Source organism: Macaca thibetana, chromosome 13 (genome assembly GCF_024542745.1).
Source record: "Macaca thibetana thibetana isolate TM-01 chromosome 13, ASM2454274v1, whole genome shotgun sequence".
NCBI lineage: Eukaryota > Metazoa > Chordata > Mammalia > Primates > Cercopithecidae > Macaca > Macaca thibetana.
Window position 1 is genome coordinate 65,210,579 of NC_065590.1, and position 144,179 is coordinate 65,354,757.

General features: G+C 41.1%; 1 protein-coding gene, 1 long non-coding RNA gene, 1 other non-coding gene and 1 pseudogene across 3 annotated transcripts; 1 reads left to right on the forward strand and 3 right to left on the reverse strand.

The window, feature by feature from the left end:
* Positions 1–20,913: 20,913 nt before the first annotated feature.
* On the reverse strand, positions 20,914–24,777 carry LOC126933526 (uncharacterized). The gene is made up of 2 exons (XR_007718649.1): positions 24,580–24,777; positions 20,914–22,436 (listed from the first exon to the last, which is right to left on the reverse strand). It is a non-coding gene; the product is annotated as an uncharacterized LOC126933526 (long non-coding RNA).
* Positions 24,778–44,397: 19,620 nt separating this feature from the next.
* LOC126934599 (U4 spliceosomal RNA) lies at positions 44,398–44,537 on the reverse strand. Its single transcript, XR_007719051.1, has one exon. It is a non-coding gene; the product is annotated as a U4 spliceosomal RNA (small nuclear RNA).
* A 19,664-nt stretch (positions 44,538–64,201) lies between these two features.
* Positions 64,202–65,303, forward strand: LOC126933636 (40S ribosomal protein S12-like). The gene has a single exon (XM_050753551.1). The coding sequence runs from the start codon at positions 64,916–64,918 to the stop codon at positions 65,279–65,281; it is 366 nt and encodes a 121-aa protein (XP_050609508.1). The 5' UTR covers positions 64,202–64,915; the 3' UTR covers positions 65,282–65,303.
* A 5,465-nt stretch (positions 65,304–70,768) lies between these two features.
* Positions 70,769–95,988, reverse strand: LOC126934417 (L-lactate dehydrogenase A chain-like; annotated as a pseudogene).
* Positions 95,989–144,179: the final 48,191 nt, after the last annotated feature.

Below are 144,179 nucleotides of genomic sequence, written 5' to 3' on the forward strand. Positions count from 1 at the left end.
TCCTCCTGTCTCAGCCTCCCAAGTAGCTGGGACTACAGGTGCGTATTGCTGCACCCTAGACCAATTTTTCTTTAGATTTAGACTGTGGGCTTCTATTCCTGGTAAAAAGTATGAGAATTTGGGTTTTATACTAGTATATGCAAACTAGGTCCTCTAATTCTTTTTTTCTTCCCCCTACCCACACCTTGGGGTGGTCAGCCAGCTTCTCTGCTGTAACTTTGAGTATGGAAAGAGTTTTTCTAATGGCATCATTCTTTCCAAAATTTCTGCGTAGATCCAGTTCTTTGTGATGAATAGGAACTGTGGCTTTGGCTTGTGTTTCTATGTGATATTAAAGCCCCTCAAAAGCAGTGCTTCTTACATTTCAATGTGTGTATGAATCACCTGGGATACTTGTTAAAATGAAGGTTCTGATTCATTAAGTCTGGGATGGGGCCTGAGATTCTGAATTTTTAACAAACTCCCAAGAGATCCCAATGCTGCTGATGTAGGGACTGTGCTTGGAGTAGCAGAGTCCTCAAGTACATCTCTGGCCAGGTACTCCTGGGCTTCCAGTGGCTCTACCTCCCACTTTCTGTTCTACATGTTCTCTTTGTTTTTGACAACTGAAAGGTTTCCTCCCTTGAAGGTCCCTTCAACCTTAGACTCTGAATCCTAGATTCTTTCCAGTTCTAGTAAAACCCCAGTTACCTGGTATTTTATGACAAAGTATGGCTGTGTGAGATACAGAAAAGCCCCAAATAACAGAGGCTTAAATAAGGTATCACATAAAAGCATTCATAGTTAGGAACTCTAGGGCTGTATGGTTTGTCCACAATTGCCAAGGACCTAGGCTTCTTGCATTTTGTTGCTCTGTCATCCATGGTGAGCTACCTCATGGTTTAAAGTGACTACAAGAGCTCCAGCCATCATATTCACCTTCCAACCAGCAGAAAGAAGGGACAGATTAAGAAAGGCAAACCTTAGAGCACACTTGCTGAAAGCTACAAATGCCAGCTTCACTTCATTTCATTGCTAAAACTTAGTCACATGTTCACTCCTGATTGCAAGAGAGTCTGGCAAATGCAATATTTATTCTGGGTAGTCAGATGCTAAAAACTAGGACTGCTTTTGCTAAGAAAGAGGGGAATTGGTAAGCAATAGTCTCTGCTATAACCGGAATGCAGTTTTCTAGAATCTTATGGCATCTGCCTTAGCCATGGATCCAGAAGAGGATGGGTTGGTGGGAGTGGGAACAGACAGCCTCTTCATCTGCAAAGTGGCAGCCATGGAGCTCTAGCAACCAGCAACCAAGAAACACAAAGGCCCACAAAAAAAAAAAAAAAAAAAAGATAAATACTCTGAGAGGACAATATGTCGTCTGTATTAGTCCATTTTCACACTGCTATAAAGAACTTCACTGAGACTGGGTAATTTATAAAGAAAAGAGGTTTAATTGACTCATAGTTCCACATGGCTTGGGAGGCCTCAGGAAACTTACAATCATGGCAGAAGGGGAAGCAGACAATTTATTCACAAGGTGGCAGGAGAGAGAAGAGCAGGGGAAACTGCCACTTATAAAAGCATCAGATCTCGTGACAACTCACAAGAACAGCATGGGGAAAACTGTCCCCATGATCCAGTCACCTCCCACCAGGTCCCTCCCTTGACACGTGGGAATTACAATTCGAGATGAGATTTGGGTGGGGACACAGGACCAAACCATGTCACCTCTGATTAGTTTATTCCTTGCACAGAAGGAAAGCAGAATCGTGAGTATATAGTGATATCTACAAAACCCTAGCATTTTTCTTCAAGGTCTTGAGAAATTTTCCAGAAATAACCAGGCAAATTTCTCAAGACCAGGCAACAAAAAAGAAAAGAGAATTGGAGAGCCCCAAAGAGTGAGAGTGGTGGAAAGAGGGCTGGCAGCAGACGTTCTGTGAGATGAGAGCACAGGCAGTCTGGGTGGGTAGCAAAGCTGCTGAAGACCCGGATGTTTCTCCTGGGGTATGTGCCCAGGACAGGGTGGAGGAGGGGGATGGGAGCAAGAGAGAAGACAAACTAGTCACAGTGTCACATTTCAGGACCTCAAAGACTTCAGTGCCAGGCTGAAGGGGAACTGGCCAGGACAAGTCAGAGGTCTCAGGGTTGGGGAGAGAAGGCCAATTTCGGCATAGAGATACTTATGTCAGCTTCAATGGTTAGGCCCAACACAAAGATAGTGGTTTGTTTTGAACATCCCTAGTCCCCAAGTAAACGTTACACTCAGTAATATTACATAATGCATATTAGCAACTCAGAGAAGTCCTATGGTAAATGGCCAAATAACCAATGACTGGTTTTTCCCTAGAGATTTAAAATTATTTTTGATTATGGAATACCCCTTTCATGGGACACCAGTTAACTACCTTTTACCCCAGTGTTCCTCAGAGCACCCTCTAGAAAACCATGCCACAGATAGGTAAGCCAGTTACCCAGAAGAAACACTACTATTTTTAGTACTAAATTCAGATGGAATTACCCCTGAGGGTACTGAGAACACTGTGATGGCACTGTGATGTGACCCCACATACAATGATGCTTTTCGTGGGACTGTTTCTTGTAGTGACACTTAAAAAAATGTTGATTGCATCACACCAAAAACAGTTCAGCAACAGTAATTCTTCTGGGGCCGATATGATGTACTGCAGGTATCTGTGTTTCTCTTGCTCTGGTGGGATCCAGGGATTGGTGTTAGAAAATCTGGAAGAATGGATGAACTGCTTGTCCTTCAAGTGATCTTCTCTGAAACAGTGTTATTTTTAAGCAGGGCTTTCACATAAATATTTAGTGGCAGGGCATACAACTGTACTCTCTAGATGAACTCAAAAGATGGTGTTCTTTGTTGCCATTTGAGTACCACATCAATCAAGTTGTGCCTATGACAATCAAGCTGGGATGAGGTTGATATGCCTTTGGAAGCTGAGCCCTCCATCACTGTCCACCAGCATGACAAGGATTCTCTTAAGTTGCTTTGAGTCCACTCCAGTGTGTAAATGAACGAGCATATCAGGCCCCCAAAGTCTACCTCGTTTAACATGGCTGAAGTAGTGCCCATGCCTCAGAATATTTAAGATTGTTATAACTAGACCTTGCCACAGCCAAATAAAATCTTGGCAAAGAACCCAAGAATGCCTGGCTTTGGGCAATGCTACTGTCAGGACACCGTCCAAGACAAACTCCATGTTAGTGCCAAGGTAACTGAATGAAGTAACTTGTATTGGGTCATTATTTATAAATCAGTTTCAACGTGGAGCCTATCAGAGATAACATCTTTAGTTTTAGGACAGATCTATGGGCTTTCCTTTTGAAAATAATTGGCTAACATGGCAAGTTTATTTTCAGGTCACTTCTAATTTAAGGTAATACAACGTCATCTCTCTATGCAAGAATGTGTGTCTTTTTGCTTTGCAGTGGAGGTCGGGATTGGCATCTAGGATGTCCAAAACATCATTAGGAAACAACCTAGAAAGAAATGATTCCAGAACACATCCCTATAATACATGTCTGGACATATTTTATAGTTAGAAGCCAAATCCTACTGACATGAATGATCATTCCTATTTTTCAGAACTGGTTCTGGGCAGACATTAATGATCCAAGTTCTAAGTAGCGGCCTGAGTCAGGGTTCACTTCAGGTCAACAACTGTTGCACATCATCCAATATGCTCTTAGAGCTGAGTGAAATAGTAATCTGAGGTGGGATAGCTGCATCTGAAGCTTGCATGCTCCTTGACGCATAAGAATTTGACACTGCTGCAACATGGATTTGATTTGGTAACAGTGCAAACCCAGGGTGGGGAAGGAACCCCTTATTAATGGCCTCAAGCACTTGCATTCTGTCTTTCATCATGGAAGTAAAAACAATTTTCTATGTATGTGTGTATGTGAGAAATAGATCCTCCCTAAAAGCCAACTCCTGGTGCTAGAGAAAGAATTAAAGAAGAGATATTTTGGATAAATTAGAGTGAAATATTATATATATGTACATACAGCAATTTAGTATATGATAAATGTGGCATTGCCAGTAAGTGGAGGAAAGGATAGATTATTCCATAAATGAGATTGGGACTACTGGAAATTTAGAAAAAATAGTTGGTTTCCTATTTTCCCTTAAATAAAAATGCATTCCAGATGGAATAAAGTGCTAAACTTAAAAAACAACTTCAAAATATCTGAAGCAAATATAGATGAATATTGCACTAATCTTGGACGTAGCAAAGGAAACCACAAAAGAAGTATTTGTTATTTTTGACTACAGAAAAATAAAAACTTCTGTACAAAAAAAGACACCGCAAACAAAATTACAAGACAAACGAGTATCTGGAAAAGAGCATTTGTAACATATGTAACAAAGGAATAATAACTACAAAATGAGTTTCTAGAAATTGACAGTTAAAAGACCAACCAGATTAAAACAGCAGACACAGAATAGCAATGGGCGAGTCATAGTAGAAATAGATGACTAGTAATCGGTAAACTGAGAGTTAACAATGAGATGTCTTCCCTATAACAGATAGATAAAAATTTAGGAAGGTTTAAAGTATCCCATGAGGTGGGGACAATTCTTGGTAAAGTGTAAACTGACCCTGCCTCCAGGGTGGCCACACGGCAGAAGCTATCAAAAATGTCAGTGTGCAAATCATCTAAAACTAGGTATTAAATTAGAAATGTTGGTCTTAGTGAAGCTCTTGTACAGGTGCCCAGGAGGCATGGGAAAGGATATATTTTGCAATGTTATATGAGAGGAAATGTAGAAACACCTGAAATACCCGTCCATGGGGATAGATTTAAATAAGCATGGTTTGTTTCTGCACTTGAAAGAATGGGGGATACACTGGTATAGAGATATCTGTGAGATATAAGAGGAAGTGCAAAGTGCAAGTTGCAGCACCATACGCTTGGCATGACACCACGTAATACAGGTCTACAGGCACAGAGCTGCAAAGACAAAGGTCTGTAAGAAACAGGTCACATTAACTGTATGTGTGTACTTTCTTGGTAGGGAAGTATGATGGTCTAGGGAAGATACTGGTGAATGGGAACTTTCTTTTACCTAGTTCTATGTTGTTTAACTTAACACACATGCACACACATAAACAAGAAAGGACTCGTGTATTGCTTGTATGATGTTTAACTTAAAACACACAAGAATGTGTTCATGTATTACTTTCTTTTGAGATGGGGTCTGGCTCTATTGCCCCATCTCAGTGGTGTGATTACAGCTCACTGCAAACTTTGCCTCCTAGGTTCAAGTGATCCTTCCACCTCAGCCTCCTGAGTAGCTGGAACTACAGGCGCACACCACCATACCTGGCTAATTTTTTGGTATTTTTTTGTAGATATGGGGTTTTGCCATGCTGCCGAGGCTGGTCTTGAACTCCTGAGCTCGAGCAATCCTCCTGCCTTGGCCTCTCAAAGTGCTGGGATTACAAGTGTGAGCCACTGTGCCCAGCCTATGTATTACTTATATATTTAAAAAACAAATAAAATCACACACACATGCAGAGAATGGAATGTGGCATTTTGCAGTGGCTTCAACTTCTGAAATGAGTGATTGTCATTGTGCCATACGTTCACTTATTCATTCATTTAATAAATATTTTTGAATGGCTACTATGTGCCCAGCACAAAAACTAGAGAAAGACTAGAAAGATCTGTAAAATTATTTCACTGCAGGCTCTGCTTAGTAATTGTATTAGTCACCTGTGGTTGCCATAGTAAACTATGATAGACTGGATGGCTAACAACAGAAATCTATGTTCTCACTGTGTAGGAGGCTGGAAGACTGAGGTCAGGGTGCTGGCCTGGTCTGGTTCTGGTGAGAGTCCTCTCCTGTACTGCAGGTGACCACATTCTCACTGTGTGCTCACTTGGGAGGGAGGGAGGGAGGGATCCCTTATAAGGGCACTAATCCCATCACAAGAGCCCCACCCCCATTTAACCCTAATTACATCGCAAAGGCCCCATCTCCAAATGCCATCTCATTGGAGTTCAACATATAAATTTTGAGGGAACACAAACATTCAGTCCATCATAATATATTTCATGGAATGTTAAAAAAGAAAGTGGACAGAGACACCAAGGTACAATAGATGTGAAATTACAAAGTTAGATCACCACTTGCAGAATGTACACAGGAAAGTGAACTCGACACTGCTGTATCCACCTTGAGAAAATAAAATGGTTGAGGCACTGAAAAGGGAGAATGGATTAGAAATGAGATTTCTCTGTTGAGAGCTGTTACAGTGCTGTGACTCCCTCCCCACGGGGTCTGTGTGTGGTAAAAAACACACAAGGCAGACGGGCCAACTGCCTCCTCCTTTCCCACCACAGGCTTCCAGCCTAAAACAAAGTGCAGCTGCGGGTAGGGAGGAGGGCATGCTGTTCAATCAAGTTGGAAAGTTTAATTATTGCACAGAATGGCCATTCAGGTCACCACATTGGGACTGTTGTTTTTCACTTCAAGTGACTTAGCGTGTCAACCACACAAGACTGAACCAAAAAGTTCCGTCTTTCTCTACTGCTGAATAAAATCCCCTGCAGGATCTTCTGGACCTGCAGGAGGTTTTATTCAGCAGTAGAGAAAGACTACCCATGTGGAATCAGGTTTAAAGGGATAATGGGAGATGAAAATAAAATTGTGCTTTGATTACATCATAAGTCATGCGTGGTCAATATAATGGTTACATATAATTGCTCATCAAGCAAGAGGCAAAAGTGTAGAGTCAGGGGAAAGGGGGATGGTGTATGGTGCCAGGCTACACAGTGGACACCTGTGGCTTTTCCTGTAAATGTGATCCTTGAGCAAGCCAGGAGTCTGTCCAGGTTCAGCTGTATTTGTGAATTTGGAGGTTCACCAACACCCCCTGATGTACTCCTTGCAGATGCCAAGAGTTTACTATGGTACACTTTGGAAGGTTTTCCATTAAAAAATATCCCATTAAAATGATGTCTTGGCACCTAAAGGATTAGCTTCCATTTATCCAGAAAATGAAGAGCTGTCTGGTTGGAATTTATTGCTATAGTGTTTTGAGTTTCTGCTAAACCATTGTAGTTCCTGGGGATGCATGCACACCTCTCTGAAGGTGTGGGGAGGGAACCTAGAAGACCTGCTTGCAAAGGGGAAAACCTCTACTGGCAATTGCCTTCCTTCTTCCTCTTTCAGAATTCAGTGCAAACATCACCTTGTGAAGCTGCCCCCATTTTAAAGCCAAGTTGATTACTTCTTTCTGGATGAACCATCTATATACTTGCTAAAGTATTTGTATTGTGTGGTTTATATTTATTTGCCTATCTGCCTATTCCACAAGACCTTCAGCTACCTGAAGGTAAGAAATATAATATTTTATCAGTTTTAAGATATCTATTTTCCCTCCACATATTTACATTTCTGAAATTACTACAGCTTTCGATGACCTGTCATCATAGTTCAATTGGCAGTATATTTCTCAGTGTTCCATAATTTTTGTTTTAGTGGTACATAAAATAATGATATGTCTCACAATTGATAGTGACTTAAAGTCGTGAAATGTGGCTTATATGATTCACCATCATAACCGCAAACACTACTACCTAACCTAGAATGTAGTAGGTGCCCAATAAATACATGAAACTAACAGATTTTGTGCTGGTGGATTTCAACAGTAGGGGTCACTGATCTGGGTAACTGGCAATGGAGAGCAATTTAGTAGGCAGTGGACTTCTGGAACTGCAAGCAAATTCCAGAATGTTGAAGGGGATATACCACTTAGGCTAACCCCGGCTGCTGTAATGACTAGATCCAATACTGCATTAATGGCTCGAAGGCAAAATAAGTTTATTTCTTTTTTGATGGAAATTTGATGGAAATCATGCTGTCGTGTCATTATCCTGCAGGACCTCTCATCATCCTCCCCATGCAGGCAGAAGGGTAAAGAGAGTGTGGAGAAGGCAGGGCCACTTTTAAAGTCTTGGTCTGGAAATGACTCAGAGAACTTCTCACATTCCACTGGTGAGCAACAGTCACAGGCCACATATAGATGCAAGGGAGGGTTGGGGGCTGGTAATGTGATCCTTAGCTGGGCATCTATTTGCTAGTTAGGAGGTGGGAGCATATATTTTGGCAAGCAGTTATCTCTTTCAACTGCAGGGAACCCCTGGACTGTTGCCTGCCGGTAAAGTTGTCTGCCTTTTATTGCAAGATTAACTTTGACTCCAACTGTGTTGGTCAATCATTTCTTGGAAAACCAACCCTGACCTTTAGTAAAACCAGAAACATCCTGGTTAGGTGAAGCTGGACCTAGGACCTCAAATAATATGAATCCCTCCCCAATTCCTCCTCTTTTTCTCCCTCCCCCTTTCCCTCCCCTTTGCTTTTACTATGCTAGTCTTAATCCACCAACAGGAACTCTCCATAAGGTGGGAAAGAGAAAGATGCCTTACTGGGTGCTTTCAGTCCATGATCGCAGAAGGAAAGGGAGAGCAGTTTCTCATAGATCCCATTAATCTCCCTGAAAAGGACTCCGTGTGGCCCTAACCAGGTCATGAGCACTCTTGGGCCGATGGCTGTGTCAGGGGTGGGGTGGGATGGTGTTCTGAATGGAGAGCTTAACAGACCCACCAGAATTGCCTGGAACCAATGGTGAAGCGATGAAGAACAGACAAAAAAGTGAGAGCCATTCCCTGTTCCCAGCCACCACTCAGCTTCATCTCCCGCCACTCTCCATCCCGTGCCCTGCTCCGCAGTGACCGAGCTTGATGCCTTTCCCCAAGTACCCTTGACCCTGTCATTATTCCATGATGCACCCTCTTGGAGGACCAACCTCTTCCATGCCTCTCCCCTGGTCACCCACCAGGACCAGCTCTCAGTCATTTCCTTGGAAGATTTTCTTGACACCCCACCCCTGCCAGCCTAGCTACCACCACCAAACAGGATTTTTACGCAAGTGGACTGAGCTTTGAGGCCACAACTGAGGCCCAAACAGAAGTGGGCTCTGTGGTTCTGCCCCGCTGGCTGCACCCACATCTGGGTGTGCAACTGGGCTGGCCTCGGAGCAGCCTGCGATGTGTTGTGTTGTGTTGGCTGAGTCCCCAGAGGTGTAAAATGCCATCTTGTCCAAAACAAACACTAGTGCCAGGGAAATCCTCATCCCTGTCAAACAGGGACTGCATGGGGGAGAGGTCTGCAAGGAGTTGGCTACCCACAAAGCTCCAATTAGCCCCCAAATTATCTCCTGCGTCACGTGTGTGAGGATTTCTAACCAAAATTTGCTGGAAAATGGATTCTCAATGCTTCTGTCTATTTACCTAATACTTAACCCAAGGATAACAACACACATACAAATTTAAAATAAAACACATGTTGGGTTTTTTTTTTTTAAATAAAAATTTGAAACAGATGGTCTCTTTTAAGACAAATATTTATTCCCCTGACATTTTTTCACTTACATGTTTATATTTTTAAATATAGGCTTTATGCAGAGACCTTAGAGATGTCACGATAATAAAATCCATGTTGTTCATAATTGTCTATTTCCTAGAATGCAATGCTGGAAGCAACCTCAAGAAGCTATCTCTGGCATCCCCCTCCTCCAGGCAGGCCAACGTGCGACCAGCTGAGACCAACTGGTGTTTGTTCTGTTTATCTTGGAAGCTTTTGAGGAAGGAAGCTGTAAACTCTTTCTTACTGTGCTTACCGGCTCTCCATTGAGTTGCGGATCCCTGGGCTGGGTGAAGAGTTCTTGCAGAGGGGAGAGTTCAGAGCAAAGCTGCTTAGGGTGTTTTCTGCCCTGGTGTCTTCCTTGTTATGTTCCTGTCTATCCCAGTTCAGCATTTGTAGTGCAGCCCCTCTGACTTTGCCATCACATGCTTATCTTGGGTTCCACTGTACTTGTTCTGATTCCTTTGTACATACCTCTGATAGGACCAGCTCCTCCTTGGGCAGAGCTGTCAATTTTTTTTTTTTTTCCTCCTAAGGTAGGTGAGCGTCCAAAGGAAGAATCAATATACGTTATGAAATGTTAGGGAAAAAAAAAAGGACAGTTTTCAGAAGTCATTGACAAAGAGGAACCAGTCCTTTGCCTGAAGTATGTGATTTGAGAGGCCTTTCTTTGGGAGAGATAAATGGACTTGTCTGCATTCTTGTATCAGCTAGCTTTTGCTGTATAACAAACTACTCCCAAAATGTACCAACTTAACAGAGTACCATTTCTTACTATTCTGGGGATAGGTTGGGTAGATTGTCTGGTACAGACTGTCCTGGCTGGGGATGGATGGTCCAGAGAGGCCTCACACTCATGTCTGGTGGTTGGCTCCATGGCAGCTGGAGCAACGGAGAACACTTGGCCACATGTTCTCATTGTTCAGGCTAGCCTGGGCTGTTCACAGGGCAGTAGTTGCCACCGTGCCTGGCCCACTTGGAACTTTTCTACTTGAAATACCACTCACCCTCCCACCCCCGTCTTTATAAGCCTGGTTCTTTCTTTTCGTTTAGACTTCAGCTTAAACGTTACTCTTATCCTTCCAAGAGGCCAACCAACCCGATGATCTACACTAGGCCATTTTCTGTCACTAAACCAGTTCAATCCTCGGCTTAACTCTTGATACTATCTAATATTGCCTCATTTTTTTGGTCTATAGTCTTCTGTCTCTTATTTTCCACTAGAATGTTAGTTCCGGGACAGTACCTTGTCCTGGTCCTGCAGCATCTAAAACATTGCTTAATACACAAGTGTATGCTCAAGAAATATTGGGGGCGATGGAAGACTTACCAGATCTTTTAGATCTTAAACTTTCTCCTTGATTTAATTGGCAAACAAAAAGGAAAACTTAGTAATTTAATCTGGTTCCTTCTCTATAACAATTCCCTAAAACATAAGGCACTTACTGCCTGATATGGACATGCATGAAGAAACTGCTGGAGAATCTGTTTGCATTGGTTGTTTGAAAAAAATTCAGGAACAAAAAGTTAAGATTACACAGCAATGAATTATTTTCATGATTCCTTTTTTGGCAATAGTTTTACAGTGTGACCTTTCTTTAAAAGTATTTTAAAAGTTAAAAAAATCAAACCAAATACTACTGAAGAGCTTATAATGCAAAGCAACAGTCGCCTTCCCTTCCAATCCCAACCCTCCACCTCCTGTTCTGCTACTAAGAGACATCCGCTTTTATCTGTTTCTTAGTTCTAAAGCATATCTAAATAATGTGTGTATACCATTCTTCCTTCATTTATCCAGTTCAGGCACTATCTGCTGATTTTGGCTCTGATGGATGAGGAGCTAGCTCTCTGTAGCTCTTTTATGTTGCAGGCTCTCCTCAGTGTCTGGGGTCCTGGGTTGTTGAGAATGAGGGACTGGGAAATATATTTGGGAGCTCTGTGTTTATAGCTGGTCACTGGAAGGCTTTGGTGAGAGGAAGATGCGGGCGGGAGCTGAGGGGCTGGCCATCTTGCTGTGGGCTTCTGAAAGCCAGGATATTGGGGCTTTCTTTACTCTGGTGTACCACCAATAACCCTTGTTGTCCCTGTTCTCCAAGACAGTGAAATTTCCTTGGAGGAGACTTATTCTCTTCTTCCCCTCCCCTCTGTCCTTTTCTCTCTTTGCCTCTCCCATCTCTGGCCTTAGGATTCAGATCCTGGTTGCAAACCATTCTGACAGGTGGGGTTGTGGATGTGGTTAGAGTACCCTTACCATGCTGTATACATATTTTGAATTAATCTCCCACCTCTTCTCACTTTTATCACCCACCTTGTCTACTGTCTATGAGTCAGACCCTCTCCAGGGTAGGGCCAGGTGGGGCAGCTACAGCTCCTTCTAGGATGCTTCTAGAAGATCAGGATTTCTATTCTGCCAGCTACTTTGCTTTGTCAGCTAATTCTTTTCCATTGGCTTTAAGATTTCTAGAAATGGGTTGAAACTTTTCTTCTGCTGAAGGACTCCTTCCATTTTCTTCCCTATGAAGGATTTATACATTTTAAAAATGAATTTTGGCAAAGTCTCAAGAGGAAGAAAAGGTGAATGCATCTGCTCTTTTGCCATGGGAGAGTCTTGACTTTTCTTTCACTTAAAAACATACTGTTATGCTATTTAATTTGGATCTTTATCATTTTAAAATTATTTATATAATCTATTTAATTTGTTTTTCAAGACAAGGTCTCACTCCATTGCCCAGGTTGGAGTGCCGTGGCATTATCTCGGCTTACGGCAACCTCCGCCTCCCGAGCTCAAGTGATCTTCCCGCCTCAGCCTCTTGAGTAGCTGGGAGTGCAGGCACATGTCACCATGCCCAGTTAAATTTTGTATTTTTTTTTTTTTGGTAGAGATGGGGTTTTGTCTTGTTGCCCATGCTGGTCTTGAACTGGGCTCAAGAGATCTACCTGCCTCAGGTTCCCAAAGTGCTGGGATTACAGATGTGAGCCACCATGTGTGGTCTATCATTTTTTAGAAAAAATAATTATTCTACAGAGTTTTGCCCTGGTAAGCTCATGACATCCTTTGTTCAGCTGTGATGAGATACATTTTTCTTCATCTCTCCATTCTGCAGTCCTGGAGCCCCAGCCTAAGCAGTTAGTCTGAAGGTCTTCTCTCCCCCTTTGCAAATTCTTGCTTATTTCCACATGCTGACCTGCCCACTTGAAGCCATCACCAAGTTCTCTGAGAGCCTTTGATCATAGCAGCAAACTGGGTTTCTTTCATCAAACCAGAGGCTCCCTGATGGTGGGGTCTACCTCTCTGTCAAACTAGGGATCCCCAGGGATGTAAATGATTTCCTAATTACACAAATGGGACTGCCTCCCCAAATGGGATTGCCTCCCTCATCAGATTGGAGGCCTCCTATCTATGCCTCTATTTCTTTTAGGACCAGGGGGATTTCTAGACAGGTGTGATGAGCACAGATAATGGTAAGCAGGGGATTGGCGATGGGAGCAGTCAGGAGACACAAGCTCAAGGAAAATACAGTGATATCTGGGCTGATTGGGCTGCAGTTGGCTGTTGGTCTAAACCTCAATGAGGTGTTCTCTCTAACCATATTTAATAATTCCTAACTTAGATTAGATTTTATCTTTCTGGAATAGCTCTGTTTTTCCTTCAAGGAGGTCCATATAGGCGAATGAACCAGTCAGAGACCCCTCTCATCAAACAGAATAAACCTGTCACTCTCTGAGCAACAAGAACTAAGGGTCCAGAAAAATGGAAGTGCTAGAGGAGGTTGGGCTCAAGAAGGGCCCGCATGTTTGAACCATTTTCAGTTCCCTCAGAGGATTACCAAACTCTAACTTGAACCAATGCCAGCCTTTACTGGAAGGTGTAAGTGGAAAGAAACTTGGGTATTGGGCACAAGACTTTCAGTAATAACATAGCTATAGGAAAGAAAAAGATGGAGCCAGGCTAGGTATCAAGACTAATAATTTAAAAATGGGAAATAACATACATATGCAATAATAGCAAATAAGATAAGATAGTTATATTACAAGTACTTTACAGAATAACGTTACCACTAATATTTCTACTCCAAGAACACTTAAAACCAGAAATCTATGAAACTTTCTGTATAGTATTATCCCATGTTTAATTAAACATTTACATATTCTAGGCCAGGCGCAATGGCTCATTCCTATAATCCCAGCACTTTGGGAGGCCGAGGTGGGCGGATCACCTGAGGTCAGGAGTTCCAGACCAGCCTGGCCAACATGGTGAAACCTTGTCTCTACTAAAAATACAAAAAATTTAGCTGCACGTGGTGGCGTCTGCCTGTAATCTCAGTTACTCAGGGAGGTGAAGCAGAAGAATTGCTTGAACCCTGGAGGCAGAGGTTGCAGTGAGCTGAGATTGTACCATTGCACTTCAGCCTGGGTGACAGAGTGAGACTCTGTTTCAAAAAAAAATTATATATTCTACAAATGAATTTCTTGAATATACACTCTCATATGGTAAGACAGTCTTTTCATTCTATTCTAGATTTTCTGTTTTCATCATTGAGCAACTGAGCATGTGTTATTTTTCAATTAGAATTTTTTTTCCTAGAAAATAACACACATATAGAGTGTACACCAGAGGTTGTAAACTCAGATTCTTACAGAATTCAGAATGGCAACAAAAATGTGTAAAGTGAACTGGGTTTAAGAAAAGTCAACTGCCAGAAATGTAATCAACTTTCATTTTTACTTAACTAGGGCATAAGTACATAACACAATATAAACATGTATGATATTAGAGATTATATATTAAGTTTGAAATTGAAAAACATAACATAAAAAATAGAAATATGTAATTATTAATTTTTTTCTTTCATACCTCATTACTACTTTGCTTTAGAACCAGAAATGTGACACTTTTTCTTTTACCCCAACATGTCAATGTTGAGTCTTGCATTTCATGTTGTGATGTGCTGTATAGAATTCAACCTTGAATCTTTTAACTGAGAGCAATCGTTTTATTTAGTTTCATAATGGAAAACAGCTGTTCATGGCTGAGCATTGATAGAATCTTTGTATGATGGTTTTTATATTTAGGGTAACCACTCCTGAGATATTTGTAGAATTCTGGCATTCTAACGTTGCAAAATTTAGTTTCGGGGAATGAATTGTGGTTCAAAAAATTCCATTTATATTACAATATTGAGAAAGGTGAGTTCAAAAAATTGCATCTATGGTACAATATTAGGAAAGATCATTTTCACAAAATTAGAAACTTTTTTGGACTCTTATCTTGTCTTCAGCTCCACAAGTTTTAGAGAGCAGTTGAAGAGACCTCTTTCATTTTTGAAAACTGATTTCAGCATAGGAAAATGAGCCAGATGATTCTTTGCCAAATGAGTTTCCCTAAGATATAATTTCACTAAGAATGAGAAAACTGAATAGTCCATTTGCATATTTGTGATGATTCTTAGAGAGGTACCCAAAAGGGTTAGATGGCTTGCGATATTTACTGAAAAGGCATATACTTTGATCCAATCTTTGCTGGTGAGCTGGGGTGAGTATTTTTGTTGGATGATATGAACAAGTTAATAATTTTTCAGCTGTTCCTCCCCTCCCACCAATGAAAGACTCCGACATTGCACACTAACTACCCTTTATTTATCAGAACAGACGAATGTTATGACTAGTGCATAGCCACTTTATCAGGCAAAGCACTGAACTCTTTATGCTTTTAGCCGTGGGAGTAAATCTCATTCACTAGGCCCATGATATGTGTTCTATTTTAACTTTTTAGCACAAGGCAATTCCTGGTGAATTACTAAGTTTCCATAATTGTGCAAAATTGGCCACCTTAGATTTAAGATTCATAACAAGGTCAGTGTTAATGTTGATCATCTTAGGAGCTCTGTTCTGTAGCCAGGCTTACTAAATTTGACCTGTCTGCTTTAAATTTTTCAAGGCTTCTCAACATACAAAGCTAAGTCATTTCCTGAAATTGTGCCTGTGATGGACACCATGCCCAAAAGTTCTCCAATCACATTGAAGTCTCTTTGGAACCATAAATAAATATAGCTGACTGGGTGGTATTATTTTAACTGGGCTCTCATAAGCTTCACTAGGAAATGCCACAAATGATTTAACTTTTTCACACAACCTGTCCTGTAAGTTCTCAGCCATGTCGTCATCTTGTTGAGCAACCGGTGTTTCTGTTTAGTCTTCCATTTGCAAATACTTGTTTTTGTTCGAGGTATGAATTTCTCTGTCCTCAGTAGATACTCTTTTGTAAACTTACCATTCATAAAAGACTTCAATGCATGAGCAATATTTTCTCCTTCTCCAGAACTTCATTTCACAGTTGTGTCATTTGTTTTATTTGCTTTGAAAAATAAAACATGTTGAAACGTCAGTCCTTTATTTTGGATCATTAAGTTTCCCTACCAGCCTCACAGCTTTTTTGTTTGAATTCTTTTGATACTGACACATTTCATTTGCATGTCAAACTTGGAAGAATGTTTTTAACTTCTCCGAAAATAAAAAGCTATTTTCCATTTTTTTTTTTCCAAACATGCGAACACATAGCTCTCTTTGATGGTTTTTTGTGTCTGTCCTTTTGACTGAGTTATGGATATATATATATGAATGTCCATATAAAAGTTACTTTCTTCCCAACTCTGTTATAAGAAAATCATAGTCTAGGACTATAATGAGTGACTACTGACCCTCGGCCTCAGTGATAGGAAGAGAATGGGGAGTAGTAAGGGGTATGGTGGTACGGAAAACTATTCAGCTGCAGAGGACTCATTCCTTGCTGGAATGTGATTTCATTATAGACCTTCTGAATTCTTAAACCTAAAGAAGGTGTAATGTACAAATAGAGAAGTGGACCTATTTTAAGTATGTGGCTTGATAAATTTTTCATGAATAGATCATAGATCAAGGAACAGAACAGCATCAGGACCCATAAGGCCCCTCACACTTCTTTCCAATTGAGACCTTTCAGCTTTTTGGATTCATATGTGAACTCTCAATTTCTAAGTTTTGTCAAGTAATTCAAAACATTAAAAAAATCCCTTGGGCCAAACAAAACACATCTTTGGCTAGAGTCAGCTCAGAAGACTACAGCCTGAAACCTCTGGTTTCCATGCTTTTCTTACTGTCTGGCAGCTCACACTTCTCTGCTCCTCCATCTAGAAGGGTGGGCAACCATGTTTGTATGTTGTGATACCAACCATGGTTGACTGGGGTCTTTCTCTGGGATTCTGGAAATGGGACACTGGAATTCTCTTTATCCTGGTGATGGTGCCGAAAGTGGCTCTAGGCCTAGAGAAGGCCCTATTCCACCATTCATGAGGAGCAGAGAAAGCCGATGCCCACAGCGAGAAGGAAGCAGAAGTACAGAGAAAGAGAGTGGGAGAAACTGCTTGGTTCCCCAGTGGTTTTCCAGTTTTCTAGTTCTTGGTTCTAGCCCCTCCTGAGGCCGGTATAGATAAGGGCTGAGGAGCTAATTAGGCTGGTAGGCTTCTTCAAGAATTCAAGAGGAACAGTCAGGTGGGTGAATCACAGTAAGTGATGCTGGTGACAGCCAAGGACTGGCAGCCAAGTGGGCAGGGGTCTCCATGTGAGAGGCCTCTTCACTCAGAGTCACATCCTAGGCCAGTGGGCTGGGATCAGGGGTAGAAGGCCCAGCAGGCAAGTAAAAGATGTATATTCCCTCAGGTGAGCTTGTAACTGAGTTTTAGGTTAAGAAATGTAGGAGACGGAATGATTATTCCAATTCTCTGCTCCTTCCCTGCAACAGAATTATATACCCATGCCCTTTGCCATATGGCTTTGCATACACCCTACTAAAGGAGGTAGAGCCTATATTCCCATCCTGTGAGCTTGGCCAGTTACCTTGCTTTGGCTAATGGGAATATGGATGGACGTGACGAGCCAGTTCTGAATTGAGGCCTTAAGAGTCATGGAAAGCTTCCACTAGCCCCTTTTTGTGCTGCTGCCATATGTAATGAGAAGAGCCTATCCCAGGTAGCTGCTGGTTCCAGGAGAGAGAGATGGAATAGATCTGTACCCAGCTCACCACCTGAGTCACAGCCCTTCTATCTAACCCACAGATTGTGAGTGAGGAAGATGTTTGTTTTTATAACCACTAAGATTATGGGATGATTTATTACATAGTATTATCACAGCAATGGCTGACTTATATAGAGAAGAATTGGGTCCTAGGCAAAATTAGGGACAGAAGAGCCTGATTGTATCAGAATGGGCCCAGGGGAGGGGAGAGGTGAGCTCAGGCTCAGAGGCAACTTGGTGCGGGAATGTGGGTTCTTAGAGGTCATTCCAGAGGGCACCAGATCCATGTATGATTGGAAAAGGGAAATGAGAGTGGTCTGGGGGAAATACCTGTCACCTCATTGATCATCTGGCTGGAAGGAAAATCAGGAGGAACACAGGAGCCAAGTAGTTGTAACTGAGCTGGTGACATTATTCTAAGCCGTTGTGTCTGCTCAAACTTTACATACTCCCCAGCTCGGTTAGCATTGACTCAGGAGCTGTGAGCATTGGTGGATCTAGTTGTGAGGATCCTGGGAAGGTAGCAGCAGGAAACATAAAAGAGAGCAGCAGCACCGCAGCTCTCAAATGCTCACAAGTGTGAGTGCGTGTGTGTGGCTATCTAATGGTTCTTCTTTTATAAATCTGATGGTTGCTTTCCACCCACCTGCTTGCTGTTTTCATTGACATCTCAACCTGGAGTGGGTTTGAGGCTGGGAGGCTGAAACATATTCTGACCACATTCACCCACTTTCTGAGAACTTGTAGGCTCAGATGAAGCCTGTGAAACTACAGACTGATAAGACAACTAGACAATCAGGGCACAATGGGGTGGCCAGTGATACTTGTTGCCACAGCAGAGGATCCTGGGCAGTAGTAGCACAGACAGGGTGTTTCTGATTTTCCTTCTTGAAATTCCTCTTCCCAGGGGCTTCCAAGCTCAGGAAGCTCTTGTCATCTCCTAATCGAGGCAGACGAAGATGAGAGTTCTGTAGGGAGGCGTTTCCACTTAATCAAGGCCAGTCATACCCAAGCTCTAGGATTAGACAGAGATCTGCAGATCTGTGCAGTTGCTTGGGCAGCCTGTTTTCTGTCTCTGCTACCTTGTTATCTGGCCCTTCTCTGAATTCCTGTAGCTTTTCCAGGACTTAAACAATGAGATTAACAGCTATCATTTTTTGAATGCCTACCATATGCTAGGCTCTCTAGTGGATCTTTTACAAGTATTATTGATAATAACAGCAAAGATAACTAATATTTACTAAGCATTTGCTAGGTGCCAGGCACTATGCCAAGCCCTATACTTGTATTAACTCACTGCAAATCCTCACAACGAGGCAACATGGGTGTCATTATTTTTATACACAAATAATAAACGGTGGAGCTCACTCCACCATTTGGATCTAGATCGGTCTGACTCCAGAGCTTTTGTTTTTTCATTGGCAATGCTCTCTTGCTTGATATTGCTCTCCAGCTATGCCGGGACACTGTGCAGTTGTGCACTATAGACTGGGACAGATGCAGAAGGCTGGGATATGGAGTTAGACCAGGAGGATGAACACAGGATGGTAGAAGTCCAGTGAGTCATTCATGAAGGGGACAGGGATAAGGTTCAATAAGAAGTATGGTGAGGCCCTAAAAGGCAAGAGGAGCAGGGGTACAGACAACCCAGAAGCCATCAGATGTCCTGGCAGGCAGTCCAGGGGCAGGACAGCAGATCCTGGAGGAGACAGCTGGCCACAGCATAACTCGTAGTTGTGGCTCTGCCCTTTACTAACTTTTGGGCAAATTACTTACCTGCCCTGAACTTTAGTTTCTTCATTTGTAAAATGGGCATAAAGAAACCTCCTTCATAGGGTTGAAATAACTGAATGAGATAGCAAATATAAAGCACCAGTGGCAGTGCCTAGTATTAAGGATGTGCTCCATACCTAGACTGCTACATTTCTAAGACAGGGGCTCAGGCACAGAGGCAGGGAGAACCTAGGCTATCATAACTCAGAGTCAAATAAAGTGCCCCAGGAGCAGCATTCTAACTAACCTGCTGACTGGGATTAGTATTTGTTTGAGAGACTGGAATGGGGTTAACTGACCTCGTTTCCATACAGAGGAGGGTGGCTGAACTGAGTGAACAAGCAGGTACTGCTTTTTTTTTTTTTTTTTTCCATAGATGGGTGTTGAAATCCCAGCCCCATACAGCAGACAGGCTCTTGTTCAGGACTTTGGACTTCCAGTCTGATGTCCTTTCAATGATACTGTGCTGCTGGTAAATAGACACTTGACATAAAATATGTTCAAGCATGTCAATGGCACATGCATTGTAATGGTTTTGAAACATGTCTGCAAATTCCTTGATGTTCCTCCCACTAAGGGGTAGCGTTGAATTCCTCTCCCCTTGAACATGGACCAGCCTCAGTGACTTGCTTCTAAGGAAGAGAATGTGGCGAAAGTAATGCTGTGTGTCTGCTAAGGCTGTTTAGAGAAGGGAGATACAGCTTCCTCCTGGCTCTGTCTCCCGGGATGCTTGCCTTTGAAACCAGTTACTATGTTAGGAGGAAGCTCAGGCTACATAGAGAGTCCACATGAAATTTTGGACCAGCAGCCCCACGTAAGGTCTCAGCTAACAGTCAGCATCGATTGTCAGACAAATGAGTGCTTGAGAGTTCAGATCATCCTTGAAGTTGTCCCAGCTGATACCAAGTGGAGCAGGGATGAGCTGTTCTCAACAAGCCCTGCCCAAATTGCTGATTCATGAGCAAAATAAATGTTGTTGTTTGCAGCCAATAAATTGTGGATGGTTTGTTTTGTAGCAATAAGTAAATGGATCATGCACATGCATAGTAGAGCACAGAGAAGCAGCAGGATCCAGTTCTGAGACCTTGTGCTCCAGAGTTGCGCAGTTGATTACACATTTTCAGCTCTGCTGTGTGCTTGCTGGGAAGGTTATATACCCTCTCGAGACTGTTTTGTCCTCTGTAAAATGGTAAGATGGTAAGATTGATTGTATGGGTGTTGTATTAGCTTGCTAAGGCTGCCATAACAAGATACTATGGACTGGATGACTTAAACAACAGAAATTAATTTTCTCATGGTTCTGGAGGCAGGAAGTCCAGTTTCTTCGGAGGCCTCTCTCCTCGGCTTGCAGATAGCTGCTTTCTCGCTGTGTCCTTGCTTCCCAGCATGTGCCTAACAATGTTCACATTTCCTCTTCTATAAGGACACCAATCCTATTGGATTAGGGCCCACGCTAATTAGGATTCACTTTAACTTAATTACCTATTTTAAGGGTGTGTCTCCAAACACAGTCATTCAGAGGTACTGGGGATTAGGACTTCAACATATGAGTCTTGTTGAGTGGTGGGGAGTGGGTAGATACAGTTCAGCCCATGACGATTGTTACCAGGATTAAATGAGGTAAAACAAACATAAAGAATAGGTTACGGGTGGACACATCAGGAGCGTTTAATAAATAATGGCCATTATTATTATATATGTGACGTCAACCTGATTAATTATACCTGATACATGCAGAAAGGGGAACACCACTATGTATGTCCCAGGGGAAGCTGTATATTCCTCTCACTTGGATGATAAGAGAAGACAAGCTCTCTACTAAGCGCACTATGTCCCTCCAGCTCCTAACCTGGGCCCCCTGCTTAGTGATGGTGGCAAGAGAGGGGCTAAGGAGTCCCCTCTGGAGGGAGGAAGCGGCATTATTTCTTGACCCTCAGAGACAGCTGCTTCCTTTGGGGACCCTTGGAAGGGGCTTTAAGCCTGGAAGATCCCAGGGTGGTATCAGGTAAGGAAAGACCTGGGACAGTGTACAAACCAGAAGTGACTCTGTCTGCAATTGCCTGGGTGCTCCAGAACTGACCCTTGGAGTCATCCCCACTGGAGACAATTTGGAAAAGGTATTTTCGAGAGAAAGTCTCCATGCAGAAATCCTTTCTGCCAAGTCCTTTGTTTTCCTAATGTTGCCGCAGTGTCTGGAGCTGACTTTTTAAAATGGCATTTTCCTGGAAAGGATTTTTTGGTCTTTTTTGGAAATGTCTCATGTAAAACAAGATCACCAGTGGGCCGTTGAGTCTAGTCTCCCCGGGCGAGCTTGGGAAATGGCAAGTGGGCGAGGGGGAAGTCTGGGTGGGAAAAATAACAAAAAACAAAGTTGGAGGGAAAGCGGGACGTGACAAAGGGGTCAGCATTCTGTGTTAGGAATAGGCTCAGAGCTCAGGATTCATTCCAGTGGGTAAGGCATCGTGGCAGGGAGGGAGGGAGGGGAAGGGGCCCTTGACAGCAGGACTGTGGGAACGTCCCCTGAGAGCCTCCATTCACCTCAGAAATAGACCTATCCCAGGGCCTGCCACCTCCTTCACTCCTTTGTGTGACATAGGTGAGAAGGCAAAAATGATACAATAGGGGCCATGTCTCTTCCATCAGACTGGATTTCCTTCCTGAAGAGAGGAGCTGTAGGCGGCATTCATTCCACGGCTCTAAGAGGGTTGACTTGTATCTTCCCGTCAGACTGGGGGGTCCCCAAGTACAGGGACCCTGTCCCTCCTTGACCTAAGGAATCCCTAGAGCCGGGAACCTCCTTCCCTTCCTTCTCTCTGTCTCTGTGAACTCACTGTGTGGGAGGAGCTTGGTTTGTGACCTGCCTGACCCAGTGAGCTACTCACAGTTGCATCTCCACCCTTAGAAGCACAGGCAAGATATGTTGACTGAAAGTCATTGCCGTGAGCAGCTTGTCACTACCTCTCTCCAGGCCTAGGGCCAGGGCCATTTCAGTGGCCAAGTGGAATTTCTGTGGCAGGAAGACTCTTGGAAGCTCTTTGCAGAGCTGGCTTTCATCCTCTAGGCTTCTCTTCTGTCCATTCCTTGCTCTTCTGTCCACTCCTCAGCCTGCTTGTGCCTCTCAGTCCCGGCCGGCCTCAGGTCTCCTGGGTTTTTGGTGACCGTGGGCCTCAGACTGGAATGAGGACAAAGAGCAGAGGAATGGGTAGATAAGAATTACTGAATCTCTGAATTAAAAGCTACTCTAGGGGTGGTTTTCTCCTTTTTTTTTTTTTTGTCTGGAAAGTAAATTCATACAGTGGACACTTAAGAATAGCTGTTCTGTGCCAGGCTCTGCTTCAGACACCAGGTACATAGTGGTAGACAAAGCAGTCATGGTTCCTGCCCTCATGGGGCTAAGTGTCTGATATTTGAATATTTGGACAATAGTTTCATTGAGTAGCCATACAGATTGTGCTTAGAAAACCATGTTTTTGGAGTTCTCCCTCCCTCCTAAGGCAACCCATTTCAATTTTGGACAGCTCTGAAAGTTAAAGGTGTCCCTCCACAGATTGAGTCAAAGTCCTTCCCCTTCATAACTTCCACTCCCTTGTCTCCGCCTACTTTCACATCTACCCAGGGCAATAAGCCTGTTCCCTCCCCTCTGAAAATCCCTCACCATGGTGGTAAACCTGTTAGTTTTTCTTTTGTTTTATTTTTGGCTATCTTATTAGGTATATTCATGTTTAGGGTTGTTTTAGTTTTCTGGAGAATTCTTCTTTTTATCATTTTGTGATTGTTTTCTTTACTTTTTCTGACTTTAATATTGCTTCACCACTTGACTTCAAAGTTGTGGGTTCCTACCACCCTCCCATTTCAATAATTGGCTGGAAAGGTTCAATAATTGGCTGGAAAGGTTCACAGACCTTTGGAAGATGCTTTACTTACTATCACTTTTTTTGGATAATGATCACTTGGTATATTTTTTCTGATCTCATTTCAATAATTCTGTGTTACTACATTTTAAGTGTGTTTACTAGAAAAACCAAAAGGCTGAATTTCTTATTTGATCTTAGTGTTTCTTTTAAGAAGTAATTTTAATTCTTTACATTTGCTACATTGATTGTTAGAACACAGTTATGACTGGTATATATTGCTATCTTAATGTTTTTGTTTTAAACTCTTAGCTTCTTTCGATTCTTTTTTTCTTTCTGTTAGTATATTAACAATTTTCTATTTTTCTCTCTTATTGTTTTAACAGTTACATTTGAATTCTCTCCTTTGAGTGGTTATCCTTAAATTTTTAACATTCTGTGAATGCTACCAATTTTAAACTGTTTTTACTTACAACACTTCTGACACCAAATGGGTGGTTTTTTTTTTCCCCCTGCTCACAACTGTTTCCAACTTTCTGGGCACCAGCTGGGTGTCCTACAATTCAGTTCAATTCTGACACTTACTGACTGAAGTTAGTGTCAGACTCGACAGGTTTACGGGCTCAGTCTCACAAGCCTCCCTTCACTTCAGGTGCCTATTACAAATTGGGTGCCCAAGATACTACTGCTTCTGTCTGACTTGGCTACAAAGTTGTGGGTTCCCACCACCTTCCCATTTCAGGTTCAATAATCATCTGGAAGGGCTCACAGAACTCTGGAAGATACTTTGCTGACTGTTAGTTTTTTTTTTTTTTTTTTTTTTGTAAAGGAGCAGATGAATGGCCAGATGAAGAGGCACACAGGACAATGTCCAGCAGAGTCCCAAACACAAGACTTCTGTTCATATGAAGTCGGGGTCTGCCATCTTCCCAGCACATGGATGTGTTTGCCAACTCTGAAACTCGCTGAACCCCTTCGTGTAGTTTTTAATGAGAGTTTCATGATGTAGACAGGATTAATGAAATCATTGGCCATTGGTGGTTGAACTCAACCTTCAGCCCCTCTCCCTTCCCTGGAGGCTGTGGGTGGAATAGGGCTGAAAGTTTCAAACCTCTAATCCTGCCTAGGTCTTTCAGTTGACCAAGACTCCTGAATCTGTCCACATACTGTCAACTACCAGTCCTCTTATTAACATACAAAAGATACTCACCACTCCATAGATGCTAAGGGTTTTAGGAGGTGTGTGCCAGGAACCAGGGACAAAGATCAAATACTGATTTTTGTTATATCACACTGCAATTTAGGTTTATACTTGGCTGTACATCATAGAAAACAGTGGATTAAACATCTAGGGGTTTATTTTTAAACGAGAAGACTGGAGTAAAAAGTTCAGAGCTAATACACATCTTTAAGGATATCATTAAGCACCCAGGGTTTTTAAATTTAATTATCCTTTTCTCTTACCCTTAGTATGTGACTTTGTCTTGTCTTCATGGTTGCAGGGTGTCTGTTGTTCCTCCAAGCATTTCGTCCTTATTTTAGGTAGGAAGAAGAGAAACGGGTGACGGGTAAAGGGCAAAGCATTCTTTCTGGAAATCAACCAGCAGGCTTCTGTTTATATTTCATTGGCCAGAACTGCAATACATTGCTACCTCAGCCTCAGGGGAATCTGGGAAGGTGTGTATTTTTAGCTGGGCACAGTGCTGCCCTGTGAAAAATCAAGATTCTATTAAAGAGAGACTATATACTGTGTGAGTTGCTATAAGTATACATAATTCATGCATATGACTAACAATTTTACAATTAATTACTCTATATCCTTAGGATGCTCTTATTCTAATTACTCCATCCTAAATTTTATGTTACTAGTATTTAGCATTTTAGGTCCACTTTTGTCTTGTTTGTTTTGTTTTATGAGATTGGGTCTCGTTCTGTTGCCCAGGCTGGAGTTCAGTGGCACGATCATAGTTCACTGTAGCCTCGAATTCCTACAGGCAGACACCACCACACCTGGCTAATTTTGTTATTTTATTTTATTTTTTTATTTTTGTAGTGACAGCGTCTTTTATGTTGCCAGGGCTGTTCTCCAGCTTCTGGCCTCAAGCAATCCTCTTCCTTTGGCCTCCCGAAGTGCTGGGATTACAGGCATGAGCCACCGTGCCCAGCCCCACTTTGTCTTTAAATGTCATAAAAATCAGACAATAGTATTGTTACCGCTATTTTACAGTCAATTCTTGTTTAGATTTACCCACATGTTCATCCATTTCTTCACTTACCATTGATTCTTCCACTCTACTCCTTCTTCTCAGCTCAATTTTCTTCTAGAAGTGATAAATTATCTTGTATTTTTCTGAAGATGTGATTAAAAAAAAAAAAATCCCCACTCTTGAATGATAGTTGATCTTGGCTGGGCAGTCTACAATGATAGCTTTTTTTTTTTTTTCTTCCTCTAGCACAGAAAAATTATTCTATTGGGTCTCTGTTTGCTGATGCCAAGTCTGCTATTTTTTTCTTATGAATGATCTCTCTTTAATTCCTGATGCTGTCTTGGCTCACTGCAAGCTTTGCCTCTTAGGTTCATGCCATTCTCTTGCCTCAGCCTCCTGAGTAGCTGGGACTACAGGCACCCACCACCATGCCTGGCTAATTTTTTGTATTTTTAGTAGAAACGGAGTTTCACCGTGTTAGCCAGGATGGTCTTGATATCCTTACCTCATGATCCACCTGCCTCAGCCTCCCAGAGTGCTGGGATTACAGACGTGAGCCACTGCGCCTGGCCTCCTGATGCTTTTATAATTTTTCTCTCTCAGTCATGTTCTCAAGTTTCACTAAAATGAGCCTCGGTGTAATTTTCTACTTAGGTATCTTGCTCAGAATTCCAAGAGCTTCTTCAGTTGAAGCTCTACGCCTTTTGTCAATGTAAGGATTCTAGCCATTATCTCTGAATATTTCTTCTCCTTTCTTCTCTCCAATTTCTCCCTCTAGCACTCATATTAGATGTAAGTTGGACCTTCACATTCTATCCTTTATGTCCTGTACTTGCTCTGCATATTTTTCCTCTTTTAATTGTTTAATGTTACATTCTGGAAAATTTTCCTCTCCTTTAGTTTTGTCTAATCTGCTATTTAATGAATCATTTGACTGTATGTTTTATTTACAGAAGCTCTAGAAGTTACTTTTTCAGTTTTATCTTTTTTAAGAAACAATATTCTATTTGTACTTTATGGTTTCTGTTCTTTATTTCAGATTATTTTATTTTAAATTCTTGAGGTGATAATCTTCCTATTCATCTTCTAGTCTTTTTTATGGTGGTTCATTTCCTCAGGTGGGTTGTAATTTTTTGTTGTGAATTCATCTTTAGCTGCTTTTCCCCTTGGGATAGAGAGGATCTTCTGTAGAAAAGTTTTCTATTCTTCTAGAATTTCTCCATGTGCCCCAGGGAGACTGTTGAGGACAAATTCTTACATTAAGAATATAAGAAGAATTTTTTGATTTGGGATTCAAATACTAGGTTGTGACGGCTAATTTTATGCATCAACTTGGCTAACCCATGGTACCCAGTTTTTGGTGAAACACCTAGCTTGGTGGTGCTGTGAAGATAATTTTTAAAAGATGTGATTAACATTTAAATCAGTGGGCATTGAGTAGAGCAGATTACCACCCATAATGTGGATGAGCCTCATCCAGTCACTTGAAGGTCTGAAAAGGAAAAGAAGGAATTCTGTTTCTAGGCTGCCTTTGACTTGAGCTATGACATTGTCTCTTCCCTGGGTCTGTAATTTGATGGCTTCTCCTGAAGATTGTGGATTTGCCAGCCCTGATAATTGCATGAGCTAATTCCTTAAAATCAATCTCTTTCCCCATCTCTCTATCCCCCATCCCTCCCTCCCCTCATCTCTTTGTCCTATTGGTTCTATTTCTCTGGAGAACCCTGACCAATATGCCAGGTAAGCAGTGTAAATTTGTAGAGCACACTTGTGTTTGGTATGGATTTGAAGTTTTGTGGGCTATCAAAACTCTAGCCTCTAGACATTAGGACCTATATTTGGATAAATATAATCTTGGACCATCAAGACATCAGCTGAGGTTTTCTACTCTGACTAGGAGTTTTCTTTTTAATTTCTGGCACCTAGAAATTTTACTTTATTTATTTATTTGTTTGTTTATTTATTTATTTATTTAGAGACAGAGTCTTGCTCTGTTGCTCAGGCTGGAGTGCAGTGGCATGATCTTGGTTCACTGCAACCTCCACCTCCTGGGTTCAAGTGATTCTTGTGCCTTAGCCTCCTGAGTAGCTGCGATTACAGATGCACTCCACCATGCCTGGCTAATTTTTTTTGTGTTTTTAGTAGAGATGGAGTTTCACCATGTTGGCCAGGCTGGTCTTGAACTCCTGGCCTCAAGTGATCCACCTGCCTTGGCCTCCCAGAGTGCTGGAATTACAGGTGTGAGCCACCACACCTAGCCAATTTTACTTTATTTTTATGAGCTTAGCTATGTTTACAAAATTGTTTTTTTTTTTTCTTTCTTTCTTTTTTCTTTTGCTATGTATTACCAATATTTTAATGGGTTAGTAGAGGGAGTGGAAGTCCATGTTAGCTCAGTGTGTAATGCTTCTGGAAACTGAAAATGTGACTGGGTTTTAGATTGTTGAAAACAGCTTTCATGTTCCTCCCTAAGACTTCTCTAACCAGTTGCCCTTCACATGATGAGGTGCGTTATCTCCATTGGACTTTTCTTCTGCTGTCCAGTTTGTTCATGTGCTTCCTGAAGAGTGGGACCCCAGCCAAAGCTGCGTTCCTCACTTATGGTTAGACTAAGAGGTCAGAACCCACTGTCACTCTACATTCTGGATTCCACACTCTTCCCCATGAGGTCTTAGGTTCCAAGAAGTCTTTGGGCTAAAACATCACAGTGTTGGCAAAGAATCAGCTTCCAAAACCCGTAGTGGGTGGAAAAAGAGTAAGAACTGTCAAAAGAAGCTGGGAAGTGTGAAAGGGTAACTAGCATTTAGAGAAGTTAAGGTAAATGAGATGTGGCCCAGCCTGTGGAGCCCTGCAGGGACATTCCTAGCCCTTTCTCAGGACAAATCATTTCATGGCAGAAAGCTGCAAGAGACAGTCTCAGTGATTTTTTTTTTAAATTATTATTTAGGTTATTATTTGCATTTGGTCTACTTTTTTTCAGGCTTAGATTTTTTTTTTTTTTTTTTTTCAGGATTTTGTGCAAGCACCTTAAATCTCTGTTTAGAAACCTTGCTGTGTTCTGTTTGGTGTGTTTTGTTCTGATAAGCCTGGATTTTATAACTGCCAGGTCTTTTGTAGAATGGCTGGAAGCAGGGACCTGTAGCCTGATGAAGATAGTTGCTAAGGAATAATTCATTTAGTGTAGATTAAGAATCACACCAGTTATCATCTCAAAAGGGAAGGACAGAGGGAGATGGAGAGGTGGGGAAGGGGAGAGAGAGAGAGAGAGAGTTATCAGGTAGAGAAAACCTGCCATGTGACCTTTCCAAATCCCTTAACCTCTCTGAGTCTCAATTTCTCTGTCTGTAAATAGAAAGCATTTGACATTGACTCCCCTGCCTCAAATGATCTGAGCTCTGATTTCTCTGGTAGCAAAAAAAAAAAAAGACAGTGATGTAGGGTTGTGCTGCTGGGAAGAAAATATGCTGCCTGCCTGTCCACCTGCCTGCCCGCCATCCGTCCCTCCCTCCCTCCCTAGTTCCTTCCTTCCTTTCTCTCTTTCTCTTTCTTCCCTCCCTCCCTCTCCCTTTCCTTCCTCCTTACCTCCCTTTTTCCCTCTTTCTTTCCTCCTTCCCTTCCCTTCCTTTCTCTTCCCATCCTTTCTCTTTCTCTTTCTCTCCTTCTCACTCTCTTTCTCTCTTTCTTTCTTTCTTTCAACAGATTCTTGCTCTGTCACCCAGGCTGGAGTGCAGTGGCATGATCTTGGCTCACTGCAACCTCCACCTTCCGGGTTCAAGCAATTCTCCTGCCTCAGCCTCCTGAGTAGCTGGGATTACAGTTACCTGCTGCCACATCCAGCTAATTTTTGTATTTTGAGTAGAGCCAGAGTTTTACCATGTTAGCCAGACTGTTCTCGAACACCTGACCTCAGGTGATCGACCTGCCTCGGCCTCCCAAAGTGCTGAGATTATAGGTGTGAGCCACCGTCCCCAGCCGCATATGTTGCTCATGTTGTAGCTCCATGTCTTAGAATGGCAGTTTTAAATTCTCGAACTAATAGTAATAGCAGAATTTTCTCTAGCGCTCACAGTGGGCCCGACACTGTCCTAAGCACTATATCAGCCTGTCTCATTTAATCCTCACAATATCTGCATGAGCTAGGTACTGCTATTATCTTCATGCTGGAGGTAAGAAAACAAAGACACAGAAAAGTTAAGTCACTTGTCCAAGGTCCCACAACTAGAATGTGCCGGAACTGGATTCAAACACGAATCATGGGACTCTAGAGTTCGTGCTGTTAGCCCATAGATGTAAGAGCTGAGAGGCAGGCAGCTTGGGGGAATTCAGAAAAGCCATGAAGATACTTTTTTGTTTGTTTGTTTCTCAGATGGAGTCTTACTCTGTCACATGCCACCACAACTGGCTAATTTTTTGTATCTTAGCAGAGACTGGACTCCACCATGTTGCCCAGGCTGGTCTTAAACTCTTGACTCAGGTAATCTGCTCGTGTGGGCCTCCCAAAGTGCTAGGATTACAGGTGTGAGCCACCACACCTAGGCCCATGAAGATACTTTAAAAGCCCTGGAAAAAGAAAGAATAAAGGGGAGATAGCACAGAATGGGGGATTTGACTTAGTCTCGATGGGAAGGCATCTCAAGAAAGTATGTATTGAGGTGAGCTCTGGGGGAGAAGAAGGTGTTAACTAGGCATGGCAAGGAAGAGCCTGGCAGGCAGAGGGGTTGGATATGCTGAGGGTACACAGTGAAGTCAGGAACTGGAAGGTGTCTATGCACTTGGGGTTCAGAGAATGGGGGAGTGGGGCAAAATAAGACTGGGCAGGTGGGCAGGGGCCTGCCCATTCAGGGCTTTCTGTGCCTCTGTGTGTCTCAGGGTTTCTCAACCTTACCACAATTGGCATTTGGGGCTGAGTTAGTCTTTGCTGTGGGGACCACCCTGTGCAGTGTAGGATGTTTAGCAACATCCCTGGCCTCTACCCAGTAGGCACAATAGTATTCTGGCTCTGAGTTGTGACAACCAAAAATGTCTCCAGTTATTGCCAAGTGTCCCCCAAGGGGAAAAATTGTCCCTGGTAGTATATCACTGAGCAAGATATTTCACTCTCTTGGTATCCTTTCTCACGAGATGTCTACACAAGCGACCCTGAGTCACAGGGTGACTTTCTAGACATAGGTATTGACTTGGGTCTCCTTTGGCCAGGTTGCACCCCAGCCCGTCCAGGTAGGTACAACCTCTTGAATTCCCTCCTTGGAACCTGCCACGCTCAAGCAGAGGTATTATCGTTGTCAGGGTGGACAATGCTGAAATTAGTGCACTGAACTAGGAAATGAAGACCAGAAAAATACATCAGGTTCAGAGCAAAAACAAAGGGTTTCTTTACAACCAGGCCATCTAATGTTTCGGCACAATACGATACTTTCCCAACTTGCCCAGTCCTCTTTCTCCTGAAACCAACGTCAATGTGTAGTGCTTAACAAAGCAGGCCTTTTACAGAGAAAATGACCTTAAATCACAAAGAATAGAAACAAGATACTTGGCATAAATGGTAATAATAACCAGATTCCTGTGAAGGGCTAAAATATTGCTACTTTAGTCAGTGATTGTTGTGGGAATTTGTACTTTTCAAACTCAATATCGAGTCCTTCTGGAACTTTTTGTCAAGTGCTTTCTGCTGCTGCCAAGTAACCCGGGGAAAAGGAGAAAGTTGTTTTGTCTACTGTGTTTCTTCTATCACCGGAAAAATCAAGTTCTAGGTGGGTTGTTTTTTTTCTTTGTCTTTTTTTTTTTTTTAATGGCATGAGTTGATGCAAATGCTATAGTCTGCCCAACCCGAGATGTCCTTAAAGGATGATGTTTATCTAGGAGCTATCCTGGGCCTTCTGTTTTTTTTGTTGTTGTTGTAGAAATTCTGACTTCCCTTGCCTTCAACGTGTAGGACTTCCAAGCAGGGCACAATTTGACTAAAACATCATAATGCCAAAAAGATTGTCCACAAAGAAAACTGTGCACTAGCCTTATTCACATTTCCTGGCCTGTTCCCCTGATTACTCGCACCTCTGACCTGAGATCATGACCTCTTCCAGACGAGCTGGGTCCTGCCTGGAGGCCACCCCCGCAGAGGAAACCCTGCTCAGAAAAGCCACTTTGTCTCTTAGCCTGGAGATCATTTGGGGCAGACTGTGGCTCTGGGCAGGGAGCCAGGCACTCTGTCCAGGTCATAACTAACTTCTAGTTATCTGTCTCTCCTGTTAAATGATTATCCCTTTTTCACAGTTGAAAAAGGAGGCAACTCAAAATTAGAGTTGAACTTAACGCAAAACGTCTGTGGTGTCAACAACAACCATCATGATACTAGTGAATATTAAGTAGTTATTGTCAGCCCTGTTAGGTGGTCTGTATACATTGCCTCATTTAATTATTACATTACCTCTATGAGGTAAGTACTACCATAATGCTCATTTTACAGATGAGAAAACTGGGGCTTAGGGAAGTTAAATAATTTGCTCAAGGTCACACAATTTTAAAGTGGTGGAGCCAGGGCATTCAAAGCTGAAGTATTCCTTGTGCCCTCTACTCTTTGTTGCCTCTCTTGACCCTTCTAGAGACTTTACAAAAATATTTGGAGGAGGCTCATGGTGTTTCTATAGAATTCCACCTTTGGACATATGGAAGTCTTGATAACAAATCTTAAGTATTTCTGAAAAAGTTGATCTCATGTATGGCTTTTGGGCTGTGCTGGGATGGGCATATTCTCTGCCCCTTATTTAAATTATGTTGATATTCATCCAGACGCCGTGGCTCACACCTGTAATCCCAGCACTTTGGGAGGCTGAGGTGGGTGGATCACCTGAGTTAAGGAGTTTGAGACCAGCCTGGCCAACATGGTGAGACCCTGTCTCTACTAAAAAATAAAAATAAAAACATCAGCTGGGCATGGTGGTGTGTGCCTGTAATTCTAGATACTTGGGAGGCTGAGGCATGAGAATCACTTGAAACTGGAAGGTGGAGGTTTCAGCAAGCCGAGATCGCACCACTGCACTCCAGCATGGGCAACAGAGCAAGACTCCTTCTCAAAAAAACAAACAAAAAAACAAACAAAAAAAAAACCCAAAAAATCCAAAGAAAGCTTTATAGTTATAAATATCAGTTTCATTGATCAAGTTTATCATCATCTTTGTGGGTACTATTTATAAAGATAATATGGATTTTTACCTCTTGGCATCATGGAAAACCGAGGTGATATCACTGGGCTTTGGTTTCTTTATTTGTAAATGAAGGATTTGGGCAGCTTGATCTCTACGGTCTCTTGCCTTTACACTCCAGTGTGCACGCGGACATATGTACCTGTGAAGCCCACTTAAAGACCTGGCATCCCCTTCGTGAGGCATCAGTCATGGCCCACTGGCTCCCAAAATGTAGAATTCAGGTTCCAGGTGGCCAGTCAGCATGTCTGAGGATTTGTAAGCCCAGTCATCTAAGCAGCTGGACTCTTTGCCCAGGAGGCTGCTGTCCACGTACAGCCTCCAGCCCTCATTATAGCTCAGGATCTATAGATCCTGTTTATAAACAGTGACAGGTATAAACTAAACTAGTTTGCCTTCAAGGAGCTCCTGCCCTTCTTAGGGAGGGCACTTGAACCAGTCTTTTCACTCTGTAGGTTAAAGAAGAAACTGAACCCAGTCCCCATCTTCCATGGGCCGCAGAAAGATCAGGTCGTAGAGCTACCATTCCAGGCATGAATTTCCTGGGGACAAACTTGCCATGGAAAAGGCCCAAGAGAGGAAGCACGTGAAGCCCAGAGTAAAGGAAAGAGGGAAGGATGATGGTTAATCCTGTTTAATGGTTAATTCTGGGTATCCTGGTTAATCCTGGGAGCCTCAGAAGATGACCCATCCCAGAAAGTTGCCTCCCCACAAGGTCTGTTGGTACTGATCTCACGTGCGGGTAAAGAAGGACCCAGGGGAGGAAGAATGGGCTTAGCTGAGCACATTCACACGTATGAGAGAAAACTTTGCCACAGTGTAGGAAGGACCAAGTGGGTGTGGGAAGCCAAGTTGGTCATTGTCCCAAAAATCCTGATGCATAAGAAGTAAAGAGGAGAGAAAAAAGTAAGTCATCTAAAATTGATGGAGGTCAAAATTATGGCATCCCAATTGGAGGCAAATTGTGATAGACCTAAAAAGATTGGAAAGTGTTTGTTGTGTGGTGTAAAGCAGGGGTTAGCTTGCAAAGTATAGCCCGTGGGCCAGATATGGCCCGTTGGCCTGTTTCTATAAATGCAGTTTATTGGAACATCCATCTATTCATTTATGTATTACCTATGGCCGCTTTTGTGTTGCAATGGCAGAGTTGAGGAGTTGCAACAGAAACCATCTGGCATACAAAGCCTGAAATATTTACTATCTGGCCCTTTACAGAAAAGAGGAAAGGACACATTGTTCCAAGTCCTGGATGCACAACTTTGGATGCATACTAGTTTTTGTAACCCACCTTTCAACATCTGAATTTCTCATCTGTAAAATGGGGCACTGTTACGTGTGCCCGCTAACCACTTAACTCACTGAGGAGTTAAGACACTGAATGAAACGAGTGTGAAAATGTACATTAAGATCTAACAAGTTATGCAAATGCAAAGTGTTATTAGGGCTGTTTTGTAAGTATTTGGCAAAAGAGAGAAGACAGAGAAAGTTGGTTTTTTTCCTCCAATGGGGCTAAAGAGAAAATAAACAAGAAAGGTTGCCAAAGGGCATGTGTACCCTTTTATTTGTGTCAGTGAATGTATAGTTTCCAGTCAATGGAAGCTTGGTTATTAAAATTAAAGAGGAAGAAATAAAATTCACAGTCACTTTGAAAGGACTGAAGAGATTCGTTAACAGTGAGGTACAGTCACAACGGGTACAGGTACAGGTCTGAGGTGTGCTGACCCACCTGGGAGCAACAAAGTGGGACTGAGGGAAGGGAAGAATGAGAAGACAAATCAGGAAATATCGCCTGGGATATGCTTATATGAGCAATTATTCACTGTTTATCTGGAATTCAATTTAGCTGGACATCCTGTATTTTTATTTGCTAAATGTTGCAACCTTCCCACACCGTGAGTGGTTTTGGTAGGGCAGCCAATCACAGGACTCTGCTCCCTGATCACGGGGCTTGTTGATGTTCAGTCCTGAAATTCTGAATCTCAAGGAGAGAGAAATGAGGAGAGAAGGCAGTTGGAGCTGATCATTTGATGACAATGTTCCAGAAGATCTTCAGAGCTGTCCAGTTCTGTCTTTTCCAGGACTGTAGTTCAGGCTTGCTTTTAATTCTCCAAACTATGCCATTCGTTTCCAATCTATCCCTTTCTGTTCCTTAAACTAGTCAGGGTTAGTTTCTGTTGCTTGCCGTCAAAGAAGCCTAACCCAATATCTCGAGATACCCAAAGCAGTATCCAATAAACTGTGGGGATGGGTAAAGGGGTGGACAGAGAGGGGAGGAGATTAACTAGGGAAGGCTTTTTTTGAGTGTAGATCTGGACATAGGCAGAAGAGGGGTTGGGGGAGTGGTGAGAGTATTTTCAGAATCTGGCGAGTTATTTATATCTGCTATAACAAGAAGAAATAGGGAGCCACTAAAGGCTCTTGAGTAGGGGAAGGACTTGATAAAAATGACATTCAATTTAAAAAAATATTTCCAAAGTTGGCTTTTAAGTGTCTCGGAGGGGAAAATGGTGGCAGGGAAGCTGGCTGGGGGGCTGGCTCCATGGTCCAAATGATAGTCCAGGAGTCTAGTGTGTAGGAGTGAGGCACTAAGGATGAAGAGGAAGAGAAAAATGGCAAGAATCAGCTCAGAAGGAGACTGTGGGATTTTAATGACTTTCTGGTCATGGGGAATATCCAAGAGCAGGGAGGGAAGAGCTCCAATTGGGTCATGAGCTGCAGTAACTCAGCCGTAGGGGCTCCATGACCATAGGCTTCCCAGGACCTGTGGCTGCAGGGTGGGCCCATGGTGGGGGCAGTCTGAAAGGAGCAGCTCTTGGAGGCCCTTGGGCCCATGATCCTCGTTGGCTGCGTCTCCACTCTGGGGGAGGGCTGTGGTGAGTACAGGCTGCAGCCGAAAGTGACAGGGATGATTAAAGGGATGGAAAATCAGGCCCATGAAGAGAGGTTAAAGGACTGTAGCTATTTAGCCTGGGGAAGAGAGGCAGTCATGTAACAGCTCCCTTCAAGTCCATGCGGGGTGACTGGTAGACGCGTGCTAGGCAGCTGCCCAGCGCAGCTGCCCGGCACAGCTGCATACAGGGGGAGAGAGCACCCCTGGAGCAAGCACCTCTGCAGCGAGGGAAAGGCATGCTCTCAGGGGAGGAGGGAGGCAGAGGCATAATTCTAAAGGCTCTTTTGTGGTTTCTGAAGGCCCCTCTCCCCTCCCCTTTGTTTTTTGCATCTGTCATTATGCTGTGCAAACCACAGCCAGGCCTCTTGACAGCACCAATATCTGCTTTCCTGAACACTCGGAAGGTAATGTGGCTATAAAATTGACAAGTTAGATAAATACCAGTACAAAGGGGAGACTGTGTGTAGCTTTGTGCAGCCTTCTGACTGGTCTCCCAACCCGACCCGGATAAATCCTCTGTCTGCCTCCCTCCGGTCACCCCCAGCCTTGTCCATTCCATCTGGGCTCCTTCTGACGGACTCCCCAGGAGCTCACATTTGCTCGGCCTCTTTGTCTAATTTGTCACTTTGACAATGTGAAAGGTCTTTTATTTCTTCCCAGGTCAAATATGTTTCATTTCATTAAAAAAAAAAAAAAAATTTTTTTTAAGCTTTTTTTTTTTTTTGGCCGGGCCACACTCTTGCTGTCCTGGCTGTGCTGCCACAATTTTCCCGGAGGAGGCCCCAAAGCCCACACTCCTCAGATCGCTGCTAGGGCAACTGAGGGCCTACTCCTGTGGTGACTGTGTTGCCCCGATCCTCAGTGGAGGCCATGTGGGCAGCATGGTCATGGAAGGAAGGCAGCTTATGAACTCCACATTCGGACACTTCAGAAATGGAGCTGGGCGGGGTGGGTTGGGGGATGGGAGGAGGAGGGATGGGGCAGGAACATTAGTCAGGATTCACCACCAAAGTGTTGGAATCTGGCTGTCCAAAAGCCCAGAGCTAAAACTTACTTGGTTTTAGTCCTGTTGTTAATGAATGGAGGGTGTCAGCAAACCTCACTCAGTGTTAGCCCAGTCTCCTGAGGGGGTGAGGAGAACCTGGAAGCCAAATCCCCACCAAGAAGTTCTGTCAGGAAGCAGGGAACTTAGACCTCACCAGATGCCTGTGGAGTGACAAGAGATCACATTCACCACCGACAGCCTCCAGCTTATATCCTAGCAGCGATCGAGGAGGTGTGGGCAAGAGATCTTTGGGGCCTCCTCTGGGAGAGACTGTGGCTTGCTGGACCCATTTTTATGTGCTGTGGCCAAAGCAGCCGACATGGATGGGGAAGGGGTACGGCAGAGGAGCAGGCACAGAGTCCGCTCATCCAGGGATTCCCAGACGAGCTGAGCCTCTCCCTAAACAGGAGTAAATGCTCTGTCCCCTTCTGCCAGGGATGTGGGGATACCCTAGGGGTAGGCCTGGCTCGTACTTCCCCTGTGAGTCCACAGCATGCAGCACGGGGCTGAGCACCCAGCGAGCAGATGGCTCTGAGGCTGGCAGTTCAAGCAGTGGGGCCTCAGAAACAGGCAGAACTGCCCGCCATTCTCCAGCTGCGACTGCCCTCCTCCGCATCTGCCAAGTGGGCATGACTGGCACCCACCTCTAGAGCTGTTGTGAACATTGAGTAGCACCACACATGACCTGGGTTTGGCATGCTTGGCATGGAGTGAGACCCGATAATGTGAGCTACCATTGTATTAATAATTTATTTTCAATATGACTTCTTGAATGGAATGGATGAAGCAAAGGACAAGACTCAGCAGGAAGGGCTGGGCTTCTGAAACCTGATCATTTCTCATTTTAATGCTGCTCCCTCACTGTGGTCAGCCTGAGTGGGATCGGCTGGCCCAGCCTTTGTTTTACTTTTGTTGCCATCTCTCTTTGTGGTGGTTCTTTCTCTTCCTCCTCTACCTCCTCCTCTGCCTCGTAAGCAAAGGGTAAGGCACGGTTCTGAATCTTTGGTTCTGTAAAGAGGCTTGCCCATCTCTGTGCTCGATTCCACTGGAAAAATAAGAACAATTCCTATTATTTTCGGTTCCCAGACCTTGAATGTGCCAGGCTTCAGGTTCACTTCCTACATCTCTCCACGTCGCCTGGATCTGCAAGTAATTTAACCTTGTTTTCATAGAGCGCAAAGACGTTCCGCTTGTTTACACTGGAGACAAATTTTCCTCAATTGACGCAATCCTATTGATTAAATAATGACCTTCTTCCTCATTTAAAGGTAATTTCGGTTGGTATCATGACGTGGAGGAAGAAAATGAATGCCTTTTCTGTCTTGCTGTCTGAAAGGCAGGCAGTGAGGGCCGACTCCCAGAGCTCTGGACAGGACCCTCTCATTTTTCTCACCTGTTCTGGAGCTTCATCAGGCGTTGGAGTGGGGCTGGTGCTGGGACCCCTTGAGGAGGTTGGCTAAATAGGAACAGCCTTGATTAGGGAAATTAAAGAGCCAGCATTTACTTTGTAATAGATGTCAAGGCTGCGACAGAGTAGGTGCTACTTTGTTTTAAAACTTGATTTGCTTTCAAGACTTGTACGTAAATTATTTTTCAAGGTCACATCACACGATATAGTCCGGGCATGTCATCCGAGCCAAGAATTTAAAATCAAAGGGAAAGGCAATGTGCCTATCAGGAAGAATTTCAGGGAACAGCCCACACAGGAAAGACACAAAGATGGGAGCCTGGGGGTGGCCAGAGAGTTTTGGGTACTCATGGGTAAGTCCTTTAACTTCATCTGGGTCTAGATTCCTCACTGGTAAACAGGGGTGACTGGATCAGATAACTTCTTTTTTTTTTTTTTTGAGACGGAGTTTCGCTCTTTTTGCCTAGGCTGGAGTGCAATGGCACGATCTCAGCTCACCGCAACCTCCGCCGCCCGGATTCAAGCCATTCTCCTGCCTCAGCCTCTCGAGTAGCTGGGATTACAGGCATGCGACACCACGCCTGGCTAATTTTTGTATTTTTAGTAGAGACAGGGTTTCTCCATGTTGGTCAGGCTGGTCTTGAACTCCCGACCTCAGGTGATCCACCCGCCTTGGCCTCCCAAAGTGCTGGGATTACAGGTGTGGGCCACCGCGCCCGGCCTGGATCAGATAACTTCTGAGGTACCTTCTTGGTTCCATGTTCTGTGATATGATGGAATCTGGAGACCTGGTTGTTATTTGCTTCCATTCCAGATCCGTGTGCTGTCTATTTCAATAAGGATAAAACCAGTGGATGACATTTGGAAGGATGGGACCTCTGTTCCATCGCCTTTCTGTGAGGTCAGGTCAGTGCATTCTGCGTTAGCAATGCCATTTAGGCACTAGGTATTCCCCTGTGTTCTGTAGGAGGATGCATATTTTGTAATGATCTAAAAAATTATCCTGATGCAAATACAGAGCGGCATAAATATCATGGCTGGACAGGAGCTAGATATTAATAAAAGAAAATGAGAGCTGACATTTTAAAGGTTTTTGCTCTATTAAAGGCACATCTAGGCATTCCTTCATTTTCTCTTTACCAGAGGTTGGCAAACATTTTCTATAAAGAGCCAGACAGTAAATATTTTAGGCTTTGTGGGCTATAACATCTTGGTTACAACAATTCAACTTTGCTGTAGTAGTAGAAAAGCAGTCACAGGTAACATGTAAACAAATGTGTGTGGCTATATTCCAATTAAACTTTATGACCCTGACATTTGAATGTCATATCCTTTTCTGTGTCACAAAATATTTTCTTGATTTTTTTCAATCATTTAAAATGTAAAAACCATTCTTAGCTCATAGGTCTTCACAAAAATAGATGGTGAACCAGATTTGGCCCCATAACCACAGATTGCTGACCTCTTTTCTTTATTGCAGTCCTTTATGGGAGGAACTATTTTACCGTTGAGAAAAATCAAGGCTTAAAGGGGTTAAATAACTTGCCTAAGTTTACCAGTTAGAAGCAATAGAGCTGGGAGGTAATCTAAAAGGCCAGGTTCAGGCTGGGCATGTGGCTCATGCCTGTAATACCAGCACTTTGGGAGTCCAAGGCGGGAGGATTACTTGAGGCCAGGAGTTCGAGACCAGCCTGGGCAACATAGTGAGACTCTGTTTTTATATATTTAAAGAAAAAAAAAAAGCAAGCATGGTGGTGCATATCTGTAATCCCATCTACTTGGGAGGCTGAGGTGGGAGGATCACTTGAGCCTAGGATTTTGGGGCTGCAGTGAGCCGTGATCATGCCCTTGCCCCCTCCAGCTTGGGTGACAGAGCAAGAACCTGTCTCAAAAATAAAAGAAAAGCCAGATTCAAGAGCTTAAACACCTACCCTTTAGGGATATCCAGCTAGAGTAGTAGAATGTGAAGGATTTTGCTCCCTCTGACACTGATGAATAGTTACAAAATCTCCTTTTTCATCATTCTTACTTTTTCATGATGGTTCACATTCCAAACATTAGAGCAAGACTGGTGTCTCACAAGGCTGGGATACCTAGCTGGCTGAGAAATTACATGGGACAATAGCTCGAAAGGTGACTGAGCAGGAGAGAGAAGTGAGATGAAGGAAACGAAGAGTTAGTTCCGTGAGTACCGGGATCCAGGGAGAGGCTTGGCCACCCTTGTTTGGCCTGGGGGCTGGCCCAGCTTCTGCATCCCAAGGAGGAGACGCCACGCCTCCACTGCCTCCCATTCATGTTCTTGAAGATGATGCATCTTGGAAAGTTCTCTAATGCTTGCTTTTTTTTTTTTTTTTAGTTTTTATTTTTTAAGACGAAGTCTCACTCTGTAGCCCAGGCTGGAATGCAGTAGCACAATCTCAGCTCACTGCAACCTCCACCTTCTGGGTTCAAATGATTCTCCTACCTCAGCCTTCTGAGTAGCTGGGACTTCAGGCATCCACCATCATACCTGGCTAATTTTTGTATTTTCAGTAGAGACAGGGTGTCACCATGTTTGTCAGGCTGGTCTCGAACTCCTGACCTCAGGTGATTTGTCCGCCTTGGCCTCCCAAAGTGCTGGGATTACAGGTGTGAGCCACCATGCTCGGCCCCCTTAATGCTTTTTAATATTTCAAGAATGGCCAGACTGTCTCCAGAGCTACACTGTCACCTTCCAGGGGTGGCCTGTGTCTTCTCCTGTCCTCTGCACACTTGGTACACGAGGCCAGGTGAGTGAGGCCTTTCAATTCTAAAACAGGGTGCTTCAGGAAGTCGTGAGCTGCCTAATTCTGGAAGTGTGTGGCGATGCTGCTGTCAGCAGATGCTGGTGTAGAGGACCACTGCGGGTGGGAGGTGAGAGTGGAGGAAGGTTTGAAGATCCTCTCCATCCATGTAATAAACATTTGCTGGGCACCTAATGCATGTTGGATCCAAAGTCAGAAGCCCCCACATATATGATTTCTTTTGATTTTCACAACTAGCGTCTGAGAGAGGCATGTGATCCCAGTGGCTAGATGGAGAAACTGAGGCTCAGAAGAGCTTGTCTTTTTTTTTTTTTTTTTTTTTTAAGAGATGCAAGCAGCAGGGGCCAGAGTCAGTGTAGTCTGCTTTCTGCCTTCCACCACAGGCCACTCTAACGGGCTGTGCGGAGAAATGGGCTCCAGTTCTTGCTGTGACCCTTGCTAGATGTGCGGCTTAAACAACTTATCTGACCTCTCTGAGTATGTCTCTTCATCTGTTTAAGGGTTGACTTTTGGAGATTTGTCATGAAACAAAAAGAGATATTATATAAAGGTGTCTGAAGCAGTGGCAGGCACGGCACAGGTTATAGTTGCTTTCTTCCTATAGTTGCTATAGTTTGCTTGAAGCAGAAGCTTCAAGATGATTTGGTTTTGTGAAGTTGACTGAGTCATCAATCTTACTCAGTTTGGGATCTTTAGGGCCTAGCAGAGAGCCGGGCGTGGAGCAGACACTTAATAAATATTTGTTCAATGAATGGATACACAAGGCTTATATCTACTGATGCCAACCATCTGGATACTCAAATGCTTCAACATGATGGGTTCTTGACTTTTCATCTAAATATTGGATGTCATCTTAAAATATAAGCAGCTAAAATGATCTGAAACATAAATATGAACACAGGTCTCGCTGGTGCAGATTTCTTGGGGGGGAATGTATAAATCAGTGAAAGTCTGTATAGGGCTGTAGGGCTGTATTTAACGAAAGTGATCTGTTATTTTCAAATAACTCCAGCTATGTCACCAGGTTTATTTATTTACCATCTCTCCACCCATTGGTGTAATCAGTCACCAGTGGCCTAGAGGGGCTCTTTGGGCCTCCTTTAATAAATAAGGAAGAAAGATTATCTGGAGCATGTTGGTTATTTGTAGATAAATAGAAGCAGCTCAGCTGCTTATGGGAGCTTGGAAACAGTTCGTGCTCAAGTGTTTTGGACATTCCTCCAATATTCTGCATACACTGTTTCTGTGCTTTGTCTCTGAAGAATCTTTATGCTAATTTACAGTCATATTCTTTTCTGCTAAGGGAATGGGAATGCAGAGAGCTTCTGTCTATTGCCTCTGAATGTCTGCAGTGCATGTGAAGAGGAAGAGCCAACACAGGCTAGATTCCCTAGGGAGAATCTCATTCTTGATATTGAAAACAACTTACTGGACTTATAGGAGTAAAAATCCTATGAACTGGATGAGGCTGTGCCATTATTCTTGGGATGAAAGATGGATGGAAGGACTCCTTTTATAGAAATTATGTTTGATGACTCAGGAACATTGTGATACCTTCAGGTCTACTGAAATGTACATGGCTATTTATCTCTATACTAAAATGACTCCAGATTTCCATGCTTCTGGGATTCCTATTTGTGCTTTTGTTGCTGTCCTGTGTCTCTCAGCTAACCATCCCTTTTTTGATTCCCAGTATGCCTATCACTAGCAGTTCAGTATCTTTTTTTCTAATTTGTTGCCTGCTTCCAATATTCTAGGGACTAAAAAAAAAAAGTAGTGGCCGGGCGCGGTGGCTCAAGCCTGTAATCCCAGCACTTTGGGAGGCCGAGACGGGCGGATCACGAGGTCAGGAGATCGAAACCATCCTGGCTAACACGGTGAAACCCCGTCTCTATTAAGAAATACAAAAAACTAGCCGGGCGAGGTGGCGGGCGCCTGTAGTCCCAGCTACTCGGGAGGCTGAGGCCGGAGAATGGCGTGAACCCGGGAGGCGGAGCTTGCAGTGAGCTGAGATCCGGCCACTGCACTCCAGCCTGGGCGACAGAGCCAGACTCCGTCTCAAAAAAAAAAAAAAAAAAAAAAAAAAAAAAAAAAAAAAAAAGTAGTGATAATAACAACAACAAAAATTCAGAAGGGTAAGTCTGTTAGAGCTGTTGGTGAAGCAAGGATGAAAAGAATCCAAATGAGTCTGAAAGGCCTTTCTGTGACTGCTTGGCATGAACTTTGGAACCCGGACGTTGTGAGGTCTACAGTGGCTGTGTGGGGGTCTTTTTCACTTCGCTGTCCTTGACCATCAGCTGGAGAGGTGATTTCAGGATTGGTGAGACACGACCGCACATATGTCTTACCATGGCAACCTCAAGGCGTTGCTCTGAGGCCAGGAAGTGGTTTCATTTCTCAGGGGAGCAGACGGGGGGGGAAACAGAAAAGTATGAGGATGGCTCTCCATGAGGCATGGCCCTTAGGATCATGCTAAATGAAATGACATGTTGGTGTGTTTATCTGCAAACAGCCACATTGACTATTCACCTATTACAATTTTGAAGCTTATTAAAACAAAAAATACGGAGTCTCGCTCTGTTGCCCAGGCTGGAGTGTAGTGGCATGATCTCAGCTCACTACGACCTCTGCCTCCTGGGTTCAAGCGATTCTCGGAACTCTGGATGTGGTGGCGCATGCTGGGACTACAGGCATGTGCCACCATGCCCAGCTAGATTTTGTATTTCTAATAGAGACAGAGTTTCACCATGTTGGCCAGGCTGGTCTTGAACTGCTGAGCTCAAGTGATCTGCCCACCTCAGCCTTCCAGAGTGCTGGGATTAAAGGCATGAGCCACTGAGCCTGGCCTGAAGCTGATTTTTTAATAGTTGGATGAGAGCTACTTATTTCTTGATCTCTTTCAGAGACCTTCTGGAAAATTCTGGTGTCAGAGAAGGAGCACTCAGGAATCAGGAGTCAAGAGTTGCAAACTAGGCTCGGTGCCGTGGCTCAAGTCTATATTTCCAGTACTTCAGGAGGCCAAGACGAGAAGATCCCTTGGGGCCAGGGCCAGGAGTTCAATACCAGCCTGGGCAACATAGACTATGTCTCTTAAAAAAAAAAAAAAAAAGCTAGGCATGTGCCTATAGTCCTAGCTACTTGGGAGGCTGAGGTGGGAGGATCACTTGAGCACAGGAGTTACAGGTTACAGTGAGCTATGATTGCATTACTGCATTCTGGCCTGAGTGACAGAGAGAGACCCGTTCCCAAAAACCAAGAAGAAAAGAGTTGCAGACTAGATCTTGTTCTGTGAGGTTGCTTAACCTCTCTGAATTTCAGTTATAAAATGTGAGGGCATTGGTTAAACCTGCCCTTTGCTAGGATCTGTCTAATAACACCCTATATATCTTTGCTTTTCTGTGAGCTCTGCAGAGCTGACCATCTCCAAGACTGGGGGAAAGTGGTTGTATAAGGGTGGTGACTTCTTGTAGGGAATGGCTGGGGAGCAGGGCTGTCCCCAGAGAGGTGATAGGCATTTGTACAGTTTTTTCAGCATCACAGACACAGGATTGACTTACACTAACGACCACCTACACCCTCCCTTGGCATGAGCCTGGGATTTGGGAGGACCTGGATGGGTGGCAGGGGGCACCAGCTCTTCACATCCATCCTTGGTTTCCCTTGGATCCCTCTCCATCAGTGTCTTTATCCATCTCAGCCTCCCCAAGTTGGAGCCACGGGCAGGCCTGTCCCGTTCTGGAGCCAGTTCTGACCAAGGCAGGAAATGGATGTGGAGCCTCCGCCTGCCACTGGAGGGAGGGGGGGCTGGAATTAGGTCTCATGTTTTCAATCAGCAACAATCGTGCCTCGGTTAAACCTCAGAGGCGACAGTGGTAGCACCACTCAAAGCTGACATTAAGTCGTTTCCTCAGATGTGGGATCCAGAGGCTTAGGCACGACTCACAGGCTCCTGGGTGCCTTTCTCCTGCGCTCAAGTCTCCTTTCCTCAAATCCGAATGAGGATTGGGTGTGTCAGAGGCAGCCTGGCTGCCTGGGCAGCTCCTGAGTCCCAGAATTTCCTATTCCTCCTTACCTCCAGTGGCATCCACAGCAATTCCTAAGTCCATAATCTGACCATGGTATTGTCTGGCATCCCAGACCCTTCCTTGAGGCTCAGTTGGAGGCTGGGTGCCCGTGGGACACTGCAGCCTTCCTTCTGACTGCTGGGGATAAATAGCTCAGGGTCCTACCCCAAGCCTGGACTATGCTGACATCTCTTCTTATCACAGGGGTCATCTGTCAGTTAAGAACTACCCCGGGGAGTGGCCTCCAAAGACGGAACCATTAGCTCAGAGTTGCAACATACTGGGTTCCATAAGCCTGCCTCTTTTATGGCCCTAGGAAAGCAAGAGCAGATCAATACACACTTTTTGAAAGAATCTCAGAGTTTGTGGCAGAACCATCCTGAGATGTGATTAGGACTTGGGACACACGGGTCTTCCCAAACTCTTCTTGGAGGACATTGTTTGACCTGAACTGTAACTAACACTTGCTAAGCCAGAATCTTGGAAAAGGTAATATGAGGAAGGTTGTAGTGATAGGAGCTTTTGGTGTTTGAAGAGCAGAACTGAAAACGGAGAAGCCAGGGAGGGTAGAGAATTGGTCAGGGTGTCTGCCTAGAGGCAAGTAGACGCTGATCCTAGACAACAGGTGCTAGGCCTCAGACAGCGGGGGAACAGTGTGTGCTGGGACTGGCCCTAAGAGCATGCAGCACCCAGGCTCAGGTTTGGTGTCCCCAAGCACAGCCCTGAACCACTGCTGGCGGCAGGGCGTTCCTTCACCTCCAGGCTTCACCGTGGCTCTGCTCTGAGTTTGCTATTTGACGAGGAGAGCCAGGAAGAGGAGTTCCCTCCCTTCCTCTGCCTGTGCCAACCCCATCAGCAGCCTGTGGTCAGAGGGGCCCTCCTACCCCCATTTCCATGGGTGCCCATGGGAGCAGCACTGGAGGGCAAATCCGGGAGGCATCTCCCTCCCCAGCCGGCGCCTCCATCATCCCCAGAGCTGCCTGGCCAGGCTTTCTCGCTCACTTTCAGGAAAAGGATCACAGGGAAAGGAACCTCCAGAACCCAAGAAGAGAGACCTCAATGCCATAAGAAAGAATCTGGCACGGGGGTGGGGTGGGGTAGGGGAGGGAATGAAGCCCACCTGAGCTGCTGAAAATCTTCCTCCCTTTGAGTCTTCCCCAGCCCTAAGGCTGTTGGTGGAGCATTAGCGACCCCTGCTGGCCACCACATCTGAGATTTCCTCTGCCCTCCCGACCTCCACCGCTTTCCCCTCTGCTTTTAAGCCTCCCCTTCTTGCCAGGTTGAGGATTCTCTTCTCCCCAGAGACCCCACTCCCGCTTCCCTACTAGCCTTGCCTGTCTGCCCACAGTTTTCTTCTATCCTTTTCTTTTACATATTCCATTCCCTTTTTCTTCTGGCAGAACTCAGCTTCTGTCTTTTGGAGCCTCCCTGCAGAAAACCATCCTGTAGGGAAGAGATGGATAAAGCAGTGAAAAGGCACCTGGTAAAGCATAACACACGGGAATGTCCAGGAGCTCGTCTGGGCTGGAACAATCGATCCCTTTAAATGTGCTATCTGTCCCTTATATTTCTTCCATTTCACTCCAAGCCTAAACGACTACAGTTTATTATTTTATTATTATTGTTTTGAGATGGAGTCTCACTGTTTCATCCAGGCTGGAGTGCAGTGGTGTGATCTTGGATCACTGCAGCACCCACCTTCTGAGTTCAAGCAGTTCTCCCTGCCCCGGCCTCCTGAGTAGCTGGGATTACAGGTGCCCACTACCACGCCCAGCTAATTTTTGTATTTTTAGTAGAGATAGGGTTTTGCCATATTGGCCTGGCTGGTCTCGAACTCCTGACCTTAGGTGATCCGCCCGCCTTGGCCTCCCAAAGTGGTGGGATTACCACCGTGCCTGGCCAAATTATGGTTTACTGAATGCCTGTTCTGTGCCTGTCTCTGTGTAGGGGACATACTTTGTGCCTCACTTTGCTCCTGTCCAGAGGCACCAGTCTCATGTTGAGGCAGGAGAGGAATGGTTGTGGGGTGATGTGGGTGCAGTTGGATGTCCAGCTTGCCCTGCCCCGACCTCTCTATAACTCATGCTGGTCACAGTGATCAGGCTTTCTTCAGTCTCAGGGCACAAGATTCTCAAGCTTGGCTACCTCATTCCATAAAATAGATAAGAAGTAGCTGCCCAAGTGGAGTTCCCTCTCTTAGGCCTTTGTCAGCCTTGCTCTAGCCTTGGCCTCTTCAGTGTCCTCGCGTCTCATGGCTTGCCATCCAGATGCAGGGCACGCATGATGAGGGGTATAGGTAGGGGATACACCCATCTCAGGAGGCCAGGACTGGAGTTACCCGCCCACCCCAAAAGGGCCCCACGTAGGGGCTAACGGCCATGGTTAAGCCAGAGGATTTTTATTTTTCTTAAAAGGGAAAAAGCTGAGACACCCTAATAAAAATGAGGCTTAATGAGAGCAGAAAGCTCTCGGCCTGAGCTCCAGTTCTAACGTAGATAGGCACTCACTTCCTGGCCCAGGCCTTAATTTCCCCACTATATGGGAGCTAGGATACCCCGCAAAGGTCCTTTTTTTTTTTCTCTGAAGTTCTGTGGTTCTACTTTTCTTGCTTTTGCATGGCCAGGCAAACTGGGATGCAGCTTTGATCTACCTTGCACCAGCTACCTCCCACTCACTCACGTGGATTCTAGGCTTTCATTTTTGCTGGAGTAATATTTTTCTAATGTTTATTTTTCAAAGTTCTGCATCTGTGGTGACCATCTCCCATTTGGAAAACTAACTACTTACAGATGTGTGTGGCACAGCATTCTCCCAGGCAATGAAACCACTGGGGTTTGGCTATCATTTCAAAAGTAAGAGGAGGGAAGGAAAGATGTATGTCTCTGATGTAGGTGGCAAAACTTCTTGACCTTCTGTAAAATGCCCAAATGTGATTTTCTTTCAGAAATTGAAGAGTGGAGAATTTAAGGCTTGAGAGCCCAAGTGTTAAAAGCTCACATGGAAATGGTCATTTGTGGGATGTTTATGGTCATTTGTGGAATGTTTGCAGAGGGAAGGCATTAGTTGCGCGGCTGGGGCTGAGTGAACTCCTACACTGCACATAGAATACAGAGCTTAGCCCTCATCACCTCCATCCCCATGGTCAGCTGTGACCAGTCAAGGCAGCAATTTCTCTTGCTTTCCAGGATCTAGGTAAAGTGCATCCCAGCCTTGAGCAGAACCAGCAGATCCTTCTGACTCTAGGGTACCGTGAAGACTCACTGGTTTTCTACGCTGTGTCATCCACCTGACCTTGACTTTCATTTTTGGTTTCTGCCCTTCCTAGGAACTTGCACACGTCCTCCTCAAGACCTCCATCCGCAGGCATCACCCTTGCTCCTCTCCTCTCCTCCCACACAACAGAAAATCGTTCCAGGACTAAAAAGACATTTTGTGATATCCCAGTGAACTCTCACACAAAGCTCATTTTTTGTTTTCTTATTCTTTGGCCACTCCCAGCTTCCGCCTCCTCAACAGTTCTCAAATACAGGCTCAACTCGAGAGAAGGAGCCATAGCCAACTCTTTGTGTGCATGTTGATGGTGTGTATGTGTGTGGTGTGTATGTGTATGTGCAGAGTGTGATTTGTCTATGTGGAGTGTGCACATGCGCTGGTATTTGTGGCTGGGAGGAACCAACAGGACAAGAGCTCCTTTCCCCAGATGGGGCTTGCCCTGGGTCAGACATCTTTCTCGCCTGGATCTGGAACAGCTTCCTTTTAGCTATTGTTCCATTTCTCTCTCGCAGTTGATTTCTCTTGTCTTTGTTTCTTTCTACCGGAAGATTCCTGCACCGTCTGTCCTGTGAGAATAACTAAGGATAAATAAAAATTTGAGCAGCAGAGGAACTCAGACCGTCTCTTGAGTCTAGTGCATCTGACTGCTTTAAATGTGAGAAGACTGAGGACCATTCTGTGCAATGCATTTGAACAGAAAGTTCATGCTTGTTCCACATCAGTAGGTTTAAACATTGTGTTAATGTTTTGTATTTCTGTTAAGATTTTTTGAAAGAGACACTCAAAAAGTGGGGGAGCATATGTACTATTCATTATGGGCAGATGAATGAGGATTTAGAATGTGGAGATTTGGAAGACAAAACTCAAGCAAGACACAATTTGTTTTTAAGGGAGAAAAATTAGAAGGCAAAATGTTAATGTCACTTATTCAAGATTGTGTAGAATAAATATGGGCGAAATAAATTGAGTGTGTGGTAAATTTATGAATAATGATAGTGTTTCATCTTGGAATGTGATAACTATTTAAAAAAGATGGTATGCAATAATAGCAATTCAGTAAGTGATAAGGTTTGGCTGTGTCCCCACCCACATCTCAACTTGAATTGTGTCTCCCAGAATTCCCATGTGTTGTGGGAGGGAGCCAGGGGGAGGTAATTGAATCATGGGGCTGGCCTTTCCCCTGCTATTCTCATTATAGTGAATAAGTCTCACCAGATCTGATGGGTTTATCAAGGGTTTCCACTTTTGCATTTTCCTCGTTTTCTCTTGCGACTGCCATGTAAGAAGTGCCTTTTGCCTCTCGCCATGATTCTGAGGCCTCCCCAGCCATGTGGAACTATAAGTCCAATTAAACCTCTTTTTGTTCTGAGTTTTGCATATGTCTTTATCAGCAGCATGAAAACTTACTAATACAATAGGAAACATTGATAAGTTGTACTCTTAAATCTTCTTTTACATATGTAACAAAGAGAAACAATTTTTCAAAGAAATGGCATGGAAATTTATCAACCATGTCCATCATTTAAAAGAGGCATGTCTAGACTAAGTGGGAGGAAGAAGGGAAGAAGGAGATAGATGAAGGACAAAGGCCACTGATGGAAAATGATAGCATGTGGATTGGGGTTCCCTTTCAGTAACTAGGCGAATATGGGGAAAACTTTGTTTGCATGTTAGCATATCAGAGAATATGTCTTTATCTAGTATTCTTTCATCTCAAAATATCAAACAAAAGATCCATTTTAGGCTCTAAATCTGGGACAAAGAAGGAAATGGATAATTGTTTTCTAAGTGATCATAATCTTTCCTTATTGTGCAAGACTTATTTCTTATTGTGAAGACTTTGAAGGGCTCCTCTGGTTGAAACCACTGCAATCTTGATTGGGGAAACTGGTTAGACATAGCCTAAATTTTAATGTGCCCCATGTCTCTCAAAGATAATAGGACCCACGGTTTACACAAACGCATAGCGTCTCTTTCTTCTGGTTACCATCTATTTTCTAGTTTACTTGGGCTTGGTCCACATGATGCCAAACAACTGGTTTGACTGACTTTTGTGGCACTAAATGGAAGAGACTGACCTATTTGACGTCCCGTGGAGACAAATCCCAGCACTGGGGCCCAGGGCTTGCTGAGAGAACAAGGCTCCCTTTTCTTGAAGGCAAATTTGAGTGTTACTGTACGTTTGAGGTATTTTGATATTGTAGACCTGTAAGCATATGTTCTCAGTGGCTTCAGAGTAGGTCTGGAAAAAACAACAACCAGCCAAAGTAAACCTAGACTGGAGGTGCTAGAAACTGAGATTTAGTGACAGGTCCCAGGAGGCACACAGCTCTGAAGAAAAAGACATGTAGGTGCTGTAGGCTGTTAGACGATGCTGGTGTGGTCAATGCCAGCCCCTGGGTTGTGGGAAGCTGCTGCCCAGGGCAGGGGCCATGAGAAAAACCAGGTACCAGGCAAGGTGAGTGGCCGGCAGTCTCAGCCAGCTGGAGTGCCAGTCTATAGGGGCATCCAGACATTGGTAGACCACATCAGGAATATATTGCCAGTTGACTTATACATGTAAATATGACTTTTTTTTTTTTTTGCATGACATGTTTATAGGCCACTCCAGTAACTCTGAGTCCAGCTGCTGCTATTTGCTTGATGCTAGGTTTTGCAGTTGCTACAATTCTGAGACAAGTTGGCCCAATATATATGCTAGTTACAAATGATATACTTTATTATGCAAAATTAAGACCTTTTATTATGCTCCCCACTTTCCCCAGTAAATTGGTTTGGAAAATTACGTATGATAGATATCATATCCTAAGCCTAAAGAAAGAAGTAAAACGTTTTATTGTGAAATAAGGTCGTTTCTAAATATGTAACTAAACGTTAAACAAATAATGAAAGGAGACTGGGCATGGTGGCTTACGCCTGTAATCCTAGCACTTTGGGAGGCCCGGAAATGGGAGGATTGCCTGAGTCCAGGAGTTCGAGATCAGCCTGGGCAGCATAGTGAGACCTTGTATTTACAAAAGAGAAACGAAATTAGCCAGGCATGGTGGTGTGCGCCTGTAGTTCCAGTTACTTAGGAGGCTGAAGTGGGAGGATTGCTTGAGCCTGGGAGGTCAAGGCTGCAGTGAGCTGAGAATGTGCCATTGCACTCCAGCCTGGGTGACAGAAAGAGACCCTGTCTCACAAAAGAAAAAAAAAAAAAAAAAAAAAGAGTAGCTATGGAGTATTGGTAGAGCCCAGGTAGTTGTTTTTGTTTTTGTTTTTTGAGATGGATTCTTGTTCACTCTGTCACCCAGGCTGGAGTGCAATGCCACAATCTCGGCTCACTGCAACCTCCACCTCCCAGGTTCAAGCGATTCTCTGGCCTCAGTCTACTGAGTAGCTGGGAGTACAGGCACACACCACCAAGCCCAGCTAATTTTTGCATTTTTAGTGGGGATGGGATTTCACAATGTTGGCCAGAATGGTCTCAATCTCTTGACCTCGTGATCCGCCCGCCTTGGCCTCCCAAAGTGCTGGGATTACAGGCATGAGCTATCGCGCCTGGCGGAACCCAGGTAGTTTATGTATGTCATTGTTTATATGACTCACAACAATGCTATGTGGTAGGTAGGTATTCCCATTTTACAGAGGAGAAAGTTAAGGTTGAGAAACGATACAGAACCTGACTTCAGGTCACACAGCTTGTGTCAGGGTTGGAATTCCAACCCAGGCAGTGGAGCAACAGAGTTCCATGTTTTAAGCTCTCTGCTCCGCTGATTCTGAATATTAAAACAACAACACAACATTGGATGAAGAGTCTTCAAATCATTAGCCTACCTGGTTGTCAGTCTGCATGTGTTGCTTGGTCTAGCTTCATTTGGCCAAAATGCCAGAGCAGAACCTTGGTGCAGTGACAGCATCTTAATTGATATGAAAGGGTGAATATTCTTGAGGTAAATAGGGCAGAGAGTCTCAGGCTGCAGATTGGGATGGGTAGGTAGGGTTTTCAAGTGGATTCATAGAGCCTCTGACTCCCAGGAGGGGCGTCTTGAAAAATGCTATGTTAGGGCATGGAGAGATGAAGCCTAGGAAGGGGCTCTCTTGGGCAAGATAAGAAAGTGCCTTTCTCGTCAAGGAGGTGAGGCCAGGGGCTAGGACAGGAGGGCTCTAGAAGACCCACTTGTGATGAGCATGCAGAAAATACCACTCAGGTGTGTGGCGCTTTGCAACCCTAGACTTTTGCTCTCTAACACCATTCAGGCTCCAGCAAATGCTTCTCTATTTGTCCTGAGTGGTATGTCCTAGAAAGGAAAGGTGTCTGTGTTGCCATGTGAAGTATGTTTGTGGGCTGTGTTGCTACGGATATCAGAGGACACTAATCCAAATTCAGGGAGGATTTCAGTGCCAGAAACACAGGTAGGGAAAAGAAAACTACCAATAAACTTGTGAAAACATTCATCTCAGGTAATATAAATGCTATAGATTCTTACTAAATATTTTCTAGGAGTGCTAAGTATCCCTTTTCCTACTTTTCTCCAACTTCAAATTCCTGGTGCTGGAGTTATTCAGGAATCTGTGTGATATTTGCAACAACTGCATCTAAGGGTTGAGAAATATTTGCAACACCAAACAACTGATGTTACTCTTAACTTGTGTCTATGTACATCTCCATATAACATGTGTGAGACATAGCATCCATTCTTTACTTCAGAAGGCAACCAACCAGTTAGACTTTGGATGCTAGAATTGCAATGCTGTATTGCAATTTAAAATTAAAGGATGCGCCTGTAATTCCAGGACTTTGGGTGGCCAAGGCAGGCAGATTGCTTGAGATCAGGAGTCAAGACCAGCCTTGCCAACATGGTGAAACCCTGTCTTTACTAAAAAAAAATACAAAAATTAGCCAGCCAGGCATGGTGGCAGGTGGCTGTAATCCCACCTGCTGGGGAGGCTGAAGAAGGAGAATTGCTTGAACCTGGGAGGCGGAGGTTGCAGTGAGCTGAGATCATGCCACTGCCCTCCAGCCTGGGTGACAGAGTGAGACTCCATCTCAAAAAAAGAAAAAAAAAAAAAGGATGTTTTATTTTTATAAAAACATTAAATATGACCTAATTAAATTTTCAGGAAATTAAATTGTCACGATTATTTAAAATGTATATTCATTAATTATAATTTATATCTGACTTTTAATTTTAGTAGATAATTTTAAATATTGAAAGACTGTTAAAATAAATTAAAAATATATTGCGACATAGTTTGGCTGTGTCCCCACCCAAATCTCATCTTGAATTCCCATGTGTTGTGAAAGGGACCCTGTGGGAGGTAACTGAATTATGGAGGCAAGTCTTTCCCGTGCTGTTCTCATGATAGTGAATAAGTCTCATGAGATCTGATGGTTTTATAAAGAGGAGTTCCCTTGCACAAGCTCTCTCTTTCTGCCTGCTGCCATCCGTAAGACGTGACTTGCTCCTCTTTGCCTTCCACCATGATTGTGAGGCCTCCCCAGCCACGTGGAACTGTAAGTCCATTAAACATACTTTTCTTCCCAGTCTTGGGTATGTCTTTAACAGCAGTGTGAAAATGGACTAATACATATATGTGAAATGTTTATGCATTTGATGAAATATATTTATATTGAACAAATTTGAATCGCATTTTATTTTAATCTTCTTTATTATTGAGAATGGATATAAGTCAAGATTGGGGTAAAAAGATAAAACAGGGTGAAGTTCAGAAGCTGAAAAGAAAGAAAATCAGTGAGGTAATCTGCTTAACACTGGATAAATAATAAAAGTGAGTAGGCGTTTGTTGGACTAGCCCACAAAAAATTTTTACACAAGACCTTACAAATTGTTTACTTAATGTAGATCTAATTAGTGATCAAAACAATGAGAATGTAAAAGGGAATTATTCATATCAAATTCACAATTCAGAAGCCACAGATGGATGCAACTTGTGCCTGCCTAGGAGACATAAAGGAAGCTACATTCATGAAATTAGCCCAATGAGAGGAGAAAGATGAAACTGAAACCTTGGGGCTTTACTGTACCTGTGGGACACTGATTCAGGAAAATGGCCTTCTTTATTTATTTATTTTTTTTGAGATGGAGTCTCACTCAATTACCCAGGCTGGAGTGTAGAGGTGCAACCTCAACTCACTGCAACCTCCGCCTCCCAAGTTCAAGCGATTCTCCAGCCTCAGCCTCCTGAGTAGCTGGGACTACAGGCACGTGCCACCATGCCCAGCTAATTTTTGCATTTTTAGTAGAGACGAGATTTCACCATGTTGGCCAGACTGGTCTCGAACTCCTAGCCTCAAGTGATCCTCCTGCCTCAGCCTCCCAAAGTGCTGGGATTACAGGCACGAGCCACCACACCCACCCAAAATGGCCTCTTTATGGCAGGGGACTGTGTCCTCAAAACACAGTCCCATCCAAGTGAATGGTTACAATTTTTGGATGAACATGGCAGAACATCCAATATTCCATTTTACACCAAAATTCTTCTGGCTGGGAAAGACATCATAGAAACTGGCTTTTATATGCTAAGTTCAAATACAAAATATTTTGTGAATTCTATACCAATTATCACCAATCTTGAAGATTAGCTTTGGTTAAATAATGTATTATGGCCAGATGAGGAAAGCCCTGTGCACATACAAAAAGTACACAATCAATTGTTTGAGGAAAAAAAGTTAATAAGCAGCAGACAATGAGTAGTAGTCAGCAAAGACAAGTAAACACCAATAAAGAACATCTGCCATAATATTCCTAAAAGAAACATGTTATTTAGCCAAACAAAATGATGCTTTTTATAGCCTTAATAATACACTTCTTATGGAAAACAGTGAAGTTTTCTGGGTTTTGTATGAATGATTTAAAAATTTGCTGCTAGGGTGATCAAACATAAAAGAGATTAAAAACACACAAATGATCTCTATTGAGGATTGAGAATTAAAAGAGATTATTAAATTAAAGGATAATAAAATGATAAAAATATTTAACATTTAAAAAAGCAAATATGACTCAGTTGAACTAGCTTGCAGAGGTCAAAAGTCAAGTTGAGTGACTCACTTTTTTTGTGTGTTTGTGTTCAGGCTGGAGTTCAGTGGCGCTATCTCAGCTCACTGCAGCCTCCACCTCCCAGGTTCAAGAAATTCTCCTGCCTCAGTCTCTCGAGTAGGTGGGATTACAGGCGTGTGCCACCATGCCCAGCTAATGTTTTTGTAGTTTAGTAGAGATGGGGTTTCATCATGTTGTTCGGGCTGGTCTCCAACTCCTGGCCTCAAGTGATCCTCCTGCCTCAGGGTCCCAAAGTACTGGGATTACAGGCGTGAGCCACTATGCCCAGCCTGAATGACTGACATTTATGATACTCACTGTTAAACTATCTGGAGAGGAAAACAAGGAACTTGAAATTAATCAGTATTTTATTGGTTTTACACTTCTGAAAAATAGAGATTTTGTCTTAACTAAAGACACAGCTTTAAATTTTAGCCATTGATTTAAAAGATTGTGGGTAAGCCTGTGATAATGATGTTAATATAGTTGTTAAAGAAAAAGGTATGCAATCCAGAATTATGGTTGAAATTATAGAAACATCCTTTGAACTGTAGTATGAATTTTAACAAGGAAATGTTGGCTTTACCTGTGCTGATAGCAGTGGTATTCCTTGGAACAATTCAAATATTATTTACATTGTTTTCTATATCTCTGTAAAGGTGGAACATACTGATGAAACACATACCAAATCTGACCTTATAACACGCTTGGATACACAGTGAAAATTCTAATGAAACACTATCAAAGCAATTAGATTTTATTAGGCAAGATATGAAATCCATTAATAGAGCTAAACAAAACCATAGAAAATCCTCAAAGAACAAATCTCAGTCCTTGGCAGAATGTGAAATTAATTTTAAATCTCATCATTCAGTTGTTTGTTATGAACCACAGCTTGCTGTAAACAATGTTAGCTGAAAAATAAAAAAACAAAACCATGATCTCTTTAAGTTTTATTTCACTTTAAAATGGATTCTACAAATATATCTAAAGATTTAAAGAAAATTGTTATTCTAAATAAAAAAGATGCATGATAAATATGTAACAAAAGTAAAATTCCAGCAAAATACAAGGCAATTTGAACAATGAAACAAAAACATTTGCATGACTATGAAGGAGAAGGTTCACACATCTGCAATCTGGAAACTGACTTCTACAGACTGTTTTGTGGCCATTCTAGATTAAGGTATTGTATTGATTGAAGAGAAATCTAAACAAACCAATATATTGGTATTTTTTTTTTATTTGTAAGAATCCAGTCCAGAAAAAGTTAAAAAAACTTATGGATTAGAGTATCAATGTAGATATTGTTTTAAAAGAAGCTAAAAATAACTATATAAGTGATATGGTTTGGCTATGTCCCCACCCAAATCTCATCCTGAATTGTAATCCCCACATGTTGGGGGAGGGACATGTGGGAGGTGATTGGATCATGGGGGCGGTTTCCCCCATGCTGTTCTCATGATAGTGAGTGAGTTCTCATGATACCTGATGGTTTTATAAGTGGCAATTTCGCCTGTGCTTTCTGTCTGTCTCCTGCTGCCTTGTGAAGAAGGTGCCTGCTTCCCCTTCCACCATAATTGTAAGTTTCCTGAGGCCTCCCCAGCCATGCAGAACTGTGAGTCAGTTAAAACTCTTTCCTTTATAAATTACCCAGTCTGGGATAATATCTTTACAGCAGTGTGAAAACAGACTAGTACAATAAGCAATAGTAATTTCTACAATGGAATTAAAATATTTGGCTGTATTTCCAGTGATAACACTAATTAACCATAGATGACCTCATTACAATGTTTGAAATTGGTTTGAAAATTGTGGTTCATTTCCAATCTAAGTATCATTTTAATAAATTTATTGACAATTCCAATGGCTACTAGCTTAGCAGTGTTTCCCTTAAATGAAATTGCCAGTTCAGCATGACTGTGAACAATTTTGATTATAGCAACATTATTAGTGATTCACTGAAATGAAGAGCAAGAAATATACTTTTTTTTATTTTTTATTTTTTATTTTTTATTTTTAGAGACGGAGTCTTGCTCTATCGCCCAGGCTGGCGTGCAGTGGCCGGATCTCAGCTCACTGCAAGCTCCGCCTCCCGGGTTTACGCCATTCTCCTGCCTCAGCCTCCCGAGTAGCTGGGACTACAGGTGCCCGCCACCACGCCCGGCTAGTTTTTTGTATATTTTTTAGTAGAGATGGGGTTTCACCGTGTTAGCCAGGATGGTCTCGATCTCCTGAACTCGTGATCCACCCATCTCGGCCTCCCAAAGTGCTGGGATTACAGGCTTGAGCCACTAAGCCCGGCCAAAATATGCATATTTATGGAATAAATTATACTAACTAATTACAGTTGACCCTTGAGAAACACAGGTTTGAACTGTGTGGGTCCACTTATATATGAATTTTCTTCCACTTCTGCCACCCCTGAGATAGCAAAACCAATCCCTCCTCTTCCTCTGCCATCTCATTGTGAAAATGACAAGCGTGAAGACTCTTATGATGATCCACTCCACTTAAGGAATAGTAAATGTTTTCTCTTCTTTATGACTTGGATAAGATTTTCTTTTCTCTAGGTTACTGTATTGTAAGAATGCAGTATATAATACATATAACACACAAAATGTGTGGTAACTGTTTATGTTGTCTGTAAGGCTCCCAGTCAATAGTAGATTATTAGTAAAGTTTGGGGGAGTCAAAAGTTTTGGATTTTCAACTGTGTAGGGTGGGGAGGTGGTACCCCTAACCGCCTTGTTGTTCAAGGGCCAAGTGTAATTATAGTACACCTTTATTGTATTACCCACATAAATAGTGCATCAAGGTATGCAAACAGACATGTGCAATCAGTTCTCTTTGATATTTTGCCAACTTTTAGTCATGTAAAAGCTTAGTTTTGTACACATTTTTCAATCTTGGTGTTACAAAAGTTGTATTTGTCAGGAAGGAGGAAAGGGCATACTGTATTTAACAATTTTTAGCTCAATCTATAACTTTTAAATATTTAGATATATGATATTTTAGGCTTAAATGCTGGGCTGACATCCAGGTGAATGTGCATTCAGCTTTGAGGAAAAAATTTGGGAGCCCACATTTGGAGGGAAGATTAGTAAACAAATTTGAGGTTGAATTAAGAATTCTTCCACATCTGAAGATAGTGCAAACCCAAAGCCCCTTCTGTTTAGATGGCAGTTCTCAACCTTGGTTACCCATTAGAATCACCCAGGAGGCTTTAAAGATGCTGATGCCCAGGCTCCCCACTCTGTAGAACTTTTGATTTAGTGGTCTATGTTGAGGCCTGAGCATCAGCACTTCAAAAACTTCCCAGGGTTGGGCCAAGTGCAGTGGTGTTTATAACTAGTTGATCACAACCAGCTATAGACTTCTTGGTTTCTTCTCTATCTCCTTTGCTTCACTTGACTAGCCTTAAAAAACAACAAAAAAATCTTCCCAGGTGATTCTAATGTGCAGTCAGCACTGAAACTAGTTATCAGTAACTTGGATAGCAAACAGCATCCTGACAGGGTTAAAAGAGTTTGAAGCCAGGTCATGCCATGGCTAGATTGTGGTTACATTATGTCAGGTCTGGGTCAAACTAAGGTTGCCAAGATTGAAAGAGACTGTCATTACAAAGAAAGAGCATGTAGACCTTGGTTTCATCCATTCAATTGACATTTAATGCACTTCTACAGTGTTTCCTGAACTGAGGATACAGAAAGGAATAAAGTATTAATTCCAAAAATGGGGAACAGATGTATAAACAAAATCAACAAAGTATTATAAACATTATGGTAAAAGTGTATAGGGCACAGTAGAGGCACAATTCCATATAGGAAGGAGGATAGGTAGAGGCAGCCTAAGTTGAGTCTTCAAAAACGTGAGGTTATCAGGGGGCTTTCAGGGCTGAAGACCAGGAGTTTATAGGGAGACTTCTTGAATTGGGCAGGACAGGAAACCCAGGTTTATATGAGAGCAAGAGGAGGCCCTTGGGAACAGACGCAGTAGAGAGAGGCAGGAACGTGGGAAAGTGTGTTAGTCTGTTTTCACGCTGCTAATGAAGACATACCTAAGACTGGGTAATTTATAAAGGAAAGAGATTTAATGAACTCACAGTTTCACATGGCTTGGAAGGTCTCACAATCATGATGGAAGGTGAAGGAAGAGCAAGGCACATCTTACATGGCAGCAGGCAAGAAGAACATGTGTAGGGGAACTGCCCTTTATAAAACCAGCAGATCTTGTGAGACTTATTCACTATCACGAGAACAGCATGGGAAAGACCCAGCCCCATGATTCAATTCCCTCCTACCAGGTCCCTCCCATGACACGTGGGAATTATGGGAGAATCTTCAAACTGGGTTTACAGCAGCACTTTTCAGAAGTTTTGATGGCATGGGAAGGGACTGTATTTCCAGATCCTTAATTTCCATAGGTATTTTTCCTAAAATTTCCCTGCCCCAAAGCAGATGCTGGAGCCATCCTCTCAGCAGCTTCAAGCTGTTTGTCCTCCTGTGATTATCCTCTGTGCTTTGCACAGGTCAGCAGTGCTCCTCTCCATTCAGGATCTTCCTGTAATCTGCTACTCTGCGGTGCTACCTCAGAGGCACCAAATGAAAAGGTGAGAAATATCAGTTTCAGGGACCTCCTTTACTGTTAATCAAAGAACCCAAGCCTGCTTTCTGGGTTTGTATCTTACACATGTTTCCTATTGTTGATTCCTAATCCCACTTAGAGTTAACATTTATCCCTTGCTAACCCCTCCACTCTGGCAACTAAGCAAAATGTGAAAGGCATAATGACATAGTTTCATTAATCCTCCCTTTTTGTTGTCCTACGTGTTACATCTACATCATTGAGAATGCCACCAGATGACATAATTTTTGTTTTCAACATTCATACTTAGTATAAAGAACTTAAGAGTAAAAAAAGTGCCTTCCATGATATATTGCTTTAACACCACAGTAACCCTGTATTTTTGTTAGATGGCCCCAGAGGCTATAATTCCCATGGGCACAGGAAAATGATGCCCAGCCAAGAGAAATTAAGAGATTTGTCCTAGTCTCCTGCTTGTGAGTGCTGGAACTGGGTTTTATACCCAGATATTTAAAGTCAGATTTCAAAATCCAATATTCTTTTCTACATACTAAACGACTTCTCTTGTAGTGGGCATGTGAGTTTGCTTTAGGAGGCAGCACAGAAAGGACATGTTATTCTACTGAGTCTTGAAGGGAAAGAATCAGAATCCCCAAGTGTACTTGTAGGAAGTAAGGAGGGAGAACCACAAGGATGGGAGAACCGGTGTGATGACTGGAATCTGCGGGAATAACAAAAGGGCTTCCCAGGGAGGGGGCCTGGCTTGGGTCAGGGGACTCCCAGGTCCAAATAGGAAAACATCTGCACGTCCCCAGCCCCAGATCTGCTGTCAGACACTGCCCTTACTTTATGCCTCTTGGTGGTAGTGGAGGCTGACAGGTGAGGGTCCTAGGGAAGCTTCTTTGACTGTCAACAGCAGCTCTTCATCAAGGGTCCTCAATATGCAAAATGGCCTGACTTTATTTTTCTGGGCCATTCTAGAAGAAAACCCTGACTTGGCAATGGGAAGGGGAAGGGAGGTTCTATAGGGCAGGAGGGCCTTGCCCGGTAGGAGTCTGAGCTGCAGGCTGAGCTGAGGGGCAGCAGAGAGCTGATGGGAGGACGACTGCAATGGAATGAATGTCTGCTGCAGCCGAATGAATGTTCCACATGTTTTGGGACATTTTCTAGTTCCCACATGTTGGCTCAGAAAATTTGGGGTGAGATGGATAAAAGCTGCAGGTATAGTAAATGGCCCAAGTGTGAATCCCTGATCCATCACTTACTGTCTTGGGGTCTTAGGCAAGTTGATTGACGTCTCTAGGCCCCATTGCCTCATCTGTAAAATGGGGATGATGGGACTCACCTGGTGGGCTTCCTGTGACACTTGGCACAGGCACCTTCATCTTAGATTTTTCTAGACTGGCCGCTGCTGGAGGGCCAGGATGGCATCACCAGTGACTTGCATACTCCCAGACTTACTGTAAGTGCTGCTTGACTGGCTGCTGACTACACATGACTATAGGGAATCAGTAGGTGTTTGTGGATTCTTGAGTCAGACAGGCCTGAGTTCAAATCCTAGCTTCACTACTTATTAATTGTGTGAGTCCGTTTCCTCCCACCTCCCTTACCTTGTCTGTAAAGTGGAGACAACTGGAGAGCATGCCTTATAGGTAGCTGTGAAAATTAAAAGAGGAAATACATAAAAAATCATCAAGAAATCCCAGAGGCTATTACTGCAGATAGGCGTGAGGGAAAGCAAGAAATGAAGCATCAGGCAGCCTGCAACCAAGTTCCTAATCTGATAAATCACCAGCCCTCTCATCTTGGACAAGTCACCTCCACTTCATCTTTCTGAGCCTTGTTATCTGTCACATAGAGATGTTGAAGCTCGGTTGCCTCAGGACCATTGTATAGTATGGGAAAGTTTGACATGAAGCATTAACCAAATGAGGGAATTATTATAGTCTGACCCCGATGGCCTCAACCACCTCAGTCCTCTGTGGGATGTCAGAATCCTCAGGAAGGGACCCCAAGAGTTCAGTCAAATTCCTTTCCTTTCCTGAAAATTTCTTTCCACTGGAGTTTGCTGCCCTCTGGTGGGTGTTATTGCCAAATTACCCAAACTTTTCCTGGAAAAGATTAAGCATCTTGGCTTTGCCGGCTGGAGGCTATAGCATATCTGGGAGATGAACTATGAATAGGGGCGTTGGCCTATCTTCTAGCCCTCCCGGGGAGTAGTTCTTGGAGTGAGGCCTCTACTCGGCATCACCTGGGTGTTTGATAGAAATGCACACTCTCGGCTCTACAGCTGACCTATGAAGCAGAAACCCTAGGGGTGGGGCCCAGCAATCTGTGCTTTAATGTGACCTCCAGGCTCTTGCGTGCAGAGGTTTGAGAACCACTGTTCTAGGGACACTAGGACCTCAGAATTGGAAGGGAGGGGCTGGAGAAGAGCTGGGAAGGGTGGTAACTTTGATTGTGTGCAGCCACATAGCTATCTGGGGTGTCAAAAATATTAAAACTGCACATTTAAAAGAATGGTAGAACTGACTGGGTGCTTTGGCTCACACCTATACTCCCAGGAATTTAGGAGGCCAAGGCGGGAGGATCACTTGAATAGCAGAGTTCAAGAACAGCCTGAGCAGCATAGCAAGACCCTGTCTCAACACAAAAACTAAAGAAAAATTAGCTAGGCAGGGTGGTGGCCACCTGTAATCCTAGCAGCTCAGGAGGTTGAGGTAGGAGAATCACTAGAGCCCAGGAGTTTGAGGATACAGTCAGCTATGATCGTGCCACTGCACTCCAGCCTGTGTGAAAGAGCGAGACACTATCTCAAGAGAGAGAGAGAGAAAGGCAGAGTAAATACACAAATATCCTTCACTAGATTTACCAGTTGTCACCAGTTTGCCACATTTCATTAATCTCCTGTTTTCTATACTTCTTTTATGCTGATCCATTTGAAAGAAAGCTGTAGAAATCATAGCACTTCACTCTCACAGATTTAGCAGCATTTTGTAAAAGTAAGAAACTTCTATACGGCCACAGCATTATCATTACAACTAAGAAAATTAATAATTTTATAATTAATTTGCATTCTATATTCAAATTTCTACAATTGGCTCCAAAATATTTTTTATATTTGCATGTGTGTTTTAAATCTGAGATCTAATTCAAATTTATGCATTGTATTATGTCTCATATTATGTCTTAAGTACCTTTTAATCTAAAGCAGCCCACTGTCCATGACTTTTCTTTCTTTCTTTTTTTTGTTTGAGACAGGCTGTCACTCTGTCACCCAGGCTGGAGTACAGTGGTGTGATCTTGGCTCACTGCAACCTCTGCCTCCTGGGTTCAAGTGATTCTTCTGCTTCAGCCTCCCTAGTAGTTGGGATTACAAGCACCTGCCACGACGCCTGGCTAATTTTTGTATTTTCGGTAGAGATGGGGTTTCATCATGTTGGCCAGGCTGGTCTCCAACTCCTGACCTCAGGTGATCTGCCCGCCTCAGCCTCCCAAAGTGCTGGGATTACAGGAGTGAGCCACTGCATCTGGTCAACTGTTCTTTTTTCTTTTCTTTCTTTCTTTCTTTTTTTTTAAATGATACTTTTTTAAAGAATTCAGGCCTGTTGTGTTATAGAATGTCCCACAACTGGATTTGTCACATTGCATTCTCATGGTTGGATTCAGGTTAGACATTTTTGTCAAGAATGCTTCATTGGTGATGTTGTATGCTTCCTGTTGTATCAGGAGGTCAGGTTATGTTGCTGTGCATCTGAATCACCTGGGGAACGTTTTTCAGACACAGGTTCTTGGGCTACGCACCTGGAGTTTCAGTTTCCTTGGTCTGGGATGTGCTCAGCACATTCACATTATTTGAAAGCGTCACAGGGATTCTGTGGTGTGGCCAGGGTTGGATCCCATGAGAGGAAAACCTTCCAGTCTCTCTGTCTTTCACGAATTTATCTTTTAATGCCTCCATCTCAAAGCAACAACAATTGGAGCAGTGCTACCATGTCTCTCTGCCCCTTGCTTACCCGCCAAAACCTTCCTCCACCCACCTCCTCCCACCTCCAGTGAGATCCTGAGAAATAGTTCACTCTAGGCCAGTTGCCCCTGGGGCTGAGCTGGAGCTTCAGCTCACCATGGGGTAAGACGTATGATGGGGCAGGTGTCAAGGAACCTGGAAGGAGCTCCTCCTGGGGATGGAAGGTGGAGCTGGTACGAACTACCCATTGGAGTGAGAAGGAGGGAGCTAAGGCAATCTGAGCTTCTGAACTTTATTCCCACAGCTGGGAGTGACAGTTCTGGAAAGATGAGTCTGACTTTGAAAATAGGAATTTGAAGATAAGCAGTATTCCCTCTTTATATTGTAACACATCAGTTAGTGGCAATTTCTACTATCCCAACATTTGTGTTTCTCTCCCCCCACCCCCACCACACACAGCCATCCTGTACACTGAAGTTACGAAATGTATTGATTTATAATCTCTACCTCAGTGGAGAAGATAATAGAAGTATAAGTGAGCCTTAGAGATGTGATATCAGCATGGATGGAAAAGAGGAAAGAGGAATTGTAGTTTTGGCCTCCTTTGAGTGGGTGACTAGAAGTAGGGTGCAAAAATAAAAAAAAATGGCTGTCAGACAGCATGGGAATCTGATCAAAGTAGGGAGACTTGCAGGAACAGCCACTGTGGGGATAGGCACAAGTGGATTTTGAGGGAGAGAAGTGCTGAGTGGAATGGCAGAGGAGTAGCTGCAAGGGGTAAAGACAGAAGCAGCTGTGGAAATGCCCCCAAACTCAGCAAATTTGATAGTGTCTTTTAGGGCTAAAGGTCAAGCTGATGAACCCAGGGTCAAAACATGGAGGTAGAAACAAAATGCCAATAATTGCACTGGGCTAGATCAGGCAGAATTTGATGGCTGGCTGTGCTCAGTCCTGCCTGGTGTTCCTGAGCTGGGAGCAGAAAGCAGCTCACCAGCCTGGACTGGTTTGAGGTAGCCTCATCAGGCTAAGCAAGGAGCATGAGCCCCTGTGATGCAGAGACTGGGGAGGAGGAGGGAGATGTGATCCTTTGAGCATTCCTGTAGCTCCTACCTCCTCACGTCTGCTCCCTCCTGCTTCACATCCAAGACTGACTGCACAGCACTCCTGACCTGCACAGATGCCTTAGGAAATGTCTGAGCTCAACGACAATCTTTACAATATGCTCTTTCCCTGCCACCGCTGAGTCGTGCGGAGGCGGAGGCTTTGGTGCATTCAAGATTGGGCTTCACCCATAACCCACCACCACGGCCGAGAAAGGCATTTCTGTTGGAGGTGTAATGGATGTTAATACTGCTTTACAAGAGGTGCTGAAGACCGCCCTCGTCCACCATGGCCTAGCATGCGGAATTTGCAAAGCTGCCAAAACCTTGGACAAGCACCAAGCCCATCTTTGTGTGCTTGCATCCAACTGTGATGGGCCTATGTATGTCAAGTTGGTGGGGGCCCTTTGTGCTGAACACCAAATCAACCTAATTAAGGGTGATGACAACAAGAAACTAGGGGAATGGGCAGGCCTCTGTAAAACTGACAGAGGGGGGAAACCCCGTAAAGTGGTTAGTAGCAGTTGTGTAGTAGTTAAGGACTATGGCAAAGAGTCTCAGGCCAAGGATGTCATTGAAGAGTACTTCAAATACAAGAAATGAAGAAATAAATCTTTGACTCACACGTGCACACAAAGAATCTTTAGAATATGCCACCTTGTCATGTATTCACAAATATGTGCTCACATATACACACACAGCACACATGTAAAAACACATGAACGCTGAGCTAGGCAGGACTTGGGCCCGGCAAGTCTAGTCCCTGCTGCATAGCCTTGGGCAAGTCACGTCATCTCTCTGAGCTACAGCTGTCTTTTCTGAGAGAGAGTAAAGTGAGATGATTCCTGAGATCGGAGAATGTAAGAGCTGGAAGAAAAGTCAGGCATCATCATCTTCCATCCCTTCATTTTACAGATGTACAATTAGAGATTAGAAGGGGTTCAGAAGCCATGCTTTCTACCCTTTCCTTGGACCACTGGGGAAACTGAGGCCCACATAGGGAAAGAAAGTGACTATTCTGGGGTACTTTAATCCATGGACTTTATCCCAGGGAGCCAGGAGACTATCTCAGAAATATCTCTTTAGTCTCAACTCCTTTCAAGCTTCCAAAGCTAGACTGGAGAGGAAGAAGATGGTGGGTAAGCAGTGAACGAAGGAGAACAATGAGGTGAGCAAACCAACCATGATCATTTCTGTGGTGGGACGGCAGAAGGTGTGAGGCTATGAGAGAATGCTGGGCATGCTGTTTCAATCACTGTCTTTCCTACAAGCCCACACCAGAGAAACTCCGTGGGCATGTGTGTGGGGCACGGAGGCAGTGTTATTTCTGGGTAGCAAGGAGTGTACTTGTGAGGTTGTGCGAGTGGCTGACACGGCCATGTTTCAAAGTGCTTGAGGGTGCAGTTTCAACCTTTTAAAACAGTTCTGTGAAACTTCAAAAGAATTGAGTCTACATTTTGCATTTTTGGTGAGTTCTCAATCTTAGCCATCTGGCTCAAACAAGAAGGCTTTAACTGCCAGGCACGGTGGCTCATGCCCGTAATCCCACTTTGGGAGGCTGAGGTGGGTGAATCACCTGAGGTCAGGAATTCAAGACCAGCCTTGCCAATGAGGTGAAACCCTATCTCTACAAAAATATAAAAATTAGCCAGGTGTGGTGGCAGGCGCCTGTAATCCCAGCTACTTAGGGCTGAGGTGGGAGAATTGCTTGAACCCAGGAGGCAGAGGTTGCAGTGAGCCGAGATTGCGCCACTGTACTCCAGCCAGGGATATAGAGTGAGACTCCATCTCAACAACAACAACAATAACAAAAGCTTTAATTTAGAGCTCCCCAGAGTTTGGTTTTGGTTTTAGTGTGTGGAGTTTTAGTGTATTTCATGGAGTGGGGAAAAAATGGTTGGAAAACACCAGAGTTAATCAAGGCAGGCAGACTTCTTTACTAAGTATAAGTCTTAGGGCCACACAGCTTTGTGAGTCTACAGGTGAGGCTGTGCTGTGCAGCATCCCTCAGATGGCTGGATCATGGATGCTTTCCCTTGGGGCAAGCATCTCAGGAGGCTGGAGTTATGGACCACCCTTGAGGAAACACTATGTAAGCCACAGGCAATTTTTAAGCCATAAAGAATAATATTTTCTTATTTTTAGTATAAAAAATTTTGTACCCATGCAATTGATTTTAAGCAACATTCAACTATATTGAAGGATGATAATTTTAAGTGAATTTAAAGACTCAATTTGATAATTTTTCAATGATTTATAACATTTGTCATGAGAAGTATAGGATTCACTCCTTCCATTTATATTTATATTTTATTTTATTTTTGAGACAGAGTCTCACTCTGTTACCCAGGCTGGAGTGCAGTGGCACTATCTCAGCTCACTGCAACCTCCGCCTCCCCGGTTCAAGTGATTCTTCTGCCTCAGCCTCCTGAGTAGCTGGGATTACAGGCAAGAGCCACCATTCCCAGCTAATTTTTGTATTTTTTAGTAGAGATGGGGTTTTACCATGTTGGCCAGGCTGGTTTTGAACTCCTGACCTCAGGTGATCCACCCCAGCCTCCCAAAGTGCTGAGATTACAGGTGTGAGCCACCGCTCCCAGCCTCCTTCCACTTTTCATTCTTCTGATTTGGCAGTTAATTCTTGATGTCTTCTATTTTTTTTAACCTGGAAATTTAACATGTATATTTAGCTTACTTTCTCAAGTTACTATCTTTACTCTTCTCCTGACCAACTGAATGACTTGAGCATGCTTAACCTCTAACCACTCCCCACTGACTTATATGCCATTGTTGCCCGGTATTTTAGTTCTGTCTTATGTCTGGAAGCCCCCAAAGTAGACATTACAACCGTGGTTTTATATATCAACATTCCTATAGATTTGTTCACATTTTAACCACTTTGCTTTCTCTCTTTCATTCTTTCGTACATCTCAGACTTTAGAGTTCTCTTACTGAAGTTCTGTTTATAACAAACTTGGTTTTGCTTTGTTTACAAATTTCTTTATATCACTTTTTATTCTTAAAGGGTAGTTTTATTTGGTACTAAATGTAGGTAGTGATTACCATCTCTAAAGCTCAATTCCCTCATCTATTAAAAGTGGAGAGTAAATATCTTCCTTAGTGATTTCATGAAGGGGTTCTTGGGAGGATCACACGGCATAATGACTAAAAGGTTTCAGTGAACGAAGCTCAGGTGTTGACGCTGTCTTCTGTGCCCTGAGAAAACCTTGGGAGTTGTGTAAGACAGTGCTTGCTTTCAGTAAACATGCTCTTTGCCAAAATGTCCTAACACACTGTTGCTCAACCTTGTTTTCATTATTGATTATTGTCCCTGTAAGGAGCCTTTTTAGATTTTTTTTCCCTAACTGCCCCCTCCTCTCAGGAAAATTTAATACCACAGGTAAACTGCAAATTCATGATGCACTGTATGTATATCTGTGCTTTATACCTAAAAGGAGTAAAGACTTTCTTTCTTTTTTTTTTTTTTTTAATTGGCCACTAAGAACCAGCTTTTGCTCTCTTGAGGGCAATATCACCCTTGTTGAGAACGTGTGTTCTAGTGGCATTAGAACATTGGCAGCATTTTCAAACTGCAGTGTTCCCTAAGCATTAAAGGATCAGGTGCCGGGTGCGGTGGCTCAGGTGGGTACAGTGGCTCATGCCTGTAATCTCAGCACTTTGGGAGGCCGAGGCAGGTGGATCGCTTGAGCTCAGGAGTTCAAGATCAGCCTGGGCAACATGGAGAAACACCATCTCTACAAAAAATACAAAAATTAGCTGGGTGTGGTGGCTCATCACTGTAGTCCCAGCTACTTGGAAGGCTGAGGTCGGAGGATCCCTTCAGCCCAGGACTTTGATGCTACAGCGAGCCATGATCGTGCCACTGCACTCCAGCCTAGGTGACAGAGTGAGACCCTGTCTCAAACAAAACAAAACAGGATCAGGCTTTGGAATTGGGTAGACCTGGAATTAAATCCCTGCAGTCACATCAGGTAGAGCTACTTCACCTCTCCAACCCTGTTTTGGATCTCAAACGTGGTGACAGTATTTAAAAAGGCATTTAGTACAGTGCCCAGAACATAGTAAGTATTCAATAAATGTTAGTTATTAACAAACATTTCCCAAAGAAGGTACTCCTTAACATTTTTCTTTTCTTATGGAATAACATATTTTAACATTTAGTCATTATAAAAATAAGTTATTTAAGTCCACCCCCTCACCAATTCCCCACACCGTAAGGGACATGGAGCTGGCCCAGTGAGGAGGAGGACTGCCTGAGGGGCTGGAAGGCAGCCCTGTGGCAGCGGAACAGAGAGAGGTCCTGGCAGGTTGACTCTCAGAGTGGCTATGCAGAGGCCACCACTAGGGTCAGCTACCTCTAACCACACTGAACGACATTTCTCTAAAGGTCTTAAAGAAGAATGAGAACTTGCTAAAAGAGGGGCCAGCTGGAGTTCCTCCCAAGGAGAAACAGATTGGAAGTGTAGAAAGCTTTCAACCAGAATTCAGCTTGTGAACATTTGACCACTTTTCGGAGACTTCTAACATATCTGATTAGGTTCAAAAGAAGTTGTTACTTAGAGTTCAGTTTGGTGCTTAGATTGAACAATGACCACCAACAAAAACGTCCAAGTGTTTGCCTATGTGTTAAGGACCTTCTTTGGTGCTGGGTGTGGTGACTCACACCTGTAATTCCAGCAGTTTGGGAGGCTGAGGCGGGCAGATTGCTTGAGCTTAGGAGTTCAAGACCAGCCTGGCCAACATGGTGAAGCCTTGTCTCTACTGAAAGTACAAAAATTAGCTGGGTTTGGTGGCACGTGCCTGTAGTCCCAACTACTTGGCAGGCCGAGGTGGTAGAATCGCTTGATCCTGAGAGGTGGAGGTTACAGTGAGCTGAGATCACCTCACTGCACTCCAGCCTGGGTGACAGAAAAAAAAAGAAAAAGAAAAAGATCTTCTTTGACAGAATATTGTTTTCTTTCAGCATGAAAATAGAATGCCAAGGCTATGCCAATGTGTGGTTTAGATGAAGTATATGTTTTGGTCCAAAATGTTTCATGAGTCCAAGGTTAACTTTGTGCTGGTGAACCTGGCCCAGTCATAAGAATGTTCTAATTTATAAATGTGTATTTCTATGTAAGTTAAGATACTTTTAAACCTTAGGAAAGAGAGGCTAGCCATTTAGGAATTAGACCAGGCTGTATATAACAGCCTAAAATGACAGTGACTTATACACATAAGGGTTTGATTTTCTCACATCAAAGAAGTCCACATGTAGGCAGTTCAAGGTCTCTGTATGTCAAGACTCAGCGTCCTTTTACATTTCTGCCCTAACATCCTAGTTTGTGACTGCCATCTTTGGTGAAGGTCTTCTCATTCCCAGAAAATACGAGGCGGGAAGGGGCAAAGGGAAAAGGGGGCCAGGCCTCCCTTTACTGTGCTTCCCCGTTTTTTCTTGCATCTCATTGGCCAGTAAACTAGCTGGGAAGAAGTTGGGAAGTGTAGTCTTATTCCGAAAGGCAATGTTCCTCTCTAAAAGTCAGGGTTCTGTTATTACCAAGGAAGAAAGACTGCTCAACAGTATGTGTGTATATATGTATGTGTGTATATATATGTGTGTATATAGGTGTGTATATATGTGTATATATATATGTGTGTGTGTGTATATATATATATAGAGAGAGAGAGAGTATTAAGTTACATGATCATAAGGTCCCACAATAGGGTGTCTGCAAGCTTGAGGAGCAAGGAGAGCCAGTCCAAGTCTCAAAACTGAAGAACTGGGAGTCCAATGTTTGAGGGCAGGAATCCTCCAGCATGAGAGAAAGATGTAGGCTGGGAGGCTGGGCCAGTCTCTCCTCTTCATGTTTTTCTGCCTGCTTTATATTCATTGGCAGCTAGTTAGATTGTGCCCACGAGATTAAGGGTGGGTCTGCCTTCCCCAGCCCACTGACTCAAATGTTCATCTCCTTTGGTAGCACCCTCACAGACACACCCAGGATCAGTACTTTGCATCCTTCAATCCAGTCAAGTTGACACTTAGTGTTAACCATCACAGGTTGTGTGTAAATCACTGAAATTGGCCTAGAGTCATTTTGCAAGGGCCTTCTGCCCAAAGATGGGTGGATTCCCTGGGAGTTCGGTCAGCAACACACCAGATTCTTCTGTCTGCTTCTGAAGGCTGACTTGACTTCTGGAGGCTTCTTCCTGGAGCAGGCCTAGTTGGATGAGATAAAAGTACTCTTTGAGATCTCACAGAGTAGGATTACTTGGGTTATAAAATCTAATCATGGACTTAAAATATGTAAATAGGAGCTTTCAGATTCCAAGTTCAACAAGCATTGTTCACAGTTAGTGGTTGCTTTTGTGATATTTTGGGAAGAACATGGGCATACAATTTAGCTCTACCACTTGCTACGTGACCAGCTGCCAGTTCCTGAACCCTCCTGTGTCTCAGTTTCCTCACTGATTGTTGAGAGGAGTAAACGAAATCATTTGTGTGTGGGTTTGTGTGTGTTTGTGTATGCAATACAGGTTTCAATGTAGTTGTGATAATATCAAACTGATTCCTTTGAATCTTATTTTCTTTATTCAATGCCACATCATACTCATTTTCCATGTTATTACACATGTTTACAATGTCAATATTCATTTAACCATTTTCCTGTTTTTGAATATTGAAGTTGGATATTTGCTTCCAGACTTTTTTGATGCAAAAATCTTTGAAATTATTCATTTAACTAGATTTTCAGAAATTAAATTGCTGGGTTAAGCAGATTTGGATATGTGTTGCCAAATTAGTTTTCCAAAAGGCTTTAACTAATTTATTCTACCAACAGCAACAGAGAACAGAGCACATTTTTGTCATTCTTAAGCATGTCATAAGCCATATTCATACTCCAGCCTGGGAAACAGGAGCGAAACTTCCTCTTAAAAAAAAAAAAAGAAATGCATATTATAATTTGTAACATGACAATTTTATAGGTGAAAAATAGAATCCTGGTTTTAAGTTTTGTATGTTTTTTTGTGACTAGTGAGATTGCATTTTATTCAAGTGTATTTGCCAGTTTGAGTTCCATTTTTGTAAGTTGTTTGTTTGTCTGGTATGGCTCTAGTGCATTAATCTGTTGAGTATTAGAATACAGAACATCTTCAACATTCAGTTTGGTGTCCTGATTGTGAACATGACTGCATCTGTGTTATATGTGTGTGATTGTATTCAACTGGGAATATGTGCTTTTTGCCTAATGTACAAAATGCTGGGTGCACCAGAGATGTGTCTGGAATTCATGTGATGAGACCTTTACCTATTTCTCCTTTCAGAGAATCTTTAGTTGTAGCTGGAGAAAAGCCGAGTGAATTCCTTTTGGAGCTGGGTAGAAAGGGCATGGAGTGAAGGGTCATGAAGTCAGCACATTCCCTTGTGGATTTGTGCCTGTAATATGCTGATTTCTACCCTGATTTTCTTCCTCTCATTTTGCCTGAAGTGACACTGTCCCTAGACCAGTCCCTGGCCAGCCTGCATCATTTCTTTTGGGGTTATCTGAGGATCTGAGGTCCATGTGTTTCACAAGTACCCACAGGATGTGCCCACCATTCCCCTGCAATTCAATTCCAAGTCTGTGTTCCGAAGTAGAGGTTTCAGCCCTGGGGAGACACTTGTGGGTGTTGGGGGTGAGGGGTGGGCCTGGGGAAGGACTGAGTCATGAAGGTCACTAGGACCTCAAGGAAGAGAATGAGTTTCACCAGCTTTAGCTCTTCAGAAGGGATCTCAGCCGCGCAGATTCTTGGAGGTAATTATGAGGCTTTTAAAGTTCCAGAGATGTCTTTAGCTCTGAGCAATGTTCTGAGGAGTAAAGTCATCATCAGCCCATTTTGGCCCTATGTGGACATCTTCTTTCCCACTCTTTCCTCTTGGGAGGAGGGACTCCAGTTTCACAGCTTGCCAGGGCCTTGGGCTTGTAGTATGGGAAGAATATGGAGCCAGGTGGAACTCTTGACCATAAGGATTTCATGTTCTGGTGACTTGAGTCTTTAGGCCCAGAGACTGTTCAGAATCTAAGCAGCTACAAAATTGGGACTTGAGGGGGACTCAACAAAACTTGGCTTTAAACATTAGAATTAACAACAAGAGAATGGTTAAATGGGTTCAGGTATAAAAGACTGTGCAGTAGTTAAAAAGAAATAGGGATATAGACATAAAAAGATCTTTGAGATGTACTGTTAATTGAAGAAAACAAGTAGTAGAATAAATTTTAAAATACAATCATGTTTATGCAAAAGAACAACAAAAAAATCCTAGCTTTCCCCCCAACATGTACACAAATGAAACCATACCCAGGAGGTGAGGAAGATGCCATACTCAATGGATGATAGTGGCTGCCTCTGGGCAGTGTGTGTGAGGGTCAACCAGACTTTGTACTTTGTTTTGTTCACATTTTAAAAGATAATGTAATTACGTCTTTCTGCTGTAATCAGAAATAAAACACAGAACAACTGGCTTGAAAATCTGGGATCCAAATCCTTCTGCTTATCTGAGACCCAGGTGGTCACTGGCTCAGTCCTGATGCAGAGCAATGGCACTGACATTGAAATTGCACTCAAAGAAACCGAACTGCAGCTCACCATGGACATGCTGTAGGATTCCAACAAACCAGGAAGTGCTCTGAGCTTCACAGGGTTGCTGTGTTAAATGAGATAATATATGAATGTGCTTGCAAAAGTTAAAGTGGGAGACAAATGTAAGGTAGAAATACTATACTGTGTCATTACATTCTTGTCCTAGCTCCCAAAATGAAAGTGGGATAAGAATGCAAGCACCACAACCCGATGAAGTAGATACTATTATGATCCTCTCCATTCCATAGTTGAGGAGTTAACTTTTAGTTAATTTTCTATCGGTCATTGGGCTGTTCAGCTGCAGTCATAGCTTGAACCCAGGCTCCCTTCTGTTCTCAACTGCCACGGCATGTTGAAGCACTTGGACACATTTGCAGCCATGTATATATATTTACCGTTTGCTTCTTGTAGCAGTTTCGACAAAGTTGAGATTTAAACCTACAAGAACAAATATATGAAACTGATTCTAAACACTGTTGAGTATTTATGATGTGTTTGTGCTAGGCATTGTAGGAATAACAAATGGCCAACATTTTCTGATCATCTGCTGTGTGCAAGACTCTCTTCTAAGCGCTTTACATGTATTAGTGCACACAACTTTATGCAAGAGGTATACACAACTTTATACAAGAGGTACTACTGTGCTCATTTTACAATTGAGAAAAACGCTGCACAGAGAGTTTAAATATCTTACTCAAAGCAAAGACGTTGGAGATATGGTCCCTACCCTGAGTCCAATATGAGTGAAATAAAACAATGGCGCAGTGCTGCAATGCGGCTATTTACAAAGTTCTAAAGGCGCTTAGAGAGGACCATCCCTGCAGGGGAAAGTGAAAAACTTTGTGTGAGATCCTGAAAGGCAGAGGTTCGAGCAGTGGGGCCACATGTGCAAGGCCCTGGGCTGAATGAGAAACTGATCTCACGTTCTGGGTCAGAACCGAGCTCCATCGGACCACAGCGCAAGCCAAAGAAATGCAGTGGCTGCTGTCCTAGGCTGGCCCTTCCGCATAACTCGGGGGCATCTGGCAAGGGGCTCCGTGTGGGCCCCCAGCTCCGGCCACACAGAGCCCCGCTCCCCTTGGGCCGCGGGATTGGTAAGCAGCAAACTGAGCTGAAGCGGCCAGGAACCCCCTTAGAGGGCAGAGTGAGGACTGGTGGGAGAGAAAAGCCTAAAGGGACTATAGCAATTGGCTGCTGCCTTTTCCACCGTGGAAGGGTCGGGCTGACACTCCCATCGTTGGGGCTTATTCAGGTAAGGATGATGTCTGGAGCCCTCTCTTGCTTCAGAGACCTCCCGCCCTGCGCGTGTCACTACCTCCCCAGAAACCAGATTGCCCTTAAGAGACTTAGCCAATCATCATCCACGGCCATTACCGTGGAGAGCCCAGCGCTGTCAGTGAGTTTCTGATTGGCTGTTGCTGGATGGGGGGGGCGGGCCCGGAGAGGAGCCCCGCAGCCTTGTGAAGGAGCCCTGCTTCCCATCGTTCTCTCCAACTCAGGACGGATGGTGCCCCCAAGTGGTCTGTAGGGGTAATGCCTCGCGCTGTTGCCCCGCAGAAGGCAGGCTTGGCTTGCCAGGCTCCTGGAGAGGAAAGCCTTTTAACCTAAATGAAGTAGAAAGAGAAAGACCTAAACTTGAATAGGAATCAGTCGTGCTGAATATTTATTTCTCAGAGAGCTCTCAGCCAGAATGCCTGTCGTCGGTTCCAGCTCCACACTAACTCAGTTTCCTTTTTTTCTTGGGCCTCATCTGTCAGATGGGGACAATGGTAACACCTATCTCCAAGGGTTGCCATGAGGTTTCAATGAAATTAATATGTTTAAGGTTCACACAGTGCCAGGCACACAGTAGGTGCACGATAAGCAATAACTGGTGGGGATCAGTACACCGGTTAAGAATGAGCATTCTGGATCAGGTGTCAGGACTCACGCCTATAATCTCAGCATTTTGTGAGGCTGAGACAGGAGGATAACTTGAGTCCAAGAGTTTGAGACCAGCCTGGGCAACATAGCGTGACTTTCTCTCTGCGAAAAATAAAACAAAATTAGCTAGATGTGTGATGTGTGGAGGCTGAGGTGGGAGGATCACTTGAGACTGGGAGGTCAAGGTTGCAGTGAGATGAGATTGTACCACTGCACTACAGCCTAGGAGATAGAGTGAGACCTTGACTAAAAAAAAAAAAAAAAAAAAAAAAAAAAAAAAAAAAAAAAAAAAAAAAAAGCGTTCTGCTGTTTGAAAGAACGGCTGTTGAGTCCCAGCCCTGCTTAGCACTAGCATGGTGGGATTACATAGCCTCCCTGTTTCAGTTTCCTCATCTGGAAATGAGACTAACAATAACACCTACTTCATGGAATTGTGGTTTAATTGTGATACTGATAAAATACCCAATACAAAGCAATCAATAAATGTTGGCTCCTATTATTCATATCATTTAACTATTATGATTATTATTTCCCTTCTTCCTCCCCCAGGCAAGAGGCCATTCATCCTGAGTTGGCCCTTCTGAAAGAGGAATAGTGGCTTGCTTTGTCTGGAGTTAGTCTGTAAACCTATGACATTCACATGTATGAAGATAGGACTTGGAAAATCTGTATATCACACTCTTGTCCACAATGTGCATTATTCTTTTAGGCACTGTTTTCTTAAGCCCCACTGGTACCCAACAAAAGCATAACATTGTAATTATTAACTTTTTGGTGCAGAATTAGTTTATTAGTTTATTGAGTATCTTTTAAGTTGACTCTAGTGTTGAACAGTATTCTGAGGGCAGTGTACATAGAAGGACATGTACTGATGAAGATAGGGGTTTCAGGGGTTTGAAATCAAAGGACATAAGTCAGCATATACTCTAGGGTGAGCCTGGGTTGGGACCAATGATGGTGAGGTGTGTGGTGGTGTTTGGGTGATTGGCTGGAAGCAGGGAAGTCTGGAGTCTGAGTCATGGGAAGATTACTGGACTAAGACTTGGAGATTTGAATTCTGGCTATAACTAAATCACTCTCTGGCTGTATGATCTTGGACAGTCACTTATATTTTCTGAGAACTGATTTCTTGGAAGTAAAATGAAAACAGAATATGATTCTTTTGTGTAGTGCATTATAAGCACTCTATAACTGCTAGTTATTATTCATAGTGTTATGAATAATTCCTCCTCAAAAGTATGTTGCAAGAATCATGGAAAAATATAATCTGTTAAATTTTTATATTTCAAGAGTGATGAGTGCCTAAGATCACCAAATTAACAGTTTGGGAGCTTGGCAAGGGTTAGTCTACCTTTCCTTGCTTTTCCATTTTGTAGTTCTTATCTCCTCTTCTGTCCTTAGTTAAAAGTCTATCCTTCAAGTCACACAAGTGACCCAGTTCAATAAGGACCTTCATAGTTCTTTGGATGCCTTCCTACTCCACCATACATTTGACCACCTTCCATCATTTGCCCCACATACTTCCTTCCCTTCTGGCCTATAAGAGAGGACTCTAGCCAGAGCTTAGGGCCTGCATACAGTGGTCTCAGGTATATTGGCAGCCCCAGGATTCCTGGGTTCTTCTTCGGGTGAATGACCTTGTAATTGAAGCCCAAAGTTTAAGGGTGGTACTGCTAAGCACATATTGTGGAGGTAGGTGGGTAGGACAGCTGACACCCTCTCCAATTAATCCTTCAGCTACAATTTTTGGTGTGGTTACTATAGCCTGGTGACTTTGGAGGCCACATTCTTTCATTCTGAAGATATATGTAGAGTTATTTCTCAGTTAAAAATGAAGAGAGGCATACTTTTTAGTGGGAAAATATGGGGCTTTTGTGTTGGGCAGATTTAAATTTGAATCTGGTCCTTTACTATGTAATCTCAGAACTAGTTGCTTATTTCCACAGTTTGCTTATCTATAAAATGGGGACAATTGGAATACCACTCAGCAGTAAAAAGGAGTGAACTTTTGATAAATGCAATAACATAGATGAATCTTAAAATAATCATGTTGGGTATAAGATGCAAGACAAAAGGATTACACACAGAGATTATATAAAGTTCTAGAAAATGCAGACCAATCTGTAGTGTCAGAAGGCAGGTCAATGGTTGCCTGGGGATGAGCAAGTGGAGGGGCAGGAGGAAGGATTACAAAGGGAGATGGGAAAACTTTTGGAGCTGAGAGTTATGTTCATTACCTTGATTGCAATATGGCTTCCCAGGTATATACATATATCTAAACTTATTAAATTGCACATTTTAAATATGTGCAGTTTATGATATATCAGTCTTTCAATAAACCTGTTAAAATGGGGTAATAAAATCTATTCATAAATAGTTGGTGATATTTTAATGAAGAAAACATGTTAAAGTGCCAGAAATACAGCAGGCGATCAGTAATGGGCACTGTCTTCTTCCCCATTTTCATACCTTAAAAAAGAACACTAGGGAATTAACTTTGGTATCATAGTTATATGACAAAGCCTATAAATGGCACTAATACCTTAAGCAATATGGAATACACATTTTCCTGTCTTTCTTGGTCTCATAGGTACAGTATCATAAAGATTAAATGATGCAATCACATAAGGAACTTTAAAGAGTTCTGGGCATATAGTAAGCACTCATTAAATGTTTTTTGTTGCATTTACTACTATTGTTATGATGGGTTTGATGGAAGGCATGGAGTGAATAATCAGTAAATATTGGTTACCCATAATTGTACTTATTTTCATTATTAAAGTGGATAAGGAGGAAAGATTTGTGAAAAGATCAAGGAAGTTGACTTTCAAAAGAGTTTGCTTTTCTTGAGATTTGATAGGGCTTGGATTTTTATGTTTGGTTGGTGCTAAATTGTGACAGAAAACATCTGGAAGAAAGTTGGTCAATGTCTTCTACAGGAATATAGCAACTCATTATGATTGTTAATATAGATGGTATTAAAGGTAGCAGGTGCATTTATAATGATCAGTGAATTTAAATGGGATTAAATGGTTTCCAGCCATAAACAAAGTGGTACCAACATTTGGTAGACATTATCTTAGCATCAGACATAAGAATATCCTGAGGCACTCCTTAAAATGCAGATTTGTGGGACCTACCCTCAAAGTTTCTGATTCAATGGTTCTTGGATGGATCAGGAATCTGCAGTGTAATGCACACACTCAGTTGATTTTAATGCAGGTTATCTGTAGATCATACTTGGAGAAGCACTGGTCTAAGACATTTGGGACCTTGGACAGCTCCTTGTGACCTTGGACCTAGGTTTCAGGACCCGAGACAGAGCCCAGAATTTCCAACTCCATACCTTGGGGGAAATTTACTTTAATTCTCAAGGAAGCATGCTCATTTTCCTAGAAACAACACCACCACCACCAGCATTCCTTAAATCAATACTTTTGGAGACTGAAAGTTCTGATTTCTGATGGCCAATAAGGAGAAGGCACACATGGTGCACCCATAGGAGAAAATAGTCTAAACCCAGAGTGCTTAGCTTGGAAACTCTGATGTTGTGAGGGTGCATGTAGTTTTCAGAGGATCTGAGACCCTCCTGAAATTGTATGTAAATTTGTGAGGAAGCTTGTGCACGTATATTTTCATGGATGGGGAAATTTTTCTTCACTTCAGAGTGGAAATATTCTGGATACACCAATGTACATGCTTTTAGGTACAACTTATGTACTTTGATGGACCTCTTAAGATATGTGTGGGTGACTAGAAAATTTTATTTAAATTCTTCCTTGTTACTCAAGCAACTAAAAAGTATATGTATCCCTTCAAATATGAACATATCAATGAAAACAAGCAAACGATCTCTGAAGGTGTCCAACTCTGACATTTCAAGCTATAATTTGAAAAACTCTCAAGTATTGTGATTGGAGTCTATTAAAGTTGGTACAGAATTGGATATATCTCACCTTGGCTAATCTAGAAACTTTATATTACTGAAAGAACTGTCTTATTATAAGCCACAGCTAATGTGAGAAATGAGGTTATTTGGATGACTAAGGAATTTTTTTCATATATTATTTGATCATTAAATGTTCTTATTTTTGACAGCCTTACCAAAAGACAAGGAAGTGATAATGGGGTATTGAATTAGGTAACATTTGCAGCAGGTCAAACTATTGCAAGGTGATAGCCATTCACAATATTTCACTTAGAATATGTTCTCAAAGGCAACCCGTTTAATAGCAAGCAAACCATCACATTCATCATCTGTGACCTGTCTGGTTGTAAACCATAGCTTAATATTCTAATATGTGCAATATATCTGTAAAGATAAATTTATTCTCTCAAAGGCATAGCTGATTTGAACTTCTGTCTTGAAAGTGTTGTTCTTTGACTATGAAGAAAATTCTCTTGAGTCAGTGCCCCAAAGACATGAACTATTCCAGTGATAGGAGGAAGCAGGGCTGTTAACATGCTCATTAACTCCACAAGAGACTACAGCTATACATTAGGAGGCAGATTGTCTCAACAACCCTGACATTTTTCTTCCTATGAGGAATAGTGAGATAGAAATTACTGGCTCAAGGCTCCAAGCAACTCAGATAGCTTTGTAAAATTATCTGTACTAATTTCAAAGCAAAGATAACCCAGAGAGTTTGTTTTCCTGGCTTCTATGACACCAGCTTCTCATGTTTCATTCCCCACTTCTAATCTCCTTGGATGCTCCCTTTCAGTCTCTTTACTGGACCCATCTTCCTTGCTTGACCTCCTAGGCACCTTTCTGGCTCTTATGTATGCCATCTCCCTGGTGGATTTCATTTAGTCCCATAATTTCAATACCATCTATATGCAGATGACTCACAAGTGTAAATCTCCATTGACCTTCCCTTGAGCCTGCAGGCTCATAAATCAAACTGTCTACTTAATGTCAGACTGCCTACCTGACTTGAATGTCAAACAGGCATCTGAAATGTAAAGTGCCCTACACAGAACTCTTTATCATCTGCTTTTTCCTCTCCCTAAACTGTCTCTGGTCTCTTACTTGGAAAATGGCACCATCTTCCAAGTTTCTTAAGATAAAAACCTGGGAGTCACTCTGTTCTTTTCCTTGCATTTAACATCCAGTTAATCTGTTTTGTCTTTAAAATATATCCCCAATATGTTAGCTTATTTCCATTTCTACAACTATCGCCTTCAGTTTGAATAATCAACTTCTCTCCTCTGGACTATTTTAATGGTCTTTTAATTATTCTCTCAGCTTCCGTTTCTGTCCCATTCCAATTCTTTCTCCAAAGAGCAGCCAAAATAAAGGATAAATGACATCATATCACCCTTCTTAACACTCACCAATGGCTTCTCATTGCATTTTGTACAAGATTTGGACTTCTTTATTCTTTTTTCTGTGGCCTTTAGAACCCTACATGATATGGTTTGGTCTATATCCCTGACTCTTCTCACACTCTCTCTTGCTGCTCTGCACCAGCCACATTGGCCTTTCAGTTACTGAAACAAGGCTGTTTCCTCTGTTCCTCTTAAAATGCTTTGAATGACCATGGATTACCAATAGGATGCTGCTGACATTTGCGGACCTCTTAGCCGACCCTCTCTTTAGATGCCATCATATAAATACTTTCTATACTGAGCTCAAGTCCTTTTCTGAAGCAAAACGGTATACCAGGGATGCACATGGATTGCTAATGCAGACTCCCCTTAAGGGAGTCTCTTCTAATGATTAGAATGGAAGCAAAATGAGGTTTTGTTATCCAGAAATTAAAATAACTTAAGAAGACAGGACTCAAATATACACATGCTTTGTTCTATAACACATTTTCTTCACCTTATTTTAACTTTTGTAGTATTAAAGTAGTTTGGGCCTGGCAGTCATCTTACACATATTTAAATGACTTAATAAAATGACATGTTATATGGTTTAAGAGAGGTAAATGCTTTACAAATTTGGAGAGAGAAAGAAAACAAAGGGGATCTACTTCTTTTCCTAGGCACCTAATTTTGTGGCTGTTAGAATTTTGTTCCCAAGTCACAACCAGACTCTTATATATGTCTCCAACACTCTTTTCCAAGGTTGTCTCCTGAAGTTCTCTGCATGGACCTGACCAGCCCACTATTTCCAATCTTTTTATTACCTGGGTCATGCCATCCTCACAGCCTGGAGATTGTTCACTTAAAGGCTCAGCCTAAATTCTACCTCATTTTTGATTCCTTCCCATCAGAATGAAATGTTTCTTCCTCCCCTAGCATGTTTCTTTTACCTCTGCTTAGCATGTATTTCATTCTGTCTTGTGTTCCAGTGGGTTGAAGACATGGTTCTCTCTTCCCAGCCTGCAAGTCTCTGGAGAGCAGGGATGACTTTCTGTCCATCTCGGCATCTCTCACTATGCCTACCCTATGCTTTGCATCCAATGACGAATGTTTTCGTTCAACAAACAATTATGTGTCTATCATACTCCAGGCACTGGTCTAAGCCCTTTAATATAACTATATAGAGAAAGCTCTCTGCCTGTGACTAAAGTTTACATTACATTATTATTTTCAATTAAATAGATTTGCATTTTACTTCAATATTGCAAGACAGGTGGCTTCTCTTCTATTTTTTATATTTTAGATGCCGGACTTAAACAGATGGCTATATTTTTGATTATATGTCATCCCCAGATTTATTCATTTTTCTGCCCTGTTCTCACTGTTCAGAAATGGAGCCAATTTCTTTATACACATGAATACACAGAGACACTTCTAGTTCGGTGGGAGGGGACACGGGTGGGTGTCTAAATCTGTATTCACCCTCTGTCATTTCAGTTGAATTACTTTATCAGAGTCTGTTTAAAAACTTTTGTTAATTGAATAAATCTGTATTGAGCATCTTCTCTGCACAAAGCACAGTGACCAGTTCTCCTGTCATTTGTTTTTCACTCATAGGAGGCATTATTTCCCCTAAACAGACACTTCCAGTCTGGCTTTTAGAGCTGGTAGTGACCGGAGAGGTGAGACTCCTGGTCATAAATGGTTTGTGTTGGGGTGAAACTAGAATTCAGGATGCTTGACTTTCAGTCCAGCACTCTTTTTAGCCTATCAGTGGTTTGTTTTATTATTTTATTGTGTACTTCTCATTATGCCTGGTAGTTTGAAATGCAATGATAGTTGCAAACTGCAACTGTCTGTGATTATTATCACTACTATTACAGGTCAACCTGAATTGAATAATAATATCTAAATGTCATTTTACAGTAAAAATCAAGTAATACTCTTCTTCTTTGTTGTCTTCTTCTTCTATTTTTAAGATGGGATTTTACTCTGTCACCCAGACTGGAGTGAAGTGGCCTGATCATAGCTCACTGTAGCCTCAAACTCCTGAGCTCAACTCCTGCCTTGACCTCCCAAAGTGCTGGAATTACTGGCAGGAGCCACTGTGCCCAGCCTATACTCTTCTTACTATCAGCATTCACTCCTGAAACAAACCAGCATAAAACCAGCATAAAATAAATCAGCATAAAATCACCACTGAAGTGATTATTAATTTTTGCCAAATTCAGCCTTATATTGACTGTATTAACTTATTAATTATAACATTAATAGTTGCTAAAAAGGACAAGCCCTGAAAATCTCAGTGGTTTAACTCACAGGAGCTATTGCTCACACAGTGACAGTTTAGTGCAAGTGTTCAGTGAGAGGCCTTCCATGTGGTCATTCACAGATCCAGGCTCCATTCCGTTTTGCGGTTCTGCCATGTTTTAGGGCTTCAGAATCTTTTTATTTCACTGGTAGTTGGAAAACAGAGAAGGTAGAAAATGTGTAGGAAATTTCCATAGATCAGGTCTGGCACTGGAGTTGTTCCTGGTTCACAATCCATTGTCAGAAGTCTGTCCCATGGCTCTACCTAGAGGCAAGAGGAGCCATGCAGGGAATATGGCGTCTGGGTGAGGCACCCATTCTCTAGCAACAATTATGGACTGGAGCATGAATACTCAGCCTCTGCCACTATTTGGGTGAAATGGTAAAGCCAGTAAGGTCTGTCTTCTCATGCCTCCAGCTTCTTGTTTCTCTTCCCTTTGTCTCCATTTATGACCCTCCCCTCACTTCTTCCCTGGCCCTATTGGTACCCAGTCCTCCGCTCTTCATCAAAAACTGCTCTCAGAAAGGAAGCAATGGTTGCACTGAAGTCTAGTGACAGATGAGGCTCAACCCAAGGCTCTCTTCATTTTAACAGAAGAAAGCCTCTGAGAAGATATGAATTTCTGATGAGAGAATTCAAAGGCATGTGGAGTATTTTTGGGGAACAGGAAGCATGCAGTCCCTAAAATTAAACCACATGTTGGGTCTGGCTGTATCTTTCTACACAGCCCAAAACAACAGGACTCTTAAGTTAGGAGCAGATTTTTTACTGTCTGATATAATTTGGAAACTTTTCATAAAGAGAGGTTGTTATGGGCTGAATTGTGCTCTCCGGCTCTTATGTTGGAGCCTGAACTCCCAGTACCTCAGCAGATGAGTGCATTTGGAAATAGAGCCTCTGGATGGATGACTAAGTTAAAATAAGGCCCATAGAGTGGCCCCAATCAAATATGACTGGTGTCTTTCTAAAAAGAGGAAATCTGGATGTACAGGGGAATATCAGTGGCACTTGTGCACAGAGACCATGTGAAGAGGCAGCAAGAAGGTGACCATTTGCAAGCCAAGGAGAGAGGCCTCAGAGGAAACCAAGCCTGCTGATACCTTGACCTTGGACTTCCAGCTTCCAGAACTGTGAGAAAATAAATTTTTGTTGTGTAAGCCATCCAATCTGTGGTATTCTGTTGTGGCACCCCTAGTGAACTAATACACAGGTTCTCCCATTTTGTATTTAGATCAATGCTTTAAAGTATGAAAAGGGGTTATAAGAAGGGATGGGAGAATGCAGTCTTGACTGTAAAATAATCAGAGATTAGTGAAGGAGCTTACCAATATCTAGTAAGTGGGCACTAACATCTCCTTGAGAAGCCAAGGATGTAATATGTTAGATGTCCTCTCAAATGGTGAATATACATTGTCAACTTTGAGTTGGCCTCTCCAAAAGGTGGTCAAATAAATTTGTGCTTGTTTCCATTTATGTTTTGTGGACTGATTTTTCTTAATTTACATTTGAGAAATGGAAAATTTCTGTAAAATACTTTAACAATTGAAAATAAAAATTCTGATTAAATATTAGTTAAAATATTCTTGCCCTAAATGATACCCAACACTTAGCTATCGATACAGAACTGGATGATTAAGTTTTCAGTTTTCATTTGGTGGCATTGTGGTCAGCACAGTCAATTTGGAGCATTGGACTACCTATTTTTAAAATTTTTTTTGCAAAAAATTGCTTCTGAAAGTCAGCAGTTTGGTGGCATTGTGGTCAGCACAGCCAATGTGGAGTCTTGGACTACCTATCTTTTTTTTTTCTTCCAAAAAATTGCTTCTGAAACTTCGTAATTGCCAACATGCTTTTTTACTACCCAAAGCTAAGTTCCGGACTCCAAAGTACCTTAGGGCACATCAATACCTGGTGGGTAAAATGTTTTTCCCTTCTTGCAGACACATCAGTGGCTCTGGGGCCTTTTCCAGGAAACAGCGTTGGAGAATCAAACCCAATCACAAATCCCTTGTGGGTGGACAGGAGAAAGCAGCAGGCTTCTGGCATCCAGAGATAAGAAACAGAAGCAACATGGTCCTGTCAAGTTGTTTCTACCATGCTGTGTTAGAATTCCTTTCTGTTTATCTTAAGAAGCAGTCATGAGCTGCTTAGTTTGAGATTTTCGGAAAGCAAATTGTCTTTGTGGCAAAAAAAAAAAAGAAAAAAAAAAATGATTAACCATCTGGCTAACTCAAAGACATCAATATTGAGAAAGGAGCCTGCACAGTGAGAGGGGGCAGTGTGGTACAGGAGAATGAGTCCTGAACCAGGACTTGGGCAACAGATGCCTATGTGTCCTGGCTAAGTCCCTGAACCTTACGTTTTCCTCATCTGTTATAAGTGTGTCTTGGCTGGGCTGAGTGGGACTCTTGGTGAATAGAATGAGGAGACATTGCTATCTCTGTGTACCAATTTGTAACCATTAATTTACAAAGGGCCTAGGGAAAAAAGACTACTTTGCTGTCCACAGTGGTGCCAGAGGTTAAAATATCTGTAGCCTTGTCTGATGAACTGATGCGTGTGTGTGTGTGTGTGTGTGTGTGTGTGTGTGTGTGTGTGTCTGTGTCTGTGTCTGAAGTCCTATTTGAGGGAGGGTGATGGAGGTCACTGAGAGAGAACTTCAAAGAAGAGAAAAAGGACTTGGGCAAAGGGAACTTGATTTTAGAATGAGACAAGTGTTGGGATACAATGTGGCAGCAGAATCTTGAACTCATCTAGATCCAGCCATCCTAGGAGAAAAGAGTTTTGTTTGTGAATCTAAAGTGCCATACCAACAAACACATGCTGAGGACCCTTCTTCCCATGGCTGGAAATGAGACAGAAAGAACATTATCCTTCTCATTCTGAAAGGAGGTGTTGATCTTATTATGCAGGGCCAAATCACAACTCCATGGCACCATTGTGGGATGGGGACCATGGCATTGGCTATGATTACAGATTTAAGCCATGAGTACATGTATGCATCCTGGGGATTACAAAGAAAGAACTTGGAGAAGAAGGGTAATGTAAAAGACAAGACTTCTTTCTTGTCAGCAGAAAACAGAAGGCCTTGAGATTATGTAGATTGAAACATTCAGCTTCCATGAGGGAGGATATGGCTGGGGCATAATCTTTGAACTCAGTTCTAGCTCTAATCTCCAATATTTTTCAACCTGAGAAAGGATTCAACAAAACATTCACAAATGTAGTAATAGTGATATATATAGTTTGTTGAGTTTGTTACCATGAATCTTCAAGATCGGTGGCAGTAAACCCAAATTAAGGTAAAGAATCTGGAAAAAAGCAAATTTGCCAAGAATACACGGTGAGCAAGTTGTCTGCAAATACATCTGATTTTAGAGTTTGTACACATTCCATTACACCTCAACATAATGGCAGAAGACATTTTAGAATGGCTTTTTGACCATTTCTGATAGGATGCCCAGAGAAGATGCTGCTGTCATCAGAGAGCTGCCATGTCAGGGCCCTGAGGTTAGAACTGCAGTGATAACGAGGACCAGGACAAGAGACTGCAGCATCTTTACATCCGTGGAGGCTCTGTGGCTGGCTGCCCCATGGCTGGGACATGTAGAAAGTGCCCCAGCGGAGTCATCAAGACTGAGCCCAAAGTGAAATAGTGAGATGGAAGATATTAACAACAACCACAACCACAAAATAGGCTATTTATGCAGCATTGTTACTGGATATTGTCATGCTCAGGACTGAGCTAAAGGCTTTATAAACATATCTTTTAATCCTCTCACCTCCATGAGTTCACTGCTAGGATCCTTATGTTGCAACTGAGGCTCAGGGAGACTATGCAAGTTATTTGATGACAAAGCGCATGAGCGGCGGACAGAGCCAGGATTTGAGCCCAGGTGAATGGGACTCAAACCAGTGCATGTAGAACCACTAGCCCACATTACCTCTCTAGATTGACACTCTGTTTAGTGCCCTCTTCACCCCATTCTGAATCTACCTCCATCTCCCCTCTTCCTCTGCATGGGGGCCCTTTATTTCTCCCTCCTGAGGTCACTGGGGTCCAGTGCTCCCCCCAGCTCTTCTCCCCAGTTATTACCCGAGGAATGGCCCTGCTTCAATCATGTATGCTGTAAGGCTGCAGAGGTAAAAGTTGAGTTATTTCTCATATTGTTTAAAAATGATTCTGATGTAATCACTCTTTATATTTACTTGTATCAAAATCCGTACCAGGAAAAAATGGGTGATTTTTCGTTAACCCCAAGAGGATCTGAATTGGTTTTTTGCTGGTTAATTTAATTATAACAAACTCAGTGAAGTGACTGTGTTAAACAGTAAAACAGTTAACCGTGGGTTAAACATTACAAAATCCAATTTCCTATAACAAATAAACAATGATTGGGGATTGCAATTTCCTACAACGGATAAGTAGGTGAATTTTATAGTCTCAAGGTTAAAGGCTGTATAATATTTAACCATTATAGTTAGAGAAAAATCCTACAAGAGACCTCTATGTACAAACTACTGAATTTTATGATGACAAGATACAGAAAAAATGTAAATCTGACAAAAAAAGCATTCTACCCTCTTACCTATCTAATGTTTGTATTCTTAGTGGGTTTAAGTTAACTGACTGGTAAATATTTTCCAGTTCTTTTCTTATCTGTATAACAAGGTGTAATTATTAGCTTAGTGCAGAGTATTCTCAAAGCCTCATGTCAACAGGTCAGTTTCTTAATCTCTCAAGACTGCTCTGTGAAAAACTTGTGACTTCTGGTTATTAACTGTAATTTTAATTAAAAGTTAATTAAAAAATTTAGGGTTTCTACTTTTAATTTCCATAGCATGAATTTAAAAGTCATTTGCATTTGACTTGCCTCTAGTTGACAAATAATATCTTTGACCCTGACAAAGGAATTTTAAGAATTGCTCAAGGAACTCCTTGTTCCACTGTATTTTTTTCTGCAGTAGAACAAGGGGTGATTTTACGGTTTCTGAAATCGTGACATTCAGAGATCCTTTCTGAAGCTGATCTAGCAGGTTAATGCAATATGGGCATTGTTTTCTCGAAGCTGAGGTTACAGCAAAAAGCATTCTCCTATACGTGAACAAAGAACGCTGGTTCATATAAGGGAGGGTGCCACACAGGGGTCACCATAAGGTTGCATAAGCCAGAAAATGAGCCAAAGGGGATTGCTGAGTCCCCGGAGAGCTGCCATACAGGCTTGGATTTCTTAATTTTTTATATATTCTTGTATAGTCTGTTAACACTACATCTACTGAGTATTCAAAGCACTGTGCCAGCATTATAGCTATTAAGGTAAACAAGATAGACTAGTATTCTCAAGTGACTTACAGCTTCATGGGGAAAACAAATAGATAAATAAGTAATTGTGAAAGGGTGTGATAAGTTTCACAACAGGGAAAGATTAGGGTGTTGGGAGAACAGAGCAGGGGGGACCCAGCCTCATCAAGTGGAGGTCGGGAAGTGACCTTTTCTGAGGTCTGAAGGATGAGTAGGGGAAGCCAGTGGAGGGAGGAGTTGAGGAATGAGGTTCCAGATGGTGAGTTCTTCTTGTGCGAAGTCCTAGGAGCAAGAGATAATGCGATGCATTGGGAATTGAAAGAAATTTACTGTGGGAGAAGAGGAGGTAGTTGTAGGATGTGAGAAGCAAGTGGGAGAGTAGGCTGGAAAGATAGGTAGGGCTCCACTAGACAGGCCGTGGTGAGGTGAGAGTTTAGCTAAAAGGCACTGAGGAACCACTGAAAGGTTTAAAGACGGAACGTGATGTAGTGAGTCATATTTTAGGACTTTAGTTATTTTTAGGAAAATAACTCATTGTGATTAAAAGAATAGATTGGAAGGGGACACAATTAGGGGCACTGAGACCAGTTAGGAAGCTACTGCAGATTTTCAGTTGACAGATTTTGGGGGTCTGGACTAAGGCAGTGTCCTTGGAAATGCAAATAGATTGAAGGGCATTGAGAAGGTAAATAGGCTTGGTGAAAAATTTAATGTGGATATGAGGAAGAAGAAGAATCTAGTGTGGCTGGTGTACGAAAATGCCACAGATTGAGCTATTCAGGAATAGATTTGAGATGGGGAGGATGATGTTCAGTTTTGGAGTTGTTGAATTTTGGTCCATTTTGGGCTTGTTGAATTTAGCAGGATGTGAGTTACTTGGGTCTGGAGCTTGAGAGACTGGCATGAGCTGGTAATATAGATGGTAAATGAAACCTGGGAGAAGGTACAAAGGGAAAAGAGAAGGGAGACTAGGACAGAATACTGAAACATCAGCATTTGAGTGACAGGGAGAAGAGAAATGTCCTATGGCTAGAGAGTAGGACGAAAACCAGGGAAGCCTAGGCCAAGGAATAGTGTTTCAAAAAGGGAGAGGTTAATGTATCAAATGCTGAGCACAGGTTAAGTAAGGTAAGGACTGAAGAGTGTCTGTTGGAGCTAGTACAAGGTAGACCTTGGAATCTGGTAAAGTTTAAGAGCAGTTGTGGGCCAGAAAGCAAACTGCACTGGAGTGGAAAGAAGAGGAAATGAAGGCAGAGCGTTTAATCACTCTCCTTCAAAAGGAGAGGGGCTATATTCTGAAGAGGACATGAAGCTAAGGAAACATGTTTTTTTCTCCTGATGGGAAAGAGGCAGTAGAGTGAGTAAGTTTGAAGATGCAAGAAACAGATGGCATAATCAATAAAATGAGGTGATGGGGAGTGGGATCCAAAAACTGAGGGGAGGAATTAGGCTTAAGTAGGAGGAGCTTTAATTTGTTGAGTGCAAAGGGGGCAAATATGAGCACAAATGTAGGCATCTTGCAGATGTGGAGGCAGGAATTTGCCACAGCAACCCACATTGGCTAAGAGATTGCAACCACTCCCATTATTCTAGCCCTCTGTCATTTTCTTTTAGCTGGGACAGCTTACAACCAATTAAGATAACATTTTAAAAAGAGCTTTGAAAATGGTAGATGATTAGAAATGTAGTGGAGTGAAATGATTATGTGAAGTGATGTGAAACGGTGGAAAAACTGGCTATGAAATTTACTTGTTGTGTGATTTTGGGAGGGTGCCTTCGCCTCACTCAGATTCCTCAGTTTTCATTTATAAAGTAGCCTCTTCCTACCAGCTCTATAGAGTTATTGTTACCTTCCAGTGCAGTGGCTTTCAGTGTGGGTTGTACGAGTATTGTCCATAAAGGGTGATGTGGGATGGGTAGGGCAAGTTTTAGAAGTGGTAACAATGAGGAAAGGGTGGCATTTGGTGAGCAGAGGGAGATTCAGGAATTCTGGACATCTCACAGTCCACTTGACAATCTCACACATATTTTTCCCATCTCCACACCACATGAGTCCCCCTCCCCCAAATAGTGTTACTTTAAACAATTAAGCTTTTCATTTTCAGTTAATTGTATATTCACATGAAATAATACTGAGCGGTCCATGCACTTTTTACTCTGTTTCCTCCAATAGTAACATCTTGCAAAACTAGAGTATAATATCACAACCAAGATACTGACATTGACACAGTCAAGATACAGTACATTTCCATCACTACAAGGATCCTTTGTGCTGCCTTTTTTTTAGTCACACCCACTTCCCTTCCTCCTCTCCTCCCTCCCTCAACAATTGGCAACCATTGATCTGTTCTCCATTACTATAATTTTGTCCTTTCAAGAATGTTATATAAAAGGTTAATGTGAGATTGGCTTTTTTTTTTTTTAACTCAGTCCATTTTTTTTTTTGAAATTCATCGAAGTTGTTATATTGTATCAATATTATTGCTGAGTAGTATTCCATGGTATGAATATTTCACAGTTGTTTCTCCATTCACCCATTGTAGGACATCTAGGTTGTTTTCAGTTCAGGGTTTTAACAAATAAAGCTGCTATAAACAGTCATATATGGATTCTTGTGTGAACATAGCTCTTCATTTCTCTGGGATAAATGCCTGGTAGTGCAGTTGCTGGGTCACATGGTAGTTGTATGTTTAGGTTTTAGAGAAACTGTTTTCCAGAGTGGCTTGTACTCGTTTTACATTCTCACCAACAATGTATGAGTGATCCAGTTTCTTCATAACCTTGGAGGTTTTTTCATAACCTTGGAGGTTTTTTCATAACCTTGATCTAGTTCCTTCTTAACATTGCCAGCATTTGGTGTTATCACTATTTTTTTTTTTTTTTTTTTTTGAGATAGAGTCTCACTCTGTCACCCAGGCTGGAGTATAGTCACATGATCTTTGCTCACTGCAACCTCCACTTCCTGTATTCAAGTGATTCTCATGCCTCAGCCTCCTGAGTAGCTGGGACTACAGGCATGCACCACCACATCCAACTAATTTTTGCATCTTTAGTAGAGATGCGGTTTCATTATGTTGCCCAGGCTGGTCTCGAATGCCTGACCTCGAATGCCTGACCTCAAGTGATCCACCTGCCTTGGCTTCCCAAAGAGCTGGGATTACAGGTGTGAGCCACTGCACCCAGATAGGTGTTGTCACTATTTTTTATTTTAGGCATTCTGATATGTATATAGAAATATTTCATTGTGGTGTTAATTTTTCATTTCCTTAATGGCTACTGATGTGAAAATATTTTTATTTGCTTATTTGTCATCTGTATATCCTTTTTGATGAAATGTCTATGTATTTTTCTCATTTGCTTATCTGATTATTTTTTAACTGTCACATTTTGAGAGCTCTTTTCATATTCTAGATAATAGTCATTTGTTGAATACATGGTTTGCAAATATTTTCTCTCATTATGTAGCTTGTCTTTTCATCCCCTCAGCAACAGTCTTTCACAGGGCAAACTTAAATTTTGATGAAGTCCAATTTATCATTTTTTCCTTTTATGGATCATGCTTTTGGTGACAAGTCTAAACATTCTTTGCCTATCCCTGGATCCTGAAGATTTTCTCCCAAGTTTTTTTTTTCTAAAAGTTTTATAGTTTTATGGTTTATATTTAAGGGTCTTTGTTCAATTTTGAGTCAGTATAAGATGTGAGACTTAGGTCAAGGATCTTTTTTTGGCCTATAGATGTCCAATTCTTCCAGAACCATTTGCTGAAAAGGCAGTCTTGTCTTAATTGAATTGCTTTTGTTCCTTTGTCAAAAATGAATTGGGTATATTTGTGTGGTTCTATTTTTGCAGTCTTTATTCTGTCCCATTGATCTATGTGTCTCTCCTTCCACCAGTACCACAGAGTCTTGATTATGGTAGCAATATTATAAGTCTTGAAAATAAGTAGACACATTCCTGTTACTTTATTTTTATTTTAGCTATTCTAGTTCTTTTGTCTTTCCATGTATTCATTTTAGAATAATCTTGTCCATATCTATAAAATAATCTTGCTGGATTTTTGATAGTAGTTATGTCAAATCTGTATATCAGTTTGGGGAGAATTGACATCTTTACTATGTTGGATCTTTCAGTCCATGAACATGATATGTTTCCTCATTTATTTAAATAATTGATTTCTTTAATTGGCATTGAATAGTTTTTGACATAAAAGTTATAGTACATGTTTTAAATCTAAGTTTTCAATTTTTTGAGTGATTTTAAGTTATATTGCATTTTTAAATTATTGGTATTCATGCATTCATTGCTACTATATGGAAATATAGTTGCTTTTTATATGTTTGTCTTATATCCTACAACCTTTCTGAACTCACATTAATTCTAGGAGTTGTTTTTTTGCAGATTCTTTGGGGTTTTCTGTAAAGACAGTTATGTCTACTGCAAGTAGGAACAGTCAGTCTTATTTTTTTCTTTCTGATATCTATTTCTTTTATTTTCATATGCTGCCATATTGCGTTGGCTAGAGCTTTCAGCACTATGTTGAATAAGAGTGTGAAGGTGGATATTTTTTGCCTCATTCCTCATCTTAGAGAGAAGACATTCAGTCTTTTACTAAAGTATAATATTACTGTAGGTGTTTTGTTCCTTGTCAAGTTGAGGATGTTCTCTCTTATTCCTATTTTTTGAGTTTTTTTTTTTAAATCATAAATGGGTATTGAATTCTCTCCAGTATTTTTCTGTACTGATTGATATGATCCTGTGATTTTTCTTCTTTAGCCAGTTAATATAGTGGATTACAGTCTTTGATTTTAAAACAGAGAACCAACCTTGCATCCCTAGAATAAGCCCCACTTCATCATGGTGTGTACTTTTATTATATTCTACTTGCTAACATTAAGAATTATTGCTTTTATATTCATGAGGGTTATTGGCCTTTAGTTATCTTTTTTGTACAGTCTTTGTCTGGTTTTGTGTTTTGAGTAATAGTGTCTTCATGAAATGAGTTGGAAACTGTTCTTTTTTCTTCTGTTTTCTAGAAGAGAATGTGTAAATTGGTTTCATTTCTTTTTAAAATAAATGTTTGGGAGAATTCTCCAGTGAAGCCATCAGGGCCTGGAGATTTCATTTCTGCTCTTTATTATTTCCTTCTTTCTGCTTGCTTTGGGGTTGTTTTGCTGTTTTTTTTTTTTTTTTTTTTTTTTTTGTAGATTATTGAAGTGAAGCTTATAGTATTCATCTGTTACTTTTCCTTTCTAATGTATGCATTTAGTGATGTGCATTTCTGTCTCAGTACTGCCTTGAATGCATTCCACAAATTTTGATATGCTGCATTTTTATTTCATTCAGTTGAATGTATTAAAAATTTCCCTTGAAGAATTCCTCTTTGCCCTGTGATTATTTAAAAGAATGTTATTTAGTTTCCAAGTGCATGGAGATTTTCCTGCTATCTTTCTGTTATTGATTTCCAGTTTGATTCCATTTTGGTTGGAGAACACAGTCTACGTGATTTTAACTCTTTTAAATTCTTTTAAATTTGTTCTATGACCCAGGATAACCTGGTAATCCTGTCATATATTCCATGGGCACTTGAAAATAATGCATATTTTGCTATTGTTGGCTAGAGTGTTCTATAAACACTGACTAGATTCTGTTGGTTGATAGATAGGAGTTTTTATATCCTTGCTGATTTTCTGTCTAGTTGTTCTGTCAGTTGTTGACAGAGGGGTGTTGAAATCTCTAGCTATAATTGTGGATTTGTCTATTTCTCCTTTCAGTTCTATCAATTTTTGCTTTGCATATTTTGCAACTTTATTGTTTGGTATGGGCACATTTAAGATTACTACATTTTATTGGTGGATTGATTCTTTTATCACTGTATGATGTTCCTCTGGTTTCTGGTAATTTTATTTGTTCTGAAATTTACTTTATCTGATATCAATATGGCCACTTCTACTTTCTTTTGATTGTGTGATCTATATTTTTCCATTGTTCTATTTTTATTTTATTCTTTTTCACTGTTCAAGGTTTATTGGGGGTTTTAGTTGGTATGACACTTGGATAGTTGGTTGCACTGTTTATATGTAGGTCTTTTTACATTATATGGTAATGTACACTACTGATATACATAGTTCACAAAATAAGATCCTTTGTAACAATTATGTACAAGACATGCAATATTGGATTTATACACTGGATCCCAGGATGTGACTGATTGGGAAAAAATGTTGGACTAGGCATTGTTCAGTGAGGGAGCCAGGAAGTTATATAACACATGGTAAACCTCCATCTGGCTCAAGGGGCAACTGCAGCATGTGCAGCATTGGCAGTGGTGCCTCAGAGGTAGTAGAACTATTTCAGACTAACCAGTTTAGGACTACGCAGGATTAGTGACATCCAGCATTAGGATATAGCTGTAGGATTTTACAAACCATTTCTATTTCTAACTTTAGGAATTGATGTTTTTCCCAGTCCATCTTAATATTACTGTTGTAATCACAGACCAGAAAAAAGGACAACATGCACAACCTCCAACTAAAATCCTGTTGTAGCCTAAACAGTGAAATGGATGATATCAGAAGACTTTAAAATTGCAGCTCTGGCTGGGAGCGGTGGCTCACGCCTGTAATCCCAGCACTTTGGAAGGCTGAGGTGGGTGAATCATCTGAGGTCAGGAGTTCAAGACCAGCCTGGTCAACATGGTGAAACCCCTTCTCTACTAAAAATACAAAAAATTAGCTGAGTGTGGTGGTGGGTACCTGTAATCCCAGCTACTCGGGAGGCTGAGGCAGGAGAATTGCTTGAACCTGGGAGGTAGAGGTTGCAGTGAGCCAAGATTGTGCCATTGCACTCCAGCCTGGGCAACAAGAGTGAAACTCCATCTCAAAAAAAAAAAATAATAAAAAAATTTAAAAAAATACTGCAACTCTTTTTGGATCCCCCAAAGTGTATCTGTACTCTTTTTCAAACGGGCCTCTTCCTTAGGAGTCAGAGTCACCTTCACAAGGTCTGAGATTGCATTCTGTACCAAGATGCAAGCAACACTAAGGAAGACATCATCCTTTATTCCATAGAAACCCTTAATCATGGTGGAAATTGGGTGTACCCACCTGAGATTCTTCATTATACTCTCTGCCAAATCTGCCACAGAGAGTCCAGTGGCCCAGGATGTGTAGCCTTTCAGTTTGATCACCTTGTAAGGACTCTGAACCACCTGCTTGTGAACCTCTTTCCACTGTTCCTTATCTGTATCAGTCCCTCAATGTGCGTGCAGAGTCTTCAGGGAGACACCAGCAACATTCACTCCATTCCATAAAGGCACACTGGAATCTCCATGTTCCCCAAGGACCCGCCCATGACAGCTTAATGGGTGAACTCCCAGCTTTCCCCCATCAGGTAAAGGAATTGGGCTGAATCCAGATTGCAACCACTTCCAATAACACGGTTTTTGGGAAAGCCACTTATCTTCCAAGCCACATAGGTCAAGATACCCACTGGATTTGAAACAATAAGCAACTTGCAGTTCGGGCTGTATTTTACAACATTAGGAATGATGAATTTAAAGATGTTCATGTTATGCTGGTCCAAATTAAGATGGCTTTCTCCCTCTTGCTGACGTGCCCCAGATGTGATAATGACCAGCTTGGAGTTTGCAGTTACATTATGGTCTTTGCCAGAGATAATCTTTGGCGTTCTAAGGAAAAGGCTGCCATGTTGGAGATCTGTCATCTCTCCCTTCAATTTGTCTTCCATGACATCAACAAGAGCAAGTTCATCTGCCAAGTCCTTCATTAAGATACTGATGGCACAGACCATGCCAACAGCACTAACCCCAACAAATGTAATCTTAATGGGGGGGGGTCTGTTGTTGTTTTAGAAGATTATGAATCAGCTGATCCTTGAGAGTTGCAACACTGGACTTGGAACCAAAAGGAATTGGGAATGCATGTCAGGCAAGCACTGGGGGCACACGGCAATGAGATCCGGACTTGGTGGCAACAGCTCCAGCACCTCCATCCTTTTATTCTTAACCATTTATTTTAAACCATATTATTTGCATTTAATATGATTATTGATACATTAAAGTTTAAGTCTGCCATTATATATTTTGCTGTATTTTCTCTCTAACTTTTATTTCTCAATTTTCTTTTCCCTTTTTCCTGTTCAAAATGCAGGCTGCTTGAACATTTTGTAAAATTTCACTTTGATTTTCCAATAGTGTTTTGAGTCTATTAGTCTATAATGTTTTGAGTCTTAGTAGTTGCTTTAGGTATTACCTCATACCCACTCACCCCAACACACACATACATCTTATCACACACACAAATGTCTGTTAGTGTCATCATTTTACAAGTTTCACATGAAGTGTAGGAGGCTTACCTCTTTTTATGTCCCTTTCCCTTCCCTATTTATAACAAAATTATCTTAAATATTTTCTCTACATACATTCAAGACCATATTAAACATTATTACAATTTTTGCTCCAACTGTCAACATAATTCAGAAGGCTCAAGAGGATAAGGAAGATCTATTGTATCTACCTATATTTTTGCTTACTGTGTTCTTTTCCTTTTTCTTCTTTCTTTGTTCCTTTTCCTTTTCTTCCTCTCCCTCTCCCTCTTTCTTCCTTTTTCTTTTCTTTTCCTTTTTTCTTTCTTTTCTATCTATCTCTCTCTCTCCTTCTCTCCCTCCTTCTCTCCCTCTTGCTCTCTCTCTTTCTCTCTCTCCTTCCCTTCTTCCTCCCTGCCTCCCTCCCTCTCTCTCTTTCTCTCATTCTCTCTTTCTTTCAACAGAGTCTTGCTTTGTCACCAGGCTGGAGTGCAGTGGCGTGATATCCCCTCACTGCAACCTCCACCTCCCAGGTTCAAGTGATTCCCCTGCCTCGGCCTCCCGAGTAGCTTTCAATTTTTCTAATATTTTAAGAAACTTCTTTAAACACTTCCTTTCTATTTATAAATCTTCATTTATTCATTCTTTTAGCGTAGGTCTGCTGGTGACAAATTATCTTTATTTTCCTTCATTTGAGAATTTTTTGATCTTTCTTCACTTCTAAATGATATTTTTGCTGCATAAAGCATTCTGGGTTGACGGTTATTTTCTTCCAGCACTGGAAAAATGTCGTGCCACTTTCTTGTGGTTTCCATGGTTTCTGATGAGAAATCCACTGTGATTTTTATTTTTTTCTTCTATAGGTAAGTTGTCATTTGTCTCTGCTTTTAGTATCTTAGCAGACATTCTTGTAGTGAAAAAACTGTATTGAACAGAACCTAGGCTCCAATTCTGCTTTACATCTGTCACAAATTATTTTTAGTAATTTTCTAAAAATGCTATATAAAACAAGGGAAAGATTGTACTTTGTTTTGCTCTAAATTTTACTAAAAGTTGGTCACCATTTCAGAAAACAACATTACACAATATTGTAGTTGTTGACTTCACACACTTGTATCTGACTACATTTACAAGTGTTGTATTCACAGAAATTCCACATATAAGTATAAGCATCTGACTACATCATGTTTTCAGGTGTGACCATGCCAAGTACTTAAATATGAAAAATGTATTATTTTATTAGCAATTAATTTCCTTTTATTTTCTATAAAAGGAAAATAAAAGGGCACTATATTGAAATTTTGCAATTACTTGTGTAGATTGTATTTTACATCAATTTCATTTCGGGATAGAAAAGGAGGGTGATTCAAAATAGCTATACAAACAGATCATCAGATCTGAAAGAGTTGAGACCACTAATATAATGCAATTAGTTAATATGCTAATCAAATTTAACACACTAAATACAGTGATAGATAATACTATTAAAGATTCAATTATCTAAGTGAACCACTAGATGTCCATTGGACTCCTTTTCAGTGTGAGAGAAACCATGGCATTTCTCGATTATCAAAAAGAGCAGAGAACAGAGATAATAGATTTTAGCTTATCTTAGAATCTTTAAAGAAAGGCAGACAGGAGCACTACACAGGTGGTGAATGTCATGCATTTTGAAAGGTTCAAATGGTACTAACAGAAGATATAGTACGTATTTTTTTTTAAAACCATTTGTGTGATGATGGAAATTCACCTATTTTTCTGAGCCTCATTTCTTCATTGTGTACAACAAGGAGGTTGTAGGGCTAAAGAGGATCACTTAAGGGCCTTCCCATCTCAGTAGACAGCAGTTGACAGTCTTCATTCCTAAGCTCATTTGAAAGGATTGGGACAGTGGAAATTTGGTTTCATTTTTCATGAATTGTGAGAGGACTGAGGGCAAATGATACTTTCTTCAGAGTGAGATGACAAGATAGGGTGAGAGTGAAGCAGAGAAGAGACAAAGATGTACTGAGAAAGGACGTCTTTCTGTAATAGGTTTTTTTTTTGGGTTGTTCTTGTTTTTGTGTGTGTATGTATATGTATATGTGGGTTTTTTTTTTTTTCAAGCAACACTTACTTATTCTGTAGATTCTACCCATGGAATATCTTTCAAATCTATTCCCACAGCCACTTTCCTATTTCAGGACCTCCTCATCTCTCATATCATCCTAATTAATTTTTTTGTCTATATCTCTCTCCTATGCACACTGACACCAAAATTATCTAAAATAAAGATCTGATCATATTATCATGCTTAAAAACAAGAGATGACCCCCTCAGCATGAAACCACACCCTTCCCCATCTGATTCTCGCCTGTCCCCCCAGCCATTGCCCACTTTGCCCGTACTCCCTCTGCTCTGGCCATGCTTGTCACCAGACATGCCATGCACTTTCATTCTCTGGACCTCTATCTGGAACTTCCCTTCCCTCTTCAACTGGCAAACTCCTCGCTTCTCCTCAAGGCTTAGCTCCAATGTCACCTTTTTTTTTTTTTTTTTTTTTTTTTTTTTTGTGAAGCCTATCCTTTGTTCACTAGGTAGAATTAAATAATTTCTCTCCACAGCCGTTTGCACATAGTCTGTGCAGGTACTTGCCACACTGTGTTATAAGGTCCATGTCAAAAGGATTGGCATCCCTCATTAGACTTGTGAACCTCTCAAGGGCAGGTATTGAGTTGTATTCATTATTTAATCCTTGGTGCTTGGCACACAGTAAGTACACAGTAAATGTTCGTTGAATGAATGAGTGAATGCATAAAGGACTCTAACATGGTATTTTGAGTACTATATACATACAGTCCCAAACCTGACTGCACATCAGAATTGCCTGGGAAGTCTGTTAAAATCCGGATTCCTAGCTCTTACCTACCATTATTTTGTAGTTTGATAAGCTCTAAGTGATTCTTATGCAGACATCCTGGTGCTGGTTCTTACATGGCCTTTGGAACCATAACCGAATCCATTATAGATGGGGTTCTAAAACTTTCCAACCAGGAATTTCACAACTCATCCCAGGATGATATCCTCCATCTTATATTCTGAACTTTTTCCAGGAGTCATTCAGGCCATCTTGATATGCGGAAAATTTCAGAATTATTTTGGGGGCTTTAAAAAATGTACAATATACATGTCTGGGCCTCTCCTTGTGGAGTTGCTGACATGCCTTAGGGAGGAAAAAGAGAAGATTCAGGTATGGTCATTTATATTTTGAAACTCTGTAGGTGACTTTGGTAGGTCATACCTCGGTGACTCTGCACTTACAGGAAAACCTGTGTTAGCTACATTTAATGCAGTGGAGGCCAGAGACTTTGGTTCATGTTTAATTTTGGTTCTGTTATCTCAGAGCCAAGACCAATAAGAAATTCAGCTACCTCTATTTTCTGGTTAACCACCCACTAAATGAGCTGGAAGGCACAACTGCTCCTGTGGAAAGTGGCTATAAAAGGAAGCTGCCTCTGGCTATCTTAATCACACAGATATTAGAGCAGGCTGAGTAAGAGAAGATGTTAGGGGGAGTGTGAGAATGTGTCACCATGGGAGGTTACTCCAAAAGAGTAACCCTGTTAGGTTTGATGGGCTTTTATGCCCCTCTGGATTGTCAGGGGGTCTGCGTGGCTGGACAAATCATTTAAAACCCCTCCAATGAGCTGCTGTTTTACCTCTTTCACCTTGGACAGCCAGGCTGTTGGGTATTTATTACGGCAGTGCATCAAGCTGGTGGCAGCTTAGATTTCCACTGACAGCACAAGCTAGCAAGGCAGTTTGGTCCTGTCATCTTAAATTCTTAGTCTGCTCACTCGTAAAATGGGGACAATAACAGTTTACAAAGAACGTTTGAGGGAGATGCCATTGTTTTGATTTCCAGGTGACCTGTGTATTACGTTGTTTTCTGCTGCTTGCTTCTGAGTTACAATTTATGTTTTAATTTTAATTTTAATTTTTTTTGAAACAGAGTCTTGCTTTGTCACCTAGGCTAGAGTGCAGTGGCGCAATCTCGGCTCACTGCAACCACCACCTCCTGGGTTCAAGTGATTATCCTGCCTCAGCCTTCTGAGTAGCTGGGATTACAGGCACGCACCACCACACCCAGCTAATTTTTTGTATTTAGTAGAGACGGGGTTTCACCATGTTGGCCGGGCTGGTCTTGAACTCCTGACCTCAGGTGATCCACCCACCTTGGCCTCCCGAAGTGCTGGGATTACAGGCATGAGCCACTGCGCCCAGCCTATTTTAATATTTTATTATGGAAAAGTTCAAACACATAAAAGAAAACAATATAATGAGCTCCATGTACCTTTCATGTAGCTTCAATTATCAACATTTTGCTACTCTTGTTCCATTTACTTCCAAACATTTTTTTCAGAAGTATTTACTTTTTTGTAATTTAAATTTTAGTTTTCAACATGACACAAAATCTACATGTGGTTTGAAAACAAAATAGCTTCTAAGTTTATAATTGCAAAACACTGTATATGTTTATTTTCGACTTTTTATTTAGAAATATTTTCAGACTTACAGAAAAGTTGCAAGAATAGTAGTACACAGAATTTACATATCCCTTTGTCCAGACTCACACAAAATTAAAATGTAACCACTTTTGCTTTATTATTCTCTTACTCTGTGGATATATTATGTATACACATACAAAGCCTATATGCATATATACATATTTTCTAATATATAACCATGTATAATTAGCACATTCTACCTAATTAAAATAACTAATATCATGTAATACTAGCTGCAGTTTTCCCTGATTATCTCAAAAATGTCTTTAACAGTTGTTTGTTTTCAAACCAGGATTCAAACCTATTACTTTTAATTGTTGACTCTTAAGCCTGTCTCTATTTCTCTTTTTCTTCTCAACACTTTTTTTTTTTTTAAATTATACTTTAAGTTCTAGGGTACACATGCATAACGTGCAGGTTTGTTACATATGTATACTTGTGCCATGTTGGTGTGCTGCACCCATCAACTCATCAACACCCACCCATCAACTCATCATTTACATCAGGTATAACTCCCAATGCAATCCCTTCCCCGTCCCCCCTCCCCATAATAGGCTCCAGTGTGTGATGTTCCCCTTCCCGAGTCCAAGTGATCTCATTGTTCAGTTCCCACCTATGAGTGAGAACATGCGGTGTTTGGTTTTCTGTTCTTGCGATAGTTTGCTGAGAATGATGGTTTCCAGCTGCATCCATGTTCCTACAAAGGACACAAACTCATCCTTTTTTATGGCTGCATAGTATTCCATGGTGTATATGTGCCACATTTTCTTAATCCAGTCTGTCACTGATGGACATTTGGGTTGATTCCAAGTCTTTGCTATTGTGAATAGTGCCGCAATGAACATACGTGTGCATGTGTCTTTATAGCAGCATGATTTATAATCCTTTGGGTATATACCCAGTAATGGGATGGCTGGGTCATATGGTCCTTCTAGTTCTAGATCCTCGAGGAATCGCCATACTGTTTTCCATAATGGTTGAACTAGTTTACAATCCCACCAACAGTGTAAAAGTGTTCCTATTTCTCCACATCCTCTCCGGCACCTGTTGTTTCCTGACTTTTTAATGATTGCCATTCTAACTGGTGTGAGATGGTATCTCATTGTGCTTTTGATTTGCATTTCTCTGATGGCCAGTGATGATGAGCATTTTTTCATGGGTCTGTTGGCTGTATGAATGTCTTCTTTTGAGAAATGTCTGTTCATATCCTTTGCCCACTTTTTGATGGGGTTGTTTGTTTTTTTCTTGTAAATTTGTTTGAGTTCTTTGTAGGTTCTGGATATTAGCCCTTTGTCAGATGAGTAGATTGCAAAAATTTTCTCCCATTCTGTAGGTTGCCTGTTCACTCTGATGATAGTTTCTTTTGCTGTGCAGAAGCTCTTTAGTTTAATGAGATCCTATTTGTCAATTTTGGCTTTTGTTGCTGTTGCTTTTGGTGTTTTAGACATGAAGTCTTTGCCCATGCCTATGTCCTGAATGGAACTACCTAGGTTTTCTTCTAGGGTTTTTATGGTATTAGGTCTAACACTTAAGTCTCTAATCCATCTTGAATTAATTTTCGTATAAGGAGTAAGGAAAGGATCCAGTTTCAGCTTTCTACTTATGGCTAGCCAATTTTCCCAGCGCCATTTATTAAATAGGGAATCCTTTCCCCATTCCTTGTTTTTCTCAGGTTTGTCAAAGATCAGATGGCTGTAGATGTGTGGTATTATTTCTGAGGACTCTGTTCTGTTCTATTGGTCTATGTCTCTGTTTGGTACCAGTACCATGCTGTTTTGGTTACTGTAGCCTTGTAGTATAGTTTGAAGTCAGGTAGCGTGATGCCTCCAGCTTTGTTCTTTTGACTTAGGATTGTCTTGGCAATGCGGGCTCTTTTTTGATTCCATATGAACTTTAAAGCAGTTTTTTCCAATTCTGTGAAGAAACTCATTGGTAGCTTGATGGGGATGGCATTGAATCTATAAATTACCTTGGACAGTATGGCCATTTTCCCAATATTGATTCTTCCTATCCATGAGCATGGTATGTTCTTCCATTTGTTTGTGTCCTCTTTTATTCACTGAGCAGTGGTTTGTAGTTCTCCTTGAAGAGGTCCTTTACATCCCTTGTAAGTTGGATTCCTAGGTATTTCATTCTCTTTGAAGCAATTGTGAATGGAAGTTCATTCATGATTTGGCTCTCTGTTTGTATGTTACTGGTGTATAAGAATGCTTCTGATTTTTGCATATTAATTTTGTATCCTGAGACTTTGCTGCAGTTGCTTATCAGCTTAAGGAGATTTGGGGCTGAGATGATGGTGTTTTCTAAATATACAATCATGTCATCTGCAAACAGGGACAATTTGAATTCTTCTTTTCCTATCTGAATACCCTTTATTTCTTTCTCTTGCCTGATTGCCCTAGCCAGAACTTCCAACACTATGTTGAATAGGAGTTGTGAGAGAGGGCATCCCTGTCTTGTGCCAGTTTTCAAAGGGAATGCTTCTAGTTTTTGCCCATTCAGTATGATATTGGCTGTGGGTTTGTCATAAATAGCTCTTATGATTTTGAGATACGTTCCATCAATACCGAATTTATTGAGAGTTTTTAGCATGAAGGGCTGTTGAATTTTGTCAAAGACCTTTTCTGCATCTATTGAGATAATCATATGGTTTTTGTCTTTGGTTCTGTTTATATCCTGGATTACGTTTACTGATTTGCGTATGTTGAACCAGCCTTGCATCCCAGGGATGAAGCCCACTTGATCATGGTGGGTAAGCTTTTTGATGTGCTGCTGGATTCGGTTTGCCAGTATTTTATTGAGGATTTTTGCATCGATATTCACCAGGGATATTGGTCTAAAATTCTCTTTTTTTGTTGTGTCTCTGCCAGGCTTTGGTATCAGGATGATGTTGGCCTCATAAAATGAGTTAGGGATGATTCTCTCTTTTTCTATTGATTGGAATAGTTGCAGAAGAAATGGTACCAGCTCCTCTTTGCACCTCTGGTAGAATTCAGCTGTGAATCCATCTGGTCCTGGACTTTTTTTGGTTGGTAGGCTATTAATTATTGCCTCAATTTCAGAGCCTGCTATTGGTCTATCCAGAGATTCAACTTCTTCCTGGTTTAGTCTTGGGAGAGTGTAAGTGTCCAGGAAATTATCCATTTCTTCTAGATTTTCTAGTTTTTTTGTGTAGAGGTGTTTATAGTATTCTCTGATGGTAGTTTGTATTTCTGTGGGGTCGGTGGTGATATCCCCTTTATCATTTTTTATTGTGTCTATTTGATTCTTCTCTCTTTTCTTCTTTATTAGTCTTGCTAGCGGTCTATCAATTTTGTTGATCTTTTCAAAAAACCAACTCCTGGATTCATTGACTTTTTTTAGAGGGTTTTTTGTGTCTCTATCTCCTTCAGTTCTGCTCTGATCTTAGTTATTTCTTGCCTTCTGCTGGCTTTTGAATGCTCAACACTTTTTTTGAAACACTTCAAACCTGCGGAAAATGGAAGAGTTCTCTATAGCTCCCTCTGTCTGTCCTTTGAGCTCTTGGCTCTGCCTTCTGAGCCACCCTTCCTTTTTATGAAAGCCAGAGCAAGTATGCAGGTGAGTAGTTTTGTCAGCCCTTCCACTGCCTGTAGAATTTTTGGAGTCTGACAGTCTTTATATATTTTGTACTCTTTCTATTTCTTTTTTGTTCAAGCCAATGGTATTTCTGCTGAAACCTTTTCCGTAAGAACTTTGTATATCTCCTGTAGATTTCCCTGGGGTTCATTCCACTAGACAAAAGCCATATTGACAGATCTTTCTGAGATAAACCCTTCTGTCTCTTGACTTCTGCTGAGATGGCTAAGGGACCACACTTAAGTCCTCTGGTTGATTGAGAAGATTTGTGAGGCACACCTTTAATTTCTTGAAAGGGTCCTCTCCTCACTGAGTAATTTAATTTTTTGCTCTTTTTGAGGCTTTAGCAAAAGATTGTATAACCATACTCTTGGTCTTTTCTTTAGGGCTTGCTTTCCTGATATTGAATCTCTTAATTTTAGTGTCTGGAGATGCCAAGACATTTCAAAATAATCAAATTCTGGTCCATTTTTGTTTAACAGTCCAAGTTTCAATTTATCCCTCTCATACTGAATTTTGTTATAAGCAGCAAGAAGAAACAGGTAGCATCTTCAACGTTTTGCTTAGAAATCTTAGCTATATATCTGAACTTCATCACTTGCTAGTGTTGCTTTCCACATAAATGCAAAGAATAATTCTACTAAGATCTGTGTCTTACATAACAAGAATCATCATGCCTTCAGTTTCAAGTAACATGTTCTACGCTTCGTTCTGAGTCCACACCAGCAGATTCAAGTCCAGATTTCTACTAACAGTCTGTTCAAGGCAATTAAATGTTCTCTATCATGCCACTTAATTCTTTCAGCCTCTGTGTGCTGCCCAGTTTCAAAGCCATTCCCCACTTTTTAGGTGTTTGTTATAGCACCATCCTATTTCTGTGTTAGTTTTCTATTGCTTTGTAATACCTTACTACAAACTCAGCACATGTTATCTCATAGTTTCTATGGGTTAGGAGGCTATGTAAACGTGGCTTAGCTAGAGCGTCTACTCAGAGTCTCACAAAGCTGCATGCAAGGTGTGATCTGGGCTGCATTCTCATCTGGAGGCTCAACTAGCAAAGAATCTGTTTCAAGCTCATTCAGGTTGTTGGTAGGATTTGTTTACTGTGACTGTATGATGGCAGTCCTCAATTTCTTGCTGTTGGTGGGAGGTCCTGGAGGTTGCGCAGTTCCCTGACACATGATCTTCTCCATAGGCAATTCATACATAGCTATGTACTTCAAGGCCAGCTATGTTAGTCTGTTTGCATTTCTATAAAGTAATACCTGAGACTGGGTAATTCATAAAGAAGTGTTTTATTTGACTTATGTTTCTGTAGGCTGCACACAAAGCATAGTGCCAGCCTCTGCCTCTGGTGAGGACCTCAGGAAGTTTACAGTCATGGTGGAAGACAAAGGGGGCGCCAGCGTGTTGCATGGTGAGAGAAGGAGCAAGAGAGAGAAAGGAGGAGGTGCCAGGCTCCTTTAAAGAACCAGCTCTTGTCTGAACTAACAGAGTGAGAATGTACTCATTGCAAATGGGAGGGCACCAAGGCATTCATGAGGGATCCACCCACATGATCCAAACACTTCCCACTAGGCCCCACCTCTAACAATGGGGATCACATTTCAGCATGAGATTTGGAGGAAACACACATCTGAACCATATCACCAATAGAAGAATCTCTCACTCTAGTCTGCTAATATGGAGTCTTACATAACATAGTATACTCATGGGAGTGACATCCCATCCCTAAGTCATATTCTGTTGACTAGAAGCACTTTGTAGGTTCTGTCCATACTCACAAAGAGGGGATTGTACAAGGTCATGGATCATTAGAATATGTCTGCCATACATCCTTTATTATGTCTCTATTTTTAAATGAAACTTATGGAGGTTTCCTTTGTGACTTAATGTATGGTCAATTTTGTGAATGTTCCCTGTACACTTGAAAAAAAGTTACATTCTCTATTGTTGTATTTGGGAGCTTAATATACATTTTAATCTACATTTTACTAATTATTTTGTTTAGATCTTCTATATGCTTACTTTTTTTTTGTCTATTTGACCTGCTTTGAACTGAGAATGGTTTGTTAATGTATCCTATTGTTAATGTTTTTCTGCCCGTTTCTCCCTGAATTTCTTGTAGTTTCTCCTTTAATAATATGATTGTTAATTATTTGGTACAAAGATATTATTAACTATGTTTTTACTGTAACTTATTGTTTGACTTTTAAAAATGTCCTTTATTGTTTCATATAGTGTTTTGTTTTTGATGTTTCACTGTGTGATATAAAGATTGCAATCACTGCTTTCTAGTATTTTTCATTTGCCTTGTATACATTTGCCCATCTCTTTAATTTTAGTCTCTTTGAATAATTTTGGTTTAGGTTGTCTCCTTTAAAAATAGCTTTATTTAGGTATAATCATTAAACTGTACATATTTAATGACTACAGCTGGATAAATTTGGACACACGAATATACTTATGAAAACTTCGTTCACAATAAAAGTGCTTAGACGTATCAGTCACCTTTAAAATTTCCTTTTTCTTCTTTGTTATTGTTGTAAAAACTCTTGAAATTATATCCACCCTTCTAACAATTTTTCAGTGCATAATATAGTAATATTAACTATAGACACTATGTTGATATAGATATTTAGAATTTATTCGTCTTGCATAACTGAAACTTTATACCTGTTAAACAGCAACTCCCCATTTTCCCTTCCTTCCAACCCCTGGAAGCCACCATTCTACTTAACATTTTTATGAGTTTGACTATTTTAGTTACCTCATATAAGTGGAATCATGCAATATTTTTCCCTCTGTGACTGCCTTAATTTCACTTAGCAAAATATCTTTCAGGTTCTTCCACATTTTTGCAAATGACAAGATTTCCTTCTTCTTAAAGGCTGATTGAATTTCCATTTTATAAATATATCACATTTTCTTTATTCATTTTTATTCATTTTATTCACATTTCTTTATTCATCTATTGATGAGTATTTGAATTTTTTCCATATCTTGCAGTGCGAATAACACTGCAATGAACATGAGAGTACAGATATCTCTTTGAGATTGATTTCAATTCTTTTGAATATATACTCAGAACTGGGATTGCTGGATCATATGGTCGTATTACTTTTACTTTTTTTGAGGAAGCTCCATACTATTTTCCATAGTAGCTATACCATTTTACATTCCTACTAACAGCTTACAAGTGTTCCAATTTCTCTACATCCTCAGCATCACTTATCTTATATATTTTTAATAATAGCCACTCTAACAGGTATGAGATGATATCGATCTCCTTGGGGTTTTGATTTGCCGTTTCCTGATGATTGGTGATACTGAGAATCTTTTCATATACCTATCGGCCACTCATACATCTTCTCTGGAGGAATGTCTATTCAAGTCCTTTTCCTATTTTAAAAATTAAGTTGTTTCATTGCTATTGAGTTCTCTGAGTTCCTTACGAATTTAAAATATTAATAACTTATGAAATATATAGCTTGCATATATATTATCCCATTCCATAGGTTGCTTTTTCACTCTGCTAATTGTTTCCTTTGCTGTGCAGCTTTTTAGTTTGATGCAATTCCACTTGTCTACTTTTGCTTTTGTTGCTTGCATTTCTTGTGTCTGTGCAATAAATCATTGCCAAGGCCAGTGTCAAAAAGCTTTTCCCCTATGTTTTCTTCTAGGAGTTTTACAGTTTTAGGTCTTACATTTAAAACCTTAATTCATTCCGAATTGATTTTTTTGTGTAAGATAGGGGATCCAATTTCATTTTTTATGTGTGAATATCCAGTTTTCCTAGTTTTCTTTGCTGAAGAGACTGTTTTTTCTCCATTGTGTATTTTGGTACTCTTGCTGAAGACCAGTTGACCTTTTATTCATGAGTTTATATCTTGGCTCTCTCTTCTGTTGTATTGGTCTATTCATCTGTCTTTGTGTCAGTGTTAGGTTGTCTCTTGAGTATACAACATAGAGTTCAGTTTTGCTTTGTGATCCAATCTGAAATGTTTTTCCTTTAGGTGGTAAGCACAGGCATTGACATTTGTGCCTGGACCCAATTCCCTTAACTGGGCCAGTGAACTTATCTTCCAGCTACTCCGTGTCTTGCCTAATACTGGCTCATACCTTCACCTGTCTTTGGAAGATTGCCTTTGGTGGATGGGAGTCACCTAGTTGGGAGATGCCTTGAAATTACGACCCCTGCCTCCAATGCCAGACAGTGACTCACTGATGTTGATATATAACAACCCAGCACTCTTGTTTCTAGATGGGAAAAACCCTGTGGTGCAATCCATGATCTAGAACTTCTGGTGGTATGGATGGGCTGAAGCTAGACTTTTTATGAATCCACATATTTGCTTAGCTGCTGCTTCTGCTCTATCTTGCTTCCTTTTCTTATAAATTTCTCTTGAGAGCACATCTTCATGAACTCACTTTAACAAGTATTCCATACCAGGCTTTATTTTAGGGGAACACAATCTAAGGCAATAAAAAGTTTGTTTACATTTATTGGTATGACTGATATATTTAGTCTCAACTCTGTGATATTATTTTCTATTATGTTTACTGTGTGTTTTATTTGCTGTGTTAGCTGAGTGTGGTGGCAGGCACCTGTAATCTCAGCTACTTGGGAGGCTGAGGCAGGGGAATCTCTTGAACCTGGAAGGCTGAAGTTGCAGTGAGCCCAGACCACACCATTGCACTCCAGCCTGGGCAACAAGAATGAAACTCCACCTCACACACACACACAAAAGAATGTTTGTAGTTTTGTTATAGTAATTATTTGTGTATCAATGCCTTTTATACTCAAAATATCAAAACATTCCCCTTCTTTAAGCAACTACTGTTTTGTCAGGTCTCTGTGTGGCAATCAATAAACTTATTCTGTGTTTTCTTCTCTGTTTCCATTTTGCTTTAATTTATAAAGTTGCATTATTTTTTCTTTGTCAGGATATATAACATTTACATAGCATTTTTTTAACCTTGACTCATCTTTGTTTTAGTCTTAGATTTATAATTAATTATATGCAATACTGCAGTGGAATTTGGTCAAATTTCCCCAGTCATCTCTTGATTAAAAGAAGTTCATCCTCTAGTAGATTCTTCAAAATGAGCTCTTGAGAGCAGTATTCTGTAGTTATTGCATATAAAATATCTTGGCTAAACAGAAAAATTTGGGGTCACATCCTTTTTTCATCAAGAATCTTTAAAATGTTGCTTTGAAGTTGTCAAGATTTGAATGTTGCTATTTAGAAGTTCAATGCCAACCTGGCTTTTCTTTCCTTTGTAAAATATTTGGTATTTTTAATATGAAGGGACAGAGATTTTTATTTTTCTTTATATTATAAGTGAACAGTTTTGATTTTTAGATCCCACTAATAAGTGAGAACGTGATGTTTGTCTTTCTGTGCCTGGCTTATTTTACTTAACAATCATTTTCAGGTCCTTCCATGTTGCAAGTGACAGGATCTCATTCTTTTTTATTGCTGATTTTAATTGGATATATAATATCTTAGAGATGACTGTTTGAGGTCAATTTTCCTAGTTACACAGTGGACCATTTCAATGTGTTGATCCACATCTTTTATTTCTGAAAAGCATTACTGGATCAGACTTTTAAATACTGGTTTTACTATATTAAAATTGGTTTATTTCCTGTTTCAAGGCCACAATTCTATCTGTGGGGTCTTTTTTCCCACTAATTTGTATTTTTTTTTTTTTATCTTGGACATTTAATCTTTTCTCCTCCATTTCCAGTCATGTGCTGGTAAATGTTTAATAGCACTTCTGGAAAAAAATCCTTGATTTATAGCATTTTCAAATTCCAATGGTGTAAATACTCCCATTATGACTAATGTCAAGCTACCAATGGGATGTCACTGAACACAGCGTTAAGAAGATACACACAGAATTTGCTCTGCCACCTTGGTATGAGTTGGCTCCAGTACATCATTCATTCCTCTCATAATATTTCCAACTTAATTTATTCTCTATTGAGCACTTTGTAATTTGGTTTGGAAGGGGTGACTATGGGATGATCCAGGAGTTACTGACTATTCCTCCTGAAGCACTTGTGTGGATGGACAACTCAGAACTTGCAGAGAAATCTGAAAAGTCAAGCATATCCAGCCAGTAAAGTGGGACTAAAAGCTGGAGGTCGTAAATCAGTTTACAAAAATTTATTGCCTCTGTGTAGCCACTGGCACTGATAGTCTATAGCCAACAATCTGGTGGTGTGCTTAGGGCTACTGTTAGTCAGCAGGGACTAGGGTTAGGAAATGAGGTTCAGGTGTGGAGTAAAGGAGAACAAAGACAAACTAGAACTTAGTCTGGCATCTGCCACTGTGTTTGACCACAAAGACCTTCAAAGAATAATGACTGCTACTTCTCCTCTACCTTCAATATATCATGCATGCTCATCTTTTGATAAATTAATATGGAAGCACTCAGGGAAAGGGATTCTGGAAAATGTAGCACCCACTAAAAGGACAGTAGTACTACTTGGCACAATTTCTGGCTTGATTTTTTGATTTTTTTTCCTCCAATTTATTTCCTGATTTCAGTCAATTCTTATTTCACATCTTCCTGTTTTTTTCTCCCTGTCTGAATTTATGAATTCCTTTTTATCTTCGCCATCCTGGTTTACGCTTTATTTTCCATAGAGCTTGGTTCCACCCACACCTTCTCTGGTCTCATCCATGCTCATTCCGGAGTCCAGGATCTCAGGTCTGGGGAATTTGTGAATTTCTAATTTGGAGTGTTTTTTTGTTTTTTAAACTATACAAAAAATTTTAAAGGCTATATAGTTCATGTTGGGTTGAGGTGTGATACAATGTTCTTATGTGTAAAGTCAGTTTTTTTGGGGAGTTTTTAAAAGATCATCAGCTGAAACGTTATTTTTTTGTATGCTTTTTAAAAAAATATGATTTTACTGCTGTATTCTGTTCATTTTGAAATGTTATGTTTTCCTGGGCCAGCTATAACAAATGGTTCTATATAAGTGAGGGTGAAAGGTTTGAGTGGCTTACATGGTTCAGGAGTGCCCTCTTTTGTTGGCATAATGAAATACATTTTCTTCATTAGAAGGCCTTTTTTTTGGTGGTGGGTGAGAGCATTGGTATGTCATTTGACTTTATAATTCTCTTTTAGAACTCTTTTTAAATTTTCAACTTTTATTTTACATTCAGGCGTATATGTTCAGGATGTGCGGGTTAGTTACGTAGGTAAATGTGTGCCATGGTGGTTTGCTGCATAGATCATCCCATCACCTAGGTATTAAGCCCAGCATCTACTAGCCATTCTCCTGATGCTCCCCATCCACCCATCCCAATATGCCCCAGTGCATGTTGTTCCTCCCCATGTCTCATTGTTCAGCTTCCATATAAGTGAGAACATATGGTGTTTGGTTTTCTGTTCCTGCATTAGTTTGCTATTGATAATGGCTTCTAGCTCCATCTACGTCCCTGCAGAGGATATGATCTCATTCCTTTTAATGGCTACATAGTATTCCATGGTGTATATGTATTACATTTTCTTTATCCAGACTATCATCGATGGGCATTTGCATTGATTTCATGTCTTAGCTATGGGAATAGTGCTGCAATGAACATACATGTGAGTGTAACTTTATAACAGAATGATTTACATTCCTTTGAGTATATACCCAGTAATGAGATTGCTGGGTCAAATGGTATTACTGCCTCTAGATTATTGAAGAATTGCTACACTATTTTCCACAATAGTTGAACTAATTTACACTCCCACCAACAGTGTAGAAGCGTTGCTTTTTCTCCACAACCTCGCCAGCATCTCTTGTTTTTTGACTTTTTAATAATCACCATCCTGACAGGCATTAGATGGTATCTCATTATGGTTTTGATTTGCATTTCTCTAATTATCACTGCTGTTGAACTTTTCGTCGTATATCTGTTGGCTGCATATATGTCTTCTTTTGAGAAGTGTCTGTTCACGTTCTTTGCCCACTTTTTAATGGGGTTGCTTTTTCCTTTTAAATTTCTTTAAGTTCCTTGTAGACTCTGGATATTAGATCTTTGTGAGATGGATAGATTGCAAATATTTTTTGCTATTCTGTATATTGTCTGTTTACTCTGTTGATAGTTTCTTTTGCTGTGCAGAAGCACTTTAGTTTAATTAGATCCCATTTGCCAATTTTCGCTTTTGCTGCAATTGCTTTTGGAATTTTCATCATGAAATCTTTGCTTATGCCTATGTCCTGAATGACATTGCCTAGATTTTGTTCTAGGATTTTCACAGTTTTGGGCTTTACATTTGAATCTTTAATCTATCTTGAATTAATTTTTGTATGAGGTGTAAGGAAGGGGTCTAGTTTCAATTTTCTACATATGGCTAGCCAGTTCTCCCAGCTCTGTTTATTAAATAGGGAATCCTTTCCCCATTGCTTGTTTTTGTCATGTTTGTTGAAGATCAGATGGTTGTAGGTGTGCAGTCTTATTTCTGAGGTCTCTGTTCTGTTGCATTGGTCTATGTGTCTGTTTGGTACCAGTAGCATGCAGTTTTGGTTAATGCAGCCTTGTAGCATAGTTTGAAGTCAGGTAGCATGATGCCTCCAGCTGTGTTCTTTTTGCTTAGGATTGTCTTGGCTATTCAGGCTCTATCTTGGTTCCATATGAATTTTAAAATAGTTTTTTCTAATTTTCAAACTTCATTGCTTATTTTCCTTCATCACAAAGTCTCCAAAGGATGCCTCATGTTCCCTTGGGATTAGTGCCTTCTCAAGGTTGCCCACTCTTGTCTGGAGCACTTTCAAGCTTCTGCCTTTCTATTCCTCAGTAGATCTTAGATCCACCAGATCTCAGTGTTTCCCCACCAGGGTGGGACTCTGTTTCGTAGATGATTTTATCAGTGTTTCGTTGTTTCTAGTCCCCCATTGCACTTTACTGAGAGCAGAGCAGACTATGGCAACACAATAAACACCTCTCAAGATTACAACTGAGACTATATTGAATGGGACAAATTCTCCTGCTTTTTAAAATGTAAAAGGGATAATCCAAATATCCTTAATATCTTTAATCCAAAATTTTCTGGAGAATTGAAGACAAACAATATAGCGTGTGTTCTGATTTATGAATTAATAAATTGAAATAATCATGGCATTTATTCTTGTTGTTTTTATTATATGTGTTTTAGGTTATAGGTAAATCATGTTTACATGGGGGTTCATGTACTTCACATGAGTTATTGTGCTTTCTGCTTTCAAGTGATCATTATCTTTTATGTCTCATACAAATATCAAGGGAGATGGGCTTTGAGAGGTGAGAGGGTGAATTTGAATAGAGGGAAAACCTTGCAGATGCTGAGAGAAGCTCTGACTACTTCTAACGGGAGGGCAAGTTCACAGGTTAAAAAAGAAGAAACAGTTGTGACAAGCTTACATGATTATATTTAACTTAAGTAATGGTTTTAAAAGCTGCCAAATTCTTAATATAATTGTGTTGACCACAAGATTTATATGAAATTGCATGACAAGTGATGTGACCCTAGAAAGACACTAATTTGAATGTTTTTTCTCTCAGTGCTTTATTCCTCTAATTATATGCATTACTCTTGAAAATGCGAAAAGCTGTTTTCTAAGAGTTCAGAAGTCATCACTTGCATTTTGACAACAAGAAAAAAAGCTGAACAAACTGAAAATAAAAACTCTTCTTGGATCCATCACAGAATGGAGATCACAGGGCAAACTGCTTTCTAAAATGGAGAGAGAATCTGGAAGATATAGTTAATCACAGCTTACTAGTAGCAGAAGACCAGAAGCAGAATCCACAGTCGAAGCCACTGTTGGTAGGAGCAATTTAAACTGTAATTGACCAGTTGCTGGAGGCTCATTGAGAGTTAAAAATGCCAAGGACTTACAGGTTTAGAAGGACCTCTCCAGTCTTTCCAATTTCACCTTCAGGAACCCTGCCAAGTTTTCACTGTGAGGACTGAAAAAAAATATCTCTTGCTTCAAGAGATTTTCAGAATGGAAAAACAACCATTCTGAAATATACCCAGCGCTCTCTGTGCTCCTTAACAAGTCCTGCTCTCAGGGAAAACTATTTTATCAGAATCTGATTGGAGTTTTACTAAAGCCTACCTGACTAGAGAATAGCGTGTGGGATGAATGGGATAGGAAAGAGAAATATCCATCCTAGATTCACTAAAAGACTGACACGTAATCATATGACTATAGAATTCTTCCTCTTCTCTACATTTTATCACCATATCAAGAAGGCTTCTGTATAACAACAGGGGATTATAGCTGAAAGAACTGCAAACTTCAGATCCTAATTAAGGAGTTTCTTGGGACACCCAAGGACAACAGGGAGAAAAAAGACACTAGAGAAAATGTTAGCATTTGAGACCACAACTGCAGGAAACAGTAAACACTCTCTAACCCCTAGCCAGATAAATACAAAACCTCACACTAAAGGCCTATTGCCTGAGTTCCTTTTATCTGATATATCACGTTTGCTTTAATAAACAATTACAAGGCATGCTAAAAGGCAAAAATCACAGTTTGAAGGGACAAATCAAGCATTAGAAACAGTCAAATATGGCAGAGATTTTGAAATTTCGGCCAGCAGTTAACTAATTATTTTATCCAGGAATTTAAAATAACTGTGACGAATATGTTAAGGGCACCAGTAAAAAAAGTGTACAACATACAAGGACAGATGGGTAATATAAGCAGAGAGAGAAAAAAACTCTAAGAATCAAAAAGAAATGTTAGAAATCAAAACCATAGTAACAAATGAAGAATGCCTTTGATGGGCTTATCCATCAGTAGACTGGACATGTCAAAGGAAAGAATTAATGAGCTTGAAAATATGTAAGGAGAAGTTTCCTAGACCAAAACGCCAAGAGAAAAGTGTTTGTAGTTTGTGCAATAGTGCAATGAATAACAACAGTGGTATAAGAGATAGGAAGAAGGAATTGGTAACACTCTGTTATACATTACTTGTACTACACATGAGGTGGTATAGTTTTATTTGAAAGGGAACTGAAGTTAGTCATACATTGTAAACTCTAGAGCAGTAACTAAAAATGTTTTTTAAAAATATAAATGGTATTTTAAGAGAGAAGAGAAAATGGAATTATATAAAATGCTCAATTAAAACGGGAGAAGGCAGAAAGAGACAAAAAAGAAACAAATAACAAGGGCAACAAGTAAAAAACAGTTACAAATATGGTTGAATTAATCCAACGATAACAATAGTTACTTAAAATAAGAATGGTCAAAATTTATCAGTTAAAAGACAAAGATGTCAGAGTGGATAAAAAGACCCCACTACTATATGTTATCTGCAAGAAACCCACTTTATAATAACACAGATAGATTAGAAATAAAGGGATGAAGATATACTATACTAACACTAATCAAAAGCAAGCTGAAGTAGCTACATTAATTTCAGACTTTAGAGCAAGAAAAGCTATGGATAAAGAGGGGCATTACATAATGATAAAAGGGATCTATTCCCTAAGAAGACAATAATTTTAAATGTGTATGTGTCAACAATGGAATACCAATATACATTAGGCAAAAATGATAGAACTGCAAGAGCTAGATGAGTCCACTATTATAGTTGGAGATTTCAACACCCCTATGTTAGTAATTGACAGATTCAGCAAGCAGAAAATCAGTAAGGACATAGTTGAACTGAACACCATCATCAGTCAAATGAATCTAATTGACATTTTAGAAAATACTTCATACAACAACAGCAGCATACATATGCTTCTGACACACACAGAGAACATTCACAAGGTAGACCACATTTTGAACCATAAAAAAATTGTGACAAATTTAAAAGAATAGACATCATACAAGCATGCTCTCAGGCCACAATGGCATTAAAGTAGGAATCCCTAACAGAAAGATATCTAGAAAATCCCAAAATATTTGTATACAGAAAAAGTTCTAAGTAACACATGATCAAAGAAATATGAAGAGAAATTAAAAAATACATTGAACTAAATACAAATATTTTCATTTACAACCCATCAAAATTTGTGGGATGCAGCAAAAGCAGTGCTCAGAGGCAAATTTATAGCATGGACTGCATTTATTAGAAAAGAATCCAGTAAATTAAGCCTCCACTTTGTAGACTAAAAAAGGACAAATTAAATCAAAACTAAGCAGAAGAAAAGAAATAATAAAAATCAGAGCAGAAATCAGTGAAATTAAAAACCAGAAAACAGTAGAGAAAACCAACAAATCCACATGTTGGTTCTTAGAAAAGATCAGGAAAATTCATAACCACATAGCCAGGCTAGCCTAGAAAATAAGAGAAAAGACACAAATTATTAATCATCAATGAAAAAAGAGCCATCACTACTAATTCCATGGACATTAGAATAATAAAAAAAATTATGAACAATTATATGTCCACAAATTTGATGTTACATAAAATGGGTCAATTCCTTGAAAGACACAGTCTACCAAAATTCACACAAAGAGGAATAGATAATAGGTTTATATATAGTAAAGAAATTGAATTAGTAATTAATGATCTTTCCAAAAAGAAGGCACAATGCTCAGATTGTTTCACTGGTGAATTCTACCAAACATTTAAGAAAGAAATAATACGAATACTCTATAATCTATTTGAGAAAAAGAAGCAGAGAGAACACATCCTAGTTTATTCTATGTGGCCAGGGTTACCCTTATGCCAAAACCAGATAAAGACATTTCAAGAAAGAAAATCTACAGACCAATATTCATTATAAATATTGATGGAAAAAATCTCAGGAAAATATGGGGGAACTTCAAAAGTTCATGGAATAAATGGAAATAAAAGATAAAAACAAGAAATATAAACTTTATTAACATAAACACCATCAAGTTCAATATACCTTTGTAAGCAATGATACTAGCCATTTAGTCTATCTCTAAAGAACTGAGGGTCCCAGAAATTTAACCATGTCAGTGCAGTAGTTTTTACATTATTCAATGAAGAAAAATGAGTGCCCTTTAAAGATATTTTTAAAATTAGAAAACAAAAAGAAGTCAGGAATCAAAACAGGACTGTAGAGTGGATGCCTAATAATTTCCCATAGAAATTCTTGCAAAATTGCCTTTGTTTGATCAGAGGAATGAGTAGGAGCATTGTTGTGGTGAAGAAGGACTCTCTGGTGAAGAGTTCCTGGGCTTTTTCCTGTTAAGCTTTGGTTAACTTTCTCAAAACACTGTCAAGTAAACAGATGCTACTCTTTTGCCCTCAAGAAAGTCAAGCATAATGCCTTAAGCATCCCAAAAAACTGTTGCCATGACCTTTGCTCTGGATTGGTCTGCTTTTGCTTTCACTGGATCAGTTCCATCTCTTGGTATCCATTCCTTTGATTGTGCATTGTCTTCAGGATTGTACTGGTAAAGCTATACTTCATCTTCTGTTACATTTCTTCAAAGAAATCCTTCAGGATATAGATCCTGCCTGTTTAGAATTTCCATCAAAAGCTTTAATCTTGTTTGCTGCTAATGTGGGTACCATAGTTTTGGCACCTATTAAGTGAAAAGTTCGTTCACCTTTAATTTTTTAATCAGAATTGTGTAAGCTGAACCAGTTGAAATGTGTATGGTGTGGCAGTTGTTTCTGCTGTCAATTGTTGGTCCTCTTCAATTAGGATGTGAATAAGATTAAGTTTTTCCTCACAAATTGATGTGGGTGGTCTAGTTACTGTGGGCTTCATCTTTAACATGGTCTTGTCATTTCTTAAAATGAGTTATCCATTTGTAAACTACTGATTTCTTTGGGACATTGTCCCCATAAACTTTTCATAAAGTGTCAACGATGATTTCACTATTCTTCCACCCAAGTTTCACCATAAATTTGATGTTTGTTCTTGTTTCAATTTTAGCAGAATTCATGTTGCTCTGATAGGAGTTCTTTTCAAACTGATGTCTCATCCTTTTTGTTAATGATTTCTCAAACTAGATTCTGTTTAGATATGTTACAATAAGTTAGCGTTAGTTGATTTTGATGCAAAAGTTTTTGAAATGCCTTAATAGTTTTTTTCATAATAAATATTTTCCATGAACCTTTAAGGAACCCCTCTTAGGAAATTAAACCTGGCAACATATACAAAGAATTATATATAATGCCAATTAGAACTTCTTCCAGGTGTACAAGTATGGTTTAACAATGGAAAAATCATATCAACATACTAAAGAAAAATTATATAATCATGTCAATAGATGCAGAAAAAATATTTGAAAAACTCCAACACCTCATTCATAATAAAAACTTTCAGCAAAGTAGGAATAGAAGGTGCTATGGTTTGGATACAGTTGGTTTGTCCTCACCAAAACTCACGTTAAATTTGATCCCCAAAGCCATGAGTTGGGACCTAGTGGGAGGTGTTTGGGTCATGGGAGTAGATCCCTCATGAATGGCTTTGTGTCACTCTCCACAGTAGCAAGTGAGTTCTCACTTTGGTGAGACTGGGTTAGTTCTCATATAAATGAATTAGCTCCTGAGAAAGTAAGTTGTTAAACTTTTTGACTTCTTTGGTTTTGCTATCTTGCTTCCTCTCTCAGCATGTGATCTCTTTGTATATGCTGGCTCCTCTTCCACTTTCTGCCATGAGTTGATGCATCCTGAGGTCCTCACCAGGTGCAGATGCTCAATCTTGAACTTTCCAGCCACCAGAATCATGAGCTAAATAAACCTCTTTATAAATTTCCCAGTCTCAGATGTTCTGTTATAGCAACACAAAACAGACCAAGACAGAGAAGAACTTCCTCAACTTGATAAAGAGCACATGTAACAAATACAGAGCTGACATCATAATTAATGGTGAGAAACTGGGCACTTTTCTTCTAAGACTGGGAAAAAGGCCAGGATGTCCCTTCTCACCATCTCTATTCAACATTGTACTAGAAGTCCTAGCTAATGAAATAAGATAAGAAAATGAAATAAAAGGTATATATCATAATAAGAAAGAAAGAAAACTATGTTTGTTTGAAGATGACATAATTGTCTATTCAGGAAATACCAAAGAATAAACAAAAAACCCTCCTGGAACCAATAAGGGATTATAGCAAGGCTATTGGTGTAAAGTTAATATATAAAAAGTAATTGCTTTCTTATATATCAGCAGTTGAAATTTGAAATTAAAGACACAAAATCATTGACATTAGAACTAAAATAATCTTAGGTATAGATATAACAAAGTGTGTATAAGATCTGTATGAGGAAAACTACAAAATTCTGATAGAAGAAATAAAAAAAATTAAATTAATGGTAAGACATTTCATGTTCATGGACAGGAAGGCTCAATATTGTTGAGATGTCAGTTCTTCCTAAATTGATGTATACCTGCAACACAATCTCAATAAAAATCCTTGCAAATTACTTTGTGGATATCAACAAACTGATTCTAAAGTTTTATATGGAAAGACAAAAGACCCAGAATAGTCCATAAAATATTGAAGAGGAAGAGCAAAGTCAGAACACTGACACTATATGGCTTCAAATCTTACTATAAAGCTTCAGTAATCAAGATAGTGTGGTACAGGTTGAGTATGCCTTATACAAAATGCTTGCAACTGGAAGTGTTTTGAGTTTTGGATTTTTTTTTGGAGTTTGCAATATTTGCATATAGGAACATTGAGACCTACTCTTGAAAATCTGAAATTTGAAGTACTCCAATGAGCATTTTCTTTGAGCGTGAACTTTGAGCATTTTGTTAGCCTTAAAAATTTTCGGATTTTGAGGTATTTCAAATTTTGATTTTTTGGATTAGGCGTGCTTCTTTTTTATTGGTAAAAGAGTAGACAGATAGATTGATGGGACAAAATAGAGAGCCTAGAAATAGATCCACAAAATATAGTCACTGGTTTTTGACAAAGAACAAAGGCAATGCAAAGGAGAAAGAATAGTCTTTTCAGCAAATATTGCTGAAACAACTTGATATCTAAATGCAGAAAAAAAAAAATCTAGATACAGACCTTACAGCTTTCATGAAAATTAAAATGGATCACAGGACTAATCTAAAATGCAAAATTATAAAACTTCTGGAAAGTAACAGAAAATTTAGTTGACTTTGAGTTTGGCAATGAGTTTTTAGATAAAACACCAAAAGCATAATTAATCAGTGGAATAAAACATTGAGTTAATTTTCTTTATTCTTTTTTTTTTTTTTTTTTTTCTGAGGCAGGATCTCATTCTGTCACCCAGGCTGGAGTGCAATGGTGTGATCTTGGCCCACTGAAACCTCCACCTCCCAGGCTCGAGTGATGCTTGCACCTCAGCCCCCTGAGTAGCTGGGACTACAGGCATCCACCACCATGCCTGGCTAATTTTTTGTATTTTACTAGAGACGAGATTTTACCATGTTGTCCAGGGGGTGGTCTTGAACTCCTGAGCTCAGGCAATCCACCCACCTCGGCCTCCCCAAATGCTAGGATTACAGGTGTGAACCACAGTACCTGGCCAGTTAATTTTCATTAAAATTAAAAATTTTGGCTCTGCAAAAATTAATTTCATGTACTGTTAAGAGATTCAAAAGACAGGTCACAGACTGGGAGGAGATATTTGCAAAACACCTATCTGATAATGGCTTGTATCCAAAATATGCAAATAATTCTGAAAATTCAACAATAAGAAAACAACTCAATAGCTGCTTCACCAAAGAAAATATACAGATGGCAAACAAGCATATAAAAAAATGCTTAGCATTATAGTCATCAGGAAACTGAAAATTAAAACAACAAGATACCACCACATACTTATTAGAATGGCTGAAATCCAAAAGACTCATGATACCAAATGCTGGTAAAGATGTAGAGCAACAGGAACTCTCATTTACTGCTGGTGGGAAAGCAAAATAATAAAGCCATTTTGAAAGACACCTTGGCAGTTTCTTATAAAACTAAACGTAGTCTTACCATATGACTCAGCAATTGGGATTCTAGGTAGTTACTCAAGTGACTTGAACATTTACGTTTACACAAAAAAACTGCATACAAATGTTAATAGTAGTTTTATTCTTAATTGTGACATTTTGGAAGCAAACAAGGTATTCTTCAATAGCTGAATGGAGAAACAATATCTATACAATGGATACATTTTAAAATCACTAAATATTCCACTGTATTATTCCATTGTATAACTCTATACAAAGGAATATTATTCAATGATTAAAAACTATGAAGCCACAAAAAGACATGAAAGAAACTTAAATACATATTGTTAAGTAAAAGAATCCAGCCCGAAAAGACACCACATAGGAGAATTTCAACTATGTAACATTTAAGAAAATGCACAACTATAAAAACAGTAAAAATGTCAGTGGTTGCCAGGGGTTGGGGAAGGAATAATAGGTGGATTATAGGTCATTACTAGAGCAGTGAAACTATTCTGTGTGATACGACAATAGTGGATACATGACATTATGCATTTGGCAAAAATTACAACATAGTGAACCCTGGTAAACTGTGATCTTTAATTAGTAATAATGTACCAAGATTGGTTCATCAGTTGTAACAGATGCACCACACCAACAGAAAATGTTAATGTTTGGGGGAAATGAGAGTCAGGGGAGACAGTGTGTATAGGTACTCTCTGTACTTTCTGCTCAGTTTTTCTGGAAACCTAAAATCCCTCCCAAAATAAAGTCTATCAGAATATGCTAAAGAGACTTGTGGATCTTTAGTTTGGGCCAAACTGCCCTCCTGGACCCAGTCTGTAATAGGCCCTGAAACAGGAACTTTGAGAAGCGGGAATGGGTGGGGGAGAGGGAGGGAGTTGGGGGGATGGGTCTCACTTAACATCCCAGCCCCCATGACAGAGTGGCACTAGAATCTGGGAATTTAACACACACCAGGCTTGCTCTCTTGAAGTTATTTTCTTGCTTTCAAGGGGTGAAAGGAAGATCATATACTACAAGTTAAGTAGCCATGCCAAAACTCAAAGTTCTGACAGTGACACTCCAGGCTTTTAGTTACATATGATTCTTGTTTCTAAGGGCACTCCTTTACCGCTTTGGAGAAAGCCAGTAAGATAAAAAACACATGACCTATCAAAGGTTGTGACTTGCCCTGGAAGAATATATATATTTTTTTCTTGGGCTGCCATTTCCCTCAGGAACCCTCACTGGATCGTGTAATTCATGTTGTGCCCCATGTGGGGATTTGGCTTTTCTGTTTATGTGAGTTTTGATAATACAAGTCAGGCTGAGCATTTAGCTAGTGTCTCAGCAGGCATGTTTGTCAAATGCAAATTAACATATATAATCTTAACATACTTCCAGTAACTGAGTTGATATGTGCTCTGTTGACAAAGGAGTCTCCCAGGTAATAAATGTTGAATGCTTGGAAATAGGGAATGTATTTAAACCTCAGCCAAAAAATTGGCTCCTAAAGCCAAGATTTGAGTAAAGAGACAGTGGCTATTTCGTTATCATTATTATTTTTTTCAAAACTCTGGATGGTTAGTTAACTAGATAAAAAATAAAATATAAATATATGAAAATTATATCTTTAGTTGAGTTCTCATTTAGGAGAAATTTGCTTAAAAATAAAAAATATGAGTATATTAGGTCATTTTAAAATAACTGTATTACTCCAATTTTAGTATATGTGATGCTGAAGTGAGCACTTAGCATAACTGCATCATATATCTCTATCTCTATTTTTCTACTTGGAGTTTACTTTATATTACAATAAGAAATAACTTCACTAATTGAGTAAATTGGCTCAATGGCATGGAGAAATTCAGTTAATAGCTAAAAATGTTTCAAGTATTAAAAAATTAGGCCAAGTTGGGTAGATTGCTTGAGCCCAGGAGTTTGAGACCAACCTGGGCAACACAGTGAAACTCTGTCTCTACAAAAACGACACAAAAAAGTAGCCAAGTTTGGTGGTGTGTGCCTGTGGTTCCAGCTACTGGGGAGGCTGGGATGGGAGGATCACCTGAGCCTGGGAGGTAGAAGTTTCAGTGAGCTGAGATCATACCTCTGCACTCCAGCCTGGGCAACACAGAGAGACTCTGTCTCAAAAAAAAAAAAAAAAAAAAAAAAAAAAAAAAAAAAAAAAAAGAAGAAGAAGAAGAAATGGAATGAATACATAATGTAAATACTTTGAAGAAACAATAATCACAAATAGCCAATTAAAAATCCTGACAGATTGGCTTTAAGGAAAAGAAAAAAATATATTGTCATTGTTACACTCAATGTTAGCAGGCAAGAAAGTTTCTCAAATACTGTTATATGATTAATCAATTAAAATAACATATTTGTTTACTATGCTAGTGCCATTCATTTGTCAAGAAAGCTTTTCAAATTTGAGCTTCAAATTAGCGTATGTCTAAATCAGTTTCTTAACAGTGGCACTATTGACATTTTAGTTCGGGCAATTCTTTATTGTGGGGAGCTATTTTGTACATTGTAGGGTATTTGGTAGTATCCTTGGTCTCTAACTGCTAGATGCCAATAGCGTTCCCCTCTCCGGGTATGACAAAAATGTCTGCAGGTATTGCTACATATCCCCTGGAAGGCAAATTTACTTCTGTTTGATAATCAGTGGTCTAAATTATTGGAATATCCCAAACAGTGCAATTAAAATGACGAAATCTCACTGAACATACATTCTACAATGAACATAGAAGAAAGGATGCTTTTAAATCAGAGTCAGTGCGTAAATAGACCAAATTTGATGTTATCTAGTGCTGATTCCAAGGACTGAATTTGGGTGACCATAGCAAACCATTTGGTTCACATAAACTTTTATTTTCCTTGATTGGGTTTGGTGTATAACCTGTCTGCTCCAAGATAACTTGGAACAGACTATAATATTCAACATAATAGTTCAAGGATACCTGTGTTGACTAAATATATTGTTGATTTAATTACTGTGGTTTTGAATAAAAAATTTAGAACTCTTCTTTCTGAATAAGGGCTTTAGTAACCTTTTTCTTGTAGCTCCTCATCACTCTAATGACACTTTCACTAATGACACTTTCACTAATTTCAAAAAAAGTAATTTGCCTCAAAAGGCTGATAATTTCAATTTACTGTGTTGATCAAGGAAGGATTTATACATCTTTGGCAGTTGGGCTGATTGCTCATTCAAGGGCTTTAATTATTCCTTGACTCATTTATTTTTAAGAGACATTCGAACTAGCCTTTCTTTTGCTCATTAGGTGCTTGACAGCTTCCAAAGTAAGCAAGGGTTGACTTAGTACACAGAGGATTTTTCCCTCTCCTTGATATCCATTCCTCCTATCACTTCTTTGGGTCCAGGTTTCTGCCTCTTAGAATGCACTTTAATTTCTAACGCTAACAACATAACTTTAGGAGCTCAAGTGAGGCTCAGGGCAGTCAGAATCATTAATTTTTATTTTTTGTTGGATCTTGTTGAACCACTTTGAGGTAGACTAAGAGAACGACCAATGTGGGGCATGTTGAGTCTAAGAGTTGGGTGGATAGGGGGATTTTCAGGGGGTGGCCAATCATTTTAGCTTGCCTGGGACTGAGGGGCTTTCCAGGACGTGGGGCTTTTGTTGCTAAAATCAGGAAAGTTACAGGAAAACCGGGATGAGTTGGTTACCCTAGGAATACTATTGCAATCCAGATGTCTTGGGATTCAGCAGCATGTAAACTCAAATATGACCACATAGCCATCAATACCCCAAAATTGATAGCTCTGGGTCCCCCATCTTACAACGGCAAGCACTTAGTGTCCTGAAATTCTCTCAGATTTTTGTAGGAGTCTGCAGAGAGTGACTCATTTGTATCCATAAAGGTGGGCTTTTCTCTCTCTCTGTTTTCTTTTTCCTTTCCTTCCTCCTCAACTTCCTGGCAGTGGTTTGCAGTCTACACACTGCTGAAAGAAGTGCCTCTATGCTGCCACTGTTGTTGGAAATGTCTGTAAAACACTGGTGCACTCCCAGACCTTGCCTATCTGGTGCTTTCATGGGGATAGTTTTTCTCTTCTGGGAGATCCCAAAGCCTTCAGGTTATCAAAAGTGCTCAGAGAGTCACAGTCCTTTAGCTCCTGGGCCCCCTTCAGCACTCTTGGTCAGCTCTTAGACACATTCACTTGGACTCTTCCTATACTGGAAGGCTTTTTCTTCCATTATTCTTTTCTCTCTCTTTTACTCATTTGAAAGCATTCCTGAACCTACAAAATGGATAACAAAAAATCCCCATGCACACTAATCCACACCGTTGGGGGTGTGGTCTTACTCTTCTTATACACTCACTCAGCAGCTTCTTTTCTGCTGAGCCAAACCTCTGTTTTACACAACCATGAAGTGAGAGGATTTTCCAAATTCACCACGGGCTTCATCTCAGCCTCTAATTGCTTAATTGAAACCACTCATAGGCCACATGACTATATGGCATGAGTCTTGTTCCTTTTTACTTAAAATCCAAAGTTACTAGGAAGACATCAGGAAATGCAAGAGGCGTCTAGAAAGCAAGAGGTCAGAGAGATGCTGTCCATGGTGCTGCAGCAGTGCTCAATATTGATGAGTACAACTTTACAGACAGTCCCTGACTTACGATGGTTTCACTTCCAATATTTTGACTTTATGATGGTGCAAAAGCAATACACATTCAGTAGAAACCGTACTTTAAGTACCATTACAACCATTCTGCTTTTCCATTTTCAGTACAGTATCCAGTAAATTACATGAAATATTCAACACTTTACTATAAAATAGTCTTCATATTAGATGATTTTGCCCACCTTGAGCCCAAATTTGAGCATGTTTAAGTTAGGCTAGGCTAAGCTATAATGTTTAGTAGTTCAGGTGTATTAAATTCATTTTAGACTTATAATATTTTCACCTTACAATGGATTTATTGGCATATAACTTGAATGTAAATTGAGAATCATCTGTAGTCAATTATAGGGCAAGTATTAGTGAGTCAAACTCTCATTTCCTCATTAGCCACCCCCATCCAACTTGAATCAGTTTTTTTGGGTAAAGATATAAGATGTAAAACAAGCTATCAGTTAGAAGGATTTTGGCTGCAAGTGCCATAAAAAAGGATGAGTTTGTGTCCTTTGTAGGGACATGGATGCAGCTGGAAACCATCATTCTCAGCAAACTATTGCAAGAACAGAAAACCAAATACCGCATGTTCTCACTCATAGGTGGGAACTGAACATTGAGATCACTTGGACTCGGGAAGGGGAACATCACACACCGGGGCCTATCATGGGGAGGGGGGAGAGGGGAGGGATTGCATTGGGAGTTATACCTGATGTAAATGACGAGTTGATGGGTGCTGATGAGTTGATGGGTGCAGCACGCCAACATGGCACAAGTATACATATGTAACAAACCTGCACGTTATGCACATGTACCCTACAACTTAAAGTATAATAATAATTAAAAAAAAGAATCTCTTCTTCGAGCCACCATATAGAAGAAATAAATTATAAATTCTAGGAAGAAACAAATGTAAGGAATTGCATAGAGGGTTTTGATTAGGTAGTGAGTGAACATTATTGGGGTAAGAGAGGTCAACAGCTTCTATTTAAACCCATAAAATATGTTCAGCAAATGCACAATTGTAAAAAAAAAGTTACTTTGTAGGAAAAAGTTACATCAGGGATCTTTTCTTTAACTTATTATTTATTGTATTACACTGTATCGTCACTCTATTCAGTGTTCTAAGTATTGATGAGAATGTTTTATTCTGGAAGAATGTGATCCTGCTGAGATTTTTGAATAAGGAGATAAATAAAATGCTTATAAAATAAATAAAAAAAGGATTTTGGCTGCAAGTAACATAAATTATTATCCAAACTGGCTTAAACAAATAGGACATTTATCATCTTATAGAGCAGCAAGTCCATAAGTAGGGCAAACTTCAGAGTTGATTGGCTCAGTGCATCAGAAATAGCAAGAAGCCAGATTATCTCCACATCTGTGTCATATCATCTGTACATGGGTTCACCTTCTAACTAATTCTTCTAGTCACAGATAGCTGCCAAAAGAGATTGGGAAAAATCATACCCTTGATTTAATCCATTAGGGGAGAGAGAGAGAGAGAGAAGGAAGGAGAGAAAGAAAGAGGAAGAGGAAGATAGAGACATGAGGGAAGAGAGAGGGAAGAGAAAGGGAGAAATTATTCCTCAAATATGAATGTAATTTCTTCCATTTAATCTTATTGGGTAAATTTTGGTCATATGCTCACTCTGATCAGTAAGAATCACCAGGAAAATGCAATCGTTGATTTGTTTAGACTAATCATGAATCAAATCCAGAGCTGGAGATGGAGTATCTCTTCCTGAGTCACATGTGCTACATGAGAAAATGATGGATAGTTGAACAAAATTGGGACTCCTTTAGGAAAAAGGAAGAAGGGAATGGAGGGCAGGTAGACAACTGACAGAGTCCCCTACAAAAATAACTCCATTTTATGCTATTTCTCTATCTCTGTGATGGCCCTGGTACTTTGGCAATAACCTTATAACAACTTTGGTAATACTCTTACAATTTGGCAGAGTAAAGAGTACAAAGAGGATGGGTTGGGGAGCCCTATGAACCTGAATTTCAGCAATGGTTTTTCTGTCTTCTTCAGAAAAGCGAGGTCACCCCCTGAGCTTCTGTTTCCTTATCTGTTAAATAGCTTAATGCTATTGACTATGGAGCACTGTCGTGGGTATTTAAGACATAATGTATACAAAGTATGTTCTCAGAACTGGGCACATAGTAGCTACTCAAGAAATGTTAATTTTCAGCTCTTTCTTCTCCCCTGCCTTACCGAGTTGGAAACATAACTACCTATTGCAGTTACGTTCATCACTTCATCACTATCTTCATCACTCTTAGCCATCTCTTAGACACACTCATTTGCATGTCCCTTTTTCAACTGCATTGCTGTGCTGCCTTGGGCCATCCAGGGGGCCAATAATGAGGGTTATATGTCTAGCATCCTTGTCCAAAAAAATGGAAATCAATGGTGGGTTATGCACTTCTTCACTGTATAATGTTGGATGGTTCAATCCCTCTGTAGGTGACTGCCCTACAGTGTCCAATTTCTTGTGTATCTGATCCTGGAACAAGCACAGGTTCGGGGTCAGAATATGTGGAATCTGCTACTTGAATATTTCTGAGAATCAGGTCTTTCATAATACAATGATGATTTTTGTGACCTTCTTTGTTGGTTATTTTTTGGTATAACAATAAATAGGATAATGCATGAAAATGCACTTAAAATGCAAGGTGTGAAACCTTGTGAAATAAGGAAAATCTGCTGTTCTCCAGTTTCAGCCTTTTGGGTATCTGGAATTGATGATGTAGCCACAAATATCAAGATTGAATCTGGAGCGATCTTACCTAATATGGGGTATCTGGTCAAATTCTTCCTGGCCCCTCTCCCATTTTACTCATTTTTTTCTTTTGATTATCAAATATTTAGGACCTATTGTGGGTGACAAAAACCAGGGGTTCATTTAAGACACTTAACCTTATGAAGTAGAAACTTCTCTGTTTCCATCCACTTCTTCTTACTTCACAAATCTAGGCTGAGTAAAACGAAATACACTAGCCCCTGAGTCTCCACCTCCATGTGTAAAGGATGCCTTCTTGCTGCCGTTGCAGCTTCTGAATGATACTCAGCATCCCTTGAGGGCCTGAGTGCTTGGTCTCAGTAGATTGTGATGCTGAGGATGAAAGCACTTTCCAGAGAAGGGAAGGGCCTTGTTCAAGGCCACACAGATTATTTAGTATTGCGTCCTGAGCTCTTTGTCTTCTGCTGAGCTGGTGACTGGTAAGGCTCAGGCCAAGGCTCTTTTTTCTCCAACACATGGGTTCCCATGAATTTTCATGGGTGCGTCTTCTCTAGTATTGAGGGACCCACTGTTTAAAACTGTATCCATCTCCTCCTCACACCTGGAGTTCCATAAGCTGCCGTCTTTATAAATAGACTTGACTCTCTGTTATCAGATTGTAATAGAGCATAGGGCTGGTATAGTGAAGACCACCATTTCAGTGCAAACTTGGTGAGGGACCATGGAAAAGTCACTATATATGTGTGTACAAATGAAAGTCAGAGTTTCTACCTTTTGGATGGCCTTCGGGGAACCTAGGAGGCTGTTTGTGAGAAAAAAGGAATGTAAGGGAAGATGTAGGATCCTGGAGTGGAATCCAAACATATGGTGTTACCTGCCATCTTTTGTGTAACCTTGGGCAAATCCCCACATCTCTCTCTTCTTCCATTTTCTCCTTGGTAAGATGGTAATAATAATAAATATTTGTCTTAATCTAATGAGGGTTATGGAAGAAGCCAGTATTGCTACAGCAGTCATGAGAGAAGAGGACATGTGAGGTGGGTAAAATAACGTAGGCCAGGAGATAAGTTCTGAGAAGAAATGGAACAGACGAAAGGGGGTGTATGGGTGGTGTCAGCAGATGCAGATGTAGGAGGACTCACAGGGATTCTATCCTGGCTGTCTCTTCTGGGAGGCTGAAGGGTTCTGGTGAATAGTGGTGTTATGTATGAATTAGAAAAAAGAGAGAGAAGGGGAGGATCTGCAGCGTCCAGAAAGAAGAGGGCAAGAGAAAAATTATTCTAGCCTGTTTGAAATTGGTAGACTTCTTTCCTTTAAGTTAAGATTGGCTTACCTAAGAAGGAGAGAACAAAGACCATCAATGTATAAAGGGTGAGATAGAGAAATCAAGGAATAGTGAGTAATCTCTGAACCATCACTGGAAAAAAATCAAAGTGGAGGTTATCAGTGGATTACGCTTTAGATTCTTTCACTATAAAGATTCGTGAGAATCTTTGAAGGCAGGAGAGAAGAAAATATGCTTAAGGATGGCATTGTTTTTCTGGAAACTTCCACAGGATACTTTTACTTATGGGCCACACCTAGCTGTGAGGGAGGCTGAGAAATATAGTTTTTACTCTGGATGGCTGTATGCCCAGCTAAAATTTCGATTACTGTGGATACTGGGAGACAACTAGAAGTCTCTACCACAAGGAATAAATAAGACAATGTATGTAAAGCAATGAGCACACTGACAGGGGTAGAGCAGGTACTTGATGAATGTCAACCATTGTTTCCATCCTTTACTTACATCAGGAAAGGAAAGGATAGCAAAGAGAGGGTGGGGTGGAGTAGGGTGAGTCCTGTGATACTTTCGAAGCCGTGGGGAGAGAAGATGACACTTACAACAAAGGCTTAAAAAGGAAGCAAGAATTTTGCCAGAGATGAGAGGTTTACAGTTGCTTTTTAAGATTTCCATTTGGAAAATTGGTGTTTCAAAGACAGAAAATCAAAACGGAAATGTGCTAAACTGGGATGGGGAAAGAGGGTACTGGTAAGGCAGAAATGTGTTTAAATGTTTTAAAGAACTTTTAAATGTATTTACAGAGCACCTTGGGAGTGTTTTGCTTATGCGAATTCTAAGGGAGTATTAGACAACATGTGAGGAAGGCCTTAAAGTCTTAGGAGGAGTTTATGCAAATCAGAGTGTTGGCATTATTAATAACAACGATAGTTTTATTATATGTCAAGCACTTTGCCCTTCCAAAGAAAAAGATTCTGTGAGTACAAAGAAGTATAGTAGCAGCAAAAATGAGTTCCCAGTGGAGGGCACTGCTGTTTCCCAGTGACCAGCGCACATCTTCTTTATCTGCGACAGCACGGAGGATTAGTTGCCATTTGAATCATTGTTTAGTCACAGGGCCAGAAACCCTCCCTTTTCCTCTATTTCTTTTCTCTCCTTTGCTTTTCTCCTCTTTCTCTACCGGGGGAAGATGATATGCCTCTTTAGTCTTCAATTTCCCTTTTTCTCCTTTTGAATCCTTTGATCTAAGGAGTATTGGTTCTTGCCCTAGGCCACTGTGACTAGCAAAGTATTTTCTCAAAGCCCCTATTTAGCTTCTGCAAAAATGGGACAATAGTACCTGTCCTCGGTGTATGTTCAGAACTAGGATTATGATAGGGGTAGCGGGAAGAGCACTGAATTTGGAAGGAGAGTAAGTGTTTCTTATTAATGCAGTTATTTTTGGTAAGTCATTTACCTTATTTAAGCAGTGATTTCTCCATTTAAAAAATAATAGTTAAAAAAACTAAGAGTATTTGTGAGTATAAAATAATGGATATGGAAGGGCTTTCAGATCAGTGAAGCTCTATACAGATGCTAACTGTTGTTATTATCATCTTATGGGGCAGAGTGGAGTTCCAGTTAGGCAAGATGTGGAGGCACAAGAATGTACTGCAATCCGTACATCTTACAAATGCAAGAGTTTGTTTGCCTCTGCAAGTGGTTTGCCCCTTTTTAGGCATAAAGATGTTTCATAGAGCCAACCATTTATTTAACAATTCCAACAGATCTTTATCTGAGTGCTTACTAAGTATAAGGTTCTGTCCTGGGCACCAGGCACAGCAATCCTTGACCTCCCGGAAAGTAGTCAGGTGAGGGAGACAGATAATAAGTACACAAACAATTGAATTCATAATTCCAAATTGTGATGTGCTTAGAAGGGAGCTGACAGGATTGTGGTAGACAATTCAGTGATGTGGGCTGCAGGGAGCTGTCGTTGGTGCCCCCCTCTAGGATATGGCTCTCTGAGCTGCAAGGAGCTCAGTGGCATCTCTGGCTCTCTGAGCTGCAAGGAACTCAGTGGCATCTCTGGTCTTCCCTCTCATCTGTGGTTGGACCTCCCACTCAAGTGTCCCAGCCCATCTTATTTTAGAAGAACTGCCCTGAGCCATTGGTCCGCCCCTGCCTGCCTTTCACCCGAGTGGGGGAAAGCATCTCTGGGCCATGGGATCTGCCACTTCTGTGTCTCCCAACACCTGTGCCCAGCTGAAGACAGAGGCTCCCAATTCAAGGGGGAACAGGCCCTTGCATAAGCCCTCATCCTGCCACAGGGGTCCTGTCAGGGTTATGCAGGGGTGAGGGAAGGGATAGGGGCAGAGAAGAAGATTGTAGCCGACTTGGCTGATTTCTGCAGTAGTCAGGCCAGCTTCTGGGATGCAGCTCCCAGGCCTGCAGGCTGAGTGAATCCCAGAAGCAACGATTTCGGGGGCGGGCTAGATTTTTATCAAGAAGCTAATGAAGCCTGCTTCCTTCCCATGCACGACTGCCAGGGACAACTTGGTGCTGCCTTAGGTGGCCCACTCAGCACCTGCCTTCTGGATCCGGCATCTCTCAGGCAAGCCAGCAGAAGCTTTTTGGCATTTACTTCCTTTCTCAGCTTTAAAAGCTCTGTTGTCTGAGACAGACCAAGTAATTGCTACGAAATAATCTGGGAAGTCACATCTAGAGACAAAGGGTAAAATGTAAGTGGCAAGTACTCACATTCTGTCGCCGCCCCAGGGTCTAATGGTCCAATTTTGACCGGTGGAGAAGACAACACCTTAAGAAGCAGCATGGTACAGGGAGGAAAGCTCTGGGCTGGGAATCAGAATATTTGGACCGTGCTCCTCAGCAGATGGGTTACTTTAGGCAAGTCTCTCCACCTCTCTGGTCTTAGTTTGTTTATAGTAAAATGAGTGGGATAGGCTAGATGATGTCCCTCGACCATTCCAGATCAAATAATGAGATGTCATACTGCATTTATAGACACACGCTTTGAAAGCAATACTGCACAATCTGTTCTTTTTTATTTTTTATTTTTATTTAAAGAATGTCCAGAAAAGGGAAATCGAAATCAGAGGCTGATCTTCTGCTGGTGAAACGACATGGGATTCTGCATTTCCTCTAGACAGCTGACTTAAATTCGTTGTGATTGATGCATAGTTTCTGCAGAACAGAAAGGCCAATCCTGAGACCAGCCTCTGAGTGCTTCCTCATTGGTGAGTCCTAGCAAGTGATTCAGTGGTTCCCCCAATCACCAGCGGGCAAGGAGGAGGTCCAAAGCTAGGCATTAGGCAGGCCAGGCCAGGTGGGCAGCAGGAAATGGTTGGAATTTTGGCATCTGCATTGACTCTTTTAAGCCTGTGTGACACTGCCCCTTGTGTACTGTGTGACACCACCCCTTGTGTACACTTGGCCAGTTTCTACCGTGCTCTGTGCTGTCCTGGAGGGTCTACTCCCAGAGGGCGCATCACTCCAGGCTTCTCTGGTGGCCTGGATGGTGGAGAAGAGGGAGGTCACGGCACTTGTCACTGCTGCTTCCTTGCTGTGGCCCCTTGTCACATCCAGGACTAGGGTTCTTTCAAAACTTCTGCCCTCACTAGACTCTGGTAACGCTGCTATCGCTGAGCCCTTCATCTCCAGGGAAATTAATGGCTTCCTGCTGGGTGCCTGTTCATTCTTTTATCCTGTCTACATTTCTATGGTTAGTCCCATACAGGGTGAGTTCTGTTTCCTGCCAGATTTTTAATTGTTAAAACATCCAAACAGGGCATGAAAAGCAACAAGGAGTTCAGATTATATTTATCTGTGGTTGTCAACCGTGGCTCAACATTAGAATCCCTTAGAGACCCTTAAAAATCCGGTGCTTGGGCTCAATTCCCCCAAATTCAGATTTGATCAGTCTAGAGTAAGGCCTATGATTGGGATTGATATTTAACAATTTTACGTTTTATTTATTTACTTATGTTTTGAAACAGGGTCTCACTGTGTTGCCCAGGCTGGAGCGCAGTGTTGCAGTCACAGCTCACTGCAGCCTCAAACTCCTGGGCTCCAGGGATCCTCCTGCCTCAGCCTCCTGAGTAGCTGGGACTATAGGTGGGAGCCACCACACCCAGCTAACTTTTAAATTTTCTGGGCCGGGCGCGGTGGCTCACGCCTGTAATCCCAGCACTTTCGGAGGCCGAGGCGGGCGGATCACAAGGTCAGGAGATCGAGACCACGGTGAAACCCCGTCTCTACTAAAAATACAAAAAAATTAGCCGGGCGCGGTGGCGGGCGCCTGTAGTCCCAGCTACTCAGGAGGCTGAGGCAGGAGAATGGCGTAAACCCAGGAGGCGGAGCTTGCAGTGAGCCGAGATCGCGCCACTGCACTCCAGCCTGGGCGACAGAGCGAGACTCCGTCTCAAAAAACAAAAACAAAAACAAAAACAAAAAAATTAAATTTTCTGTAGAGACAGGGTCTGGCTATGTTGTTTAGGCTAGTCTCAAACTCCTGACCTCAAGAGATCCTCTCACCTAGGCCTCCCAAAGTATTGGGATTACAGGCATGAGCTACCACACCTGTGACTGATATATTTAAAAAGATGTTAATGTGTAGCCTGAGTTTGAAACAACTAATACCTCTGATTAGTACTGATTGTTGGGGCTGGGGGAAATTCATCCTTTTCCTTTTCTTGGTGGCAAAGGCCCCCTCTTTTTTTCTTTTAAAGTTTTTATTAGACAGAGTTTGATATATACACGAAAGTAGGGTGAGTAGAGCAATGAACCTGCATGTACCCATCACTCAGACTCAACAGTTGTTAATTCAGAACTTCAACTGACCGTGATGTCCAGCTTCAGATGACTGATGGCTGACTGGTGTCAGGAATGGCCTGTCAATCTGTAATGCAGCTTGTAAAAACACCCACAGATACAGGATGGATCTGGTGGGCGGTGTATGAAATCTCAAAGCAAGGAGCTTCTTACGGAAGTGGACCTCTAAGGAGTGGACTGAGTTTACACCTCACCAGTTACATGGGGAGGTTTAATGGCACTGCACTATTAAATCATGCCAAAGATGACTTTTGGAGATTCTGACCTCAAATGTTGCTTCGTTTGACTTGTCTCTTAATGCAGATCTGGATGCTAGCTTCAGAGCCTCTTGGTAGGACATTTCTAGAAAGTAGAATGGTATTGTTGATGGAAAAAAGTGGCCTTGGTCCAGAGACAGATTTCCTTTTCTGTAAAATGAGGAGGGAAAATTCCATGAGGGCCTAATGTTCTTTCTAGCAATGATACCAGAAAGTGAGCCTATGAACCTAAGAGAGTGAAAAATGTCAACAATCTAGAATAGTGTTGGTTGGGTTGGTGAAAAATTTGAAAAAAAACTTGCTAAGGTCAAATGACTTTTATAAAATTGACTTAATTACTTATCACTACTAAATGAGAATTGAATCTTTTCCTAAGACTGAATATCAAACACATGTGCCGAATTCCCATGAGAAAAGTAGGCTTTGTCATTTTTAGTGTTACCACTAGATGGCAGATGTGCCCCACGGTGTTGGTAGAAAACCACCCTGCGTTTTCAGGTAAGGAGGATCTGCAGGAGAAATACACAAGTTGCTTAATAATTTTTAAGTAATCATGTATAGGTTCAGCCGTGGTTAGGGGAGGGAAGGTAGTGGGGTTTGGAGTGAAGATAATTTTTAAAGTAACATTAGGATTTTTCAGGAGGACGGCATGATAGATGTCTAACCGTTTAGAAGTAACCAGTAGCCCCACCTTCTGTTATAACAAAGGGAGTACAGATTGTGGGCTGTGTACTAGGGTAGGTGGACCCAATGTGGACTTTATTGTCTCCTGGAGAAGATGACAAATGGTGGCAGTGGCTCGGAGGCAAGAAGGTCAATCCCTTGTGACAATGTCTAGTTGTTTTGCAAAGTAGGCTACAGACCTCTTGATATTTTGTAAGTCTTGCATTAACACCCCTAAACTCATTTCTTGTCTCTTGTGTATGAACAAGTCAAACAGTTTTCTTAGGTTAGGGAATCTCAACGCTGGAGCTGTTAATATATATTTTTTTAATGGTTAGAAAGGTCTTTTGACATTTTCCAGTCTACTCCAGGGGTTCAGTGTCTTTTTCTTGGCCGGGGGACAGAGGGAGGGGGTGGCTTCATAGAGAAGTTTTGCTATAAGGCCAAAATTAGGAAACTACATATGGCAAAATCCAGTCATACTTAAAAACCCTCACAGTGTCACCGTGTTGTGGGTCTGGCCACAATGAAAAGAGCTTTTCTCCAGTCTGGAAGTAGATTTTTTCTGTCCCTGAGAAAGTTTAAGTCTAAAATCCCTCACTGAAGGGTTTTGAGATCTGGATCTTTTCTTGGATACCTTACATCTGCATCTAGTCAGGTGTAGTATTCTGGTCAGGGTTTCTGTTGGCTACTAATATGTCCTCAACACACTGTAACAAAAATCTCATTTTAAAATTGACTTCTTGAAGGTCTTTAAGAAGTATTTTTCTCAACATGATTGGTGAGTTTTTAAAGCCTCGGGGAAGTATTGTGTAGCAATACCGTTTAACTTTAGTGTCAAAGTCTTCTTATTGAAAGGCAAATAGTTCTTGGGACTCTGGACTCGAGGAGTACAGAAGAAGACACCTTTTTAGGTGTAAGACTGAAAATGAGCAAAACTAACTGATTAGAGTTGTGAGTAGTGTGTAAGGATTGGGAACTGCCAGATGGATGTTTTTGATGATTTGGTTCATGGACCTTAAATCCTGTATAAACACATATTCCTTAGTTTGGTTTTTGTACTGGCAAGATGGGCATGTTACTTGGGACCAACAAGGTCTAGAGAGTCTATATTGTAGAAAGGCCATTATCAGAGGCTGAGCCCATGCCCGTTCTCTCAAGGAATATTGCTTTAGATTTGGCAGTGTTACTCCTGCATGAACCTGGACTTGTAGAGCAGCTGTAGTTTTTGTTTTTCCTGGAATTTTACTACTCATGTTTCTGAAGTCACCTCTTAGAGTACTTCTTCAGGGATGAGGATGTTTTTAAGGGCCTCTGATCGTAACAATTCAGCCTGTAGAGTATATGCTTGTTTTGGAGACATCAGGATGGTCAACTGTCCTGGAGAAAGGGTAACTGTAGCATTTAGTTTGGTTAAGAGGTCTCGCCCCAATAGACGGAAAGCACATTTAGGCATGTATGGAAAACTGTGTTTTAAAAGAGCTTGTCTTAGTTGATAGTCTGAAGGTTGGAAGAATGATCTTGTCTGTACTTTTCTCGACACCCCAGTCATCTTTACAGTTTTTGAAGAAAGTTGAGACAACTGGGTATTTAATATTGAATTGGTGGTACCAGTGTCTATTTAAAAGTATGAAAGCTGATTTTTCCACCATCATCATGACCTGGGGCTGTATATGGGAAATATGGAGGGTGTCATTTGGGTTGGGAGGAGCCCTGGGCCCCATTATTCTTGATCCTTTTTTGGGATATCTGTCTCAAACCCCCTAGTTATCTCAGATGTTTAGTGGGCAGAGGCTGACTCTTTCTAACGTTAGGCTTTCTAAGGCATGGACAATTTTTTTTCCAGTGGCCCTCCTGTTTGCTATAGGCAGACTGCTTGGGACCTGCAGTGGAATATTCTTTTTTATTGGCGGTTTGGAGGCCCAGGTGGTCTTAGACTGTGTGTCCAAGAAGGGCCCTTATTGAGGCATAAGGACTCCTTGGGTTAGAGTTGCAGTTATTCAGTTGGCCTAATTTTTTTTCTTTGTTGTTTTTATCTTTTTAAAACATCGATACCTTGAAAGTAATTTTTACTAATTGAGACAAGGATATGTTCAAAGCCTCCTCTAATTTTTGTAACCTTTTCTCATTATCTGGGGCACTTTGATACACATTATGTTTCCTATTTTAAAATGTTTTTGTGGCTTTGTGTCAATATTTGTGTATTGTCTGAAATCCTCAAAGATTTGTTTTAACAATTCTGAGGTACCCTCATTAGGCTTCTACTCCTGAACCTTACTGAATTTTTTGCTTGACAGAATGTAGTCTCAATAATGTTTGAACCTGGGCAGCAGCCCTTATTGGATTACTGGGAGACTCCATGTGTATATGGTCAGCTTTTTCTTAGCTTTATTTAAAATCATTGTTTGCTGCTCTAAAGTCAATAAAGATTAAGTAAAATTTGAACATCTGTCTAGGTGGGGTTGTGGGTGGCACATACAGAGGAGAATAGATTTTGTTTTCACTTTAGATCTTCTTGAAAAGTGGGCATATTATTAAGCAGGTCTGAGGTGGAGAAGAGAGAATAAATTATAAATTCCATAGGCTGGACTGTGACAGTATCAATACATTTTATAGGTACTCGTCCTAGAGGAAATTGTCCTCCTGGAGCCAGAGTGGTGCTCTGGCCAAATTGAGTTCCTTGTCAGGTGTGAGAAGGGGAGACCACTTCTGTTGTCCTGGATTGATGAACTCTTGGTGGGGGGTGAGGACTGTGGCTCAGGTGTCAGTAGTGCTGCTGTGGTTCCCCCATAAGATGGAGGAGGGGGAGCTCTAGGTTTATTTAATTCAACCATCATGGCATTATTATTATTTTTTTGTGACTAATCAAAACAGGTTTTTTGTTGTTGTTGTTGAATCATGACTTTGTATTTTTTTCTGTATTTGTCTATTTTGTCAAAGCAACACAAAACATGATATACATGGGATTTTATCTCCCCTTCCTTTTTCTTTTTACAAAATAAATATAGCTGTAGGATGGTATTATAAGTAAGGGGACCATTGAGTGACTACCATTTTTCTGAATCCAGCAGGTATTGGGGCCAAGCTGGGTTATAAGGAAAGATCATTCTTTTTTGATTCATGGGATCACAGGCAGCCCGCAGGTTGTGTAGAGGAAGTGAATTAACGTTTCCCATTCCAGCTGGAGCAATATACATGTAACAAAACATAGGCACTAGTTACCCTGCTCAGCATCCAAGTATTGACCTGGCAAGGCTCCCCTATTCGCCCCGTCACCTTTGATCCACTCAAGGTGGGGAGAAATGACCTCTGACTGGGAATTCAATGGATAGTTTCTGGGCAAGATAGAAGAGTGGATGGTCACCCAGAGTTAGGCCTACTGAGTTTCTGCCAACAGCTCCTTCAGGGCTCGCTGAATGTGGCTGACCAAACTAGGAGAGTTCCCTGAGCTAGGCCTGCTGAGCTTTCACCATCAGTTCTTTCAGGGATTCCCCCGACAAATACAAACACACGTAATTGAGACAAAGACAAAGGGCCTTTTAATATTAACTTTTAGATTTCCAAAAACCAAGAGTATTATTTCCAAGCAGTGATCTTTATTTTCTTTTTCCACTTGAGAGGAGATCCCCTCATGCAAGACCCTACTTACAGCTTAGGGAGGGTCGATGAGACCTCCAAAGAGGCCTACTAATCAGGAGAAGAAAAGGGGGTGCTGGTTGCACAGAGAAAGCGCACCAGAGATGTCTCCAGAGACCAGAAACTGTTTTTCTGCTACAGGCAAGGTTATGCGCTGAAGGTCGACACCATCCTGCCAATAGGGCAGACCCTGGGAATGGCTCTTAGTTCAGCAGAACTAAGCAGTGGGCTCGTCTCTGGGTCTGCCCTAAAGGCAAGGGGGCCCAGGTATGTAGGCAAATGCACAGAAGGCATGTGGTTCCTGGCTGACTTGTCACTAATTGCTACAGCCTCAAATCCATTTTGTCAAAGGATTCTGGGCAAGAGGTTTTTTTTTTTTTTTTTTTTTTTTTTTTTTTTAAGATGGAGTCTTGCTCTGTTGCCCAGACAGTAGTGCAGCAACGCCATCTCAGTTCACTGTAACCTTTGCCTCCCAGGTTCAAGCAATTCTCCTGCCTCAGCCTCCTGAGTAGCTGGGACTACAGGTGTGTGCCACAATGCCTGGCTAATTTTGGTGTTTTAAGTAGAGATGAAGGTTCACCACGTTGGCAAAGCTGGTCTTGAACTCCTGACCTCACGTGATCTGCCTGCTCGCCCTTGCAAAGTGCTGGGCCAGAGTTTTTAAGGGGATCATGGAGGGTAAGAGTCTGGAAAATTTGAGGTCACCGATTAGTCAGGGTAAGGAGGATGAAGTCATTATTTTTTTTTTATGAGCTGGCTTTTTGCTGGGCCCTTCTGGCCAGCTGGCATGGGTAGTTTTGTGGGTATGTAGAGCCTAATGGAGAAACTCAGTGGAAAGCTTATTATCTCACAACGCCTTAGGTTTCATTTGTAGAACAATAAAAGAACAGTCTTGTGACAAGGGCTATACATCCTGGGGTAGTAAGCAGTGATGAGCCACAGGTGGGCCAAAGAGCAAACTGGCTTCATGATAACTGTGGGTTGTGTTATAAGCCTAGTTGAAAATTATTTTTTATCTATTGATTTTATAAAATTTTCTTGGGGACAGTTTCAGAACTTTCTATCCCAGCAGAAAGGAATTTAATAAGCTTCAAGGCTGTGAACTGTGCTCCTAGTATTGCCTTAAGTAGAATTTCTTCTCCTTTTTGCATGAATTGCTGTTGACACTGTTTCAGCATCTTTCTAGCTGAGGGTCTCCCATTGGAGAGTCTTGTCTCTGAGTAGAATGATACCTAAACCATCCACGTGAAAGCTGCCTGGAATTAAGTAGAAGAAAGCCCACTAGCAACAGCCTTGTTTAAATGGTTGCTATCTTGCCTCTGCAGGAAGCAAAGCAGCATTTAAAAAATGCCACGTCAGCTAAATTGGTGCAGTACAGAGAACTGATTATGAAAGCTTCACTATTCCATTCTGTCTCTTTAAATGAAATGATTTTCAAAACCCTAATAGTTTAGATGCCAAAGGAGTGGGAAGGAAGCCAAAACTAAAGGTTGGGGGGGGATCACATTCCAAAAACGGGCTAATTTTACAACAAAAGGAAAAAATCAACTTTGAACTGCTTCAGTGGGCACAGAGGGAATATTGCAGATCTGGGCTTCAGGGCCAGCCTGCAAAACATCCGGAAGACCCTAGTCACTGAACAGGAGCCTGCCAACCAAGGTGGGTTTCAGGTCCTCTCAGCTTGCTGTAGACAACCTTCCTGAGGATTCTAGGTCCCAGATGTGCATTTGATTAGAGCATTTACTTTAGAAAACTTAATTGTAAATTCTTTCTCTGCTCCTTTGAGATGTAACTCTTGTCCCTGCTGCCAGTCAGTTTTATAAGCCAGTAAGTTGCTTACAATTACTCATTTGCTCAATCTAAATGTCTTTTTCTAGGACTGATGATACCATCCCTTTGATATATAGTCATCAAGAAAGATAGTACCCCCATCTCCCAGTCTTGGTGGGAACATAGAAGACTAACTGATAAGCGTCAGTTAGCAAACTCAGATTTATCCCATCGCTAACCTCCTCTAAGGCCCTCCCATACATTTGCATGAATTCACCCCAGTACTCAACACCTCTCCTGCCTTTTGTTTCAGCAGTTGAGTTCATCTCTCTCCTTCTTGCAACAGTCTTGAATAAAGTCTTCCTTGCCTTTTAAACACTGGTGCAAATTCGCTTTGACTCTGCTCAATCTAAGTCCTTTTTTTGGGATCTGGAACCAAGACACCTCTGTGGAGCCACCTTTGCTCCCCAGATGGAACTTCCCTGGGAGATGCCCCACCAGCTTCTCTTGTAGGCTGAAAGAACCCACTTCCCGCTTCTGTTCCCTCCTTCTTCCATCTGTTTCCCTGGAAATGCTCATACCAGCGCTTCCTTAGGAGAGATGACTCAGGGAAAGTGAGGGAAAGAGCCACTCCACCCCATCTCTTGCTTTTCCTTGGGTCTGATCTCTATTTCCATAAGATTCTTTCCATTTTGTATTTTTCTTTTAAGTATATATTTTTAGTTCTTGGGCAGGGAACAAATTAGGAATGCTATGCATAGATGAGAGGGAGAGATTTCTTGAGCAGATATCTTGGAATCCTTTGAGTAAGTGGCTGAATGGCTTTACTTTGAGAAATGTATGGTTCACTGGGTGGAGAAGATCCCACTAAGCATGGTGCTGAAGAGCTTGGGCTCTGGAGTCTGTCTGTATGGGCTGATTCTTACCTCTACTGCTTAGTGTGTGACATTGGGTGAGTTGCCTAAGTCTCTCCCTGGGCCTCAGCTTCCTCACCTATAAAATCAGGGCTAAGAATAATAGTACTCATATCATAGGGTTGTTGGGAGGATTATAGGCTTATATGCAAAATGCTTAGTACAGTGGCTAGCATGGGTTAAGCATTCAATAAATTCTTAGACATATTCATCATTATAATAAGCACTTTATTTCCCCTGGAAGGATGCACAAGCACTTGCTAACAAGGTAACCTTTGGGAAGAAATAGAATAGGGAGGGAGATTTTTCTTTTTGATTTTTTACTTACTTGTACTGTTTCAACTTTTTAACCATCTACTTTTAAGATTTCAAATAACATTTCTCCTCTCTGGTAATTAAGGGAAACAACCTTAATTAAGAGCAGAGGAGAGAATTCTTATCTAGAAATAATGCTTCAAAAATCAGTGCTATTTCATACTTAAGATTTAGTTTTGAAGAACCCATTTTAAATAATAGAAAACTAACCTCTGAGACAATTACATAATCCCTTCTTCTAAGACTTTTTGATTTGATTGACTTAAATGCAGAGTGGCACCATGGCCTATTTCTGGGTGGAGGAAAAAATTGTATTTTAAACCTGGTAAGAAAGGATGAGATTTGCTTTTGTTTAGAAAAATTTGCTATTAGCTTCTTCAGGAATGAGAGAGTGTTCCTGCTCACCCTGCCTCCTTGCCCCTGCTGGTGTAGTGGAGACAAGAATGATTTCTCTTTAAAAGGAGCTGGCAGCCATTTTAGATTCCCATGGGCAGTTCAGAAGTGAGGGATAAGGAACTCAGAGATGGGAAGGGTAAGAAAGTTGACCAGGGGTGAGGTTCTGGTTGGAAGGGGTAAGGGGGTCTTTAGAACAAAGGGGTCTCAGATTTGATTTTAAATGATCTGCTGGGTAGTAATATCCCTTTATTGTCATTGTTCCAGGTAACTACCCTCATGTAAGGGTTTTGGGGGAAATGAAGGAAAGGTACTAGGGGAGTATTGACTTGAGTAAGATAATTACTTAGGGGAAGGAGGAAATCAAATCTACAAGTGTCAAGGGAAAAATGCAACCTCTGAGAGGTACCAGTGATACTGAGTTTCCTCTGTGTCGGGGGTGGGAGACTGAATCCATTTCCTTTTAAATATTGTTGTAGAGACTTCTAATTGCCCCCCTTTCCCAATGTCTATTCTTCCTTTTAATAGAACCCACGCCCTGCCCAGTTCCTCCAGTTAGCCATAACTATGCTGTTGGAGACTGCATTTGCCTTGCAGCTGGTTGTGTCGTTTTGACCACGCATCTTGCCAAGGGAGAGTGAACAGAATGGGCAACGTTTGCAATTTCCCTTTTACTTCCTTGAAAGGAAATGATTTCTCTTTCATTTCTTCTCTCCTACCTTTCCATGATCTAGAACATGGAAATGGTGGTAAGTCCATTTTGACTACTTGGGTGAGGACAGTACTTAGAAGGCTTGTTAAAGCATAGATGGCTGGGCCTCCAGAATTTCTGATTCAGTAAGTCTGAGGTAGAATCCCAGAAATGTGCATATTTAACTAGTTCTTGAGTGTTGCTGGTTCTGCTGGTTCAGGGACCACGGGAGATGGCAGAACAACAAAGCAGAAGGAGCCTGAGTCCCTGGATGCTCCTGTGGAGCCGAGCTACCTAACCTCTTGTGTCACCTCCAGACTGTTACCCTAAGGGTGGAATAAATGTCTATTTATTTTGAGCCATGGTGTTTGTGTGTCTCTCTGTTTTAGAGCTGAACCTGTCTCTTAATGCAAATATTACAGGTAAGGGTTACACAGCAAGGCTGTAGGATGTGGGGAGTCACATGTGGTTGGCTTTTAGGTTCAACATGGGTGAATTTATTTGGAAAAACAATAAAACAAAGGCAATTGCTTGTTTAGTAATGACTTCTTTTT

Excerpts from the sequence above, each read along its gene's own strand:
- LOC126933636 (XM_050753551.1), top strand. The coding sequence starts at position 64,916 with ATGGATGTTAATACTGCTTTACAAGAGGTGCTGAAGACCGCCCTCGTC.